This window comes from Hylobates moloch, unplaced genomic scaffold (assembly GCF_009828535.3).
Source record: "Hylobates moloch isolate HMO894 unplaced genomic scaffold, HMol_V3 SCAFFOLD_8, whole genome shotgun sequence".
NCBI classification, from domain to species: Eukaryota; Metazoa; Chordata; class Mammalia; order Primates; family Hylobatidae; genus Hylobates; species Hylobates moloch.
In genome coordinates, this window is record NW_026652283.1 from 9959497 (window position 1) to 10103675 (window position 144179).

A 144179-nucleotide genomic window follows, 5' to 3' on the forward strand; every position below is an offset into this window, starting at 1 on the left:
CTTGAACCTGGGAGGCGGAGGTTGCAGTGAGCCGAGATCTTGCCACTGCACTCTGGCCTGGGTCACAGAGCGAGACTCCGTCTCAAAAAAATATAAAAAATAAAAAATAATTGAAGGCAAATTTAAGCATATTTTTTCAAAAAAGAAAAATAAGGAGTTGGAGGAGAAGGAGAAATAAAAAAGAAGGAGAAGGAGGAGGAGGAAGAAAGAAGGAAAAAGTAGAAGAAGAAGGAGGAGAAGGGAGGAGGAAAGAGGAGGAGGAGAGGAAGAAGAAGAAGAAAGAGGAGGAGGGAGAAAAGAGGAGGAGGAGGGAGGAGGGAGGTGGGAGGAGTGAGGAGGAGGAGATGACAACAAAGAAGACCAGTGTGGCCGTAGCTGGATCAATTAGGTATAGAGCAGTCAATAAGTTCAGAGACTGGTAGGGCTCTACCCTAAGGAACTTGACCACATTCAAAATTAGGAATTTGTTCTTATGGTGTAAAGGAGGGGAAAATGCACTAAAAAAGATACATGTGTAATATGATTATTAAATAGTTACAGTGGGGAACTGTTGAGAAAAAATAGATTTGCAATTTGGAGTAAGGTAGAAATGAGGCTTGCTTAGATGGGCAGATAGTGATGATGGTGCTTAAAAATGGCTGCAATAGAAACATACTTGAAGGTTGAACTTTAAAATAGTAGCATAGTCCATTTGACCTGATGTAATGTGATGTATGAGGAAGAGTCAAGAATGACTTGCAGTTGGCTAAATCACATAGATTAATATAGATGCTATTTACCAAGATGAAACAGATTTGAGAGACAATAAACTTGTAGCTGCAGGAGGGAGGCAGCAGAGGTAGAAGAAACCACAGGAGACAGTGAGACATCCCTGGAGATGTTGATAAACTGTTCCAAAAAGAAGGATATGTTCAATAGTGTTACATTGCTCAGAGGTCAAATGAGATGCAAGACTGAAAATGGATTCCTAAACTGACTGGAATAAAGGTCAAAGATGACTGTCATAAAATTGGAGTGCAAAGTATGAAAGCCTGTATAATGAATGTGGAAGAAAAATTGGAGGTGAGTGAATGGAGGAAATACTATAGTCATATATTTCAAGAACTTTGTAACAAGGAAGGCGGACAAATAATGTCACAGTAAGGAAGCATTAAAAGCTTTAGGGAGACCTTAGTAAAAATAAGAGATGTTTCAGCAAGTTTGTGCTGATTGAAATAATCTTGTGGAGCATACAGTAAGATTCAAGAGACAAAAGGATCATGTGCAGAATCAAAATCCTTGATTAGGCAATGAGATAAAAAATCAAGTAGGAAGGGAAAAGATAGAGGCAAGGAGGCTTCACCTAGGATAATAGGAGAGAACTCAGCTCCAGCTGCATGTGGGTTGGTCAACTTGGTGGCTCTTGTGGTGAGATCATTCTGTTCTGATTGTTTTTGAACTTCTTAGTGAAAGCACTTAGGCTATCAGTGGAGACAGATGCAGTTTTCTAATATTGAGCCATCCTCACTATCCTCTTTCAACATGGTGGATTATTTTCCGCACAGCATTGACTTGTTTATTTACTTCTGAGTATTTTTCCTTTGCAGGTCTATTTGTTTTCATTAATGAGCCTCACAGAAAGAATTCTGAATGTTTTTAATCTTTGTTATAATTTAGAAAAATTTAAACTAGACATATCTGTCCCTAGTGATTAACAAATTCAACATAAGAATTTTCTGTGTTCATTGACATTGGAAATGACACTGAAAATTGTTTGCAGAGAGTCTCCTATAACATCATTCATTTCTCTTAGGCTATTTTATATTCAATGTTTCTGAAACTTCTTGAGTCATATTTGATAATTTATGTTTAAGCAATATTAATTTCATGGAAATTTTTATATCAGAAGAGTTGTAAATCATGTTATCTGATTTATTTCAAAATTTTACACCTCTATGATTAATTTCTCCCTCTCATTTCTGAAGTTTGCATTGTTTTCTGCTTTTTGAAATGAAATTATAAGATGTATGTATCTTTTATTTTTGCTTAAGAACTAGACTTTCTGTCTGTTATAAATTAGATTGCTTCTCTGTTTTCTCATTCTAGATATTTTAATTTGGGTGATACACATAAAAAATTGACATTATGCAGGCAATATTTCACTATATTAACTAACACATTCATAAGCTCTTAGATTTCAAAAGCCTGCATTTCTGATTGTCATAATTAAATTTCCATAGGCAGATACTATTTTTTTTTTAAAAAACTAATTAGAATTTTACGGACCTGATAAGAAAGAAAATGCTAAAAAATATATGAATACTCAATGTGTTCCTATTTTGTTTGAAAGCCTAGAAAAAAAATATCAGAGACTATTGTACTTAGATTTTTTGACAAAGAAATCTTAAGATTTTTAACTTGGGAGCATTTAATTCCTCACAATTTCATGTCTGCTGTTCTTTCCTAAAATCATTTTTGTGAAGTAGACATGACATATCCACTAGTTTTTCATGTATGTGATCTACTTAGTCTTCATCCTTTAGGGGAGCCATTTTGATTATTCAAAAATTTAGAAGAGGAAACTTAAGCTCTGAGACATAAGTAGCTTCCTATGAGTCCAGAGTTAGCAAGACAGAGTTCTTAAACTGCAATCTGAGAGATTCCAAATTCTTTGCCCATTCAAGTCATGCTGCCTCTGATGAAATCCATTTAGGTTTTCTTAAGAATAGTAAGACTCATAGGCAGGGACAGAACTGATCAGTGATAAAATAGGGGAAAATAGGTCTAGTGACTTCTGGGGAATAGAGGCATAGAACCATAGTCATTTCCCTAGAAAACAAAATCGGTTACTTTCGAACTTGTTAAAATTTCTCTCAGCTTCTGGGATTTTCTTTCATTGATATTGTTTCGCTTACATTCATAAGTTGACTAGAATATCAGGAAATGACCTGAAAATAATTGTACAATTTAAATTCGAGCTATAGAAGACAGAGAAGGAAAGAAACAGTGGAACTCCTTCCCCAGGCGGATGACTTAATAAGGAGGAGAGAAGCTTGCTGGAAACATCAAGGAGAAGGGGTCCTGGAGGTTCTTACAATGTGAACATGGGTCTCAGATTCTAGAGTCCCAAACACTCAGAAAGAGACACCACCATCAGAAATTGCAAGCTGATTGTTTTATTGGTATACTGAAGTTAGAGCATGACGGCCATGTTTCATGGCATTTGAAACACTGTTATCTTCTTATTCACTTCCTGAAAAAGACAAGCAAACAAGGAAGATTATAGACAACACTTGACATGGCAGGAAATGTCTAATCCCTCACTAGGGGTTACTGCAGTGATGGAGATGCAAGCCCCTACTCTTGCCCTCTATCCCTTCTACAGCCCCCTTCTCCTTAGTAATATTTTCTTTGTTCACTCTTTAAGCCATTGCATGTAATGTGATTTAAAGTGTTGCTTAGATGAGAAAGAGAAACAATTATTGTTAAGTTGTTCATGCTTTGTTGCTGTTGGTTATGTAAGAGCTATTTTTACAAAGATGGGCACTGCAACATCTCACTATAATAGTGAGAATGTGAATCCAGCCTCAATGTCCAGTGACAGGGATTGGTTAAATAGATTATGGAACAACCAAACAATAGAATAGTATACAATTGTAAAAACAAATTAACCAATAAACACTGAAGAGATCTAAATGAACTCATGAGAAAGTTTTCTAAACAATAAATTTTTCCAATGAGTAAGACACAAATCTGAATATACAGTATGGTATAAGTGGTTGTAATAAAAGCATTGTATATATTTATGTAGCAATAAATATTTCAAAAAGGAGATTCCAAAGAGTAAAAGGTGGGGGTTTAGAGAAGATAGAAGGGAGGAAAGATGAGTTAGGCTCTTACTATTTAGCTCTGTACATTTCAGTTCAGTGAGATTAGTTTTTGTTAGCTTAAGCATGTATGACTTTAAATGTAAGTATATTAAAAATGAGATACCATTAAACAACTGAAAGTTCAAGGACCACTTAGCAGGAATACTGGACCTGAAAGCCTGACATGAGGCAGGACTGCGCAAAGCATGTTCAGGTGAAAACGTTAAATGGGAGTCTCAGTTTGAGGAAAAAAAACAGAGAGCCAAAGGGGGAACATGGTTCTATGTCCTCATTGTCAACTCTATTTAAGACATGTAATTCGAAGATAGTGATTTTCAAAATCAGAATTGCCTTCAAGAGCTTCTGTAAAACACAGGGTCTTGATACCCTATATAAGAATATCTGAATAACAGTTTTTAGAAATGTGTTCCAGTACAAGGCAATATTAACAGGTTTTCAGAGGATTCATTGGCACAATGAAGTTGGAGAACTGTAGCAGTTGGAGCCTTTGATGGATAATAAACTGGAATCGTACCTGTTATTGAATCCTAGATTACTGGGGAGGCTGCCCCTGTGGAGGTCCTTGTGGGCGGCCCCCTTGGGGAGGTGGTCCTTGGGGTTTTCCATGAGGAGGTGGGGGATGATGGTGCTGATGGCCTCCCTGTGGGGGTGGTCCTTGTGGCCTTCCGTGAGGAGGACGGGGATGGCCTCCCTGTGGGGGTGGTCCTTGTGGCCTTCCGTGAGGAGGATGGGGATGGCCTCCGTGTTGGGGTGGTCCTTGTGGCTTTCCCTGAGGAGGTGGTGGACCTTGTTGGTGCTGGCCTCCTTGTTGGGGTGGTCCCTGCTGAGGGCCATCATCCTCGTTCCCATCACCAGCAGAGGGTTGAGATTGCTGTCCTCCCAAAGGTGGTCCCTGATGCTCGTCATCTAGGAACTGCTCAGAGTGTCCTCCATCTGTGTGAGTTGAAACAAGAAGAGCTGAGCTCAGTGCTGGAAAACCCTCCTGGCTTCGTAACTCTCTGTCTTCACCACACAGCCCCTCTCTCACTGACCTGCCTCTCAACTCTCAACCTTCCTCCTTCCCAAGGCTTCCTGATTAGAACTCCTCTTAATCCACATAAGGTGATGAAAAATCAAATTTCTTTACTCATGGTCCCCAGAATCAAGGTTGAGAGAAAACTGCTTATATCTCTGGGGCACTGGTATTAGCCAATTTCTGACAAGAAAATGATGATAAGAAGACACTGGAGAACTGATCAATCCTTCAGGAAAAAATGGAGACAGTTTACTGAGAATTTATTGGGATTTACCTGATATTACGAAGGGAACGTCTTCCTGACTGACATCTAGAAAAGAAGTACAGGATGATGGGAAAAGTTACTTCATGAATCTTTCAGGGCTCATAGTGTTCCAAGAGGAAAAGGCCCCTCTGATCACACCCTATGCATCCCCTTGGTGACCTCATCAGCCACTGTCTGATGCTACTGGAAGCGGAGGAAGATGTAAGGGGGAAGCAGGGTTGTTACTACACTGAGCATCAACCAGGAACTCAGCATAGAAGGGCCCCTGTGTGTCCTCTTATGATTCCCCAAGGCTTAGTGCTTATTTAGTTAAACTGCTCTGAGTATTTCAATGACATATTTGGGGATTCTTCTGCCCTCTTTCATCTGTAAATATGTTGCTTATGTTTGCAAGCTTTCTCAACAGGAGCCACCAGACATAGCCACTTCGATATAATCTTACACATGCCATTCCCAGCACATTGAAATACTACATTCAGGAGAGAGAAAAATGACAATGTTTCACTCTGGTTATTCTCTAACTCTGTGTAGACAGAGACAAGTGTTTACCCAATTCTCTGCCTCGGCAGTAGCTCTGACATATGTTTATCTTCTTCATCGATGCTCATCCACTGTACAGCAGAGCCACCATCATCCCTGTCTACTGAGATCAGTACAGCATCTTCACAGCTGCACTTCCCTGAATCTGTCTTGCATTCTCCACGTCCTTCACAGCAGTCCCATGTCTCTATATAATGCAAATCTCACCCTCTCACACCCCTAGTACAAATTCTTTATCGGATTCTATTTGTGCAACAAATAAACTATGAGACCTTGATGAGGAATGAAGGCACAATAGGTCTTCTGATCCTTGGCATGAGAACTCTGCAGTCCCATCTGTTTTCTCATCCTCCTCTCTTCCCTCCACTTTCCTCCTCTATAGCGTTTGCCTGTAAACCCCAATCAGAGTCATAATATCTTCCGCCAATCCGTCTTACCTTCACTTGAGTCCTGAGCTGAGCTGAAGGCCAGCAGGGCCACTGACAGCAGAATCAGAAGCATCTTGCAGGAGGCTCTGGTGTCACTCCCAACTTTGTGCTGGGGGAAATGTGGCAGCTCCCTTTATAAAGACAAGCAGGACAATGGCGCATTTGAGCTCCCTACGAGGTGGGCCTCCTCACTTCAGAGGCTGGGTTCTGCTTTGCTTACTTCAGGTCAAGTGTATCCCTCATTTCTTTTAGGACTCTAGCCCAGCAGGAAGGGTTGGGTAGGATGTTGTTTGCATCTAATTTCTAAAAGGTACAACTATGACTTGGATAAATGTTTGGACGGAACTGTGTTCAAGCAATCAGTACAGTGTCAGGATTGAACTTTAGAGGTCATTTGTTTTTCAATCTGTTTGGAAAGACTGCTATTCTGCTTTCCACTGTGCTTTTCATTTGTGTGTATGTGAGTTTGTGTGGGTGTGTCGGGGGGTGGGCAGCAATCCTACAGCTAACAGTGAAGATGGTCAATATCTCTGACTCCTTTTACAGCCTATTTCCATCTCTCATGATGTGTGTGTGTGGATATTTTCACATTTAGCTAAATTTCTCATGTAACAGAGATGGTCTTGCTTATCTGTGAGATGTGTGAGGACAGCACACTCCCAGGCACACATATATGAGAGAAAGGTGCTCACAGCCTGCTCAGGCTACAAGAATTGTCCAAACTTCTGTGAATCTCACTACACTCAGGCAAGCCTTGGTGCTGTACAACAAAGGCAAGCTAAAATATTTGCATTTTAAAAATATCTTTAGGGTTTATTAAAGCAAAACTGAACACAGAAACCACCAAGGAATTTCTAGACCTGAACGAACTGAGTATATGGTTCCCTAAGTGAGCCACATGATGTCATATAGCTAAGACCTCCACTTTCTCCAATATATTCTATAGAATTCATCCTCTACTTTATTTCTTCTAATAAATATTGTAATTGTCATCACTGATAATTAAATGGCCACAATTATACATTCAACTAAGATAATTTGTAATGCCTATCCAAGCCTCAATTGCCTTGATTGATTGGTCTTCTGTTTTTTACTCAGTAATTATGTCACCTGTTTCATCAGTGTTCTTTCTCACAGAGGATTTTTATCTGTAATATTCTAAGACTCATTCTTTCTCATTCTTTTTCTCGCACTTATTTGTTGATATTTTGTATTCTGGGTCTACCTTGCCATGTTTACTTTTCTTCCTATATTTTTTTTTTCTCCCCACAAGATGTCCTTTATTTATCCTTCTAAGTAATGGTGTGTGGTACTCCTCACTACCTTTACTTTCATTTTTGTCTGTATAATTTGACAATAAAAAATTAAGTTTCCAAAAAGCCCTCTCAGGGTCCTGGTTTGGTAGCTCTCTCCTCAGCTGCTGATTGCTCCATGATACCTAGAAATTCCCTGTTCATCAATTCATAAAATATACTAGACAGTATCACTAGCTGCACTTTCCGTTTCAGACCTTGAGTAGGTCTTGTGTAATTTTTCACTTTTTGTGCATGGCTAGTCTTTATTTGAGGATAGCTTGGTTGGAGGCATGGCTGAGAGGCCAGGTGACAGAAAATCATAAAGACAAGGCCCTAGACAGGTGTGCATGAGTGGATCCTGTGCTGGACATACGAGGGTCTGGTCTGGCTCTTCTGAAAATTTGCAGATAATAATACAAGAAGGCTTCCTAGTAGATTAGATTTTGCTAGAGACAACACTGTTCTTGTGAGGGACCCAGGCTGACTGGTATTTTCCCTGAAATAAATATAGACCTATTTCAGGGGGAATGCATTCTTAATTGGCAATTCTTCTCTGGCCCTGCGGGAAGTAGATCAGTTCTAGCTGGCTTTATGAGTTGTATCTTAGGCACAGAGTAGTTGCTTGAGTCCAGCAGCTCCCAATGCGTTATGGAGATTATTGTCTCTGGTTTTACCAGATACTGTTTCCCATAGGACCTGGAGATGAGCAGTCCTGCCTAGGTGACTTCAGGTCAACCATCATGTCAAAAAGGAAGGTCAGAGAAAAGGAACAAAGAGGAGTGCCAGGCACATATTGCCTGATGACGTGGGCGACTGAGGAAGCTGCAGGCCTGGTACAAGACAGGTTTCTCCTTGGCAGCAGAGTATAGGAAAAGAATAAGAAATGCTCCCAAAGGTCACTCAGCTCAGGCCTGTTCCCTAACCTCCAATGTCAGCAATCAGAGAGAGACTAGTATATCAGGAAAGAGTAAATATCAGCTACGCTCTCACTAGACACTTCAAAAACAGAGGTAATGGAAGAGCTGAAAGGGGCACTGTCTGTGAGTGAGGGTGGGTGAAAGGGAGAAGCAGGACTGCTGCAGGAGCTTGGGTACCTAGAGGTGGGTGGCAGCCCTCAGCACCACACTTGCCTTCTACTATAGATGTTCATATTCTGAGGCCCTGAAGGGCCAGTCTTCAACATATGAAACTTTAGGATTCATCTCTCATAACACATCTCAACATTTTCTCGGTCACTGACAGGTGTTTACCTAGTGGTTCAAAAATCCTCACTCCCTCCAGGAACTTACGCATTAGCCGATCTAATTGCCTCCGTTTTCAAAGTACATCCCGAATATGACCACTTGCCTGATCTTTACTAGAAGGTGATTGTTCAGCCATGATGCTCTCTCCTGGAGGACTTTACCAGCCTCCAGCTGGTCTTGGTAATGTTCTTCCCCCAGCTCATCCCATATCAGTTCCCTCACAACAATCAGATTGATCATTTAAAAGTAGAAATTAGGTCATATCACATTTTTGTGCTTCAAATCTCTCCTGTTTTTTCTTCTGCACTTGTGATAAGATCCAAATTTCATGCCTCAGCTCTTTCACACCTACATGCCTCACTCTTTTTTGAAAACCAGGAAGCTCTCTGAATGGAACAGAAAGTAGAATCTTCTTCAACTTCACCATGCTCTAGTTTGCCTGGAACACTAAAGATGGTTTGCCAGGAAAGATGAACATTGGCAGAGGGGATAAACCTCTCTGAGAGTCAGTGAGTTTCATTGAGTCGCTGTGGTCTGGCAGTGTTACGAATTGGCAGAATTATTGTATTAATTGCATCAATTAAGCATTCTGATAATACAGTTAGCAAATAAACACAGTAGTCTCTAAGACTTCAACTTGCTTTGACTTGTCTAAAAATTTTGGTGACACTATTATGGCGGTCTTCTATATTTTTTAATTTGATGTTAATGGTCCATAAATATATATATTTCGCAATTAATTTAGCATATTTCTTTTTTTTTTGAGATGGCGTCTTGCTCTGTCTCCCAGGCTGGGGTGCAGTGGCATGATCTCAGCTCACTGCAACTTCCACCTCCCGGGTTCAAGCAATTCTCCTGCCTCAGCCTCCCGAGTAGCTGGGATTACAGGCGCCCACTGCCATGCCCAACTAAATTTTGTATTTTTAGTAGAGATGGGGTTTTGCCATGTTGGCCAGGCTGGTCTCGAACTTCTGACCTCAGGTGATTTGCCCACCTTGGCCTCCCAAAGTGCTGGGATTACAGACGTGAGCCACCGCGCCCAGCAACATTCCAATTAGCCGAGCATGGTGGTGTGCTCCTGTAATCCCAGTTACTTGGGAGGCTGAGGCAGAGGAATCACTTGAACCCAGGAGGCAGAGGTTGCAGTGACCCGAGATCACACTACTGCACTCCAGCCTGGGTGACAGAGTGAGATCTGTCTCAAAAAAAAAAAGAGAGAGAGAGTATGCAAGTTTTAAAACATACAATACATACTTTGGCACTTCTTCTATTGAAATCTTAGGAGTCTGTGTACTCTCTCCTTAAATCTAGAATGGTTTGTGACTAATTCAACTAGTAAAAGTGCTATAATAATTCTGAAGCTAAATCATAAAAAGCCATGTGGTTTTTTCTTAATCACTGCAACATTTACTCTTGGAGTCCTAAGCCACATGTAAGTAGTCCAACTACTCTGAGGTCACAAGTCCAAACCACATGCAGAGGCCATGTCCAGGCCCTCTGGCTCATTGTCCCACATGAGCCCAGCTTTTAAGTCCTTTTACCCCAGGTACTAAACCTATGAGCCAAGAAAACTATATTTGACCTATCTGATATGGTAGATACTAGCCACATGTCACACATAGCTTTTTAAATTCACATTAATAAAAATTAAATAAGATTAAAAGTACAGAGCCTCAGTATTACTAACCATATTTCAAATGCTCACTAGCCACATGTGACTATCGACTATTTTATAGCCAACATACATAGGGGATATTTCTATCATTGCCTATCATTGACATTTCTATGTATTTATCAGCTCCACCTTAGATAAGTTCAGCCCCTAGTCACTTGAATTGCTCCCCGTTGTTCATAACATTCTGGCCAAAGGCTTAGACATTCTGGAACAAAAAGAAGCCATCCCTGCTATGCCTTGAACAAAACCCTAACCTACAGAATCTTTAAGTGAATTAGTCTATTCTTGCATTGCTGTAAAGAAACACCTGAAACTGGGTGATTTATAAAGAAAAGAGGTTTAATTGGCTCATGGCTTCACAGGCTGTACAGGAAGCATGGCAGCATCTGTATCTGGGGAGGCCTCAGGAAATGTATAATGATGGCGGAGGCAATGGGGAATCAGATACATCTTCACATGGTTGGAGCAGGAGGAAGAGAAAGAGGGGGGAGGTCCCATACACTTTCAAACAACCAAATTTTGTGATAACTCACTCACTCACTATTGCCACAACACGGCCAAGGGGGATGGTGTTAAACCATTAGAAACTGCCCCCCATAATCCAATCACCTCCCACCAGGCCCCACCTCCAACATTAGGGGTTACAATTCAATATGAGATTTGGGCGAGGACAGAAATTCAAACCCTATCAACAAGTACAATAAAATGGCTGTTATTTTACACCATGAAGTTTCTGGGTGATTTTATTATGTAGCAATAGAGCATCAGAATAGAATTATTTCGCATATGAATGGTATCAATATTTTGTTATTTCAAATTTCCATGTCTCTTTTTCTCTTCTATCCCAAATAAAGGTATCCATAGCATCTTTATTTTCCTCAGTGTGAGAGGAACTTGTATATATTTTCTATAATTTTTTCGTATGTTGAGCTGAACTTAATCTTAATTCTAATGAGATCAAACCAGGAAAGGCCAGTTAGTCACATTCTTTGTGTAATTCAACTGCTGCATTTCCCTCCCAAAGTAGCTAGTCCAAAATTTAGTGACATTCAGAAACAATGGAGATATAATATAGGCCTAAGAGGATTCAAAGAAATGAATGAGTTGGACAGCCCACCAAAAGATACATCCTAGGTAAATTCACAGAGAACTCCATGACTAAAGGAAAGGTTAATTGTGGTAGGCAAATATGAAATGCAAACAAAACTGAAACTGAAATAAACAAAGGGAAATTCAGGAAAATATTGTATGCTGAAAAAGGGTTATTTTATTTGTCTTATTGAATATCTTCTTTGTTCCAGCCCTCTAGGAGGTGGCATGCAGCATTAAATACAACTATTTTTAAATGCCCTTAATAAGTTGACATTCTGAAAAGACGAACTCTAAACAGATAACTAATAAAATATATATCATACAGATATAAAATATAGTTTATAAGAAGTAGAGAGGGGAAATAGAAAGTGTGTCAGAAGAAGGGTTGAAATTTTAAATAAGGTGATTAGGGAAGGTCTCATTGAGAAGGCGATGTCTGAACCAAGACCTAAAGTAGGTAAAGAAATTATCCATGTTTTGTCTGGGTAAAGTACATTCCAGACACAGGGAACAGCATTATCAGTGTGCTAACATTGGATGTACCTAGTGTGTCTGAGGAAGAACAAGGAAGCAGTGTGACTGTTGCAGAGATGAGAGAGTGAGACCACTAAGAGTGAAGTCACAGAAGGAAGAGGCATGAGGGCAGCCATGTGGCCTTGGCCCAGCCAAGCCATGGATGTGAGGATGCCCAAGGCCTTGTAGCCTACTCTTCACATCACTGTGCCCAGAAGGCAGCACATACAGTCAAAAGAGATTATTTTAAAACTTTAATATTTAACGCCTGCCCTGCTGTGTTTTGTACTTGTGTGGTGCCTGCTGCCTCTCTCTTGTGGCTGATTTCTCCCTTTTGGAATGAGAATGTCTACCTGATGCCTGTACAACAACTGTATCTTGGAAGGAAATAAATTGTTTTTTATTTCACAGGCTCACACTGGAAAGAAATTGACTTGAGTCTCAAATGAGACTTTGGACTTCAGACATTTGAATTGATGCTGCAACATGGTAAGAATTGGAGGACTATTGTTGGGATGGAATGATTACATTTTTTTTATGTGAGAAGGACATGAGTTTTCAAGGGACCAAGTTAGAATGCTATGGTTTGTACATGGTTGGTTTGTCCCCATCAGAACTCATATTGAGATTTGATCCCCAGAGTAGTGGTGTTGGGAGGTTGAGCTTAGTGAGAAGTGTTTGAGTCATAGGGTTGGATCCCTCATGAATGGCTTAGTACCATTTTCAATGTAGTGAGTGAGTTCTCACTCTCACAAGACTGAATTTGTTCTGGGGGAATGAGTTGTTTTTCATGAGAGTGAATTGTTATAAAGCCAGGATGCACCTTTGGTTTATTCTGTCTTCACATGTGCCCGCTTCTACTTTGACCTTCCCCACCGTGGTTTGACCCAGCACAAAAGCTCTCAGCAGAAACTAAGCAGATGCTAATGCCATGCTTCTTGTACAGCCTGCAGAACCATGAGCTAAATAAACCTCTTTTATTTGTAAATTACTCAGCTTCAGGTATTCCTTTATAGCAACACAAACAGACCAAGAAATTGGAGAATAATATTTATAAAATTATTTCAGTGAATTAAATTAGATAAAATGGACAAATTCTTTGAAAGAAATTACTGAATCAGGCATACAAAGAAGTAGAAAATCTTAGTGTCTATTTTTAAAAATTGATTTCTTAATTTAAAACTTTCACACAAAGCAAGGGATGACTTGAATGTTTACTTTCATCACATATTTAAGAAGAAAAAAATACCCCTCTACACAAATTTTTCAACAAACTCTCATAAAGGTTAACTCTGTGAGCTTTATTTCAAGAAGGAAAGTGGGAATCTACCAGAATCGTAAGAACACAGATCTCAGGGAGGGGAACAAGGGCAAACAGCCCCCATGATGGCATCCAGTTATAAAAGTGAGTGAAGCTCCAGTAGGTGAGAGAGGCAGAGAGTCTCCCTCTGTGACTCACCTTTCCACTGGGGATCTGAGGAACCCAGACTGAGGAAGAGTACGTTGTTTCTCCAAAGCCCTGGAGATAACTTGGAGAGAGGCTTAGAGACACTGTAAGGGAAAGACATTGGGAAAAGTTTCAGGCCTTTTCTCACACCCAGGACTGAGAACAGGGTACCATTTTTAATTCAGGTGCATACAAAGTCAATCAGTCTTCAGTGGCTCGGCAGCGTAGCTGTGCAGGCATTTTAGTCTTAGGCCAGATATTGGAGCACCTGCTCTAGAGCAGAGTGGGCACCTCCATAGCCAGAATTGTGGGGAAAAAAAACCTTATCAACAAACACTGAAATTGTGCTCTCCCCCATCACAGGCCTGGGTCAGGAGGGGAGTTGCTACAGCCAGTTTATCCTATGTGATGAGACTTGCAACCAGGCAGCTTAGCTACCTGGAACTAGTCTGTGTGTGTCATTGCTGGGTACCCCACCCTGCTCCCCTGTGATTGTGGTGCAGCAGAGTCTCCTCCACTCTACCTCTAGGCAGAAATCTGGGCATTTGGATCACTCATTCACCTAGTTCAGCAGTTTCATCTGCTCCATCCTTCCTGTGCAGATATCCTGGAACAGGGAGGCCCTCTCTGCTTCATGCCTAGGCAGATCTCAGGATTTTGGAGCACTTTCTAGCATGGTTCAGCACCCTGAACCACCTAACCTTCCTTGACGTAGGTCATGGTGCAGTGGGGCCCTCTCTGCTCCACATCCAGGCAGAACTCTAGACATCTGAAGCACCCATTCATCTGGCTCAGCAGCCTACCCTCCCCTACCCTTCCTGTGCAGATATTTTGATGCAGGGAGGTCCTCTCTGCTGCATACCCAAGCATTCAAAGCACCTGCTCACACAGACTGGCAACCTGTGCTGCCTCACCCTTCCTGTGCAGAGATCCAGGTACAGGGCTGACCCTCTCTGTTTTATGCCCAGGCAAATATCCAAGCATTCAGAGCACTTGCCTGCCTGATTAAGCAGCCTGAGTCACCCCATCTACCCTGTGCAGAAATCTTGGTTGGTGGGGGTGGGTTCTGCTCCACAAACAGGCAGATTTCCAGGCATTCAGAGTCCCCACTCTCCTGGATTAAGAGTTTAGGCCAACCTCTCCAATATCCCTGTGCAAAGAACTTGGAGCCAAGGGGGTTACCTAGCTCCATCCCTAGACAGAACTCTGGTCACTTGGTAGATTTCCCTCAGTGTTGGTGCTTATGTCTGCCATTGGAAGACCTATAGGTGGACCTGCCTTGTCTGGCCCCACCCACCTTGCACCCCATAACTCCCAAGGCTGAGCAGGGAATTCACACCACTGTGTACTCCATGAGTCAGCCCATTATCTGCAGCAACAGAGAGTTTCTTCCAGTAAACAAGGATCAAATATATAACCATCACATTGTCCACAACTGGCTTTTACCTATAAGTGCCATCTACTGGCTTGCAGGTTGAACCGCACAGTCTAATATAAAACCTGCAACCCATAAGTGCATAGGGCTATAGAAGCTGGGCAAAAGACCCTACCCAGAGTTCTTTAAAGTCACACCTCCTAAGGAGGGAGGGGAATGGAAAGGGAAAGAAAAAAAGAACAATAATATTATAGGGAAATGAAGAAAAAAATCCTACCTTATGAAAATAATTACAAAAATTAGAAGTGCCAGTATTGCAGAGGAGGAGGAAACAGAACAAGAATTCTACCACCATAAAAAAGGTGAATGTAATGAAATCAACACCATCAAAGGAGCACACTACCTCTCCAGCAATGGTCCCTAACCAAAACAAAAGCTTAGGTATGACAGATAAAAAATTCAAAGTATAGCTTGTAAGGAAGCTCAATGAGATGCAAGACAAGGCTGAAAATGAACACAGAGAAATTTATAAAGCAATCCAGGAAATGAAGGAAGAAATAAACATCTTACAGAGAAATCAATCAGAGTTTCTGGAATTGAGAAACTTACTTAAGGAATTATAAAGTACAATTGAAAGCTTTATCTCATAGACTGGACCAAGCAGAAGAGTTTCAGACCTTGAAAACTGGTCTTTTGAACTAACCCAGAAAAAAAAAACAAAAAGAATTTAAAAATATGAATATGGTCTTAGAGCAATATGGGATTATGTGAAGCAACCAAACTCATAAACTGCTGGCATTCCTGAGAAAGAAGGAGAAATAGTTAATAACCTGGAAAACATATTTGAGGAAATAATTTAAGACAATTTCCCTAATCTTGCTAGAGAGGTAGACATACAGATACAAGAAATCAAGAGGACACCTGACTGATGCTATAGGAAATGAACATCACCAAAGCGTATAGTCACCAGACTATCCAAGGTCTACACTAAAGAAAAAAATCTTAAAGGCAGCTAGAGAAAAAGATCAGATCACATACAAAGGGAACCCCATAAGGCCAAGTATATAGCTCAGCAGAAACCTTACATGCCAGGAGAGATTGGAGGTCTACTTTCAGCATTCTTAGAGGAAAGACAATTTTCCAACCAATAATTGTATATTCCATCAAACTAACATTTATAACTGAAGGAGAAATAAAATCTTTTATAGACAAGCAAGGGGTAAAGGAATTTATTACCACTGGGCCAGTCTTACAAGAGATCCTTAAGGGAGTTCTAAACATGAAAATCTGCTACCAAAATAGCACACCTGAGCACATAGCCCAAGACCCTATAAAGAAACCACACAATAGAAACTACAAAACACCCCGGTAACAACTTCACAATAGAATCAAAACCTCACATAGCAATATTAGCCTTGAATGTAAATAGTCTAAATACCCTCACTTAAAAGTCACAGAGTGGCAAATTGAATAAAAAACAAAAGCCTCTGTCTGCTGTCTTCAAGAGACCCATCTCACATGTAATGCTACTGTTAGGCTCAAAGTAAAGGGTTGTAAAAGGATCTGTAACACAAATAGAAAAGAAAAAAAAGAAAGAATCACTATTCCTATATAAGATAAAATAGATTTTAAACCAACAACAGTAAAAAAAAATCACAAAGAAAGGCACTACATAATAATAAAGGGTTCAATTCAACAAGAAGACTTAACTGCCCCAAATATACATGCACTCAGCATTGGAGCACCCAGATTCATAAAACAAGTACTTTCAGACCTATAAAAAGATTTAGATACCCACTCAATAATATTGGGGGACTTCAACACCCCACTGAGAAGATTAGACAGATCATTGAGGCAGAAAACTAACAAGGAAATTCTGGACTCTTGAAAAAACTCTCAAATAATTAAGCATTGAAGGAACATACCTCAAAATAATAAGAGCCATCTATGAGAAAACTACAGCTAACATTACACTGAACATGCAAAAACTGAAATCATTCCCCTTGAGAACTAGAACAAGAAAAGGGTCCCCACTCCCATCACTCCTATTCAACATAGTATTGAAAGTCCTAGCCAGGACAATCAGGCAAGAAAAAAAAAAGGCATCCAAATAGAAAAAAAAAAGCCATAGTCAAACTATATCTCTTTGCTGATGTGAATCCATACATAGAAAACCCTGAAGACTCTGCCAAAAGGCTCCTGGCACAGATAAAGGACTTCTGTAAAGTTTCAGGATACAAATCAATGCTCAAAAATCAGTAGCATTTCTATGCACTAAAAATCTTCAAGCTGAGAGCCAAATCAAGAATGCAATCCCATTTACAATAGCCTCAAAAAAAAAAAAAAAAAAAAAAAACAACAACTAGGACTACAGCTAACCAAGGAGGTGAAAGAGAACTGTGAAACACTGCTGAAAGAAATCACAGATGACACAAACAAATGGAAAAGCATTCCATGCTCATGGATAGGAAGAATCAATATTGTTAAAATGGTTGTACTGCCCAAAGCAATTTACAGATTCAACTCTATTCCTATCAAGCTACCAATGTCATTTTGTACAGAGCTAGAAAGAAAACTATTTTAAAATTCATATAAAACCAAAAAAAGAGCCCAAATAGCAAAAGCAATCCTAAGCAAAAAGAAAAAAGCCAAAGGAATCACATTACCTGACTTCAAACTATGCTAGAAATCTACAGTAACCAAAACAGCATTGTAATGTTATAAAAACAGACACATAGACCAATGGAACAGAATAGAGAACCCAGAAATAAAGACACACAACTACAGCCATCTGATGTTTGACAAAATTGACAAAAATGAACAATGGGGAAAGGACTCCCTATTCAGTAAATGGTGCTGGGATATCTAGCTAGCCATAAGCAAAAGAATTAAACTGAACCTTTACCTTTCACCATATACAAAAATCAACTCAGGATGGGTCAAAAATTTAAATGTAAGACTTTACACTACAATAATCCTGGAAGAAAACTTAGGAAACACCATTCTAAACATTGGCCTTGTGAAAGAATTTATGGCTAAGTTCCAAAAAGCAATTGCAACAAAAAACAAAAATTGACAAGTGGGACCTAATTAAACTGAAGAACTTCTGCACACATTGTATAAACTATCAACTGAGTAAACAGACAACCTATAGAATGTAAGATTTGCAAACTATGCATGCAACAAGGGTCTAATATCCCAAATCTATAAGGAACTGAAACAATTGAACAAGCAGAAAACAAATAACCCCTTTAAAAATGAGCAAAAGACATGAACAGGCACTTTTCAAAAGAAGACATACAAGCAGCCAACAAATATTTTAAAAGGCTCAACATCACTAATCATTAGAGACATGCAAGTCAAAACCACAAAGAGGTACCATCTCACACCAGTCAGAATGGCTACTATCAAAAAGTTAAAAAAAAAAACAAAAAAACAAAAAAACAAAACAGATGCTAGTGAAGCTGTGGAGCAATGGGAACACTTGTATCCTGTTGGTGGGCATGCAAATTACCTCAGCCACTGTAGAAAGCAGTTTGGAGATTTCTCAAAGAACTTAAAACAAACTACCATTCAACCTAGTCATCCCATTACTCAGTATGGTGTATGTACGCCACACTTTTTTGGTCTAATCCTTTTTTTTGTGGGAGGGGAGGACAGAGTCTCACTCTGTTGCCCTCTCACTCTGTTCACAAGAAAATAAATCATTCTACCAGAAAGACACATGTACTCTCACAATTTCATTGGAACACTATTCACAGTAGCAAAGGCATGGAATCAACCTACATGCCCATCAACAATGGATTACAGGCCAGGCACAGTGGCTCATGCCTGTAATCCCAGCACTTTGGGAGGTCAAGGTGGGCAGATCACCTGTGGTCATCAGTTCAAGACCAGCCTGGCCAACATGGCGAAACTCTGTCTCTACTAAAAATACAAAAATTAGCTGGGAGTCCTGGCACCCACCTGTAATCCCAGCTACTTGGGAGGCTGGGGCAGAAGAATTGCTTGAACCTGGGAGGTGGAGGCAGCAGTGAGCTGAGATCATGTCACTGCCCTTCAGCCTGAGAAGCAGAGTAAGATTCTGTCTCAAAAAAAAAAAAATGGATTAGACCAAAAAAGTGTGGTATATATAGACCATGGAATACTATGTAGCCATTAAAAAAAATGAAATCACGTCCTTTGCAGCAACATGGATGCAGCTAAAGGCCATTGTCCTGAGTGAATTAATGCAGAAACAGAAAACCAAATACTGCATGTTTCACTTATAAATGGGAACTACACAATTTTAACTAACACTACTAAGTGATAGAATTGAGAATTGTACCTCTGACTCCAGACTCAGTCCTTAACTATTATAGTGTTTTTTGTGGAGACCATATGAGTGCAGAGGTGAAAATACTGACAGATATTGAAAGATGCCATTGGGTAAGTAAACTACAAGAGAGTTCAGAGAAATTAATGATAAAAATGATTATACCACTCCTCTCACTTACCTAATTTTTAAGCAAACCCATTTGGGAGGTCCTTTCTAAAAAGAAAATAAAAGAGAGAAAATGAGAATGCTCAAGTAGATAGTACTATTGAAACAGGTTACTAAAAATGCATGTGGTATCACCAAAGAACCCGTTCTGACAGCAGATAAAATGAAATCAGGCTTTCTGTCATTATACTCAAGGATAACTGTGCCTTATTGCAAATATTTATTCCAACTGATCCATAAAATATCTTTGAATTTTGAAAGCAAAAAAAGTTAAAAATAATTTTCTTATAGGAAAATAGTTGATTATTGAACTTCATTAAAAGTTTTTAATATCCTCTCTTTGAAAGACACTGTAAAGAAAATGAAATGACAAGCCTCTGGCTGGCAGAAAATACTTATAAAACATATGTCTGATAAAGAACTTACATTCAGACTGATATGGTCTGGCTGTGTCCCTACCCAAATCTCATCTTGAATTGTAGCTCCCATAATTCCCATGTGTTATGGGAGGGACTCTTGGAGATAATTGAATCATGGGGGTGGTTTCTCCCATACTGTTCTCATGGTAGTGAATAAGTCTCATGAAACTTGATATTTTTATAAGGGGTTTCCCCTTTCGTTTGGTTCTCATTCTCTCTTGACTGCCACCATGTAAGACGTGACTTTCACCTCTGCCATTATTGTGAGGCCTTTCCAGCCATGTGGCACTGTGAGTCAATTAAACCTCTTTTTCTTTATAAGGTACCCAGTCTTGAGTATGTCTTTATCAGCAGCATGAAAATGGACTAATACAGAGACTATATAAAGAACATTTACAACTCAATAATAAAAACAGAAAGCAATGAATCAAGCTAAATAGCTGGCAAAAGGTTTAAACAAACATTTCATAAAAAGAGGTTTTATGAATGACCCAAAGCAGATGAAAAAATGTGCAGCCTCACTAGCCATTAGGAAAATGTGAATTAAAACTATGATGAGATGCCATTACATTCTGACTAGAATGGCCAAAATAAAACAAAACAGAGTACCTACCAACTGTTGGCCAGAATGTGAAATAACTTGAAACACTCGTATATTGCTGGCAATAATATGAAATGGTGCAACCACTCTATAGAACTCTGGCAGTTTTTTTTTTTTTAAGTTAAACATACACTTATCATATGATTTGACATTTTTACTCATAGGTATTACTCAAGAGTGAGGAAGTTGTATATCCAGAAGAAGAGACATACATGAATGTTGATACCAGTTTTATTTATTATGGCCAATAATTGAAAACCATTCAAATATTCATTAACAGGAAAGAGAAATTTTTTAATGTGGTATATCCAACACTGCTCAGGAATACTGCTCAGGAACAAACTACTGGTTAACACAACAAAATAGAACTTCAAAAACATTATGCTGAGTTAAAGAAGCCTCACATATAACAATACACAGTCTATAACTGTGTGTGTGTGTGTGTGTGTGTGTGTGTGTATATATATGGCATCTATATATCTATATCTATAGATATATAGATATATAGATGCATAAAATTCTAGAAATCAACGAACTCTCTTATTGTTACCAAAAGCAGATAAGTAGCTGCTTGGAAAAAAGGGCTGGAGAGGAGAGGGTAAACTGCAAAGGGCACTAACATTGTGGTCATACAAGTGTATACATTGTCAAAACTCTAACCAAAATGTGGACTAACATGTTGCATTTTATTATATATAAATTATACCTCAATAATATTTACTTTAAAAGGCATAATGTAAAATATGTATGTTCACATACATACAATTACTAAAAAACCCTTATCTTTTTATGTGGCAGTTACTCATATTAAACTTTTTAACCCTCTCAATTCTCTCAACCCATCAGTATAGTAATAGTGGCAAGTCCAAACTTCCCTAATTCTATTCCAAATAACTGTTCTAGTTATCTGTAATTCGCCATTTAAATAGGAGTACTTGAGATAATAAAATAATTACCTAAATCACCCATCCCAATGAATGATTTAGAATTGAAGAGCCATTGCCAAACAAAAGATTGTAGATTTACAATTAACATCTAAGTATGCTGTAGTATATGTTTTTAATTTACAACAGAATCTGCCAATAATTTCCTCAAATAAGTTTCAAATTCCTAATAATGTAGAAATACATGTCATAAATACATAATATTCTTAGGTAAGATGCTATTATAGAGAAGAATTTAAAAAATTTACAGTGACCTTCACAATAAAAGAAACCAGGGGAAGCATAAAATATCTTTTAAACTCTTTGTAGACTCCTGTTTCTGTCTGCAATATTCAATAATCTGTGGTCTGAATGGCTTATGAAATTGTGAGTTTCTCATCGTTTAGCCCATACCTTAGCTGCCACCAAAAGAAAGGCCTGTCTTAACTTAGAGTTTCCTAGAATCAGAAGAAAGGAGTGACTTGAAGGATAGAAGACTCCAATCGTCTCACAAAGCATGTAGATCACTGTGTTCTGATGCAGCTCAGAAATCCATGATATGAGAATACATAGAAAGAAACTAGCATAGAGTAAAAGGAATGAGATCACAATTTTCAAGGCATTTGTATGGACCTTGGTCCTGGGGTCTCTGTGTCCTTTGTAATTGAGTTGCATTTTCTGGAGATGTTTCTGCAGGGAGAAAATTAACAGGAGAAAAGAGATGAGGGCCACAGTAAATGGTGTTAGACTGAACATAGTCATAGTGAATTTGACCGACACTGAAAATGTTGCAAAGTCACTCCTACTGAAATTCCAAGTTGTGTTTCTTTCATATCGGTCCAGCCAGTCTTTTATATGTATGTTTATTTGTATCAGATTTAAAAATAAGAAGACCAAGGTTCCTAGCAGTATCATCAGAATCACTTTGTTTACTCTCCACTTCAAATAGAGAAAAGCAGGGCTAGAGAAACTCGCTATTTTGAGCAAATGAAAGATGCTGAGGATTGTAGCAAGCCAGAGACTGAAGTGATTAGAAACTATCCAGCTAAAAATCATAATTCTTAATCCTGTTCCAGACACAAATATGGCTAGAGAATGCAGAGCTAAAAACCAACTTACTAATATTTCCCAGATTAGCCCAATTCTGGAGATTGCCAAGATAATGAGGATTTTATCAACTGAGGACAGCTCTCTTTTACTGACCCAGTCAATGCAGTTTATCAGTACTATAAATCCATTGCTCAAATTCCCAATTATGAATTCTGCAATTATTACAAGAGTGAGGATACTCGGCAGGGCACTTTCCATGTCAGAACAGAGAAAGTTCAATGTCTAATGTCACTGCTGGTTATTCACTGATCTAAAATGTTATTCATATCCTTGAGTGTCCAGTGGAGTTCTTCTTCCTCCTCCTTTTTCTGCTCCTTCTTTCATTGTTGGCTCAACGTCAAAGTAGAAATCTGTAAAGTTTGCTGATCGATATTCACATAGCTGTTCTGGTGATATCTTTATTTTTCTTCAATTTCTCTGCAGAGAAAGTTCAATGTCTAATGTCACTGCTGGTTATTCACTGATCTAAAATGCTATTCATATCCTTGAGTGTCCAGTGGAGTTCTTCTTCCTTCTCCTTTTTCTGCTCCTTCTTTCATTGTTGGCTCAACATCAAAGTAGAAATCTCTAAAGTTTGCTGATCGATCTTCACATAACTGTTCTGGTGATATCTTTATTTTTCTTCAATTTCTCTGCTGAGCCCTAGCTAAGATATTTATGTCTTCACCATGGGCAGAAATATTTCATAGATGATTATGAAGCAAAGTTAAACTCACATTTGCAACCATGCAAATAAAGATATATTCTCTTTCATTGTTTTGTACTTTTTTGCCTTGTCTGAGTGTAGAAAATTAGATTCAACCAGCTCGAGTTCTGAGGTACAAATATTATAAAATCTGATTCATAGAATATGTAGCTAAATGAAGCTTTTATGGCTAATAGCATAGCCAATGAAGATTTATAAAATACGCAAAGACAGACCTATGCTATTTCAAAAGAGTGCTCAATTTCTTGTGGAGCTAAAGCTGAATCTGGTCAATACTGTGACTAAAGAGAAACTCGTTTACAAAGCATCCATCTTTCTCATTCCCTGCCTCATCACTACTTGGCAGTGCTCACCACCATCCCTCCATAGGCACCAAATGCCTTCACATTTTATCCACTTTTCCCTTCATATTTCTTTTTTAAACTTAAAAGTGATAAAAAAACAAATTTTACAAAATCAGCAACAGCTACCAAAGAAAGCAGTACTGTATCACATCATAACTTGCAAAACTGATAACCAAGCCAAGAAACATACACTAGTTCCCCTTATCCATGAGGCATATGTCCCAAGACCTCCAGTGGATGCCTAAAACAGCAGATAGTACCAAACTCTATATACAATATATTTTTTTCCTGTATTCACCTACCTATGATAAAGTTTAATTTATAAATCAAGCACAGTAGAAGATGACAAAAATAACTAATTATAAAATAGAACAATTAAAACAATATACTATAATAAAAGTTGCCAGGGGTTGTGGCTCATCCCTGTAATCCTAGCACTTTGGGAGGTTGAGGCGGGAGGACCGCTGGAGCCTAAAAGTTTGAGATCAGCCTGGGCAACACAGGGAGACCCTGTCTCTAAAATCCATAAAAATTAAAAAAATAAAAAGTAAAAAATGTGTTTAAATGTATAGTGTGGTGTCTCTCACTCTCTCAAGATACCTTACTGTACTGTACACACCTATTTTTAGACTGTGGTTGACCTTGGGTAACTGAAACTGCAGATAAGGGGGGACTAATGTGCTCATTGTGAAGAGTCAAGTTTCCTCACCCCACCCCACTCTTTCAAAAACTACCAAAAAAAAGTGAATTACCAAAATTCTGAAAACGTGGAGACTCAAGAAAGATTGTCTAATTCAAAATTAATGTAAATAAAACACTTTGTTATCTTGATTATAGGATAATAAGTAGCCATTTAGCTGGATGAGTACAAAGCTATTTTTATTTAATAAACATATAATTTGTGAATTATGAATGCTTATATTTTATTACTCATGCAATCTTTATTGGGTGATCTACAGAGTACTAAAAAATGTACAAAATAATTGCATCATCTTTAATGATTTACAAGTTTCAATTATAACTTAAAATAGGTAGATATTTTCTATTTTGTTGTTATAATGGTATATTTGTCAAGATAGAATAGAAAATATCTCCTTTAACAGTTTGTTAGCTTTGTATATTTATGACCTTTAAATATCTAGCTATGTGGCATGTGGTCTTCCATTTGCATTCTTGACCTAGACCTGAAGAGATCTTTTATACTTTTTCATTTTAGGGTGGTCTTCCCACCTATCTAGAGAAAAGGGTTTGGGGATGCTGGTCACAACTTGATAATACCCCAAATCTGTACAAATAGGCCTGAGGGATGGTACTGTGCTTGCTGGTATAAGAAAAAATACCATAGTTTTTTAGAACTTGTGACATAACACATGACAAAGACATAGAGAATGGATAGCAGGCTTGCGGTTCTGAGCTGCATTTTCCTGGTGTGTTTCCATAAGAGAAAACATTTACAAATATGAATTTAATCAAAGAGATGTAGTCTCTCACCTCTATAAGAGAAAGAGAATAGATGCTAGGGAGCATCACAGAAAAGCTTTTCAGCAGTCTGAACTGAAAAGGAAAATGAGGCAAAGGGCAGGAAGAGGAAACAATGAAAGGTTTGAGTATGTAAAGTATTTTTTAAGTCACTGATGGATGCAGTTTGCCAATGTTGTGTTAGGATATTTGCATCTATGCTTATGATGAATATTGACATTTAATTTTCATTTCTCATATTGTGCCTATGAGAATTTGGTATTAAGATTTAGCTAACCTCATATCATTTGTTTAGAAATTTCTTTTCTCTTTTTCATTTTTGCTGCCTATTATTGTTACATATAACACATATAGAACATTTAAAAGTTTAAATGCTATAGTATAAAGTGCACGCTGATTTAAATACCTCCCATGGCAAGAAAGAGAACTTTGTAAACCCCATAACACCTTATTTGCTCCTTTCTAATCATAACCCCTATCTTCATTCCAGAAGTAACAACTATCTGCAATTCAAATCACGTTATTGTTTAACTTTGTATATTTTAATTTGAATATGTATCCCTAAGCACTAGCTTGGTTTTGCCTGGTTTTGGATTGCACATGAATGGAATAATACTGCACATAATATTTTTGAATTTAACTATTTTTGATCAATATTATGTTTTTTAAATTAATCATGTTGCATATAGAGATAGATCGTTTATTCAATTGCTGCATAGTATTAATGGAATGACAATTCAAAATTTATCTAGTCTAGTGGAAACACAAAGTTGGTTTATTTTGAGTTTGGAGACTATGATGATGACGATGCTACAAACATTCTTTAACATGTAACTTATTATTGAGTACATGAGCATACATTTCTATGATCTTGATCTGGAACCATTCTGTCGCCTATTTCTTCTGGTCTTGTTTTGGCAGTTACGATTTTTTAGATATTTGTCAGTTTCAATTATTTATGTTTTCATGTAATTTTAATTATAATATCATCTTATTAAATTTTTAATACCAACAGAATATATCCTTTAAATTCTTCATATTATTTGCTTTTCTTTTCATGATTTATCTTACCAGAAGTTTGCCTATTTTGTTAGTCTATTCAAGTCTGTCTTGGTTGATCTTTTCAGATGTATTATCTTTCATTAATTTCATCTCTTATATTGTTATTTAATTATTTTTACTTCCGTTGAGTATGTTTGCTGTTATATTCCTGGTATATGTTTTCCTCTTAGAATTTTTAAGCATTTCTCACAAGGTTTTACTATATTTTATTATACTTAATTTTAAATATTTTCTAAATTTATTGTGATTTTTCTTCCACCATAGACTATTTTTAAAATATATGTTCAAGTTTCCATTTACATAAAATTTTCTCTGCTAAAATTTATGTTATGCATATATGGTCAATTTTGATAAATGCTTTGTGTTTGCTGAAAATAATGTGTATCCTGTAGCTTTGGGGTGCAGTGTTGCACACATCTACTAGATCTATTTGTAATCATATTATTTAAATCCTATTTACCTTTTCTGAGTTTTGTCTTCTTATTCTATTATTTCTTGAGATTTAATGTTAAACTATCCTGCTATGAGTATAGGTTTATCTATGTCTTTTAGAAGTCCTGTCAACTTTTACTTTACATATTTTGATGCCATGCTGATGGGTGCATACAGCATTAGAATTGTAGTATCTTCATGGCAAATATAATCGCTACTCACATGAGGTGACATTATCTATTCTAATGTCTTTTTCCTTAAAATCTATTTAGCCTCACGCCTGAAATCCCAGCACTTTGAGAGGCCAAGGCGGGCGGATCATGAGGTCAGGAGATCGAGACCAGCCTGGCTAACACATGGTGAAACCCCATCTCTACTAAAAATACAAAAAATTAGCCGGGCATGGTGGCGGGCACCCATAGTCCCAGCTACTTGGGAGGCAGAGGCAGGAGAATGGCAGGAACCCGGGAGGTGGAGCTTGCAGTGAGCCAAGATCGCGCCACTGCACTCCAGTGTGGGCGACAAAGCGAGACTCCGTCTCAAAAAAAAAAAATCTATTTAGTATATATTAAAATGATTACATTAGCTTATTTTTGTTAGTGTTTTATGGTGTGATTTTTCTAAATTTTACTTTTAACTTCTCTTTGTTATTAGGATTTAGATATATATCTTGTACATAGCATAGAGGTCTTAAAATGGGACCTAGAGCTGTATGCTAACATTTTATTCCTTGTAGAATAAGAAATGTAGTCTTGTAGGAGTCCCCTCTCTCCCTTGAAGTTGTATATTATCATGTAAATTTTTGGCCAATAAAATATTGTGGAAATGACATGTTGCTTCAGAGTGAGGGCATTACTCACCAGTATAAGACTGCAAATTTCTCATCATTAGCTTGCCTGTGTTGTGCAGCACCAAGGCTTGCCTAAATGTAGTGAGATCCACAGAGTTTGGAAAGTTCCTATAGCCCGAGCAGGCTGCGGGGCAGCTTTCTGTCATCTATGTGTGCCCAGCAGTGTGCTGTCCTCACACATCTCACAAGTAAGCAGAGAGCATCTCCATTACCTAAAAAAATTTAGGTAAATATACAAATATCCATGCACACACATCATGAGATGGAAATAGGCTGTAAAAGGAGTCAGAGATATTGACCATCTTCACTGTTAGCTGTAGGATTGCTGCCCACCCCCCGACACACCCACACAAACTCACATACACACAAATGAAAAGCACAGTGGAAAGCAGAATAGCAGTCTTTCCAAACAGATTGAAAAACAAATGACCTCTAAAGTTCAATCCTGACACTGTGCTGATTGCTTGGACACAGTTCCGTCCAAACATTTATCCAAGTCATAGTTGTACCTTTTAGAAATTAGACGCAAACAACATCCTACCCAACCCTTCCTGCTGGGCTAGAGTCCTAAAAGAAATGAGGGATACACTTGACCTGAAGTAAGCAAAGCAGAACCCAGCCTCTGAAGTGAGGAGGCCCACCTCGTTAGGCAGCTCAAATGCGCCATTGTCCCGCTTGTCTTTATAAAGGGAGCTGCCACATTTCCCCCAGCACAAAGTTGGGAGTGACACCAGAGCCTCCTGCAAGATGCTTCTGATTCTGCTGTCAGTGGCCCTGCTGGCCTTCAGCTCAGCTCAGGACTCAAGTGAAGGTAAGACGGATTGGCGGAAGATATTATGACTCTGATTGGGTTTTACGGGCAAAAGCTATAGAGGGGGAAAGTGGAGGGAAGAGAGGAGGATGAGAAAACAGATGGGACTGCAGAGTTCTCATGCCAAGGATCAGAAGAGCTGTTGTGCCTTCATTCCTCATCAAGGCCTCATAATTTATTGATTGCACAAATAGAACCCAATAAAGAATTTGTACCAGGGGAGTGAGAGAGTGAGATTTGCATTTATAGAGACATGGGACTGCTGGGAAGGATGTGGAGAATGCAAGACAGATTCAGGGATGTACAACTGTGAAGATCCTGTACTGATCCCAGTATACAGGGATGATGGTGGCTCTGCTGTACAGTGGATGAGCATTGATGAAGGATATAAACACGTCAGAGCTACCGCCGAGGCAGAGAATTGGGTAAACACTTGTCTCTGTCTACACAGAGTTAGAGAATAACCAGAGTGAAACATTGTCATTTTTCTCTCTCCTGAATGTAGTATTTCAATGTGCTGGGAATGGCATGTGTAAGATTGTATCCAAGTGGCTATGTCTGGTGGCTCCTGTTGAGAAAGCTTGCAAACATAAGCAACATATTTACAGATGAAAGAGGGCAGAAGAATCCCCAAATATGTCATTGAAATACTCAGAGCAGTTTAACTAAATAAGCACTAAGGCTTGGGGAATCCTAAGAGGACAAACAGGCACCTTTCTATGTTGAGTTCTTAGTTGATGCTCAGCATAGTAACAATCCTGCTACCCCTTACATCTTCCTCCACTTCCAGTAGCATCAGACAGTGGCTGATGAGATCACAAAGGGGATGCACAGGGTGTGATCAGAGGCCCTTTATCCTCGTAGAACACTATGAGCCCTGAATGATTCATGAAGTAACTTTTCCCATCATCCTGTACTTCTTTTCTAGATGTCAGCCAGGAGGATGTTCCCCTCGTAATATCAGGTAAATCCCAATAAATTCTCAGTAAACTCTGTCTCCATTTTTCCCTGAAAAATTGATCAGTTCTCCAGTGTCTTCTTATCATCATTTTCTTGTCAGGAATTGGCTAATACCAGTGCCCCAGCACTATAAACAGTTTTCTCCCAACCTTGATTCTGGGACCATGAGTAAAGAAATTTGATTTTTCATCACCCTTATGTGGATTAAGAGGAGTTCTAATCAGGAAGCCTTGGGAAAGGGGGAGGTTAGGAGTTGAGAGGCAGGTCAGGGAGAGAGGGGCCGGCCATGTGGTGAAGACAGAGAGGTATGACGACAGGAGGGTTTTCCAGCACTGAGCTCAGCTCTTCTTCTTTCAACTCACACAGATGGAGGAGACTCTGACCAGTTCCTAGATGAGGAGCATCAGGGACCACCTTTGGGAGGACAGCAATCTCAACCTTCTGCTGGTGATGGGAACGAGGATGATGGCCCTCAGCAGGGACCACCCCAACAAGGGGGCTAGCACCAACAAGGTCCACCACCTCCTCAGGGAAAGCCACAAGGACCACCCCAACACGGAGGCCATCCCCATCCTCCTCACGGAAGGCCACAAGGACCACCCCAACACGGAGGCCATCCCCATCCTCCTCACGGAAGGCCACAAGGACCACCCCCACAGGGAGGCCATCAGCACCATCCTCCCCCACCTCCTCATGGAAAACCCCAGGGACCACCTCCCCAAGGGGGCCACCCACAAGGACCTCCACAGGGGCAGCCTCCCCAGTAATCTAGGATTCAATAACAGGTACGATTCCAGTTTATTATCCATCAAAGGCTCCAACTGCTACAGTTCTCCAACTTCATTGTGCCAATGAATCCATTGAAAAGCTGTTAATATTTCCGTGTCCTAGAACACATTTCTCATGAGTTTTGTTCAAATATTCTGGGATAGGGTAGCAAGATCTTGTTTTTAAACAATCTCTTGAAGGCAATTCTGATTTTAAGAATCACTATATTCAAATTACCTCTCTTAAATAGGGTTGAGAATGAGGACATAGAATCATGTTCTCCCTTTGGCGCTCTGTTTCCTTTCCTCAAACTCAAAGACTCCCATTTATTTAAAGTTTTCACCTGAACACTCCTTGTTCAGAAGAGGCTCAGTCCTGCCTCACACTAGCCTTTCAAGTCCAGTATTCCTGCTAAATGCTCCTTGGACTTTCAGCTGTTAAATGGTATCTCATTTTTTTAAACACATTTCACATTTAAAGTCATGCATGCATAAGCTAACAAAAACTAATCTCACTGAATAGACATGTACCAAGCTAAATAGTAATTCATTTTTCCTCCCCTCTACCCTTCCCAAAACTCCCACTTTTTACTGTTTGGAAACTCCTCTTTGAAATATTTATTGCTACATAACTATACATAATTTTCCCACCACTAATACCACACTTTATATTCAGATCTGTGTCTTATTGGAAAAATTTATTTCTTAGCTTTCACGTGAGTTCATTTAGATCTCTTCAGTGTTTATTCGTTAGTTTTTTGTTTTACAATTATATACAATGCTATTGTTTGGTTTTTCCGTAATCTACTTAGCCAATCCCTGTCACTGAACATTGAGGCTGCTTTCACATTGTCACTATTACAGTATATGTTGCAGTGACCATCTTTGTGAAAATAACCCTTAACATATCCAACAGCCACAAAGCATGAACAACCTGAGTCATGGTTTTTCTTCCTCATCTAAGCAACAGTTTAAAGCACATTACGTGCAATGGCATAGAAAGTGTGAACAAAGAAAATGATGTTAAGGAGGGGAGCTGTAGAAGGGATAGAGGGCAAGAGGATGGTTTTGCATCTTCCTCACTGCAGTAAACCAGTGAGGGATTAGACATTTCCAGCCATGTCAAGTCTTGCCTATAATCTTCCTTGTCTTTTTCAGGAAGTGAATAAGAAGATAACAGTGTTTCAAATGCCTTGAAACATAATGTGATCATGCTCTAACTTCAATATACCAATAAAATAATCAGCTTGCAATTTCTGATTATGGTGTCTCCTTCTGAGTGTTTGGGACTCTGGAATCTGAGACCCATCTGCATATTGTGCGAACATCCAGGACCCCTTCTCCTTGATGTTTCCAGCAAGCTTCTCTCCTCCTTATCCTTATTAAGTCATCTGCCACGGGAAGGAGTTCCACTGTTTCTTTCCTTCTCTGTTTTCTATAGCTGAAATTTAAATTGTAGAATTATTTTCAGGTCATTTCCTGATATTGTAGTAAGTTTATGAATGTAAGCAAAACAGTACCAATGAAAGAAAGTCCCAGAAGCTGAGAGAAATTTTAACAAGTTCGAAAGTAACCGATTTTGTTTTCTAGGGAAATGACTATGGTTCTATGCCTCTATTCCCCAGAAGCCACTAGACCTATTTTCCCCTATTTTATCACTGATCAGTTCTGTCCCTGCCTACGATTCTTACCATTCTTAAGAAAATCTCAATGGATTTCCTCAAGGAGGCAGCATGATTCGAATGGGCAAAGGATTTGGAAAGAGGCCCTAGTTTAAGGCCTCTTTCTTGCTAGCTCTGAACTCTTAGGCAGCTACTTACAAGTCTCAGAGCCTCAGTTTCCTCTTCTAAAATGAGCATAATAAAAATGGCTCCCCTAAAATATGAAGACTAAGCAGATCACATACATAGAAAACTAATGGAGATTGTCATGTCTGCTCCCCAATAATGATTTTAAGAAAGAAGAGCAGACATGAAGTTGTGAGGAATTAAATGCTCCAAGTTACAAATTTTAAGATTTCTTTGTCAAAAAATCTAAGTACAATAGTCTCTGAGATTGTTTTTTTCTAGGCTTTCAAACAAAATAGGATCACTTTGTCGACTCATACATTTTTTAGCATTTTCTTTCTTACCAGGCTATTTGTAAAAGTCTAATTAGTTCTCTTTTTTGAAAAATAGTTAGTACCTGCTTGTATGTTGTCTATACTGGTAGATATTTAAAATGGAAATTTAATTATTAGAATTAGAAATGCAGGCTTTTGAAATCTAACTTACGAATGTGTTAGTCAATGTAGTGAAATATTGCTTCTATAATATCAGTCTTTGTGCACCACCCAAATTAAAATATCTAGAATGAGAAAACAGAGATGCAATTTAATTTATAACAGATGGAAAGTCTACTTCTTAAGCGAAAATAAAAGGTACATACATTCTGTAATTTTATTAAGTAAAAAAGAAAACAATGCAAACTTCAAAAATGAGATGGAGAAATTAATCATAGATGTGTAAAATTTTGAAAAAAATAACATGATGTAAAACTCTTCTGATATAAAATTTCAATGACATTAATATTACTTTAACATAAGTTATCAAATATGACTCAAGAATTGTCAGAAAAATTGAATATAAATTCCTAAAAGCAGTGAATGATGTTGATATAGGAAACTCTCTGCAACTATCACTGTCATCTCCGATGTCAATGAACACAGAAAATTCTTATGTTGCATTGTTTAATCACTATGAGCAGATAATTCTAGTTTAAATTTTTCTAAATTATAAAAAAGTTAACATTCCTTCGGAATTCATTCTGTGAGGCTCATCAATGAAAATAAGTAGACCTGCAAAGGAAAAATACTCAGAAGTACATAAACAAGTCAACACTGTGTGGAAAATAATCCACCATATTGAAAGAGGATGGTGAGGATGGCTCAATATTAGAAAACTGCCACTGTCTCCACTGATAGCCTAAGTGCTTTCACTAAGAAGTTTAAAAACAATCAGAACAGAATGATCTTACCACAAGAGCCACCAAGTTGACCAACCCATATGCAGCTGGAGCCCAGGTCTCTCCTACTTGATTTTATATCACATTGCCTAATCAAGGATTTTGATTCTGCACATGATGCTTTTGTCTCCTGAATCTTAACTGTATGCTCTATGGGATTATTTCAATCAGCACAAGCCTGCTGAAGCAACTCCCATTTTTACAAAGTCTTTCTAAAACTCTTAATATTTCTTTACTGTTACATTATTTGCCACCATTCTTATTCCAAAGTTCTTGAAATATATGTCAATGGTATTTCCTCCATTCCCTCACCTCCAGTTTTTCTTCCACATTCATAATAAAGGCTTTCATACTTTGCACTCCAATTTTGTGACGGTCATCTTTGACCTTCATTCCAGTCAATTCAGGAGTCCATTTTCAGTGTTGCATCTCATTTGACCTCTGAGCAATGTGACACTGTTGAACATATCCTACTTTTTGGAACACGTTATCAACATCTCCAGGAATATCTCACTGTCTCCTAGGGTTTCTTCTACCTCTGCTGCTTCCCTCCTGTAGTTACAAGTTTGTCTTTCAACTCTGTTTAATCTTGCTAAATAGCATCTATATTCATCTACGTGATTTAGCCAACTGCGAGTCATTCTTGACTCTTCCTCATACATCACATTACATCAGGTCAAATAGACTATGCTATTTTGAAGTTCAACCTTCAAAATACATATCTATTGCAGCCATGTTTTAGCACAATCATCACTATCTGCCCATCTAAGCAAGCCTCATTTCTACCTTACCCCAAATTGCAAGTCTATTTTCTTCCCAACAGTCGATTCCCCACTGTAACTATTTAATGATCGTATTACACATGTATGTTTTTTAGTTCGTGTCCTCCTTTACTTATTTGAGATGAAGTCTCACTCTGTCACCCAGGCTCGAGTGCAGTGGCATGATCTCAGCTCACTGCAACCTGTGCCTCCCGGATTCAAGCGATTCTCCTGCCTTAGTCTCCTGAGTAGCTGGGATTACAGGCATGTGCCACCATGCCTGGCTAATTTTTGTATTTTTAATCGAGATGGGGTTTCACCATATTGGTCAGGCTGGTCTCGAACTCCTAACCTCAGGTTTTTTAAAGCCAGATAGGGACAATATTGAGAATGCAGAGAAACATCTGCAGAGCATGAATTGTCCTCATTTTGTACTTCTCCACTACTCAGTAATACCCACTCCCCTAGAGTTATCAAAGGTTGGGTTTTATTCAGCTTCTCCACACCTCTGCTGAGCAACATCTGTTCTATGGCTGTTAAATCTTACTCCAAAGTAAGTAAGTATAGGTTTGCTAAACAACACGGTGGAGTTAAATCCCAATATATTCTTATTTCTTGAAGAAAATTTTTAAAGCAGTAGAGAGCAATAAACTACAGCAGCAAAGACCTGTAATGTTGTCCGTATGATCCTCGAATTTGGAGGGATCCAGATTGAGGAGTTAAGCAGGCAAAAATGGGAAATTTTAAGAAAAAGCTTTCAAGGATAGGAGTGCCAACACATGTCCCAGGCAGAGGTAGGATGGACACTACAGGCTTGGCATCTTCCAGGATATTGAGCTGAATTCGAGGAACACACCAATTCCTACAAGAATGAAAATGGAGTAAAGGAGTAGGCTCTGAAACTGAATTTTCATGGGACATTTGATGATGAAGCAGAACCTAGGCCCCAGGAAAGCTAGAACTCACTTCAGAGGAGCTCTCTGCTATTGCTCTCCTATCCCTCCCACCACTCCCCACACACACATACACACACCCCTGCAGCTTTCTTCCCTTAAAAACTTAATTACTGGGGAAGACAAAGCAGTAAGATAGATAAGACAACAAGAATTCCTACATGTTTTATTCCAGTAATCATAAGGCCCAGGCTAAGATCAAAAAATAAGAATAGGAAATAATAATATTTGATTCTTCTAAAGTTGCAAAGAGAAGGTTTCTAAGAATGCATATTTGTGTGCAGTTTTCCTCCTGAATTGTTTCTAATACGCCACTTGAGGTATACTTGACATGCAATAAGTTGTACAGATATAAAGTGTACAATTTCATGAGTGTCTCACCATGTGATACTCACCACATGTGAAACCATCACTATAATCAGGTAACAAACATATATATATTACCCCCAAAAGTTTCCTTTATGTTCCTGTGTTATTCCTCCAACTTACCACTGCCTGTTCTTTATCAAACCCCCAGTTCCCAGGCAACCATGGATCTGCTTTCTGTCACTATAGACTAGTTTCCATATTCTAGAATGGTGTATAAATGGAATCATACATCACTGTGTTTTCTCTGTGCCCACAGATGCCTGTTTCTTCCTCTTGTTATAAAGACACAAGTCCTATTGTATTACAGCCTCACTGTATGGCCTAATTAACCTTAACTACCTACTTAAAAACCTTATATCCAAACACACTCACATTGCGAGTGTGGGCTTCAACGCATGGATTTGGGAGACAAACTAGTCAGTCCATAACAGTCTTTCTGAAGCAGATTGGCTAGTAGCATTTTCAGTAAGGAGGTATGTTTAATAAATAGCCCTCATCTTTTTTTTAAGGAGAGAGGGGAATGTTATTATTTAATTCAAACCCCAGAATAAATTTTTAGCAAAGAATTCAGGATTATAGTTACATTCCTTAGTCCTTGAAAAAATGAATCAATTGTCGTCTGGCTTACAATTCTTTGACACAATTTTTCATGTTATTCAAACTGGGATTATTTTCCCCTTTTGGAGATTACCTCTCACTACCTTGCAGCTACTTTCTGAATTCCAATTTGCCTCTAAGGTTGCAATTTTATTTCTCTCTCTCTCTCTCTGTGTGTGTGTGTGTGTGTATGAATATGTATATTGTATTTTATTAAATCTAGAATGCATAGACTAGAAGACATATCATTGTTTTATGTACCATCATTAACAAGTATCATTATTTTAATTGGTCAGAGGAGAGGGAAAATATGATTATCTTAATAAACAGCAAAGAAAAGTGATAGTTTTTAACAGAGATTTTATTATAATACTACACACAGGAAGATAGGAAACAAATATTCTCCCTGAAGATTATTTTTAAAAGAATTTATCTCAAAGCTACAGTCAGTATTATGTTTATTGTTAAAACACTCGAAAACACTCCATTTGCAAAGATAGCAGTTACGATAAGAATTACTTAACACTATGAATGTTCAAACCATTTCATCATATAACTGATATCAAAAAAAGAATTACAAGTAGTAAAATGGAGAAGTAAAATAATATTATAAGTCACTATATGCAGATGATATTATTTTTATCTGCAAAGACAAGAGAACGAGCAAAGCAAATGGATAGTTTAGTAAGGCGGCTGGCTTCTAATTCAACAAACAAAGCAAATTGCTTTTTTGCATACATGTTAATCACGTACTAGATATTATACAAAAATTAAAAACATTTAATATAGGTACTAAAATTTCATATTCTTTTATGTACTTTATCTACCAGATTGAGATGTAAGTTTAAGCAGCCTATTTTTAGTAACTGTGTCACATACATACATACACACATGTATATTATACATTATAGGTTTCTCATTTAAAAATCTCAAAAAATGTTAATGATTGATACAAAATCTATATTATCTGTTTGTATAAGAACTCTTTATAGTATTCACATTCTTCCCTGTATGGTAATATACATGCTTTCATATATCCTAATTTGTGATATGTTTGGATGGTGTTGATTCCAAACATATCTTTGTAAAATTCACAAAGTTATACACAATAGAAGAATCTTGAGGAAGTATAAATTTATGTAACACACAAGAATTTCTTAGAAACTATTTTTTTCTAATATATTCAAGATGATTCCCTAAATTCTTTGTGACCTGAGGGCTCCCCATCTTTGAACCTGTACCTCAGCCACCATAGCACTGACAGAGAGGCCTGTCTCAGCTTCTTGTTTCCAAGAATCAGAACATATGAGTGACATGAAGGATAAGCCATTCCCATCACCTGGGAAAGAATAATTAGATTTTCCTCCAACCATTCAGAGAGCCAAACTGCTATGAAAAAAGACAGAGAGAAAATGGCATAGAGTAGGAGGAAAGTGATCACAGTTTGCATAACTCCTCTGTGGGCCTTGGTCCTGGCGTCTCCGGATCCTTTGACAGTGTGCTGCATCTTCTTGTGATGTTTCCACAGGGAGAAGATGAGGAGAAGAAAAATTGCCAGGGACAAAGTAATGGGTATAACAATGAACACAGTGCTGATTAATACAATAAGCCTGGAAAATCGTGTAAAGTTACTTGAATCAGAACTGCAAGTCTTGTTTCCTTTGTATCCATTGATACTGACATTTATATGGATGTTTATCAGTGCAATATTTAAAAACAAGAAGACCAAAGTCACAAGAAGCAGCACCAAAACCACCTTTTTAACTCTCCACTTTAGGTAGAGAAAAATAGAGTTAGAAAAATTGGCTATCTTGAGAAAATAAAAAGTACCGAGGCTGGTAACTAACCAGACACTAAAATGATTGGTCACTATCCAGGTATTAGTAAGCATTCTGAACATTTTTTCAGTGGCAAATAAAGCTGGGAAAAACACAGACACACACCAGCTTGAGAATATTAACCAAACCAGACTAATTCTAGAGATTGCCAAAGCAGTGAGGATCTGATCAACTAAAGAGATCTTTCTTCTCTTGACCCAGTCAATACAGTTCACCAGTGCTATGAAACTATTTCCTAAATTTCCAATTATAAATTCCACAATTAAAATGAATGTAGATATGTTCTTTATGACACCACCCATTGCCTGTAAGAGAATGTCCCAATGTCTAATATCACTGCTGAAGACTTCTTAATGCATTCATCTAAAATGCTATGTATATATGATTCTTGAAAATTCAATAATATATTCCCTTTAAAAAGGGAATGTTAAACCAGCAACCATCCAGATTTGTTAATGGCTGGGTTTAAAGCTCTGTTCATAAAAATCTCTGTATTTCCCCAGACAGCTCAGCTGAGCTTCATCCAGATGCTGTGTGCCTTATATACAGTAGGCTGAAGTCTTTTGTAGTTGGTGAGAAAGGAAACACTGAATTCTCATTTGCAAGCATGCAAATAAAGACATATTTATTTTCATTGGTTTGTGATTTTTTTTGTCTTATCTACATACTTCAGTCTGTCAAATTGAGTTCTGGGGAAGTATCATTACAAAAATTGGTATATGAAACTTTGTAAGCACTGAGAATTTTTACATACTTCCGAGTTTAGGTGGAGAAAAATGGGGAGATGATGGTGAAAGTGTACAGAGCCTCAGTTAGACAAGAGGAATAAGTTTGTTTTGCTTTTTTGAGATCTATTGAACAGCATTGTGAATATGGTTAATAATAGTGTATTGTACATTACAAAATTGCTGAAAAAGTAACTATCAAATGTTCTCACCATAAAAAAAATTTGTTACCTGTCATTTGTTATGTTAATATATTATCATTTGAATATGTTAGTTTCATTTAATTATTCCACGTAGTATTCATAAATCATAACAACATCTGATACCTCATAAATGTATGCAAGTAAAATATGCCAATTTACAATAAAAATAAAGAAAATAAAGAAAAATCAGATGGTTTTTTAAAGTTAAGTCTGTAAAGGGACTTATTCATAGTTATCCAAAGCTCCTCCTACAAAGTAGCAGAGTTTTCTAATAATCTTATGGAAGACATTATTCCTAGAATGCTGGGTACCAAGAATAATACTTTTCTATTATTTTACAAGTACATGCACACCAAACATGTGCACACACATGCGCACACACACACACACACACAAACACATACATTTATTTGGGACCTAAAACTTTTTCTCTTTTCACTTTAATAATTCAGGCTTTTTACTTTCAGCATTTATTATGCATCTAGTTCATGTTTAGTACTGTGATAGTTTTAAACACATTTAAAAAGATTTGCAAGTTTATCTTAAATAGTATTAAATGTAAATATTCTGGAGACTTTGGAAATATTTTCTCTGTACATGTGAGAAGAGGTGGAAATCTATCTGTTGTCTCATAAAGCAGTCTTTGTGTTTGAATGAGTTCATCCACATGGCAAGAATTCTTATTCTGTGCCTCTCCCCTGCCCAGTAGGGCACATTGCTTCATCAGCACCAAATACCTTCACATTTTTTCACATATATTCCCTCTCCCAGCAACGTCTGCTCCATCATCCTCACTACAGGGACCAATGTAGATAAAGGATGACATACTGTCTAGCCAAGATGGGGAAATCAGCAGCATGATACAGTCATTCTTCTTCAATAGCTAAAAAAGCAAGTAAAGTGAGCAAAGCACCAATGAAACAAATTCAGCAACAGCTACCAAAGAAAGTAGAAAAATATGCCTCATAAACGTCAAAGATGGCAGAGAAAGATGTGAGGTGTTCCACTATGAAGAACTGATCCCTCATCTTCAGTCCCCTGAAGCAATGCTGAGCAAAAATAAAATAAAATAAAACCAAAATATCTTGGAAATTACCGTACATTTAGTCAAGAGACCTATTGAAAAGGCAAACTCAGCTAGCATGGACAAATATTAAGGAAAAATCCCAAGGCTAGAAGTACAAATGTACTATCCATGTAGAGACAAGAAGGTTACCCTGGCCTCGCTATATCCAGGCAATAAAGATGAGGTTGGGAAAGAAGACAAAGAGAAAGACAAACTACCATGGTGGGTGGGGGTTGTGTGGTGGGTTCTGGTGAGACTTCATGGATACTTTGAAAAGACAGCAGAGCTCAAGTCTCCAGTGAGAGCTACAATAATCCAAGAGGGTCTCGCGGAAAGGCCCTCAGCACTTGCGTCATACATTGTGATGTATGGTACAAATCACAATGGAAAGGAACAATGATTTCCTGAGATAAGCTGTCAGTTCTTAAAAATTATAAATAGAGATCATAAATTTTTCAAATAAAACATGATGACATGAAATATATATGTGAGATACACATGATTTCATAATTCTGAGGAACTTATTACCATATTTTGTGTAATTTGGCAGTTTGGAAAAAAAATTGATTAACATTATGTTATTGTGCCTGTCTCTTAAGTGTTTTATATACATATACACACACATACATACATACCTTTTATGATAACTTTGGTAAAAGACTTTTCTAGGTCTTTTGGAAATTACTCGAACACATACTCTATGGAAAAATGAGCAGAAAGTATAAAATATTCCAGACACCATCAGTTTGTTTTCTGCTAGAAAACACAGGATTTCCCACAGGTGAATCTGGAAAGTTGAGAGTTTCCATTCTTTCACTCAGCACTTAATCTGACCAAAATAATAATAATAATAATAATAATAATAATAATAAAATAAAGGAAAGGACTGTTTTAGCTTCTTGCTTCTCCAAATTAGGATGAATGAGTGGAATGAAGGATATATGATTCCAATAGCATGGCAGAGCATGACGACAGGTTCAACGGGCAGCCTCCTAGGATTCCAAACTGAAATTATTAGGAACAGAGAGGAAACTGCACATAAAAGTTTTGCAAACACAGTTGCAAACTGCGCAAACACAGTTTGCAAAGCTTTTATGTGGACCTTGGTGCTGGGATCTTGAGCTCCTTTGCCATGGAGCTCCATCTTCTTGAGATGTTTACTCATAGAACAGATTAACCGCAGAAAATATATCAGGGACATAGTAAAAGGTATTAAGTTTGCCAGCATGGATGCAGTCAAGTTTGAAAGGTAATATTGTGTTTCTCGATTTGATCTTCCAAGTCACGTTTCCTTCATATTCTTTTATCCATACATTCATATCCATGTTTACCGTCACAAGATGACAAATCAACAATAGCAAAGGCCCCAGCATTATCACTGGAATGACACTGTTAAGTCTCTTTTTAGGTGAAGAAACTTAAGGTTGGAAAAATTGGCAATCTTGAGCAAATAAAATATGCTGAGGCTACTAGCAAGCCAGATGCTGAAATGATTGGTTACTGTCCGGACATTGTAAACAGTAATTCTTAATTCCAAACTATATGAAGCTGGATTCATCACTATTGAATACCAATGTAACAATACTATCCAGAGCAAACCAACTCTGGAGACTGACAAAGCAGTGAGAATTTGATCAGCTGAGGGGATCTTTTGTCTCTTGGTCCAGCCAATAAAATTTACCGGTTCTATGAACCCACTGGCAAAATTTCCAGTAACAAATAGGACCACTGCAAGAATTGAAACAATAATGTGTAGAAAAGTCATCATGTCTGAACAGAAAAAAAAGAAAGAAAAAAAATACAAGCTTAATATCACCGTTGCGATTTCTTCAATAGCTTGACCTTAAAAGTTTTATACACCTGATTTCTAAATGTGCCATAACATTCTTTTTACTTTTAAACACTGTGACCAATGTCAAACAAAAATGCACCAGCTTATGCTAATGGATAAATTTGATGCTGTCTTTATGGAAAACATTCTTATTTTCAAAACAGCGCCAATTAACTTATTCATTCCATGTCTGTTCTTGTAATAGGATGGAATTTTTTGTACTAAAGTTGAAGTGAAGCCTAAATATTCATTTGCCAGCATGCAAATAAAAACATATCTTCTTTCATTGTTTTGCGATGTTTTGCTTGTTTAACAATTCATAATTTGTGTTCAGCAACTTCAGTTGTTAAAAGGGAAATTTTACCATCCAGTACATAGTTCATACAGTGAATGTCTAAATCGTTAAAAAGAGCTGACTCATAAATAGGATCATCACCAATAATGGATTGATTTTTAAACAAGGTTTAAATCCATAGAATCCAAACTTTTTTTAAATCAAAATTATCCAAAGATTTCTTGAGAAATACAGGAAGGCCAATACACCTTAAAATCTGGTTGCTGCTAACCAATACTTTTGGATGAATTTATCATTACCAAGCTCATAAACACACAAACACACACAGATGTACACACACACACACACATGCACACACAAACACACAATCTTACACCCCTCAGGGATGGAAGGAGTTATTTTCTTGGAAAATGAGTTTCCAGGAGGTAATCCTGGTGAACTTGGTCCTATTTTCCCACTCAGCGTTTTCACCCCATCCAAAAATATGTATCAAACATATCTCTCATGCTTCGGTCCTTAGTAAAGTTACTCTCAAGTCTATCTGAGAGTAACTAAACTAATATAGGTAGTCTGCTAAACCAAGAGTGTGGGAAATACGTCCACTCTTGTTGTGTCAGAAATTCAGGAATGAAAAGAAAAACAGATAAGGAAAGGCAAAGTTTTGACATGTGAGGTAGATAACTAAAGCTAGTAGAAAACCTTTGGAAAGATCTCGGTACTACAGGTAAAACATTCTCTTATTTCCACATGTTGTAGCTAAAATAAAGTTCCTATTTCAGCTCTCTTAGAGTTGTATGTGAATGTATATAAATGGTAGATTTTTTCCTAGGTATATAATGAGCAGTGTAATTAACAATTTTTATGGAATACTTCTCCTAATTAATACTTTCAAAATTTTTTTATTATACTTTAACTTCTGGAGTACATGTGCAGAACGTGCAGCTTTGTTACATAGGTATACACATGCCATGGTGGTTTGCTGCACCCATCAACCTGTCACCTACATTAGGTATTTCTGCTAATGCTATCCCTACCCTAGCCACAGACCCCACAACGGGCCCCGGTGTGTGATGTTCCCCTCCCTGTGTCCATGTGTTCTCATTGTCCAACTCCCACCAATGAGTGAGAACATGCGGTATTTGGTTTTCTGTTCTTGTGATAGTTTGGTGAGAATGATGGTTTCCAGCTTCATCCATGTCCCTGCAAAGGACATGAACTCATCCTTTTTTATGGCTGCATAGTATCCCATGGTGTATATGTGCCACATTTTCTTTATCCAGTCTATTATTGATGGACATTTGGGTTGGTTCCAAGTCTTTGCTATTGCGAATAGTGCCACAATAAACATACGTGTGCATGTGTCTTCAGAGTGGAATGATTTATAAATTTTGGGTATGTATCCAGTAATGACATTGCTGGGTCAAATGGTATTTCTAGTTCTAGATCCTTGAGGAATCCCCACACTGTCTTCCACAATGGTTGAACTAATTTGCACTCCCACCAGCAGTGTAAAAGTGTCCCTATTTCTCCACATCCTCTCCAGCATCTGTTGTTTCCTGACTTTTGAATAACCACCATTCTAACTGGCATGAGATGATATCTCATTGCAGTTTTGATGTGCATTTCTCTAATGACCAGGAGATGGTTGAGATGACAGGGTTTTCTATATACAATCATGTCATCTGCAAACAGAGACAATTTGACCTCCTCTCTTCCTATTTGAATACGCTTTATTTCTTTCTCTTGCCTGACTGTCCTGGCCAGAACTTCCAATACTATGTTGAATAGGAGTGGTGAGAGAGGGCATCCTTGTCTTGTGCTGGTTTTCAAAGGAAATGCTTCCAGATTTTGCCCCTTCAGTATGATATTGGCTGTGGGTTTTTCATAAATAGCTCTTACTATTTTGAGATACATTCCTTCGACACCTAGTTTATTGAGAGTTTTTAGCATGAAGGGTGTTGAATTTTGTCAAAGGCCTTTTCTGCATCTGTTGAGATAATCATGTGGTTTTTGTCATTGGTTCTGTTTATGTGATGGATTACGTTTATTGATCTGCATATGTTGACCAGCCCTGCATCCCAGGTGTGAAGCCGACTTGATCGTGGTGGATAAGCTTTTTGATGTGCTGCCGGATTCAGTTTCCCAGTATTTTATTGAGGATTTTTGAAACGATGTTCGTCAAGGATATTGGCCTGAAATTCTCTTTTTTTATTGTGTCTCTGCCAGGTTTGGGTATCAGGATGATGCTGGCTTCATAAAATGAGTTAGGAAGGATTTCCTCTTTTTCTATTGTTTGGAATAATTTCAGAAGGAATGGTACCAGCTCCTCTTTGTATCTCTGGTAGAATTCGGCTGTGAATCTGTCTGCCTGGACTTTTTTTGGTTGGTAGGCTATTAATGCCTCAAATTCAGAACGTGTTATTGGTCTATTCAGGGATTCCCCTTCTTCATGGTTTAGACTTGGGAGGGTGTATGTGTCCAAGAATTTATCTATTTCTCCTAGATTTTCTAGTTCATTTGCATAGAGGTGTTTATAGTATTCTCTGATGGTAGTTTGTATTTCTGTGAAATCAGAGGTGATATCCCCTATATCATTTTTTATTGCATCTGTTTGATTCTTCTCTCTTTTCTTCTTTATTAGTCTGGCTAGCGGTCTATTTTGTTTATCTTTTCAAAAAACCAGCTCCTGGATTCTTTGATTTTGGAATGGCTTTTCATGTCATGTCTCTATCTCCTTCAGTTCTGCTCTGATCTTAGTTATTTCTTGTCTTCTGCTAGCTTCGAATTTGTTTGCTCTCACTTCTCTACTTATTTTAATTTTGATGTTAGGGCATCAATTTTAGAGCTTTCTTGTTTTCTCTTGTGGGCATTTCATGCTATAAATTTCCCTCTACACACCGCTTCACCGCTTAAAATGTGTCCCAGAGACTCTGGTACGTTGTGTCTTCATTCTAATAGTTAGCTCTTCTTACTGCATTGATACCTTTACTATTATGTAATGCCCTTCTTTGCCTCTTTTGATCTTTGTTGGTTTAAATTCTGTTTTATCAGAGATTAGGATTGCAACTCCTGCTTTTTTTTGCTTTCCATTTGCTTGATAAATATTTTTCCATCCCTTTATTTTGAGCCTATGTGTGTCTTTGCACATGATATGGGTCTCCTAAATATAGCACACTGATGGGTCTTGACTCTTTATCCAATTTGCCAGTCTGTGTCTTTTAATTGGGGCATTTAGCCCATTTACATTTAAGGTTAATATTGTTATGTGTGAATTTGATCCATCACTATGATGCTAGCTGGTTGTTTTGCCCATTAGTTGATGCAGTTTCTTCATAGTGTCGACATTCCTTACAATTTGGTATGTTTTTGCAGTGGCTAATACTGGTTGTTCCTTTCCATGTGTAGTGCTTCCTTCAGGAGCTCTTGTAAGGCAGGCCTGGTGGTGACAAAATCTCTCAGCATTTGCTTGTCTGTAAAGGATTTTATTTCTCCTTCGCTTATGAAGCTTAGTTTGGCTGGATATGAAATTCTGAGTTGAAAATCCTTCTCTTTAAGAATGTTGAATATTGGCCCCTACTCACTTCTGGCTTGTAGGGTTTCTGCCGAGAGATCCACTGTTAGTCTGATGGGCTTCCCTTTCTGGGTAACCTGACTTTCTCTCTGGCTGCCCTTAACAGTTTTTCATTCATTTCAACCTTGGTGAATCTGACAATTACGTGTCTTGGTGTTGCTTTTCTCGAGGAGTATCTTTGTGGTGTTCTCTGTATTTCCTGAATTTAAATGTTGGCCTGTCTTGCTCAGTTGGGGAAGTCCTCCTGGATAATATCCTGAAGAGTATTTTCCAACTTGGTTCCATTATCCCCGTCACTTTCAGGTAAACCAACCAAATGTAGGTTTGGTCTTTTCACATAGTCCCATATTTCTTGGAGGTTTTGTTTGTTCCTTTTTATTCTTTCTTCTCTAATCTTGTCTCCTAGCTTTATTTCATTAAGTTGATCTTCAATCATTGATATCCTTTCTTTTGCTTGATCGATTTGGCTATTGGTACTTGTGTATGCTTCATAAAGTTCTTGTGCTGTGCTTTTCAACTCCATAAGGTCATTTACGTTCTTCTCTAAACTGGTTATTCTAGTTAGCAATTTGTCTAACCTTTTTTCAAGTTTCTTAGCTTCCTTGCATTGGGTTAGAACGTGCTCCTTTAGCTCAGAGGAGTTTGTTATTATCCACCTCCTGAAGCCTACCTTTGTCAATTCATCAAACTCATTCTCTGTCCAGTTTTGTTCCCTTGCTGGCGAGGAGTTGTGATGCTTTGGAGGAGAAGAGGCATTGTGTTTTTTTGGAATTTCTAGCTTTTTTGCGCTGGTTTCTCCCCATCTTTGTGGATTTATCTACCTTTGGTCTTTGATGTTGGCGACCTTTGGATGGGGTCTTTGAGTGGAAGTGCTATTCCTTTCTGTTTATTAGCTTTCCCTCTGACAGTCAGGCCCCTCTGCTGCAGGTCTGTTGGAGTTTGCTAGAGGTCCACTCCCTACCCTGTTTGCCTGGATATCACCAGCAGAGGCTGCAGAAGAGCAAAGATTGCTGCCTGTTCTTTCCTCTGGAAGCTTTGTACCAGAGGGGCACCTGCCAGATGCCAACCAGAGCTCTCCTGTATAAGGTGTCTGTCAGTCCCTACTGGGAGCTGTCTCCAAGTCAAGATACACGGGGGTCAGGGACCCATTTGAGGAGACAGTCTGACCCTTAGCAGAGCTCAAACACTGTGCTGGGAGGTCCGCTGCTCTCTTCAGAGCCATCAGGCTGGGACGTTTAAGTCTGCTGAAGCTGCACCCACAGCCACCCCTTCCCCCAGGAGTTCTGTCCCGGGGAGATGGGAATATTATCTATAAGTCCCTGACTGGGGTTGCTGCCTTTTTTTCAGAGATGCCCTGCCCAGAGAGGAGAAATCTGGCAGTCTGGCCACAGCAGCCTTGCTGAGCTGCAGTGGGCTCCACCCAGTTCAAATTTCCTGGCAGCTGTGTTTACACTGTGAGCATAAAACCACCTACTCAAGACTCAGTAATGGTGGATGCCCCTCCCCGCACCAAGCTCAAAGCATCCCAGGTTGATCTCAGACTGCTGCTGTGCTGGCAGCAAGAATTTCAAGCCAGTGGATCTTAATTTGCTGGGCTCCATGGGAGTGGGACCCACTGAGTCAGACTACTTGGCTCTCTGGTTTTGGCACTCCTTTCCAGGGGAGTGAATGGTTCTGTCTCATTGGTGTTCCAGGCACCACTGGGATATGAAAAAAAAAAAAAAACCTTCAGTGTTTGCAGAAACAGCTGTCCAGTTTTGTGCTTGAAACCCACGGCCCTGGTGGGGTAGGCACCAGGGTGAATCTCCTGGTCAGCGGGTTGTGAAGACTATGGGACAAGCACAGTATCTGGGCTGGAGTGCCCGTTTCCTCATGGCTTCCCTTTGGTAGGGGAGAAAATTCCCTGACCCCTTGTGCTTCCTGGGTGAGGTGATGCCCCACCCTGCTTCAGCTTGCCCTCTGTGGGCTGCACCCACTGTCCAACCAATCCCAATGAGATGAACCGGGTACCTCAGTTGGAAATGCAGAAATCACCCACCTTCTACATTGATCTTGCTGGGAGCTGCAGACCAGAGCTGATCCTATCTGGCAATCTTGCCAGCAAGCCAGATTATTTTCCTAATTAATACTTTTTGGATAAAATTATAATGCACATTTAAAAATGAGCCAAAACGAAAATGGTAAACACAGCAAAGTATCATAAACACTCATGTAACCACCATGCAGAACAAGACATGGAACATTGCAAAGAGCCTAGGCCCACCTCCATGCTACTTTTCAAGCCCCTTAACATTTCTTCAAATTTCCTGGAGTAAGCAATATATATAATTTGTGATGATCATTTACTTTATTGTCTTTATACCTTACCAACTAGCTATTCCACCCTAAATTCCATAACATTGTTTTACCTCCTTTAAATCATATGTAAATGTAGTCTTGCATGTTCTTGTTCATGGCTTCTTGGACTCAACGTTATGTTTCTGAAATTTAGTTACATAGTTGCATGTACATGATTCACTTCTTTTTATTTCTCTATATTTTCCATTGTATAAATTTACTGTAATGGTTCATCCATCCTTAGTTGATATCTACCTGGGGGTTTTCATGTTTAAGCAGTTATGAATAATGCTACTAAGAGCATTCTTTCACATATAATTTGATGCAATGGTTCTTGACCAGGCTGAAAAGGCAGAAATGACAGAAATAGAATTCAGAATATGGATAGGAATGAAGATCAATGAGATTCAGGAGAAAGTCAAAACCAAATCCAAAGTTTCTAAGGAATGCAATAAAATGATGCAGAAGTTGAAATACAAAATGGTTATTTTAAAAAAGAAAAAAAGTGTTCTGATAGAACTGAAAAACTAACATCAAGAATTTCAGAACACAATGGAAAGTATTCACGGCATAATTGAGCAAGCTGGGGAAAGAATCAATTAAGGAACCAAACTGATCTAATAGAACTGAAAACTCACAAGAAGACCATCCCCAAGGCACATAGTCATCAGCTTCTCCAAGCTCAAAATAAAAGAAAAAATGCTAAAGGCAACTGGAAGAGAAAGGACAGATCACCTACAAAGAGAACCCCATCAGGCTAACAATGGACCTTCCAGTAGAAGCCCTACAAACAGAAAGAGAATGGGGGCTTACATTCAGCAGTTTTGTTTTTTAAAAAGAATTTTTAATCAAGAATTTCGTATCCGCCCAAACTAAGCTTCATAAGTGAAGGGGAAATAAGATCTTTTCAGACAAGCAAATGCTAAGGGATTTCATTACCACCAGCCGTGCCTCACAAAGTGTCCTGAAGGGAGTACTAAACATGGAAAGAAAAGATCTTTACTGACCACAACACAAATACACTTAAGTAAATAGACCAGTAACGCTATAAAGTAACGACACAACCCAATCTGCATAATAACCAGCTAACAACATGATGAAACAATCAAATCTTCACATATCAACACTAACCTCGAATGTAAAAAGGCTAATTGCCCCAGTTAAAAAGCAAAGAGTGGCAAGTTGGATAAAAAAGCATAGCCTAATGGTATGCTGTCCTTAAGAGACCCATCTCACATGTAATGACACTCGTAGGCTCGAAGTAAAGGAATGAAGAAAAATCTACCAAGCAAATAAAAAATAGAAAAAAAACAGAGTTACTATTCTAATTTCATTTAAAAAAGTCTTTAAATCAACAAAGATCAAAAAAGACAATTTTTTCATCTGTGTTTACTAAGGATATTGGTCTGAAGTTTTCTCTCTTTTTTTTGTTGTGTCTCTGCAAAGTTTTGGTATTAGGGTGCTGCTGGCTTTATAGAATGAGTTATGGAGGAGTCCCTTTTCCTAAGTTTCTTAAAATAGGTTCTGTAGAAATCATACCAGTGCTTTGTTATACATTTGGTGGAATTCAGCTGTGAATCTGTCTGGTCCTGGGCTTTTTTTGGTTGGCAGGCTTCTTATTACTGATTCAATTTTGGAAGTCATCATTGGTTTATTTAGTGATTCAATTTCTTCCTGGTTTAGTCTGGGAGGTTGTATATGCCCAGGAATTTATGCATTTCTTCTAGGTTTTCTAGCTTGTATGCATAGAGGTGTTGATAGTAGTTTGTGAAGGTTGTTTCTATTTCAGTGGGGTCAGTGGTAATGTCCCCTTTGTCATTTCTGAAAGTGTTCATTTGTATATTCTCTCTTTTTTCTTTATCATTGTGGCTAGTGTTCTATCTTAATTAAAAAAAACAAAACAAAACAACTCCTCAGCCCACTGATCTTTTGTATGGTTTTATGCATTGCAATTTCCTTCACTTCAGCTCTGATGTTGGTTATTCCTTGTCTTCTGTTAGCTTTGGCATTGATTTGCTCATGATTGTCTAGGTCTTTTCGTTGGGATGTTAGGTTGTTTATTTGAGATCTTTCTAACTTTTCAATGTGGGCATTTAGTGCTACAAACTTTCCTCTTAACACTGCCTTAGCTGTATCCCAGAAATTCTGGTATGTTGTATCTTTTTTCTCATTAGGTTCAAAGAATTTCTTGGTTTCTGCCTGAATTTCATATGTACCCAAAAGTCATTCAGGAGAGGGTTGTTTAATTTCCATGTAATTATATGGTTTTAAGCTATTGTCTTAGTATTTACTTATATTTTTATAGGGCTGTGGTCCAAGAACATTACTGGTATATTTTTTGTTGTTTTGTATTTGCTAGGAATTGTTTTATGTTAGATTGTGTGGTTCATTTTAGATTACATGCCATGCGCAGATGAGAAGAATGTGTGTTCTGTTCTTTTGGGGGGAACTGTTCTGTGGTGGTCTATTAGGTTCATTTGGTCAAGTGTTTAGTTCAGATTCTGAGTACCTTTGTCAGTTTTCTGTCTTGATCATCTGTCTAATGCTGTCTGTGGGGTGTTGAATTCTCCCACTAGTGTTGTGTGTTTATCTAAGTCTTTTCATAGGTCTCTAAGAACTTGCATTATGAATCTGCATGTTCCTACGTTGGCTGCATATGTATTCAGAATAGTTAGGTCTTCTCGTGAATTGAGTCTTTTACTTTACGTAAAAGGGACTCCTCCATAACTCATTCTATAAAGCCAGCAGCACCCTAATACCAAAACTTTGCAGAGACACAACAAAAAAAAGAGAGAAAACTTCAGACCAATATCCTTAGTAAACACAGATGAAAAAGTACTCAACAAAATACTAGCAAACTGAATCCAGCAGCACATCAAAAAGCTAATCCACCATAATCAAGTAGGCTTTATCACTAAGATACAAGGTTGTTTCAGCATATGCAGGTCAATAAGTGTGATTCACCACATAAGCAGAACTAATTAACAAAAATCACATTATCATCTAGATAGATGCAGAAAAGGCTTTCAATAAATTCAACATCTCTTCATATTAAAAACTCACAACAAACTAGGAATTGAAGGTATATACTTCACAATAATAAGCACCACCTATGACAAACAAAGCCACATCATACCGAATGAGCAAAACTGGAAGTATTCCCCTGGAAGGTAGGAACAAAACAAGGATATCTTCTCTCACCACTCTTAATCAATGGTACTCGAAGTCCTGGCCAAAGCAATCAGGCAAGAGAAAGAAATAAAAGTCATCTAAATAGGAAGAGGAGAAGTCAAACTATCCCTGTTTGCAGACAATACAATCCTATACCTAGAAATCCCAATAGTATTTGCCCAAAATCTCCTTGATCTTGTAAACAAACTCAGCAAATTCTCAGGATACAAAAATCAATGTACAAAAATTAGTAACATTCCTACATATCAACAACATCCAAGCAGAGACAAATAAAGAAAGCAATCCCTTTCACAATAGCAGCAAAGGAATACCATATATAGAAGAATACAGCTGACCAGGGAGGTGAAATATCTCTACAAAGAGTATTACAAAACATTGCTCACGGAAATCAAATATGACACAGACAAGTGGAAAAAGATTCCGGGCTCATGGATAGAAAGAATCAATACTGCTAAAATGCTCATGCTGCCTAAAGCAATTTACAGATTCAGTGCTATTTCTGACAAACTACCAGTGACATTCTTCGCCAAAGTAGAAAAAAACTATTTTAAAGTTCATATGGAATAAAAAAAAAAAAAAGCCCAAATAGCCATGGCAATCCCAAGGAAAAAGAACAAAGCTGGAGGCCCATTACCTAACTTTGAACCATACTGCAAGGCAACAGTAACCAAAACAGCATGGCAATGGTACAAAAACAGGCACATAGACCAAGGAAACGGAATAGAGAGTCCAGAAATAATGCCACCCACCTACAGCCATCTGATCTTCAACAAAGTTAAGAAAAACAAGCAATGGGGAGAGACCCTCTATTCAACAAATAATGCTGAGATAACTGGCTAGTCACATGCAGAAGATTCAAACTGGATGCTTTCCTTATACATATACAAAAATCAAAGCAAGCTGGATTAAATACTAAAATGTAAAACCTAAAACTGTAAAAAGAAAAATAACACCTGAAAAATAACCTAGGAAATACCTTTCTGGACATAGGATCTGGCAGAGTTCATGACAAAGATGCCAAAAGCAATTGCAACAAAAACAGAAATTGATAAATGAAACTTAATTCAACTAAAGAGCTTCTGCACAAGAAAAGGGATTATCAACAGAGTAAAAAGACAACCTGCAGAATGGGAGAAAATATTTTGCTAACTATGCATCTGACAAAGTCTTATCCAGAATCTATAAGGAACTTGATTTTGTGAGCAAAAAACAAACACCCCTGTTTAAAAATGAATAAAAAGCATAGGCAATTTTCAAGTGAAGACATACACACAGCCAACAAGCATATGAAAAAATGCTCAATATGAACAAATCATTAAAGAAATGCATTCAAAACCACAATGAGATAACCTCTCACACCCCTCAGAATGCCTATTACAAACAAACAAACAAAAAACAGATTCTTTTAAGGTTGTGATGAAAGGGAATGCTTTTATACTGCTGGTGGGAATGTAAAACAGAAACAGCAAAGCAAGTACCACATGTTCTCACTTACAAGTGGGAGCTAAACATTAAATACATATGGACACAAAGAAGGGAACTACAGACACCAGAGCCCACATGAAGATGGAGGGCAGGAGGGGAGTGAGGATCAAAAAGTTACCTATCAGGTACTCTGCTTATCACCCGAGTGATGAAATAATCTATACATCAAGTTCCCATGTCATGCGATTTACTTATATAACAAACCTGCACATATACCTCTGAACCTAAAATAAAATCTAAAAAAAATTAAAAAACTGCAGAGAGAAGTGAGTTTCTTCTTTAAATAAGGCAGGATTGATTTAGTGATTTAGTGATATTTGAGGAGTGCTGGTGTTTAGTGTTGATATCTGAGAAAGAGCATTCCAAGAAGAAAGGACACAAGTATGAAGTCCCTAAGGCAATGCTTGGCATATTCGAGAAGTGACACAAAGGCCAATGTTGCTAGCATGGGATGAGCCAGGTGTTTTAGGACAGACAGGCAGACAAAATAAGATCATTCAAATGATTATAGGACTTCGTAAGGATTTTGGCCTTACTCTGAATGAGTTGAGAAGCCACTGAAAAATCTGGAGCAGAAGAACAGCATGATCAAATTTGCACTTTTGCAGGCTCTCTCTGGCTGCTACCTTGAGAATACATCAGGGGAATGTGCAGAACTAGAAAAAATTATTAGGAGTTGATGGCAATTATCTTGGCAAGAAATGCAGAAATTTAGATGAGTATGGCAGAAGTGATGACAAGGGATTGGATTCTGTATGTTTTTAAAGACAGAATCTATAAAATTTGCTGAGATGAGATGTGAAGGAGAGAAAACGTTGACTCTATGTTTTTTGTCTAAGTATCTGAAAGTCTGAAGTGTTCATTAACAAAAGGAAAGACTGTAGGAGAAACAAATTTGGGGATGGAAGGAAAGATGAGTAATTTGGTTTAGACAACTTAGTTCTAAGTTCTTGTCAGACATCCAAATGAAGATGTCAAGTATGCTATTAGAGAAAGGATTCTGGAGACCAGGGTTGGGTTCTGAGCTGAAGGATTAAATGTTGACATCATCAGCACACAGAAAGTAAGGCCATGACCAGATGAACTTACCTAAAAAGTAAGAGCCAAAAGAGAAAGAAAAAACATAAATTTAGACCCTTATTTTATACCACACACAAAAATTAACTCATAATTGATCATGGAGGAAAAACTTAAGAACTATGATTACTGAGATACCGAGACACTAACTGTACCAAATGCAAGAAATCAAAAATGGGTTAATCAATCATAATTCTATCTATACATTTCTTTACTTAGATCATTATGTCCATAATGATTATCCCCTGCCTATCAATCTATCAATATTTACATTGCTAATTTAAATAAAACTAAATTAGATACTGAGTCACTATCACTCTGATTTAGCAGAAACTCAAGTGAAAACATTATTGATCCTCCCACCTTCTCCCTAGATTTTTGTCATGTTACGTTTAAATGTACCTGACATTTGAAGAAAAAAGCTTTATATAATTAGATATATGTAAACAGATGTACATAAATAAATAATATATATGAATAATTAGCCTTATTCCTCTCTATTGAACCATTTGTCTACATTATCAGTAAGGAGACTCCATGAGATCACCAACAAAACAAGCCCGATTGATTAAAGGTTGAAGAACTGAGACCTTGGGCAGTGTGATATTTTCAATTTAGAGACAAGAGAAAGAACTAGCTAAGGAGGCTGAGAAGTGGTGCCCAGTGAATAAGGATAAAATCAGGAGAGGGCAGCATCCTGAAATGCAAATAAACTATGTTCAGTACTGCTCACAGAGCATGGAACACGAAGACTGACCACTGGCAACACAAAGACTGACCACTGGCAACACAGACTCACTGGTGATCTTGCAGATGTCAGATTCAATGAAGTGGTGACAACAGCTTTATTGAAATGGGTTGATAGGCCAATAGTTGAAGAGGCTTCATACTTTGCTAAATAATTATAAACCAAGAGGGGGAAAGAGTTGAAAAAGCTGATTCCTGAGGTCAGCCTTTAACATTGAAAAACCCTCAGCCAGTTCTCAGGACTGAGCCAATTCAGAGAAGCAGAATTCAATGATTGAAGGGGATCTTAAGTCCTCTTGATGATGGACATTGAAAATTCACTGCAAGAACACTCAGGATGTATCATACGTTGCTTTCTCAAAGACCTGTAGCTATTCCCCAGAAAACAGTCCTCAGAGAAAAGAACACATGTTAATATTATCTGAGACTTTTAAGTTTGGAGCCTGGACTAACACTAATATCTGGGTACCCCAAAAGACACAGTGGTCCATGGGATACAGTGGAAAATTTTTACTTCTGGATTTTTTTTTTTTGAGGTGGAGTCTCGCTCTGTCACCCAGGCTGGAGTTCAGTGGTGTGATCTCAGCTCACTGCAACCTCTGCCTCCCGGGTTCAAGTGATTCTCATGCCTCAGCCTCCCAAGTGGCTTGGATTACAGGTGCAACACCACCACACCTGGCTAATTTTTGTATTTTTAGTAGAGGTGGGGTTTCACCATGTTGGCCAGGGTGATCTCGAACTCCTGACCTCAAGTGATCCAACCACTCAGCCACCTAAAGTGCTGGGATTACAGGCGTGAGCCACCGCGCCAGGCCCTTTTTGGGCTTTTGTTTGTTGCTTTTGTTTGTTTCTTTTTAGAGACAAGATCTTGCTTGATTGCCCAGGCTAGAGTGCAATGACACGATCATAGCTCACTGCAAACTCGAATTCCTGGGCTAAAGCAATTCTTGGGCTAAAGCAGTCCTCTGGGTAGCTGTAACTACAGGCACACACTACCACCAACAACTAATTTTCTTTTCTTTTTACAGACATATTATTACTATGTTGCCAAAGCTGATCTGAAATTCTCGGCCTAAAGTGATCGTCCCACTTCGGCCTCCTAAATTATTAGGATTACAGGTATGAGCTGCCTCAATAGGACTGGAGTATGAGTTTTTGAAGATCAGATTATACATAGAGCTTTGGCCCATGTCCAACCCAAAGGGGATCTAATGAGTTTATCGTAGTTACCCCTTCCTGAAAGTGTAACTGAAATTGACAGGTTCAACAGCTGTCAGGACCCTTACATTGCTTCCTGACCTGTATACCAAGGGACATTATTGTAAGCAGGACCAAGGGAAGGATTCTGAAACTCTACTTTCCTGGCAATAAAAATGAATAAAACATAATAACTGCATTCTCCAGGAAACAGAATTGGTCACTGCCACAGCAAAAAACTCAAAAGTTCAGAGGGTGGTTGTCCATTTTATATCTTTATTCAGTTAACCTAACTGGCCTCTGTCAAAACCAGATGGATTATAAGATGAATGCACATTAGCATAAACTTAAGTCACACTTGCACATTCGCTCTAGGATGTGGTATCTTCACTGAGCAGAATGTGGTTTCCAGCACTTTGTATGTGGCTTTTGATTTAGCTAATGCTTTTTAATCTACACACATTGTGGAGGAAAATCACAACAATTTGCTTTGGTGTGGTAAAAACAAGAACACTGCTTCACTGTTTTATGTCAGGGCTATGTCACTTCTGCTTTCAGTTTAATTGACATTTTGCAAAACGTCATGTTAATTCAATATATTAATAATATTACATAAATTGGTACCCATAAGCAGGAACTGGCAAGTTCCTTAAGTATAGTAAAATACTATAACATTGAACAGAAGTAAAATACTGGAAGAAGAGACATAAACTTCAGCAGATTCAAAGACCTATAACATAGATGAAGCTCATAGGGGTCCAATGCTTCTTGTCCTTTTGTCGAAACATCCTTTTTAAAGTAAATGGCATGTTGCCCTATATATATATTTCCTATCACTAAAAGGGAAATACAGTTTTATGGGGGCCTACTGGGATTTTGAATTCAACATATACCACATTTAAGGATATTTCTCTGACTCACTAAAGGAGTTTGCAAAGGCTACTTGTCTCAAGTCAAACCCGAAACAAAAATGGGCTCTATAGCAGACACAGAGTCTGGCCCAAGTTGCTTGGCCATTGTGCCAGATGATGTACAGAATTCAAAGTTGCTACAGGCATGCATAGTGGGCATTATAGGGCTCTGTGCATGCCTCTCACAAGCCCATAGGAGAGGGGAGAGCAAACTCCTAGTGAATTAGTGGAAGACTATTCCTTCTCCAGCACAGGAGTACATTCTGTCTGAAAAACAAAACAGCAAGTGCAGGAGATTAATCCAAGCATAAAGCCCCTCTAAGCATAAGCGCTTCTAAGCACAAGACCCTGTGCAACTGTGAAGTCATATGCCTATAAAGCCAGCCATGACTGGAGGGCATGAGCCAATCTGAGTTGCACAAGGGGTGGACGGTATTGCCCACAAACATATCCTTCCTCAGATTATCTTGACTGTCTTCTCTTCTCTTGGTCAGCACCTTGCTTGATCCAGATCATCCTTCCACTTGGGACTTGAATGGAACACCACACTGTGAGCATGAGGTTTAACTTTCATAACTACCACCAAGGGACTGGATGATGGAAAGCAGAACAGCAGAGATGGTAGTTCTGCCTCAGGGAAACCCTGGCCAATGGGAAATAGAAGACAGAAGACAGCTGAGCAGATACATTTTCCCTTCTCTTTCTCTTCTGTGGACAAATGCCGGCTGTGGTTTCCCCTTGCAGCCCTTCTGGAAAAGTACTGGGAGTCAAGTGCATGCATCTGATGACCACCATGCTGTCTCTCTCACCTCATTGTGAAGTGGTCATCAGCAGAGTCATGTCATACATCACAACACATGGTTTCACATCTGCTCTTGCCTAAATTTCCACATGTCCCGGCCATTGCTGCCCTGAACTCACCCTCCAAATACATATTATCACTTTAACATCAGACATTGGCTCTAGTTCTAGACACCCAAGGCTAAGATACTCGTTTAGTGTTATAATTGCTATTTATGTATTTTTCTGTGGGTTTGTAATATGGCAATTTAAATGTTCATTTAGAAAGGGTTTTAAAATATTCTATAAAAGTAACATTTTAGTAAGGTAGTTGGTAACTCAGTTTTTTTTTTAATGAAATGCCATTTTTGTTTATATACTAACCAGCTATATCACAATACAAAAATATCACAATACAAATATATCATTCACAACTGAAAAATTTTATGCAAAGATACCAAAATCTTTTATATTTATGTGCTTTTTAAAATGTATCACAATAGGTACAATCTGATTTTGATGTTCCATGTTATCTTCCCATCACACATCGAATATGGCTTCATCAGGGCTATCTTATAGTGGTATTTTCCCTACAATTGTATAATGGCCATACTTTTGCTCTGAGAAACACTTCTTCTTAGATAATTCTGTAACCTCAAGTTGAAACCAGACAAGAAAAATTTATGCAACTTTGGATTTTGTGATGAAGTTTCATTTTCATTGGTTTGCCACTCCCATATAGTTAGTTTACTCCTTTATTCACCGATTTACTTGTTCATCAAAATATTCTTAAATACCTATTCTATGTGTTGTCTTTTAGGCCCTGGGAGTCAACAGTAAGCAAGATCTATGTGATCTCTGCTTTTATGGTGCTTACATTGTACCAGGAAAGATATATGATAAACCAACAACAAATAACTAAATCAGATGTAGAGATGATTTATCCCAAGGTTTAGATAACATTGTTAAAATTTCATAACTCCAAGAATTAATACAGTTTATAGAATTGACTTGTTTAATGATGTTATACATTTTCTTCCTATAATAGAACTTGCTATTACTGAATATATCAATACACTGTCTCAATGTATTATTTGCAACTAGATTATAATACAACATATATTTAAGATGTTTTCTATCATTAATACATAGATTTCATAGATGCCATTTTAACATTTGCAAAAAGTTTAATTCAAATGATTTTTATAATTTCTATACTATTTTTACATAGAGTATTTTTCTAAGGTAGGGAAGACTCAAATTCTTTTATGTGAAGTTTAAAAAGAATTTAATAAAAAGTATGGAAGATGGAGGAGATAATTGGCAATTCAGGGACTCTGAGGTGGTTTAGAAAAAAAAACCTGAAATACTTGACATCAGATCTCAACTCCAAAAAAGGTTTTCTTTAACTCAAAAGCTGGAAGAAATGACTTTTCTAACTGCATGTTGAGACTTATGACAACATAAGTCATCATGATGTTTCTTTCTTCATCCTTATTATAGAAATGACTTTTTTCTCAACTATTCACATATTTGTATTAAATCTATTATTTCTCAGTACTGTTTATGGTAGACATATACAAAATGTGTTCTAAATATATTTATCATCCTTGAATATTATTCTGTGCATCTTTTTCTGACAATAATTATGTTGGCTATAAACTAAACATAAAATTAGAATTCATGATGAAATAAAAACTACCCCAAAGACGAAACCTCATTATTGATTTAGATTTGAGTGTGCTTACTATCAAAAAATTTAGATGTTTAAGCACACTGTGGTACATATGTGTGGTAAAAATCAGTGGAAAAGAGCAAAGATTTTGAGATAATGTGTCAGTTCTTAACAATTATAAGTAAAGATCATACATTTTTCAAGTGAAACATGATAACATGAAATGTATATGTGAAATATACATGGGTTCATGATTCTGAAAAACCTCTTACCATATTTTCTATAATTTGGCATCTTGTGAAAATATGATTAACATTATGTTATTGTCAATGTCTTTTAAGTCTTTCATATACACATACACACACATAGATACATTTTTAGACTAACTTTAGGCAAAAGACTTTTCTAGGTATGCTTTCAGAAATTACTCAAAAACATACACTACAGAAAAAAACAGTAAAAAGTATAAAATGTTCTAGACACTATCAGTTTGTTTTCTCCTAGAATACACACACAATGTCCCACTTGTGAATCTAGAGAGTTGAGAGTTTCAGGTCTTTTACTCAGCACCTAATCTGACACAAAATCAAAAGAAAGGTGTGTTTTAGCTTCTTGGTTCTCCAAATTAGGATGAATGAGTCAAATGCAAGATATATGTTTCCAACAGCCTTGCTAACCATGACAACTGGGTCATTCTGCAGCCTCCTAGGACTCCAAACCGAAATGATTAGGAATAGAAAGAAAATGGCACATAACAAGAGGAAGGAGATCAGAGTTTGCAAAGCTTTTATGTGGACCTTGGTGCTGAGATCTTGAGATCCTTCTCCATGGAGCTGCATCTTCTTGAGATGTTTACACAAAGAACAGATTAGCATCAGAAAAGATATCAGGGACAGAGTAAAGGGTATGAAGCTCCATAGGGTAGTTACAGTCATATATGAAAGGTGTACTGTATTCCTCAATTTCATCTTCTCAGTCATGTTTCCTTCATATTCTTCTGCCCATATATTCTCATCCACGTTTGTCACAAGAAGATGACAAACCAAAAATATCAAAGTCCCCAACAGTATCACCAGAATGACACTCCTAACTCTCCTCTTTAAATGAAGAAAAATAAGGTTGGAGAAACTGGCAATCTTGAGCAAATAAAATATGCTGAGGCTAGCAGCAAGCCACATGCTGAAATGGTTGGTTACAACCCAGGCATTATAAGAAGTAATTCTTAATTCTACACTATAAAAAGCTGGATTCAACACAGTTAAATACCAATTTAATAATAATGCCCAGAGCAAACCAATTCTGGAGACTGCCAGAGCAGTGAGAATTTGGTCAGCTGAGGAGATCTTTTTTCTCTTCACCCAGTCAATGAAATTTACCAGTGCTATGAAGCCATTGGCAAAATTTCCAAGAACAAATAAAGCCAATATTAGAATTGAAAAAAAAATGTGTAGAAAAGTCATCATATCTGAGCAGAAAAAAAAGAAAAAAATGCAAACCTAATATCACTGGTTGTGATTTCTTTAATACTCTGACCTTAAATTTTATGTGCATCTGATTTCTGAATGTGCAGTAACATTCTTTTTACTTTTAAATACTGTGACCAGTGTCAAACAAGAAAGTACCAGCTCATGCTAATGGATGAGTTTGATGTCATCTTTATGGAAAACATTCTTATTTTCAAAACAGCTCAAATTAACTCATTCATTCAATGTCCGTTCTTGTGATGGGACTGAATTATTCATAATGAGGTTGAAGTGAAACTTAAATTTTCATTTACCAGCATGCAAATAAAGACATATTCTCTTTCAATATTTTGCAATGTTTTCCTTGTTTAACCGATACATAATTTGTGTTCAGCAACTTCAGCTGTTAGATAGGGAAATTTTGCCCCTGAGTCCATAGTTCATACAGTAAATGTCTAAGTTCTTTAAAAGACCTTAGTCATAACTAGGATCACCACCATAACGGATTTACTATTTATGCTAGATTTAAACAGACAGAATCCAAACTTTTAAATCAAAATCATCCAAGGTTTTCTTGGGAACCATAAGAAGACCAATACACCTTAAAATCTGGTTGCTGCTAACCAATACTTTTGTGTGAATTTATTGTTACCATGTTCATAAATAGATACACACACAGAAAGAGAGAGAGACAGAGAGAGAGAGAGAGAGAGACTGTAACACCCCTAAGGGATGGAAGGAATTATTTTTTTATGCTTTCCAAAATGGGAAGTAAGTTTCCTGGAGGCCATCCACATGAAATTAGTCCTATTTTCCCAGTGAAAACTGAGTGTTTTCAGACACCACCCCCCCAAAAAAAAAGTATCAAACATCAAACATATCTTTCATGCTTAAGCATTTGGTAAACTTACCCTCAAGTCTATTTAATGTTTAACTATTTATTATTTAATTAAAATGTTCAACAGTTTTGTAAATATTCCTGAGTACCACACCTTATGACGCATAATTTTTCAGTATCCTCCCACCATAAGCAGGGTGATTATCTGTCCCCTGGACACGGAGCTCACTCACACAACTTTCTTTGATGAACAGAAAACTGGTAGATTTCACACTGAGGTTTGAGATGGCTTCCACACTGGGGTTTCTTGCTCTTTTCCATTGACCATGAGATCATCACCTGGCTAGTACACTGTTCCCAGAATGAGAATGAAAACTAATGGAGTCAGTTTGCCTGCACCTGATCCATCCTAAATTGGCCAAAGTCTAACTAGCTCCAAGATGCAGAACTTGGCCCATCTCAAGTCACCAGAGCTATCCACCAAACCCAGCTTACAAAACCTGAATCCAAAGATACATGAGATAAAAATATCTAACGTAGTTCTTCTGGAGGGATTTCTCTAGTAGAAAAACCTAACTGGTATAGGTACTATGCTACACCAAGAGTGTGGGGAAATATATTCACCCATGTTTTGTCAGGAATTCAGGAGCCAAAAGAAAAATAGATGGGGAGTGGCAAAGTTTTGTCATGTGAGGTAGATAATTAAAGGTAATAAAAAATGTTTGGAAAGATTTGTGTGCTGCAGGTAGCATCATCTCAAATTTCCACATGTTGCAGCTAAAATAAAGTTCCTACTGCAACTCTCTAAGAGTTGTATAAAAATGTGTATAAATGGTGAATTTTTTGCAAGGTATATAATGAGCAGAATAATTAATATTCTTTATGGAACATTTCTCCAGTTAATAATTTTTAAATACAATTATAATGCACACTTAGAAATGGGTGAAAACAAAAATGGTAAACACAGCAATGTGCCACAAACACTCATGCAACCATCATGCAGGGCAAAACATGTCACATTGCAAATAGCCTAGGTCCACCTCCATGCCACTCTCCAAGCCCCTACACCTTTCTTCACATACCCTGAGGACAGCAATAGCCATAATTTAAGATGATCATTTCCTTGATTTTCTTTTTTTTTTGAGACAGAGTCTCGCTCTGTCACCCAGGCAGGAGTGCAGTGGCGTGATCTTGGCTCACTGCAACCTCCGGGGTTCAAGCGATTCTCCTCCCTTAGCCTTCCAAGTAGCTGGGACTACAGGTGCATGCCACCACATCCAGCTAACTTTTTGTGTTTTTAGTAGAGACAGCGTTTTGCCATGTTGGCCAGGCTGGTCTTGAACTCCTGACCTCAGGTGAGCCACCTGCCTCAGCCTCCCAAAGTGCTGGGATTACAGGCATGAGCCACCGCGCCCAGCCTTGATTTTCTTTATACATTAACAACTAGGTAGGCAACCCTAAACTCTGTGACATGGTTTTGCCTACTTTAAACCTTTAAACCATATGTAGGTGTAGTCCTGTATGTTCCTGTTCATGGCTTCTTGGACTCACCTTTACGTTTCTGAAATTTACTCGCATAGTTGCATCTTTATGTGGTTCATTTCTTTTCACTTCTCTATATTATTCCATTGTATGAATGTGTTGTAATGATTCATTCATCTTTAGTTGATACATATTTGGGGATTTTCTTTTTTGAAGAGATATGAATAATTCTAGTATGACCATTCTTTCATATATCATTTGATTCATTTCCTTTGGATATATACATAGAAAGATAATTACAGGGTCATCAAATACAACTTTCAAATTATCTTCACAGACATAGAAAATTCCAAATTTAAATTAACTAACCTTTCTTTTTTATAGCTTTACTTATAGACTATATATAGCTATTTCTATATCTTATTAATTAAATACTTAGCCTAAAAAGACACCATCATTTTATACAGTCAAAATTTCTTTAGACTTATGCACATATTTACCACTTCCATTATTTATTATTCCTTCATGCATGTTCAGCTTTATATTTTTAGTAATTTTCCTTTTATCTAAAAAATTTTCTTTTGAATTTCTATTTATTACAGTCCACTGTGGTTTTGAAACACACTGAAGACCTGATTCCATTGAATTCTAGCTTCGATTTTGTCTGTTGAAAATAAGATTGTCATTTAGACAGTTGTTTCTTTTTACATAATCTTTTTCCTCTACCTACTTTTCAGATTTTTGATTGGTCTTTGATATCCTGTGGCATTTGTTCTTAATTGGTTTTAGTTATCTCATCTAAGTTTTAATGGCTTCTGAAAATATACGGATGTCTCAGAATAGCCAAAGTTATCCTGAGAAAAAAGAACAAAACTGGAGGAATCACATTACCTGACTTCAAAGTATACTACAGAGCTATAGTAACCAAAACAGCATGGTACTGGCATAAAAACAGACACATAGAGCAGTGAAATGGAATAGAGAATACAGAAACAAATCCACACCTATAGAGAACTCATGACAAAGGTGCCAAGAACAAACACTGGGGAAAGGACAGTCTCTTCACTAAATGGTACTGGGAAAACTGGATATCCATTTGCAGAAAAATGAAACTAGATGCCTATTTATCACCATATACAAAAATCAAATCAAGGAGGCCTCAATGATTCAGTGATGTTTGATGAGTGGTACTGTTTAGTGTTGATTTCTGAGAAAGAGCATTCCAAGAAGAAGGGACACAAGTATGAAGTCCCTGAGGCAATTCTTGGTACATTCAAGAAATTTCACAAAGTCCAGTGTTGCTAGCAAGGGATAGCCAGGCATTTTAGGACAGACAGGCAGACAAAATCGGATCATTCAAATAATTATAGGACTTTGTAAGGATTTTGGCCTTACTCTAATGAGATGAGAAGCCACTGAAAAATCTAAAGCTGAAGAATGGCATGATCAAATTTGCATCTTCACAGGCTCTCTTTGGCTGCTACCTTGAGAGTACATGAGGAGAAAACGATGTGCAGAACTAGAGAGAATTATTTGGAGTTGATGGCAATTATCTTGGCTAGGTATGGCAGCAGTTTAGATGAGTATGGCAAAAGTGATGACAAGGGATTGGATTCTGTATGTTTTTGAGGGTAGAACCAACAAAATTTGCTGATGCCTTAGAGATGAGTTCTGAAAGAGAGAAAATGTTAGCTCCATGTTTTTGGTCTAAGCATCTGACAGACTGAAGTGGTCATTAACAGAAGAGGGAAAGGCTATAGAAGAAACAACTCTGGAGGCTAGAGGGAAGATCACTATTTTGATTTGGACATGTTAGTTCAAGGTCTTGTTAGACATCCAAATGAAGATGTCAAATGACTTCTTAGAGAAAGGATTCTAGAGACCAGGGTTGACGTCTGAGCTGAAGGATTAAATATTGGCATCAACAGCACACAGAAAGTAACTAAGGTTATGACTAGATGAACTTACCTAAGAAGTGGGAGTAAAAACAGAATGATAAAAACATGAGTGTAGACCATTATTTCATAGCATACACAAAAATTAACTCATAATTAATTGATCATGGAGAAAAATATAAAAACAGATTACTGAGATACTGAGACATTAACTGTACCAAGTGCAATAAGTCAAAATGGGTTAATCAATCATCATTCTATCTGTATATTTCCTTACTTACATCTTCTTTTCTATAATGATAATCCCCTGCCTATCAATCTGTCAATATCTACATTGCTATCTTAAATAAAACTTAATTAGCTATCTGGTCACCATCACTCTGATTTAGCAGAAATTCAAGTAAAAACATTATTGATGCTCTGACCTTCTCCATAGATTTTTAGTATTGTTACTTTTAAATGTAACTTTGACATTTGAAAAAAAGGGTTATGTAATTTGATATATGTAACTATATGTATATAAATAAATAACATATATGAATAATCAGCCTTATTCCTCTCTATTGAACCATGTGGCTACATTATCTGTAAGGAGACTGCATGAGATCACCAAAAAAAACCAGACATAATTGATTAGAGATTGAAGAATTTAGACCTTGGGCAATCTGATATTTTCAGTTTACAGACAAGAAGAACTAGCAAAGGAGACTGAGAAATTGTGCCAGTGAACAAGGATAAAATCAGAAGAGGGCAGCATCCTGAAATGCAAATAAACTATGTTCAATGCTGCTCATAGAGCATGCAACATGAAAACTAACCATTGGCTACACAGACTTACCAGTGATCTTGCAAATGTCAGATTTAATGGAGTGGTGACAGTAACGGCCTCATTTAAATGGGTTGATAGACCAATAGTTGAAGAGGCTTCATACTTTGCTAAATAATTATAAACCAAGAGGGGACAAGAGTTGCAAAAGCTGACTCCTGAGGTCAGCCTTTGACGTTGAAAATCAAAAACCCTTAGCCAGTTCTCTGGACTGAGCCAATTCAGAGAAGCAGAGCTCAATGATTAAAGGAAAGCTTACATGCCCTCGGTAAACGACACTGAAGATTCACCACAAAAATATTCAGGAAATATTCACTTGACCCTTTCTCAAGCACCTGTAGCCATTTCACCTGTAGCCATAACAGTACCCAGAGGAAAGGACATATATCCATACTCTCAGAATTTTAAACATGGGGCCTGAACTAACACTAATCATATTTGAATACTAAAAAAGACACTGTGTTTCACAGAATAGAGTGGGAGGCTTTGTTTTTGGTCATTTGTTTGTTTTTTTGTTTTTAGAGACAGAGTCTTGTTTGGTTGCCCAGGCTAGAGTGCAGCCCAGGCTGGAGTGAAATGGCACAATCATAGCTTACTGCAGACTCAAATTCCTGGGCTAAACTGATCCCCCTGCCAGAACTTCCTGGGTAGTTGGAACCACAGGCACGCAGTACCACAATCAGTTTATTTTCTTTAACAAACAGGGTCTTGCTCTCTTGCCCAGGCTGATCTGGAACTCCTGGCCTCAAGTGCTCCTCCCACCTCAGCCTCCCAAATTGTTTGGATTACAGGTGTGAGCCACCTCACCAGTCCTGGAGTATGAGTTTTTGAAAGTCAGATGCTGCATAAAGTTTTGGCTCATGTTCAACCTAAGGTGGATCTAATGAGTTTATATTTATTATCTCTTCCAGAATGTTAAATGAAATTAACAGTTTCAACAGCTAGCAGAACTCTCACATTGCTTCCAGACCTGTATATTAAGGGACATTACTGTAAGTAGGACCAAAAAGAGTCCTCAGAAATTCTCCTCTTCTGGCAAGACAATGAGTAAAACATAATAACTGCATTGTCCAAGGAATAGAATTGGTCACCGACATGACAAAAAACTCAAAAGTTCCAGGAGGTGGTTGTCCATTTTTGATCCCTATTCAGTTAACCTATCTGGCTTCTGCCAAAGCCAGATGGATTATAAGATGAATGCACATTACCATAAACTTAAATCACACTTGCAGATGCTCTCTAGGATGTGGTACCTTCACTGAGAAAACATGGTTTCTGGCTCTTTTTATGAGGCTTTTGATTTGGTGAACGCTTTTTAATCTACATCCATTGGGAGAGAAAATCAAAATGATTTGTTTTGGTGTGGTAAGAACAAAAGCACTGCTTCACCGTTTTATGTCAGGGCTATGTCACTTCTGTTTTCAGTTTAATTGGCATTTTGCAAAACATCATGCTCACTCAATATATTAATAATATTGCATTAATTGTTACCCATAAGCAGGAAGTGGTGAGTTTCTCAAATATAGTAAAATACCGTAACATTGAACAGAACTAAAAAGCAGAAGAAGAAAGATGAACAAGAAGATTCAGTGACCTATAACATAGATGATGATTTTAGCAGTCCAGTGCTCCTAGTCCACATGCTGAAACGCCCTTTTAAAGTAAACAGCATGTTGCTCTCTATACATCTATTTCCTATCACTAAAAATGAGACACAATATTTGTTGGGCCTACTGGGATTCAGGAGCCAATGTATTCCACATTTGAGGATACTGCTCTGATTCACTAATGAAGTTTCCAAAGGCTACTGGTCTCAAGTGGAACTAGAACAAAAAATGGCTCCAGCAAATGTAGGCTCCAGTCCAAGCTACTGTGCTCATTGTGACAGATAATCCAGCAGAATTCAAACCCGGTAGAGGTATGCATGCATAGTGGGCATTATAGGACTCTGTGCATGCTTCTTACAAGCCCACAGGAGAGGGGAGAGCAAACCCCTAGCAAATTAGTGCAAGACCATTCCCTCTTCAGCAGAGGAGTGCCCTCTGTCTCAAAAACAAAACAGCAGGTGCAGAAAATTAACCCAAGCATAAAGCCCTTCTAAGCATGCACATCTCTAAGCACAAGACCCTGTGCAACAGTGGAAATTAAATGCTCATAGTCAGCCATGATTGGAAGGCATGAGCACATCTGAATGGCACAAGGAGTGGACTGCATGGGACACAAACATGTGCTTCCTCAGATTCACTTATCTGTCTCCTATTCCCCTAGTCAGCACCTTGCCTGACCCACATCACCCTTCCATTTGGGACTTGAATGGATCACCACATTGCGGGCATGAGGTCTGACTTTCATAACCTCCACCAAGGGACTGGATGATGGAAAGCAGAACAGCAGAGATGGTAGTTCTGCCTCAGGGAAACCCTGGTCAGTGGGAAATAGAAGACAGAAGACAGCTGAGCAGATATGTTCTCCCTCCTCTGTTGCTTCCATGACTAATGCTGGCTGTGTTGTCCTCTCGCAGCTCTTCTGAAAAAGTCTTGGGAGCCAAGTGCACGCATCGGATAACCACCATGCTGTCTCTCTCACCTCATTGTGAAGTGGTCGTCAACAGTCATATCACACATCACAACACATAGTTTCACATCTTCTCTTGACTCAATTTCCACATGTCCCAGCATTGCTGCAGTGGGCCTCCTTCCAAATAAATGTTATCACTTTAATATCAGACATTTGCTCTAGTTCTAGACCCCTGATGATAAGATATTCATTCAGTGTTATAATTATTATTCATTCATTTTTCTATCAGTTTATAATATGGTAATTAAAGTGGTCATTTAGAAAGGATATTAAAAATACTATCTAAAATTATATTTTAGTATGATAGTTGGTAACTAAATTTTTTTAAATGAAATGTCATTTTTGTTTATGTAATAACCAGCTAGAAATACCACAATATAAATATATCGTTCGCAATAGAAAAGATATGTGCACTTATACAAAAATCTTTTATATCTTTTATATGCTTAGTAAAAAGTATTGTAATAAATGCCATCTTTTTATTTTCCACTTTGTCTTTGTGTCACACATCTGATATAGCTGCATCAGTGCTATATTATAATGATATTTCCCCTAGAACTGTGGAATAGCCAAACTTTTGCTCTGAGAAATTCTTCTTCTTGGATAATCCTGTAACTTCAATCTGAAACCAGAACAGAAATATTCACGCAACTGTAGATTTTGTGATGTGTTACATTTTCATTGGTTCACCACCCCAATATAGTTCATATTCATTCATTCACCAATTAACTTGTTCATCAAAGTATCATTTTTCAATACCTAGTCTGTGCGCTATCTTTATGTCTTGGGAGTCTACAGTAAGCAGGATCTATATGATCTCCACTTTCATGGTACTTACATTGTACCAAGGAAGATATATGATAAACAAACAAATCAGATGTGGAGATGATTTATCTTAAGGTTTAGATAATATTGTTAAAATTGCATAACACCAGAAATTAATACAGTCACACAGAATTTAGCTGTTGAACTAGGTTATACATTTTCTTCTTGTAATAGAATTTGCTATTAGTGAATATGTCAACACACTTTCTCTCATTTCATCATTTACACCAAGATTATAATAAAACATATCTTTAAGACATTTCCTATCATCAATATATAGATTTCATAGATGCCATAATTTCTATACTCTCTTTAGATTGAGCTTCTTTTTAAAGTAAGGAAAATTTGAGCTTTTTGAGGAATTTTAAGGATGGAAGATAAAGGAGGAAATTGACAATTCAGGAGCTCAGAGGTGGCTTAGACGAAAAACTAAAATACATAACATCAGATCTCAACTTCAAAATTTTTTGTTTAATTCAAAAACTAGAAGAGATGACTTTTCTAATTGCATATGGAAACTTATAACAGCACTGAAAAGAGCTCATGATCATGTTTCTTCATCCTTTTTATAGAAATGATTTTTTTCTAAGCTATTAACATACTATATTAAATATAATATTCCTCAGTATTGCTTTTGATACACATAAAAATATACACTAGATATATTTTTCACCCTTGAGTTTTATTTTGTGCATTGTTATCTAACAATAATTGTATTTGCTTTATACTAAACATAAAATAAGAATTCATCATGAACGTCTATAATCCCAGCACTTTGGGAGGCTGAGGCAGTGGATCACTTGAGGTCAAGAGTTCGAGACCAGCCTGGCCAACATGGTGAAACCCCATCTCTACTAAAAAAAAAAAAAAAAAAAAAAAAATTCAAAAAATTAGCCATGCGTGGTGGCACATGCCTGGAGTCCCAGCCACTCAGGAGGCTGATGCATGGGAATCACTTGAACCCCAGAGGTGAACGTTGTGGTGAGCCAAGATTGTGCCACTGCATTCCAGCCAGGACAACAGAGCAAGACTCCATCTCAAAAAAAGAAAAAAAAGAATTCATGATTAAAAAAAAAAAAACCCTTACCCCAAAGACACATTCTCATCATTGATTTAGAATTGAATGTCCTTACCATCCAAAAAATTAGAAGTTCAAACAACGATAAACAGTTAAACACACTATGCTACATATACACGACACAAATGACAACAAAAAACAGCAATGATTTTCCGATATAAGCTGTCAGTTCTTAATCATAAATAGAGATCATAAATTCCTCAAATGAAATATCATATAATAAAATATATGTGTGAAATACACATGGGTTCATGATTCTGAGAAATTTCTTATCCTACTTTGGTATAACTGAACAGTTTATATGAAAAATTGATTAAAGGTATGTTATGGTAAATATTAAATTTTCATATACATTCAGACCTACACACACACGCATATATATATTTTATATATATATACTTTTATATAATAAACTTAGGTAAAAGACTTTTCTATGTCAACTTTTGGAAATTACTCAAATACATAGACTACGGAAAAACTTGTGGGAAATATAAAATGTTCCAGACGCCATCAATTTGTTTTCTGCTAGAAAACACACAATGCACCTCTTGTGAATCTATGGAGCTGACAGGTTCTGTCCTTTCGCCCAGCAAGTCACCTGCCACAAAACTGAAAGAAAGGTCTGCTTTAGTGTCTTGTTCCCCCAAATCAGAATGAATGAGTGGAATGATGGATATATGATTCCAAAAGCTTGGCAAAGCATTAAGACAAGTTCTTTCGGTTGCATCTTAGAATTCCAAAACGATGTGATTAGACACAGAAAGTAAACGACAAGTAATATGAGGAAGGAGGTCACAGTTTGCAAAGCTTTTATGTGGATCTTGGTGCTGGGATCTTGAGATCCTTTGCCATGGGGCTGCATCTTCTTCAGATGTTTACACAGAGAGTAGATTAACAGCAGAAAAGATATCAGGGTCAGAGTGAATGGTATCAAGTTTGCTAGCATGGTTACAGTCAAGTTGGAAAGGTGCATTGCATTCCTCAATTTGATCTTCCAAGTTATGTTTCCTTCATATTCTTTTGTCCACACATTTATATACGTGTTTTCCATCACAAGGTGACAAATCAAAAAGAACAAAGACCCCAACACTATCACCAGAACTACACTCTTAGCCTTCCTTTTTAAGTAATGAAAAATAAGTCTGGAGAAATTGACGATCTTGAGCAAATAAAATATGCTGAGGCTAGTAGCAAACCAGATGCTGAAATGATTGGTTACTGCCCAGGCATTAGAAATAAAAATTGTTACTTTTAAACTAGATGAAGTTGGATTCAACACAGTTGAATACCAATGTAATAATATTACCCAGAGCAAACCAACTCTGGAGACCGCCAGAGCAGCAATAATTTGATCAGCTGAGGAGATCTTTTGTCTCTTGACCCAGGCAATGAAATTTATCAGTGCTATAAAGCCATTGGCAAAATTTCCAAGAATAAATGCAACCACTACTAGAATGGAAAAAACAATGTGTAGAAAACTCATCATGTCTAAACAAAAAAGCAAGTAAAAAATTCAGGCCTAATGTCACTGGTTGTGACTCCTCTGATATTCAGACTTTAAATTAAATATGCACTTGATTCCTGAATGTTCAATAACATTCTTTATACTTTTAAATTTCTGTGAACAATGTCAGCAGAAAAGCACCAGCTTAAACTAGTAAATGAGTTCGATGCTGCCTTTATGGGAAATATTGTTAGTCCCAAAACAACTCAAATTAATTCTTAGGCATACAGTCTCTGTTCTTGCTATAGGCTGAAATTTTTCATACTGATGTTGAAGGGAAAGCTGAATTCTCATTTGCTAGCATTCAAATAAAGACATATCTTCTTTCATTGCTTTGCAATTTTTTCCTTGTTTCACCTTTCCATAATTTGTGTTCAGCCCTTCAGTTGTTAGGGAAATTTTAAAACCCCGTACATAGATGACACAGTAAATATTTAGATTGTTAAAAGAGCCTGGTGATATCTAGAATCAAAATCACTATGGATTTATTTTTAAAGCCAGATTTAAATACACAGAATCTAAACTTTTTATCAAAATCACCCAAGATTTTCTTGGAAACCACAGGAAAGCCAATACTCCTTATAATTTGGTTGCTGTTAACCAATACTTTTGTATGGCATCACTATTAACAATCTTTTAAAAATTTATTAGACATTATCCAAATTATGTATGTAAACATTTAAAAAATAAATCATTTAATGATACAGATGTAGATGATATTGATTATGATGATAATGTCAGCTAAAAGGGGCCATACTCTTCTATAAATGTGACTTCAATCATGTTTTCTAAGTGCTACGTTTCAGGGTAATGAGCTCATGAGCTTGTTTCTTACATTATTCTCAGCATCAGGCACAGACAAAGATCCTCAGACAGTATTTCATTAAGAATAAGTTAAAACCAATGTATTTCCAATGATTTACTGGCTAATTTTTTTTCTTTTACCACATTCTGAAAATCATGACAAAAGTGCCCTACAACAAAGAATATTCTCCTTTGGGCTGTTTAATTTTCACTGCACTTTCATATGAACTTATCCTCTATACAACTATGTAGCATACAAACTGTATTTTATCTTTTAATAGTATCATTAGCAGGCAAAATTCTCTCAACTGCTTATTTACAATCTCAGCTACTGTCACTAAATCTGGGTTATTTTGTTATAGCAGTCAAAGTAATATTACATATACACAAGTACACTCAAAGATTACACTAAATATGTTTCATACCTTAACAGTTATCTTTCTATGTTTTCGTCTCTAATACAGAGTTGAAAAATTTATAGTAACAAAATATTTTCCCCAACACATATGCCATGCACATGCATAGTATTGTGATCTTTGAATGGTAACAACATGAGTATAATTATTTCATTTAGGGATAAATGTAGCAAAAATTGTCCTATACACTTAATATCTATAGTCCTACATACTTTATTATTTGTACTTTATGAAAAATTCCCTAATTGCTGCCAATTTGAAATGTGTATCATCAATAATTAAATTGGAAACAAGAAAAAAGTCTATTGCAATATAGTTGTTCAAAATCTGATGCTTCAAATTAAGATTAGCATTAAGAATGTGGATGTATACTTCCTGCTTATATCTTTCTTTTTTAAATTAATTTTTTAAAAGTATAAAATTTTATCATTTCTTACTACTGTAATGCTGTATTCTTCTTTATTCGGCAAAAGTCTAATTACAATGGTACGTGTAAGAATATATTGTTTCAGCCTAATTTTATATTCATTAATTTACTTAATATTTCTGCTTTTAAAATATTTTCATTAACCTGGAACCTAACATATGTAGGGAAAAAATAAAACCTAAATACACAGTAAGAGGAAAAAAGAATGTAACATTAACACTCATATTCCACACCTTCGTCAAAAAATAGAATTTGCCAGCAATCCATTCCTTCCCCACATATGCTTTCTTGTTGATATGATTTCCCTTTTGTTTCCTCCCTCCAAAGTATCCCAGTTATGATAATCACTTATATGTTTCACTTTACAGTTTTGCCACCAATGTAATAAATTATAAGAATTTATTTCAAATTATAAGAATTATAAAAACAAAATAATTTATAATTCTTTTTATAAGTTATAATTTTTTTATAAAATGTTATAATTTCTTTTATAAGGAGTTATAAGAATTTATAATTTCTTTTATAAGGAGTTATAAGAATTTATAATTTCTTTTATAAGCAATTATAAGAATTTATTTGCAAAAATATAAAAATATTCTTGCGAATTTCATGTTTGTGATGTTAATAATTACTATTATATCTGTATATATTGCTATCCATGTAAATCAAATTTATTAATTTTCCTTTTTATATATATTCTTTGTAAACATGTTCCTCTAGTTTGTTCATTTTGATTGCTGTATAGCATTCTATAAGTATGCCATAATTTATCTATTTTATTACTGATGGTCATTTGGGAGACTTCTCAACTGTAGCTATTAAAACTCAGCGATATGGCCGGGCGCGGTGGATCACGCCTGTAATCCCAGCACTTTGGGAGGCAGAGGCGGGTGGATCACAAGGTCAGGAGATTGAGACCATCCTGGCTAACACGATGAAACCCCGTCACTACTAAAAGTACAAAAAATTAGCAGGGCATGGTGGCAGGCACCTGTAGTCCCAGCTACTCTGGAGGCTGAGGCAGGAGAATGGCGTGAACCCGGGAGACAGAGCTTGCAGTGAGCCGAGATCGCGCCACTGCACTCCAGCCTGGGCGATAGAGCAAGACTCCGTCTAAAAAAAACAAAAACAAAAACAAAACTCAGCGATATATACTTGTATATGTATTCTGATATGAGTGCAAATCCTGGGTCTTAGGATGTGATCCTTCATCTTATTCAAATAATGTCACACTCAGACAAAGTAATTGCACTGATTTATAATCCTAGGAGCAGTGTATGGAAATTCCCACTGCTTCATATGCTTTCCAAAATTAATTGAATAATTTTTGTACTTTCATATTTATATAAAATATAATTAAACTTGGCCGGGCTCAGTGGCTCACACCTGTAATCCCAGTACTTTGGGAAGCCAAGGCGGGTGAATAATCTCAGGTAAGGAGTTTGAGGCCAGCCTAGCCAACATGATGAAACCCCATCTATACTAAAAATACAAAAATTAGCCAGGTGTGTTGATGCACACCTGTAAGTAATCCCAGCTATTCAGGAGGCTGAGGCAGGAGAATCGAGTGAAGCCGGAGGCGGAGGTTGCAGTGAGCTGAGATCACACCACTGCACTCCAACCTGGACCACAAAGTGAGCCTCTGTCCCAAAAATAAACAAAATAAAATATTATTAAACTTAACATTGTACAAACATTTTTCTATTATAATTCAGAAGGTATCTTTAGTTGAAAAATTGTATTACTCTTTTAATTCTATGACTATAATTTCATGCACATTTATTAGGCATTATCTATTTCATATATTTATTTGTTCATATTTCATTATTAATTTTTCTAATTTTTTCTTAAAGTTTCAAATACTTTTTTGTTATGAGCAAGTGTAATTATACTAGAGATATTTCCTTTGATGAATCATTATGTCAAATGACTTTGAGAAAATATGATTAGTTAATGGTATATTGTAGGGGAAATTTCATGATTGTTTAACCACTCCTAAAAGGAAACAAAGAAAAATATTAAAACATAAAAATAGTCTATAAGTTTAATAATAGCTGTCCATGGTAAAACACAAATTCTACCATTACCAGTATGGAAAACATGATGGGTAGTAAACATACCATGTCTGAATTCTTTTTAAGGCAGGCCTAATATCACTGGACAAGATTCCCTTTAAGGTCCTGACCTTAAATTCTATGTGCACCTGATTTCTGAATGTGCAGTAACACTCTTGTTCTTTTTAAAGTCTCTGACCAGTGTCAAACAGGAAAGCACCAGAGCATGCTAATGAATGAATTCAATGCTGTCTTTATGGAAAACATGATAATTTCTAAAACAGTTCAAATTAACTTCTGTTCAAACACTATGTCCTGGCTATAAGATGAAATTTTTCATACTGATGTTGAAGTGAAAAATGAGTTCTCATTTGCTAGCATGCAAATAAAGACATATTCTGTTTCATTGTTTTGCAGTATTTTTCCTTGTTTAACCTCTCCATAATTTGTGTTCAGCAATGTCAATTGTTAGAGAAATTTTTAAAACCAACACATAGATCATACATGGATATCTAAATTGTTGAAAGGAGCTTTGTTGTAACTAGAATCATGACTACTGTGGATTTATTTTTTAAATGTCAGATTTATGTAAACAGAATCCAAAGTCTTATCAAAAGAATCCAAGGTTTTCTTGGGAAGCACAAAAAGACCAATACTCTTTAAAATCTGCTTACTGCTAAATGTTTGTGTAAGTCTATTGTTAACAAGCTCATTAACACAAACACACACATGCATACACGCTCCTCATGGATGGGAGGAATTATTGTCCTGTAATTTCCAAAATGGAAAATCAATTTCAGGCAAGTCATCCAGGTTGAAAAATCTCTATTTTCCCACTCACCCTTTTCAGTCAATTTTCAATATTTATAAACTTATCTCTCATGCTTAAGCTTTGAATAAGTTATTCTCTTGAGTCTAGCTAATATTTAAATATGAATTGTTTAATTAAAATATTCAGCAATTTTTAAAATATTCCTTGGGCACTTAAAAAAAACATGTATTTTCCATTGAAGACTCTAGACATCCCTCAGTATGAATATTCGCTTTTATTTTTCTCTGTTTAATTTATTTTTGATTACTCTATTAAGAAGAATAGATGTTAGTATTAGTCTCCAATCTTGTATTTTATTTCTTTTTCAGGTTTTATAGTATAATTGTTTCTAAGAGATCTTTTATTTTATTTTATTTGAGATGGAGTCTTGCTCTCTCACCCAAGCTGGAGTGCAGTGGCACAATCATACCTTACCGTAGTCTTGAACTCCTGGACGCAAGTGATACTCTTGCCTTCCTGCCTCAGCTTGCCAAGTAACTGGAACTACAGGCATGCACCACCAAGCCTGCTAATTTTAAAATTTTTTGTGGAGACAGGGTTTCCCTATGTTGCCTAGTCTAGTCTCGAACTCCTGGGTTCAAGTGATTCTTCAACCTTGTCCTCTCAAAGTGCTGGAATTACAGTTTTGAGCATCAGTGCCTGGCCAAGAACTTCCATTTTTGAGTAGAACTTCCATTTTTGAGTTCAAGAAGGAAAGATATCCTTCTGCAACAACTACGGTAAGAGAAATAAAAGGCCAAAAATATTTTTAAATTCATCCGAGAGTACAAGCAATGACGACCAGACAAACTGAAATCCAGCACGAGAGCTTTTATAGATGAATAGTCAATTTATATATTCAGTGCAATCCCTATCAAATTCCAGCAGGCATTTTTTGGGGGGGGGGGGCTAAAATGCAAAACTAGTCCTAAAATATATCTGGAAATACCAAGTTACCAGACGACCAAAAGAAATTTTAAAAAATAACAAAGTTGGCTGGGTGCGGTGGCTCACGCCTGTAATCCCGGCACGCTGGGAGACCAAGGCAGATGGATCGCAACGTCAGGAGATCGAGACCATCCTGGCTAACACGGTGAAACCCTGTCTCTATTAAAAATACAAAAAGTTAGCCGGACGTGATGGTGGGTGCCTGTAGTCCCAGCTACTCTGGAGGCTGAGGCAGGAGAATGACGTGAATCCAGGAGGCGGAGCTTGCAGTAAGCCAGATCGTGCCACTGCACTCCAGCCTGAGTGACAGAGCAAGACTCCATCTCAGTGAAATAAAATAAAATAAAATAAAATAAAAACAAAGTTGCAGAATTACACTTTCTGACTTCAAAGTGCATTATAGTGGACAAAAAGAAGACAAAATATAACTGAGAGTCTAGAAATTAACCCTGACATTCATGGTCATTGAGTTCAAAAGACTACCATTGCAGTTGAATAGGAATTAATAATTTTTTCAACAACTGATATTGAGAAAATTGAATATCCACATGCATAAAGAAGAATTTATATCCCATTGCATACCATACCAAAAAAAACCCTCATATTTAATCATAGAGCGACATGTAAAAACTAGGATTAGTAACTGAGATAAAAACACATATTAATTGTACCAAATGCAAGTAATAAATGTTACGGGTGCTCCCTAGATTTTGTAGTGTTTTTGTTTGTTTGAGACACAGTCTCACTCTGTGGCCCAGGCTGGACTGGAGTGGTGCAATCTTGGCTCACTGCAGCCTCCAACTCTAGGCTCAAGAAATCTCCTGCCTTAGCCTCCTGAGTAACTGGTACTACAGGCTACAAGCACACACCACCCACCTGACAAATTCTTGTATTTTTGGTAGAAACAGAGTTTGGCTATGTCTCCCAGGCTGTCTTGAACTCCTGGGCTCAAGCGATCCACCTGCCTTGGTCTCCCAAAGTGCTCCATTAAAGGCTGAGCCGCCACCTCGACCCCGATAGTGGTACTTCTAAATTTAACTTTAACATTTGAAGGATAAATGTTATATGCGAATAAATAAATAACGTATATGAATAATCACCGTATGCCTCTCTATTGAACCATTTGCCTACATTGTCAGTAAGGACAATACATGAAATCACCAACCAAACAGGCATAATTGATCAGAGACTGAAGAATTGAGACCTTGGGCATTCTGATAGTTTCAGTTTAGGGACAAGAGGAAGAACTAGCAAAGGAGACTGAGAAGTGGTGCCCAGTGAACAAGGATAAAATCAGGAGAGGGCAGCATTCTGGGATGCAAATAAACTATGTTCAATGCTGCTGATAGGTCATGCAACATGAAGATTAAGCATTGGCAACACAGACTCGCTGGTGATCTTACAAACGTCAGAATCAATGAAATGATGACAGCAATAGCCTCATTGGAATGGGTTCATGAGCCAATAGTCAAAGAGGCTTCTTACTTTGATAACATACTTATCAATCAAGAGGAAAACAGAGCTAAAAAGCCGATTCCTTAGGTCAGCCTTTGACATGGAAAATCAAAGACCCTTAGCCAGTTCTTAGGACTGAACCAATTCAGAGAAGCAGATTTCAATGACTGAAGGAAAGCTTAAGTCCTCCTGATGAAGGAGGTTGAAACTTCACAAGAGTATTCAGGATATATTCATATGCTGCTTTCTCAAAGACCTCTAGCCATTTACTAGATATCAGTACCAAGAAGAAAAGACACATATCCATACTACCTGAGAGTTTTAGGTATGTGGACTTAACTAACACTAATACCTGGGTACCCAAAAAGATACTGTGGCCCACTGGATGGAGTGAAAGATTATTTAATTTTTGTTTTTAGTGTTATTTTGTTTGATTTGGGTTTCTTTAAAGGCACAGTCTCACCCTGTCACCCAGGCTGTAGTATAGTGGCAGGATCATAGCTCATTGCAGCCTTGAATTCCTGGGTTTATAACAGAGTGCCCCCATTATTTTCTAAGAAAAAGGGAATGAGTTACTATTTTTTAAATCTATTTATTTATTTATTTTGAGACCGAGTTATGAGACTGGCTAATTTTTGTATTTTTGGTAGAGAAGGGGTTTTGCTATGTTGCCCAGGCTGGCCTCACTATTATTTTTCATAATGTTCTTTTCTTCTACTCTCCCCTTTCCTTCTGCTCTCATTTCCTGCTTAGCCCTTCAGAAATGCAAATATCACCTTTTACCTTCCCCTCACCAGACATTCCCTGCAAGGCAAGTTCATCTAACTATGTGCTCTAGGACTGTTCTGTCCTGGAGAGTTGACAGTCAGTTTGCAGACCAAAGCATACCCACCATGAATTTTTACTTCCAGGGAGTGGCCTTGAAACTTTCACGCTCTGGGGTTGCCTCAGGACTTTCATCCACCAGGAGGGTATATCGAAAGCATACCCACTTGGCCACTTTTACAACTTATTTCTGCTCAGGAAGGCACCAGTTCAACTGTCTGGTAGATAAGGCACCAGCTTGCAGGAGGACCCTCTGCCATTGGCTCAATTCCCCCATTGTGTTATAAAAGTGCCTATTTTCTGTTCCAAATGTGAAGTGGTACATTTAAAGGCAGGACTCTTTCTGCCCCTTCCCCAACCCAGCTTTGGAATAAATTCACTATTTTTATACCAGACCTCACTCCTGTTAATAGGACTCTGCTTGTGGCCACCAACTAACCCACATTTTGGTTACAGGTTCAAGGGATTATCCTTCCTTAGCATCCTGGGTAACTGGAACTAAAGGTGAGTACCACCATGTCAAACTAAAGTTTATTTTGGTTTTTCTTTTCTTTTATTTTCTTTCTTTCTTTTTTGTTCTTTTTCTTTCTTTCTTTTTTTTTTTTAAATAGAGACAGGATCTTGCTATGTTGCCCAGGGTGGTCTCAAACTCCTGGACTCAAGGGAGCTTCTCACTTCGGCCTCCTACAATGCTAGGGCTACAGACAGAAGCCAGCACTCCTAGCGTGGAGTGAAACTTTCTGAAAGTCAGATGCTACCTAGAGCTTTGGCTCATGTCCATCCCAATGTGGATCTAATGAGTTTGTCGTTATTACCCACCCCTTCCTGAATGTGTAATTGAAATGGACTCAAATGGCAGCTAGCAGAGCTCTCAGGTTCTTCCTGACCTGTAGAGTAAGAAACATTATTATAGCAGGGCCAAGGGGAAGCCTCTGAAATTCTCCCCTACTGGCAACAATGAATAAAAAGTAATAACTGCATTCTCCAAGGAACAGAATTGGTCATTGCCATGAAAAAACACTTGAAAGTTACAGGGGAGAGTAGTCCTTTCAATATCACTATTCAGTTATCCTGTCTGGCCTCTAACAAAACCAAATGGATTACAAAATAAGTGCAGATTACCACCAACTTAAATGTGCTTCCTCAGATTCCCTTGACTGTCTCCTATTCTGTTAGTCAGCACACTGGCTGATCCAGATCATCCTTCTATCTGGGACTTGAATGGAACACCAGACTGTGGGCATGAGGTCTTGTGACCAAAAAGCAGGTTTGGTGCTCACTGCATGTAGAGTCTAATTTAAAAGAGTGAGTTTGAAACAAACAAACAAACAAAAGGCAATTTGTCCCAAAGCTAGCTTAGGGGAAGGAACACAAAGCATCATGACTTTAAATGTGCTGCTTCAAATTTGGAGGAGAAAGCAAACATTTTTATATAGTTGGGGAGAAAATCAGCAAGGACAGGAGAAACCCTGCTACTAGGAAGTTGAGTTGGTGCCTTCCTGGAAAGAAGTAAGTTGTAGAAGTGGCCAAGTAGGCATGCTTCCAACATATCCTCCTAGTGGGTGGAGTTCCAAGGTGACCCATTGGAGGTGAGAGTTCCATGGGGGCATGCTTTTGTCAAAGGTGTTCAAACCAGAGCGACTCAGTCTTGGATAGGGGCTGGGTAAAACGAGGCTGAAACTCGCTGTGCTACATTCCAAGGAGGTTAGGCATTCTTCATCACAGGATGAGATAGGAGGTCTGCACAAGATATAGGTCACAAAGATCCTAGTGATAAAACAGGATGCAATAAAGAAGTCAGCCAAAACCAAGATGGCAACAAAAGTGACCTCTGGTTGTCCTCCCTGATCATTATACACTAATCATAATGCTTTAACATGCTGAAAGAGATTCCCACCAGTGCCATAACAGTTTATAAATGCCATAACAACATCCGGAAGCTACTCTATATGGTCTATAAGGAAAAGAAAACTTCCATCCTGTAAATTCATAAATAAGTCACCCCATGTTTCGCATATGATCAAGAAATAACCATAAAAATAGCCAATCAGCAGCTCCGGGGGCTGCTCTGCGTGTGGAGGAGCCATTCTTTCATTCCTCTGCTTTCTTAATAAACTTGCTTTCACTTTACTCTATGGACTCATACTAAATTCTTTCTTGCTCAAAATCCAAGAAGTCTCTCTTGGGGTCTGAATCCAGACAACTTTTTGGTAACACTTCAGTCTACAAATCGACTGTCAACTCTCAAGGGAGAGATCCCTCTTGGAGCACATAGTGAGATGAACTTGCCCTGTAGGGAGTGTCTGGTGAGGGGGAGATGAACAGTGATATTTGCAGTCCTAAAGGGTTAAGTAGAAAACAAGGAACACAGGGAAAGCATAGAGGAGAAGAGAAAAGAGAAGAATAAAAAATAATTACACTATATTTTAGAAAAATGGGGGTACTTGTGTTCCCAGACCAAATAAAAGGCTGGGCTGCTTATTCTTGAGGCCCAACAACAAGATGCAGATAAACTGGGAGAGAAAGGAGTTTTTATTTCTGTAACCAGTTACAGGGAGAAGGCCTGGAAATTATCGCCAGACCAACTCAAAATTACAAAGTTTTTCCAGAGCTTATGTACCTCCTAAGCTATAAATCTATGTGTAACTGTGCATTCATGTAAAGATGTATTGATTAACTTCTTTTAATCTATAACTAACATCTGAGTCTTGAAGACCTTCCTCTGGAGCCTCCATAAATTTACTTAATCTAAATGGGTCCAGGTACTGGGGTGATTACCCTTGTCTCCTGCTAAATCATGGAGGTTTGGGGAGTTCCTTCAGACCCCCAATAAACTTGTTTACATTCCAGCCCTTGTGTGAGGGCACTGGCCCTATCAGCTTTTAATATGTAACTTAACCAGCTGGGCGCAGTGGCTCACACCTGTAATCCCAGCACTTTGGGAGGCTGAGGCGGGCAGATCATGAGGTCAGGAGATCGAGATCATCCTGGCTAACACGGTGAAACCCGTCTCTAATAAAAATACAAAAAATTAGCCGGGCGTGGTGGCGGTGCCTGTAGTCACAGCTACTCGGAGAGGCTGAGGCAGGAGAATGGCGTGAACCCGGGAGTAGGAGCTTGCAGTGAGCCGAGATTGCACCAGCCTGGGCGACAGAGCGAGACTCCATCTCAAAAAAAAAAAAGAAAAAGAAAAAGAAAAAAGAAAAACCTCAACAATTTTATAACTATTCCTTGGGCATTTAAAAAAAAACATGTTTTCCATAGAAGAATTTACACTTCTCTGTGTATGAATATTCACTTTTACTTTTCTCTATTTGTTTTTGATTACTTATTGATTTATGATGAATAGATGTTAAAATCAGTCTCCAATCCTGGATTTTGTTTCTTTTCAGTTTTTATAGCATAACTGTTTCTAAGAGGGGATCTTGGAGTCAGACTGCCAGGACAGGAAACCAGATTCCTTGTTTGGTATACCTATGCTCTGAGACTCCATTTTCCAACTACTCCTGCCTCAGTATAATCACCTATAAAAAGTGGGCACGGTGGCTCATGGCTGTAATCCCAGCACTTTGGGAGGCCAAGGCAGGTGGATCACCTGAGGTCAGGAGTTCAAATCCAGCATGGCCAACATGGTGAAACCCTGTCTCCACTAAAAATATAAAAATTAGCCAGGTGGTAGTGGCACGCACGTATAATCCCAGCCACTCAGTGACTGCAACAGGAGAATCATTTGAACCCAGAAGGCGGAGGTTATAGTTAGTAGAGATCACGCCATTGCACTCTAGCCTGAGAGACAGAGCGAGACTCCGTCTCAAAATAACAACAACAAAAAGGAGATGATAATAAAACACTCTTTGGTTAGTTTTGTTAGGAGTTAATATACTATTTGTGTAACTACTTTCAATTTTACCTGTTTGCTATAGGCAGGAACCAGAGATTGCTAATTATTGATTTGATCCTGTTTTTCTTGATATTTGACACCAGTGAGAACTTGCACTTTTTTTTTTCTTCTGAGACAGCATCTCCCTCTGTTACCCAAGCTGGAGTACAGTGGCACGATCATAGCCCACTGCAGCCTGGAACTCCTGGGCTCAAGCAATCCTCCTGCCTCAGCTTCTCAAGTGTTTGGAACTATAGGCATGTACCACCATGCCAGCTAATTTTTTAAATTTTTTGTAGAGACGGAGTTTCCATATGCTGCACAGGGAACTCCTGCTCTCAAGGGATCTTCCCACCTTGGCCTCCCAAAGTACTAGGACTACAGGCATGAGCCATCACATCCAGCCTGCAGTGGGAGTTTTGAAGGTCAGATGCTGCCTAGAGCTTTGGCTCATGTCCATCCTGAGGTGGATCTAATCAGTTTGTAGTTATTACCTCTCCCTGAATGTGTAATTGAAATGGATACGTATGGCAGCTGGCAGGACTCTCACATTCTTCGTGAACTGTAGAGTAAGGAACATTATTTTAGCAGGACCAAGGGAAAGCCTCTGAAATTCTCCTCTACTGGCAACAAAATATATAAAATATAATAACTGCATTCCCTAAGGAATGGAATTGGTCACTGCCATGACAAAACACTTGCAAGTTACAGGGGATGGTAGTCCTTTCTATAACCCGATTCACTTAACCTATCTGGCCTCTACCAAAACCAGATGGGTTATAGAATGTATGCAGACTACCATAAACTTAAGTCAACACTCACAAATGCTTTCCAGGATGTGCTGTCTTCACTGAGCAGAGCAGAGCTTCTGGTACTTTTTACAGGGCTCGTGATTTGGTGAATGGTTCTTAATCTACACCCATTATGAGGGAAAATCAAAACAATTTAAAACAATTTGCCTTGTAAGAATAATAGCACTGCTTCACTGTTGTATGTCAGGGCTATGTCACTTCTGTTCTCGGTTTAATTTACATTTTTTAAAACATCCTGCCAGTTAAATATATTGATGATATCACAGACCGGGCCCTGTGGCATATGACTGTAATCCCAGCACTTTAGGAGGCCGACACAGACAGATCACTTGAGCCCAGGAGTTTGAAACCAGCCTGGGTAAACATGGTGACATCCCAGCCCTAGAAAAAATACAAAAATTAGCCAGGCGTGGTGGTGTCCCCCTGCAGTGCCAGTTGCTAGCAATGCCGAAGTGGGAGAATCACTTGTGCCCAGAAGGTTGAGGCGGCAATGAGCTGTGATCCTGCCACTGCATTCCAGCCTCAGGGAAAGAATGAGACCCTGTCTCAAAATAATACCAATAATAATAATAATATATTAGTTGATACAATAATCAGGAAGTGGCAAGTTTCTTAAGTATAGTAAAATACTATAATATTGAGTGGAAGTAAAATACCAGAAGAAAAGACATAAATCAGAGAAGATTCAGGGACTGACAACACAGGTGATGTTTTAAAGTGTTCAATGTCCCTAGTCCACATGCTGAGACAATCTTTTTTAAAGTAAACGGCATGTTACTCTCTCCATGTATTTCCTATCACTACAAAAGAGACACTATGTCTTGGGGGCCTATTGGGATTTTGGAGACAACATATTCCACATTTGAGAATATTGCTCTGACTCACAAATGAAGTTTCTAAAGGCTACTGGTCTCAAGTGGAATCCAGAACAAAAGAGGGCTCTACAGAAGATATAGGCTCTGGTCCAAGCTGCTCTGGCCACTGTGCCAGATGATCCAACAGAATTCAAAGCTGCTAGAGGCATACATACTGGACATTATAGGACTCTGTGCACATCTCTGACAAGCCTGTAGGAGACGGGAGAGCAAATCCCTATGGAATTAGTGCAAGACCATTCCCTCTTCAGCAGAGGAGTATTCTCTGTCTGAAAAACAAAACAGCAAGTGCAGAACATTAATCCAAGCATAGAGTCCCTCTAAGCACAAGCCCCTATAAGCACAAAACCCTGTACAACTGTGCAAGTCATATGCTCATAAAGCCAGCCATGACTGGAGGGCATGAGCACATCTCAGTGGCTAAGGGATTGGACTGCATTGGACACAGACATGTGCTTCCTCAGATTCCCTTCACTATCTCCTATTCCCCTGGTCAGCACCTTGCTTGATCCAGATCATCCTTCCATTTGGGACTGGAATGGAACACCACATTGTGGGCATGAGGTCTGACTTCCATAACCTCCACCAAGGGACTGGATGATGTAAGAGAGAACAACAGAGATGGTAGTTCTAACTCAGGGAAACCCTGGCCAAGGGGAAATAGAAGACTAATGACGGCTGAGCGGATACATTTTCCCTTCTCTCTCTCTTCCATGGACTAATGCTAGCTGTGGTTTCCTTTGTAGCCTTTCTGGAAAAGTGCTAGGAGTCAAAGATGCACGCATCTGATGACCACCATGCTGTCCCTCTCACCTCACTGTGAAGTGGCTGCCAGCAGAGTCATACCAGACATCACCACACATTGTTTCACATCTGTTCTTGTCTCAATTTCCACATGTCCCTTCCATTTTTGTCTTGAAATTGCCTTCCATATAAATGTCATCACTTTAATATCAGATATTACATTAAAAACATTTTAGTAAAGTAGCTGGTTACTAACTCAATTTTTTGAAATGAGATGCCATTTTTATATGATAAGCAACTAGAAAATATCATAATACAAATATATAATTCACAATAGAAAAAAATACATAAGCACATAGATGAAAGTCTTTTATATGCTTTTTTAAAATATTGTAATAGTGGCATCTAAGGTTGATGTTCTACCTTGTCTCCAATTCAGACACCTGATACAGCTGCATCAGACTATATTGTTGTGATATTTCCCCTAAAATTGTGGAGTAGCCAAACTTTTCCTCCAAGGAAGGATTCTGCTTGGATAAGCCTGTAACCTTAAACTGAGACCAGAACAGGGGGATTCATGCAACTGCAGATTTTGTGATGAGTTTCCTTTTCATTGGTTTACCACATCAGCTTATCCATTTTATCCACCCATTTATTTGTTCATTAAAATATCATTTTTGACCATCTATTCTTTGTGCTGGGTTCTAGGTCCTGGGAGTCAACAGAAAGCCAGACAGAGATGATCTCTTTTTTTATGGTTCTTACATTGTACTGAGGAAGATACATGATTTTAAAAAATACATGAATCAGGTGTGGGGATGATTTATCTTAAGGTTTGAACAACATTGTTAAAATTTCATCACACCAAGAATTAATACAGTCATGTAGAATTTAGCTATAAACAAGACTTCTTATTTACATTTCCTTCTTATAATAGAACTTCCTGTTAATGAATATGTCAAGACAATTCCATTTAATCATTGACAACAAAATTACACTAGGACAAATCCCATAATTAATACATATATTTCATAGATTCTATTTTAACATTTACAAAAAGTTTCACTGAATTATTTTCCATAATTTTTATACTATTTTCACATTGATAGTTTTTTTTTAGAAAACGGAAGATTGGAGTTCTCTTATCTGAAGTTTAGAAGGAATTTTAAAAATGGAAGATAAGGATATAAGTAGCAATTCAGGGGCTTAGAAGTGCTTTAGAAAAAATACTAAAATAATTTACATCAGAGCTCAATTTCAAAAAAAGTTTTTCTTTAATTCAAAAGCTGGAAGAAATGACTTTTCTAACTGCACTTGGAAGCTGATAATAGCAGTCAAGATCATGATCATGATTTTTCATCCCTCTTATAGAAGAGATTTTTTTCTAAGCTATTCACATACTTGTATTAAATCTAATATTACTCAGCACTGTTTATGGTACACATACATGAAATTTACTCTACGTATACTTGTCACTCAAATTTTATTGTGTTCATTGTTTTGTAACAATAATTCTGATTGCTTTTTACTAAACATAAAATAGGAATTCATAATGGAATAAAACCCTGAAGATACATCCTCATTATTGATTAAGAATTGAAAGACCTTATTATCAAAAAGTTATAGGTTAAAACAACAGATTATAAGCACACTGTGGTATATTTGTGTCATTCAAATAACAATAGAAAAGAGCAATATTTTTCCTGAGATAAGCTGTTAGTTCTTAATAATTATAAATAGACATAAATTATTCAAATGAAATATAAAATACATGCATGAAATAAACATGGCTTCATAATTCTGAGGAATTTTTATCATTTTCTATAATTTGGCAGTTTTTGTGAAAAAACAATAAAAAGTGTTATTGTCATGTTATTTAGTTTTTCATATACACATACACACACACAGATCTCTCTCTCTCTCTATATATATATATATATACTTTTCTAGACTAACTTTAGGTAAAAGACTTTTCTAGGTATACATTTGGAAATTATTCATATACATATATTACAGAAAGCCCAGTAAGAAATATAAAATGTTTCATACACCACCAGTTTTTCTGCTAGAAGACACACAATGCCCCTCTTGTGAATCTTTGAAGACGAAGGCTTCTGTCTTTCACCCAGTACCTCACATGCCACAAAACTGAAAGAAAAATCTGCTTTAGCTTCTTGTTTCCCCAAATCAGGATGAATGCATGGGTTGATGGATAGCTGAATATAATAGCTTGGCAGAACATGAAGACAGGTTTCTTTTCCAGCCTCCCAAAATTATAAACTGATATGGTCATGGACAGAAAGTAAATGGCACATAACAGGAGAAAGGAGGTCACAGTTTGCAAAGCTTTTAAGTGGACCTTGGTGCTGGGATCTTGAGATCCTTTGCCATGGAGCTGCATCTTCTTGAGATGTTTACACAGAGAACAGATTAACAGCAGAAAAGATATCAGGGTCAGAGTGAAGGGTACAAGGTTTGCTAGCATGGTTAGAGTAATATTTGAAAGGTACATTGCATTCCTCAATTTGGTCTTCCATGTCAAATTTCCTTCATATTCTTTTGTCCATACAATCTCATTCACGTTTATCACAAAAAGATGACAAGCCAAAAATAGCAAAGGCCCCAACAGTATCACCAGAACGACACTTTTAACTCTCCTCTTTATGTGAAGAAAAATAAGGTTGGAGAAATTGGCAATCTTGAGCAAATAAAACATGCTGAGGCTAGTAGCAAGCCAGTTGCTAAAATGGTTGGTTACTGCCCAGATATTATAAGCAGTAATTCTTACTTCTACACTATAAAAAGCTGGATTCAACTCAGTTGCATACCAGTGTAGTAATAATACCCATAGCAAACCAACTCTGGAGACCGCCAGAGCAGTGAGAATTTGATCAGCAAAGGAGATCTTTTGTCTCTTGACCCACGCAATGGAATTTACCAATGCTATGAAGCCATTAGCAAAATTTCCAATAACAAATACAACCACTATTAGAATGGAAAAAATGATGGGTAGAAAAGTTATCATGTCTGAACAGACAAAAAGAAATTTTTTAAATGCTGGTGTAATATCACTGGTTGTGATTGCTTGAATATCCTGACCTTAAATTCTATATGCACCTGATTTGTGTATGTGCTGTGACACTTTTTACTTTTAATTGTTGTGACAAGTGTCAAGCCAGAAATCACCACGGCATGCTAACGGATAAGTTCGATGCTCTCTTTATGAAAAACATTCTTATTTTCAAAACAAGTCAAATTAACTCATTCATTCACCATCTGTTCTTGTTATAGGCTGGAATTATTCATACTGAAGTTGACATGAAACCTGAATTCTCATTTGCTAGTAGGCAAACGAGGACATATTCACTTTCAGTGTTTGCAGTTTTTCCTTGTGTAACCTCTCCATCATTTCTCTTTAACGACTTCAGTTGTTTGGGAAGTTTTATAACCCAATATGTAGATCGTATAGTAAATGTCTAAAATCTTAAAGGGAGCTTGATCATAACTAAGATCATCACCAATATGGACTTTTTTAAATGCCAGATTTAAATACACAGAATCCAAACTTCTTTTATCAAAAGCATCTAAGATTTACTTCAGAACCACAGGCAGGCCCATACTGCTTAAGATCAGATTGCTGCTAATGCTTTTGTGTAACTTCATTATTCACAAGCTCATAAATACACACACAAACACACACATGTGCACACCACTTATGAATGGAACTAATTATTTTCTCATAATTTCCAAAATAAAAAATCAGTTTCCAGGAGGTTGTCCAGGTGAAGTTAGTCCTATTTTCCCACTCACGTTTTCAGCCCACGAATAATATTTATTTATCAAACATAGCTCTAATTCTTAGGCCTTTGGTAAAGTTTCTCTCAAGTCTAATGTTTAAATATTTATTATTTAATTAAAATGTTCAGCAATTTTATAAGTATTCCTGAGTACCAGACCCTTTGATATATAGTCTTGCAGTATCCTCCCATCACACGCTTTCTACCTTTCCCCTGAACTTGAAGTTCAATCATTTAACTTACTTTGATGAACAGAAAATTAATACACTTTGCATAGAAATTTGAGACGGCTTCCATACTGGGTGTTCTTCCTCTTTGCATTTACTATGAGAATATCACCTGGCTAGTACACTGTTCCCAGAAAGAGAATCAGAAACTAATGAAGGCATATTGCCTCCACCTGATCCAGACTAAATTGGCCAAACTCTAGTGACCTCCAAGATGCAGAATTTGGCCCGTCTCAAGTCACCAGAGCCATCCAACAAACCCATTTAGAAAAACAAAATCTAATTGCTTGTTTTTGTCAAGTTTGTCAAAGATCAGATAGTTGTAGATATGCGGCATTATTTCTGAGGGCTCTGTTCTGTTCCATTGATCTATGATTCCTCAGGGATCTAGAACTAGAAATACCATTTGACCCAGCCATCCCATTACTGGGTGTATACCCAAAGGACTATAAATCATGCTGCTATAAAGACACCTGCACACGTATGTTTATTGCGGCACTATTCACAATAGCAAAGAGTTGGAACCAACCCAAATGTCCAACAATGATAGACTGGATTAAGAAAATGTGGCACATATACACCATGGAATACTATGCAGCCATAAAAAATGATGAGTTCATGTCCTTTGTAGGGACATGGATGAAACTGGAAAACATCATTCTCAGTAAACTATCGCAAGGACAAAAAACCAAACACCGCATGTTCTCACTCATAGGTGGGAATTGAACAATGAGAACTCATGGACACAGGAAGGGGAACATCACAGTCCGGGGACTGTTGTGGGGTGGGGGGAAGGGGGAGGACAGCATTAGGAGATATACCTAATGCTAAATGACGAGTTAATGGGTGCAGCAAAACAACATGGCACATGGATACATATGTAACAAACCTGCACATTGTGCACATGTACCCTAAAACCTAAAGTATAATAATAATAAAAAAAAAGAAAAACAAAATCCAAAGACATGTGATATATAAATATCTAATGTAGTTTTGGAGGGTTTCTCTTGCAGAAAAACATAACTGATAAAAGAACTCTGCTAAACCAAGAGTGTGGGAAATATGTACAACCTTGTTGTGTCAGGAATTCAGGAGCCAAAAGAAAAAATAGATGGGGAATGGCAAAGATTTGTTCCTGTGAGGTCAATAATTAAGGTTAGAAGAAATCCTTTGGAAAAATCTGGGGTGGCAGATAACATCATCTCAAATTTCCTCATGTTGCAACTAAATAAGAAAGTTCTTACTTCAGTTCTCTTAGAGTTGTATAAGAATGTATAGATAGTTTATTTTTCCCCTCAGTATATAATGAGATGAGTAATAATAATTGCTATGTTTCTCCTAATTGAAACTTTTTATGTTAAAATTATAATGCACACTTAGAAATGAACCAAAACAAAAATGGGAAATACTGCAGTGTCTCATAAACACTCAAGTAACCATTATGTGGAGCAAGACAAGGAACACTGAAAACAGCCTAGGTCCACCTCCATGCCACTTTCCAAGCCCCTAAACCCTTCTTCGCATCTCCTGAGATAAGCAATATCCATAATTTATATTGATTATTTCCTTAATTTTCTTTATACTTTACCAACTAGGCATGCAACCCTAAACTGCATAGCTTGGTCTGGCCTGCTTTGCACTGTGTGTAGGTGCAATCCTACATGTTCTTGTTTGTGGCTTCTTGGACTCAACATTATGTTTCTGAAATTTAGTCACATAGTTGCATGTATATGTGATTTTTTTTCACTTCTCTATATTGTTCCATTGTATGGAATTACTGCAATGATTCACCCATCCTTAATATACATTTGGTCAGCTTCTTTTTTGAACAGTTATGAATAATTCTACTACCGAATTCTTTCATATATCATTTGATGCAATTCCTCTGTATATATACCTTTGGGTAGAATTACAGGGTCATTTTTCAAAATCTCCTCATAGACATAGAAAAGTTCAAAAAATACTTTAACTAAATTTACTCCTGTCACCTTTACCTCCAGTCTATTTTTTGCCATTTGCGTATGTCTTATCAATTATATAATCAACCCAACAAGAAATTATTATTTTATACAGTAAACATTCATTTATAATTATGCACATATTTACCACTTTCATAAATTTGTATTACTTCTTGCATATTCAACTTAATATTTTCAATAAGTCTCTTTATTGGCCAGGCAGGGTGGCTCACACTCATAATCCCAACATTTTGTAAGGCTGGGGCAGGAGCACCCAGGAGTTCAAGACCAGCCTGTGCAACACACCAAAACTCCCTCTACAATAAATGAAAATGTTAGCCAGGCATAGTGAAGCTACTCACAAGTTCTTTAAAAAGGAGTTTTTATAAATTTTTAGTATAGCTGACATGAAAATGGTCACAATTTTCTTCTTTTTGTAATACTTAGGTCACAGAAGAGATTAAAATCATGGTCTAGGCATTCTCCTGCAACTTGGAAGGAACACGTCAATTTGATGTGAGTAGCGTTTTTTGGATAGTAGCTTGCCTGTTGCTGGGTCATCACCACAAACTCACCTCATAGGGAAATTCAGTGAGCAGCACTGGATCTGAAAATGTCATTACAATTAATAAAATATAATATCTCAACCACAGCTCCACCATTCTATTCCATGATTTAAATTTTACTCTGTTTTTATAAGCAGAAATCAAGACTTCCTCATTTATAACAATCTTTAAAAGATCAAAGAGTAAAACAGTACTTACAAGTTTATCAAACATTGAAGAACTTTTATTCCCATGGAAACAAAACTGAATCTGGTGCTTCTAAGGAATTCCATCATTTAATCCCTATCCGTGAATATAGTTTTGGTTATAGAACTATAACCTTCAAACTCCATCATCACTCACTCAAGTGTGACAGAAGATCTGAGGTCTCACCTCTGTTTGACAATTTGGTCCTAAAACCCTGTCTTTAGAAATATAAGCTTGCTCATAAAATGTGCTATTTGTTTTGTCTTTCTTATTAGGGAGGTTTAGTTCCATTAAAATCTAAATTGTTTTCATCGTGATCACAGTGAAAAGAGGATTAGTTTAAGCTCATCCATAAATAATTATTTGCTCAAGCAATGTATTGTAAAATAAACTACACTTAATTTCTAAATCTAAATGTATTGAGCTTGATTAAACTTTGCTGTTTACTCCTGTAACTTTCCAATAGTTATGATCTTTTTAAAATTACTTTTTTTCCAAATTATGTGTTTAAATATTTCAAAAATAAATCATTTAATGAGATAGATGTGGATATAGATAATGATGATAATGATGATGGGAGGTAAAAGGGAGAATGCTATTTGATAAATGTGATTTCAGTCTTGTTTCTTAAGTACTAGAGTTCAGGGTAATGAGAGAACAACATTATTCTTCATGGCCTCATGATTCTTGTATTATTCTCAGCATCAGGCCTAGGCAAATACCCTCACGTGGTATTTCATCAAGAATAATGTAAAACCAATGTATTTTCAATGATTTATTTGCTTTTTTTATTTTATTACACTTTAAAAATTCATAGCAAAAGTGACATCCAACAATTAGGATTCTATTTTGGGGTTTTTTGTGCAGTTTTCAATATGAAAATAGACAAATACTTTACGCAATATACAGCGTATCAATTTTATTTCATCTTTTAATAGTATCATTAGCAAGCCAAATTCTTGTAAACGCTTTTTCACATTCTTAGCTATGGTGACTAAATCTGGATTATCTTACTATAGCAGTCAAAGTAGTGTTATATATGCACAAACATATTCAAAGATCATGCTAAATATGTTTTACACCTTAACAAATTTGCCTTTCTATGATTTTTTTTCTCTAATGCAGAACCAAAAAAATTATAGTAACAAAATATTTAACCCAAAATGCAGGTGTACACATGAATAGTATTGTGAAATTAGAATGCTAACAATATGAATATACATATTTCATTTAGAGACACATTTTGGGATAATAGGTATATATATTTAATATTCATCTTACTATAGTTTATTGGAAATTCATGACTTTCTGACACTGAAATGTGAATTATAAATAATTAAATTGGAAATAAGAATAAAGGTGTCTAGCAATCATAAATATTCAAATGTTGATGTTTCAAATTCATATTAGCATTAAGAAGGTGGATTTACAGTGCTTATCTTTTTTTTAAATTAATTTAAGAAAACTTTTGGGCCAGGTGTGGTGGCTCGCAACTGTAATCCCAGCATTTTGGGAGGCTGAGGCAGGTGGATTGCCTGAGCACAGGAGTTCGAGACTAGCCTGGGCAACATGGCAAAACCCCGTCTCTACCAAAAATAGAAAAAATTAGCAGGGCGTGGTGGTGCACGCCTGTTGTCCTAGCTACTCTGGAGGCTGAGCTGAGAGAATCACTTCAGCCCAAGTGGTAGAGGTCGCACTGAGCCGTGATTGCACTTGTGCACTCTAGCCTGGACGACAGAGCAAGACCCTGTCTCAAAATAAAAAAAGAAAAGTTTTAAATTTTAACTTGGATTTCTTAGTACCATAATGCTCTATTCTCCTTTATTCAGCAAAAACTTTAATTACAATGGTATCTATGAAAATATGCTGTATCTATTCTAATTTAGAATGTATTTTTACTTCAATAAATTACATTAATATTTTTTCATTCTATGATGGTTATTTCCTATACATGTATTAATAATGCCTTATATATTATACATATTTGTTTATATTTCGTTATAAATTTGTCTAACCTTTTTTTCTTCAAGTTTCAAATACTCTTTTGTTATAAGCAAGTGTAATTATACTGGAGATACTTCCTTTAATCAATCATTATGCCAAAGGACTTTGAAAAAATATAATTCGTTAACAGCATACTGTAAGGGAAATTTCAGGATTGTTTAACAACTCCTAAAACGACTCAAAGACAAAAATGTTGAAATATAAAAATAGACTACAAGCTCAATGTAGGTGTCCATAGGAAAAATAAATGTATCATTGCTGTTATCGAAAAAATGATTGGTAGTAAATTTATCATGTCTGAATGCTTTAAAAAGCAGTCCTAATATCACCGGTCAAGATTCCCTTAAGGTCCTGACCTTAACTTCTATGTGTAACTAATTCCTGAATGTGCAGTAATGTTCTTGTTCCTTTTAAATTCTGTGACCAATGTCAAACAGGAAAACATCTCAATATGCTAATGCATGAAATCAATGCTGTCTTTATGGAAAACATAATAATTTCCAAAACAGCTCAAATTAACTCCTATTCAAGCACAACATCCTTGCTGTAAGATAAAATTTTCCATATTGATGTTGAAGTGAAAGCTGAATTCTCATCTACTAGCATGCCAAGGAAGAGCTTTTTAATTGTTCTGCAATTTTTTTCCTTGTTTCACCTCTCCATAATTTGTGTTCAGCAACTTCAGTTGTTAAGAGATATTTTACAACCCAATACATATATGACACATTGGTTGTATAGCTTGGTGAATGGAGCTTGAGGATAGCTAGGATCATCACCAAAGTAGATTCATTTTTTTCAACGCCAGTAATATGTAGAGTGAATCCCAACTTTTCCTACCAAAAGCATTGAAGGTTTTCTTAGGAATCTCAAAAAGGCCAATAGTCCTTAAAACCTGGTTGCTACAAAGTAATACTTTGGTATAACTTATTGTTAACAAGCTCATTAATACAAACACACTCACGCACATACACACACACTCACCCCTCATGAATAGGAGGAATTATTGTCCTATAATTTCCAAAATGGAAAATTAATTTTAGGGAGATCATCCAGGTGGAAATAGCCCTATTTTCCCATTTGAGCTTTTTGGCCCATTTTCAATATTTATCAAACTTACCACTCATGCTTAGGCCTTTCACTAAGTTATTCTCTTGAGTCTAGTTAATACTTAAATATTTATTGTTTAATTAAAATGCTCAGCAATTGTGTAACTATTGTGGGTCACTTGAAAAACACGTTTTCCATTGAAGAGTCTAGACTTCTTTCTATATGAATATTTGGTTTTGTTTTTCTCTGTTTAATTTATTTTTTATTACTTAATGGTTTACTTAATGGTTTAAGATTAATAGATGCTAAAATCAGTCTCCAATCTTGGATTTTATTTATTTTTCATTTTTACAGTATAATTGTTTCTAAGAGAGGATTTTGGAGTCAGACTGCCAAATAGGAAACCAGATTTTCTGCTTCATATAGGTATGCTCCAGACAGACCTCATTTTACAACTACTCTCTGCCTTGGTATAATCATCTGTAAAATACAGATGATAATAATATTCTCTTTGGATAGTCTTTATGAGGAGTTAATATACTATTTGTATAATTGCTTTCAATTTTACCTGTCTGGTACAGGCAGGAATCAAGGATTATTAATTTTTCATATGATCATGTGTTATTTGATACATAAAAGACACCAGTGAGAAGTTCCTCGTTTTGGGTGGAGGGAGGGAGACAGGGTCTTGCTCTGTCACCCAGGCTGGAGTGCAGTGGCTTGATCACAGCTCACTGCAGTCTCAAACTTTTGGGCCCAAGTGGTCCTCCCACCTCACCTTCTGGAGTAGCTGGGACTACAGGCATGCACCAAAACACCCAGAAAAAAATTTTTTTTTTTTTATACAGACAGCGTCTCCCTATGTTGCCCAGTCTGGTCTTCAACTCATGTGCTCAAGTGGTCCCCTCATCTTGGCCTCCCAAATTGCTTGGATACAGGCATGAACAACCACACCTGGCTGAGAACCTCCATTTTTGAGCAGAACACACAAGGTTAAGAAAGGCATGATATCCTTCTCCAACAACTAGGATAAGTGAAACAAAAGGCCAAAATTATATTTTCAATTCATCACAGAGTTGTACAAGCAACGATGACCAGCTCAACTGAAATCCAGCACAAGGAGAGTCTTTATAGGTGAAGAGTCAACTTATATATATTCAGTGCAATCCCTACCAGATCCTAGAAGACTTTTTTCACAGAAATTGGAAAACCACTCCTAAAACATATCTGGAAATGACAAGTGACAAGATCACAAAAAGAAATTGTTAAAAAATAAGAAATTTGGAGGATTATACTTTCTGATTTCAAAGCTTACTTCAAAGCTGTCCTAATCAGGATTCTATGGAACTCGAATTACAGTAAACAAAAAGAATGATGAAACACAACTGAGAGTCCAGAAACTAACACCAACATTCATGGTCAATTGCTTTCAAAAAAAGGTACTATTGCAATTCGGAAAGGAATTAATCGTTTTTCTCAACAAACAATGCCGGATAAAATTGAAGAAGACTACCTCAAGGAATTTAATAATCAATTTCCCTAAGGTCAAGGATAAAGAAAGGATTCTAAAGCAGCAAAAGAAAAGAAACACATAATGTACAATGGAGCTCCCGTACATCTGGCAGCAGACTTCTCAGTGGAAAAAGGCCAGGAGACAGTGGCATGACATATTAGAAGTGCTGAAGGAAAAAACTTTTAGCCCAGAATAGTGTTACTGGAGAAAATATTCTTCAAGCATGAAAGAGAAATAAAGACTTTTCCAAACCAACAAAAGCTGAGGGATTTCATCAACACCAGATCTGTCCTATAAGAAATGTTAAAGGGATTACTTCAATCAGAAAGAAAAGGGCATTAATGAGCGATATGTAATCACTTAAAGCTACAAAACTCACTGGTAATAGTAAGGAGACAGAAAAACACAGACTAGTATAACACTGTAAATGTGGTGTGTAAACCTCGCTAAAGTACAAAAATTAAATCATGAACCGACCAAAAAAAAAAACAGTTCCCGCAACCTTTGAAGATATAGACAGCACAATGAGATATAAATAGTGACAACAAAAAGTTAAAAACTGAGAAGATGGTGTTAAGGTGTAGAGTCTTCATTTGTTTAGTTTTTGTGCTTGTTTGTTTGCTTATGCAAACAGTGCTAAGTTGCTATCAGCTTGAAATAATGGGTTACAAGATAGTATTTGGAAGCCTCATAGCAATCGCAAATCAAAAAACATAATACAATGGATACACACAAAAATATAAAAAGCAAGAAACTATATCATATCACCAGAGAAAATAACTTTCACTAAAGAAAGATAGGAAGGAAAGAAAGAAGAGCAGACTACAACATAACCAGAAAACAGATAACAAAATGGCAGAAGTCCTTACTACCAATAATAACATTGAATGTAAATGGACTAAACTCTCCAATCAAAAGGCATAGTCTAGCTAATCAGTTGCCTACAAGAAACACAATTCGCCTATACAGACATGCAGATAGAAAATAAAGGGATGGAAAAAGACATTCCATGGCAATGGAAGCCAAAAAAAGAGGAATATCTATACTAATATTAGACAAGATAGATTTCAAGACAAAAACTATGAAGAGACAAAGAAGGTCAACATGTAAAGATAAAGGGGTCAATTCATCAAAAGGATATAACAATTGTAAATATATATGCACTCAACACTGGAGCTCCCAGGTATATAAGTCAAATATGATTAGAGCAAATACTGTAATAGATGGAGATGACAACTTGTTAGCAAGTCTACTGGCTCCAGGCTGGTACTGGGAGTTGTCTGCACAGAGTCCTGTGATGTGAACAATTTATAGGACTCTCAGCCTTGGACACCAGTGCATGTTCCAGTTGAGGTGATGGAGGGTGCAATGGACTCCATGGGGGTCCTTAGCTTTGGTGGTTTAATGCTCTATTTTTGTGCTGGTTGGCCTCCTACCAGGAGGTGGTGCTTTCCAGAAAGCATCAGCTGTAGTAGTGTGGTGAGGGACTGACAGTGGGTGTGGCCCTAGAGCTCCCAGAATTATATACCCTTTGTCTTCCACTACCAGGGTGGATAGGGAAGGACCATTAGGTGGGGGCAGGGCTAGGCATGTCTGAGCTCAGACTCTCCTTCTGTGGGTCTTGCTGTGGCTGCTGTGGGGGATGGGGATGAGATTCCCAGGTCACTGAAGTTGGGTATCTAGGAGGATTATGGCTGCCTCTGCTGAGTCTTGCAGGTTGTCAGGAAAGCGGGGGAAAGCCAACAGTCACAGGTCTCACCCAGCTCCCATGCAAACTGAAGGGCTGGTCTCACTCCCACCATGCCCCTCCAAGCCAACAGCCCCGACTCTGTTTCCAGGCAGAGGGCAAGATGGGCTTGAAAACTTGCCCAAGGCTATTTGCCTCCCAGCCATGAGAGGAAAGGGCTTTAGTTCTTCCCCCGCCTGTGAAGTCTGCATGCCCGATTCACACCCTCCCCCGAGTTCTGGCCAGGAGGCTTCTTGACCAGTTCAAATTGTTACAAAGTTCAGCTAGAGATTTCTTCTGCCTGTGGAGTTTTACCCCTGCTCCTCTGGCCACCCTCCTGATGGAGTACTATGGTGCCAGGCAGGAATGGGCTGTCTGGGGACCCAGTGAGCTCCCAGGCCTTTCCGCCCTGCTTCCTCTACCCCTGCATTTCACTCAGCTCTCTAACTTGACTCAGCTCAAGGTAAAGCCAGAAACTTCTCCTGCAAACAGACCTTCAGTTCTCCAGTGGTGGTGTGTGTTCAGAAGAGGAGGGTCTCCCTTTCCTACTCCTGCAGTTGGGGCAGTCACTGTATTTGGGTGTCTCCTGGGTCCTGCAAGAGCAGTCTGCTTCTTCAGAGGATCTGTGGGTCCTCTCGGGATTACTGGTTTGTTCTTGCAGTGGATTTGTAGCTAAAATTCACAATACAAGCATCCACATGCTGGTCTGTCCAGAGCTGCAATCTAGTCCTGCCTCGCATCCATCTGCCACAATCCCCTGAATCTCTGCAGTGTTTATTGTTCCATCCAAACCTACACATGTGCCTATACTTTTGTTTTGTTCTTTGGTTTTCTTTGAAATGGAGTCTCGCCCCATTGCCCAGGTTGGAATACAGTGGCGCGATCTTGGGTCACTGCAACCTCTGCCTCTCAGGTTCGAGTGATTCTCCCTGCCTCAGCCTCCTGAGTAGCTGGGATTACAGACACATAACACCATGCATGGCTAATTTTTGTATTTTTAGTAGAGATGGGATTTCACCATGTTGGTTAGGATGGTCTGAAACTCCTGACCTCAAATAATCTATCCTCCTTGGCCTCCCAAAGTGCTAGGATTATAGGTGTGAGCCACCACGCCCAGTCTACATATTCTAAAAAATGAAATTGTTCCTCATTGATACATAATCCCTCAATATTAGAATTTCTCAAATTAAATTCCTGAAAATGTTAGAATTAAAAGGTATTTTCTAAAACAGAAAAGGATTTCACAGAAAAGGAAATTTGGGAAACTCCACATACAGCACTCCCTTTTACATTTGTAACAGAGTATACAGAAAGCTTATGATTTAAAAACAAACAAAAAGGTTAAAGTCGCTTAAGCCAGCATTGCCTAAAATATTTAAACATTAAGAACTTTTTTTTGTAACAACTATGAATATTCTGCTGAACTCTGAGCAATGCTACTCTATATCTCTTTTAATGACAAATGTGTGTTCTGCTATATTGAAGCATTATAATGTTTTTAAGCATAAAAAAATGTTAAGGCTTTTATCTTAATGTTAACAAACTATACATAGCTCTATAACTGTTTTTGCATATCTGTAATCGTTTTATGATTATTTTTAGAATTGTTTCAGAAATATGTAGTTATACAAGCATATCAAAAGTATGTGTACATACATACACAGATATAAAATGTATGTATTTTTATGCTAAATTCGCATTCACTATATCCCACTATATGCTTCTACCAGTAGTAACTGAAAGAGATTTTTCATGTTTTTGAGCTTTTTACTATCTGGATACCTTTTTAGTATTTTTATAATATATTTTACCGACAGATGGTCCTCATTCTGTGCATCTTTACACATTTTTTTCTTTCAGTCTTTTTCTAGTATTCATTCTCCTTTATTCTTCTAGGTTTTTTTACTGAATCTAAAATGTTTCCCAGGCCCTTAGCATAATAAACTACTCTAAATGAGAAAAAAATGGCAATGTTTGCCTTAACATCTTACATGTATACCTGAATTTGGCAAGAACTGATGTCATCACAACATTGAGAATGTCATCTAAGAACATGATTTTTTTTATTAGGTAAAATGAGTATTTTTATTTTCATCCATATAATCCTAGTTTTAATACTCTTTCTGTATTCATTATCAAATGCCTAGATGTATAATTAGACTAGGGTCGGACAGCTAACTTAGCTAGATTAATTAAAAGTTCTTTCCAAGGAATTTAAAACTTATCAAACTTTTACTTTATGTTTTGCGGTTTTTATATCTTTCAGATAAAATCCTCACCTACCTTGAATTTATAAAATAATTTACATTTTTCTTAGCTTTAAATTTTGTTTAACTCCTTTTTTTGCCTAACTCATCCTTTACTTCCATTCCTGCTTCCATGGTACTGCAGGCTCAAATAAATTACTAGGATATAAGATTACCTCAAGCCTCTTTTCTGTGGAACTCATAATATGATAAGCATTTGTTACGAGATTGCCTGTAGTTGTTTAGGGGACAAATTATATTAGGGAAAGAAAGTCTTTCTTTAGTTGGTTATATTTTCTATTATAATTGGGTACTAAATTTATTTAAAGAGTGTGTCCACAACTATTTTATAAACATATTATTTCCCTCTTAAATCTATTAGTGAGTTGATTATCATAATATATTACCATATGTTAAACCATCTTCACATTTCTGGAATCAGCATTTCTTTGGTATGTCATATTTTTTTTTCATGATGGTAGCCAGATCTAAAATTTTATAATATAGCAATAATACATAGGTATTATTTTTACAATTGGTTGTTTAGATTTTTAAATAACTTAATATTTTTCTTTTTTTCATTTTCTTTTTTTTTTTAATTTTATTATTATTATACTTTAAGTTTTAGGGTACATGTGCACAACGTGCAGGTTTGTTGCATATGTATACATGTGCCATGTTGGTGTGCTGCACCCATTAACTCATCATTTAGCATTAGGTATATCTCCTAATGCTATCCCTCCTTACTCCCCTCACCCCACAGCAGGCCCCGGTGTGTGATGTTTATTATAAATAAAATTTTAAATATAACCTACAACTCTTTTGGAAAAGATAATTTATGAGATAGTATAATAATACAAGCAAATTTCTTTCATTATTTTTGACATATGCAAGAGTATTTCTTCACAAGAAAATTTTGATAATCTATACTTTTAAGAAAATTGCACATTTTATTAGAATTTTTTATTTTTATCACAAAACTGTTTTTTCTTTTTAGAGAAGAAAATTTCTCTTCTCTCAAGATCAATTTATTTTTGTTTTATCACTTATCTGTACTATATTTTAGTTTTAACTATTCTCCACTTTTATGTTTATTGACATCTATGGTTAAGAAAGTTCAGCTTGGGAGATGATAGTAGATTGGATTTTCAGCCCCAATTATTTATTCCCTTTAATAGTATTACTCACAGCCTTTGCACATAACTTTGCTGTGCTCTCCCACTGTGGGCAAAGTATAATTTCCATGCCCATTAATGTTGTACTTGTCTGTGAATTGCTTTAGAATATTAGCAGAATGTATATGAGCAGAGATCTTAAAAATGCATTATCAGTTTGTCTGGGCCTTCTTGTATTTTGAGGATCACCATGAGAATAGCCACAGCTACACTTCAAGTACAACTGCCCCTTCTGCCTGAGATGCAGAATGAGACTGTGGATCATGACAGAATCAAATTCCAAGTCTAGGTAGGAGTTGTCTGGTATTAGCTGTCTCATATAATTAGATTTAAGGGTATTCATGACCCTGTTTCCAACAGTAAAGGAGACACTGGCAATCCCTGGCATGCGGTGACACAACAGTTAAATTATTGTCCATAGATGATCACTTACAAAATAATTTATAATCAAGTTCCTATAGAAGGCAAGACATTGAGTGAGGCTGCCGTAGAACATTTTAGTGAAAGTAAGTAGAATAGGGTTCGTTGCTGACTTATAAGTGTGCTAGAAAACTTGGAGAAAGAAAAATTATGAACTTAAGGCTCTGAATTACTAGCTTAGTATTATGTAAACTAACATAACGTTCCTACGACTGTCTTCAAAAAAGTCCTTATCTCCTATAGCAGAAGTACTAAAATTTCTGAAAAGCAAACTCAAATCAATTTCTGCAATAAATAAATCACCTTGAAAACTGTATTTACAACTTCACAACTTCCTGTGTTAAAGTCAGGAAATTTGCTAAAAAAGAAATAGGACCTTAAAAATTGGGGTGGGCCTGTAATGGCAGATCCCAAAGAATCTGGAAGATCTTGAACCCCTAAATTCTGCTGGTGCACCGTTGCCAGGAGATGCACTCTTCCTCCCCTTGCTGAGAAGGTTAGTCTTCCTTCCCTTGTCTTAAAAACCTGTAATGACTTACCTTGAGCTGTTTGGCTTACAGAGGGATGCTGATACCCCTCTATATATATCCCTGCCTCCTCTTATGTTTAAATATATGATAACACTCAATTCCCAGCAGGCCCCAAATGACAAGGTACAAAATGTGATATAGGACAAAGTAAAATTCAGACCAAAAGACTTGTAAGATTTTGTGAATTTTATACCAACACACCCTGAGATATATGAGTAGAAATGGATCTTATGAATGGGTAGATTAATATAGCAATATAATACACATAATGTGAATTATAATAAATATTATGAGCTCACCAACAGATATTACCGTCAAAAAATGGCAAACAAGAGAGCAAAATAAGTGGTTTGTGTCCAGAGCAAAACAGTGGAATGTTTTTTCTACTTTAATATTGAAATAAGTAATATTTTAAAATAGTACAAAATATTTTTGAGTTTTGAAAAATAGTATATAGTATTCAACATACTCAATACTGGAGACAAATTTGTTAGAATAAAGTCACTCAAATAAATCTTATGATACATCAGCCAACTATGGCAGTTTATGGATACAATCAAACAATTCCAAAATGTTTTTATCAATAATTCTTTTAATTCTCCCATCTGTAGCATATACTCCAATTCAACTGAAATACATTAAAAGAGAATCAAGTATTGTAAGAAGCCAAGAGACAGTTTTCATCTGCTCTGAGGGTTCATTGAAAATAAGCTGACAATAGATATTTATCTAAGAAAAAACACATACAAGTTTTCATTAATGTGCATATACACATGGGAGCCATATGCCAAGTATGAGACTCAAAGCGGGGGCCAGACAATTGACTCTTAAGTATACTCTTAATTGGGGAGAGGAAAGCAAGGGATGTAAGAATAAATGATTTCCAGAGGAAATGAATAATCTAAAGAGCAATGGCCTAGGACAAATTTCTTCTGAGCTCTAGGGGAGGTGGAGGGAAGGTTAGGGCCAGAACTTCACTGTGAAAAAAGATTGTCTTATTATGCAGATAAAGTCACCCAGGGAATCTCTTGGAGCTGCCTTCATAAGAACAACTGAAAGGTCTGTCTAGGCATGTTGACAACTCCAAGTATCTTATCCAGTGGTTATTTGATCCAGTATCTTATCCTGGTCATTTGATGAGATTCCTAGACAAGGAGTCTTTTAAAAATTGCATTTCTTCTGGAAAGAAATTTTCTTAATCAGATAAGGAAATTCCAGAGAGAATTCCCTCTGGTGCTTCAGGAAAGAGGATCGGAGACACACGCAGAAGGGAAAACTTCAGACAGAATTTGAGGCTTCCTGTTTAGTCCAGCATGTCAAAGAGCGATATATTTTCAGTATCATTTTCTGAGCCCCAATAGTATACAGTTGTAGTTAGTTTCATGGTGCCATATCTCTTGCAGTGTGGCACATCTTATGCTTAATTGTACAGTTTTAATAGAAAAATCCTTCACACATGTGGGCACAAATTTTATATTAACATAAAAACATTTTCATTCCTATCAAACAGTTCTGCCAATCCCAGGCAGTAACACTCGATCTGTAATTTTGATTGAAGGGCTGGATTCAACTTTGATTACATGCAAATATGAGAAAAAGTAACTTGCACTGATTTGCAATTTTCATTTTGCCCTAAAGCTTGGGTCACTTGGATCCAAATGCCAACTTTCTAAATCTCTGCTCAAAAAAGAGAGGTGGAAAACTTTCCAGTGTAATTCATGGGGGTGCTTAGGTGTAGCTTTTCTCACTTGAAAACCAGAGAACCAGAGAAGGTACAGAAACTGGAAAAATGATTGTAAGTCTTTTCTAGAACATTAGAAACCAATTAGGTCAGTTGTTAAAAATCAAAACTAGAATTTTATGTGAAATATAGAAAATTTCCTGACTTTAACACAAGAAGTTGTGAAGTTGTAAATACAATTTTCAAGATGATTCGTTTATTGCAGAAATTGATTTGAGTTTGCCTCATTTTTTAACTCTTTATAAATACAACCTTAATATATTTTCTTCTTATGACTTCTTTTTTTAAGCATTATGTTGATAAAATGTATCCACTTTGTTGCATGTACATGTGGTTCATTCCTTTCAATTTCTCTATATTGTTCCATTATACAAATTTGCTATAATTATTAATCCTTCCTTAATTTATAGGTATTTGAGCTGTTTCTTTTTAGAACAATTACAAATAATACTACCATGGGCATTATTTTACATGTCATTTAATGCACTTCTCTTGGATATATAGCTAGAGTACATGCATTGAATTTGATACTCAGACTCTCTCCACAGACAATGAAAAGGTTAAATAATAATTAAACTAAATTTAATCTTTTCACCTTCACCCCTAGTCTATATACTGTTATTGGCATACATTTTATTCATTATCTCTTTTAACACAAGATATTATTGTTCTATACAGTCAATAGTCCTTTTAGTTATGCACATTTGCCATTGCCTTTATTTTCATTCCTTCTTGCATCTTCAACTTTGTATTTTCAGTAACCTTTTTCTATCTGAAAATGTATCCTTTTGAATTTCTGTTTATGAAATGTCTGCTACTCCTTTGAAACGCACTGAAAATATATTACATTGAATTCTAGCTTCCATGCTTTCTGCTGAAAATCCGTTGTCATTCAAACAGTTGATCCTTTCAACATAATCAATCATTTTTCTCGGGCTACTTTTCAAATTTTCTGTTGGTCTTTGGTTTTCTGTAGCATTTATATGTTAATTTGTTTTCAGTTATCTTGTCTGAGGTTTGTTGGTTTCTCAAATGTATGGATTGATACATTTTATTATTTTTGGAGAGGTCTCAGCAACATTACTTCTTCCTTCCCTACATTCTCTCTTCTAATCTTCGAGAACTCCAAAAGTATGTTAAGACTTTCTGACTGTAACCTCAATGCTCTTCCCCTTTAGCCTGTCTTTTTCCATCTCTTTGTCTAATTATGCTTCATTCTGTGTAGTTATCTTCCAATTCACATTCTTTATTCTACCATTTCTAATTGATTGTTAAATCTAATTGATTGTTAAATATTGAATTCTTAATATTAATTTTTTCAGTCATTATTTTGGTAGTAGAAACAAACTTTCACTCTATTTCTATAAGTTATTTTTATGGATAAATACAATACTAATAATACCAAATTCTTAAAGATTTTTTAAAAACTTTTAGTAAACTTGACAAGAAAATACCAATAATTCTCTTCTTTTACCCACACTTTGGTCAAAGAAAACACCAATTTTTTTTTGAGATGCAGTCTTGCTCTGTCACCCAGGCTGGAGTGCAGTGGCGCAATCTCGGCTCACTGCAAGCTCTGCCTCCCGGGTTCACACCATTCTCCTACCTCAGCCTCCTGAGTAGCTGGGACTACAGGCACCCACCACCACGCCCGGCTAATTTTTTTGTATTTTTAGTAGAGACGGGGTTTCACCGTGTTAGCCAGGATGGTCTCGATCTCCTGACCTCGTGATCTGCCTGCCGCAGCCTCCCAAAGTGCTGGGATTACCCACTATTGATGATATTAATAGCTAAATGAGAGAACCCTACCTGATAAATGTGATAGATGTGACCTCACTCTAATTTCCTGAATGGAAGAGTTCATTTTGTCTGGAGAAAACAATTCTTCCCCATGGCCTTATGATTCTTACACCATTCTCTACATTAGGGCTTAACCTGGAAGAATATTTTCACCTACTACTTCATGAAGACTAATATAAAACCAACATACTTCCCATGATCTACTGGCTATTTTTTCCCTTTATTCCACTTTTTAAATTATGGTAAAAGTTACCTTAAACAACAGTGCTGGGTTTTTTTCCTTTCATATGGACATATCCATGTCCTCTATTAAAATAATACATGATCTTCATTTCATATTTTAGTAACATCATTTGCAAGCAAAATTCTCTTAACTGCTTCATTACATTCCCAGCTACTGTGATTACATCTGGGTTATTTTATTACAGTAGTCAAAGTAGCACGACACATACACAAACATATCCAAGCATTACACTGATATATATTATGCTTTAACAAACTTAATTATACTTAACATTTTATAATTTTTTCCCTATTCTATTTATAATTTTTTTGTTCAAAAAATTACATTACACTTTTTTCTGACTGTGATTTTATATATATTTATTCATATTGCTTTGTATATCATATGTGCATTTATTTATATTCCATTATAAATGTTTATCTTTTTTCTCCAAGTCTCACATACTCTATTGTTATCAGCAGGCATTATTATAGTAAAGATATTTCCTTGAATCAGACATTATGTCAGGCAACTTTGAGAAAACATGGTTAGTGAATATTTTAAGGAAAATTTCAGAATTATTTAACAACACTTAAAAGGACTCCAAAAAAGAAATTGTTAAATATAAAATTAACTTATGAGGTCTTCTATTAAGTTATTTCTTTCACAGATGCAGAAAGTTAAATTGTGTCTATGAAGTTAAAGGTTTTGCTTTTTTCAGAGAGAATTTAAGACGCCACGGTAGTCTCAAGGAGCTCTGTCTTAGCTTGTTGTTTCCCAAAACTATAATAAATGAGTGGCCTGAGGGAAAGACAACTAAAATCATCATAATAAACATCATGACCTGATAATTCTCTACCTCAAGGAAGATCCAATCTCCTATTAAAGTGGAAATAAAGTTAATAATAAAAAGGAGGAGGAAGGCTATTACCATTTTCATGGCCATTTTATGGGCCTCTGTGCTGGAGTCCCTTGAGCCCAGAGAGTTGAGCTGCAAATTCTTGGTGTGTCTCACTAAGGATATAAATAAAAGGAGCAAAAAGGTCAGAGTCAGAAGAAAGGGAATGATATATGTCAAGCTGAGAAGCCTAAGGCCTTGAAGATAGACTATTTTACTTATATCTGAGTGCAAAGTCATGTTTTTTTCACAACTCACTAATGGCATTGTACATAAAAAGGTAAATAAATGATAAGAACAAAGACCCCAGGAAAAGCACAAGAACCACTCTGTTCATTCTCCACTTCAGCCAGGTAAAAAAGAAGTGGGAGAAATTGGCTATCTTAAGCAAGTAGAAAATGCTTAGGCAGGTGGCAAACCAGATACTTAAGTGATTAATTAATGCCCAAAGAACAGTAAACAGTTTTACTAGTTTACAGATGGTATATAGATGAGGAGACAACACCATTATAAGTGAATCAAATAGTATTAAATACAGTTGAATGATTCTGACCACACCCAAGCTGGTGAGGATGAAATCAGCTGATGAGACCTTCCAACTCTTGGCCCACTGAATGCAGTTTACCAGTCCAATGAGCCCGTTTCCCAGCATTCCTAAGACAAGTCCTCTTGTTGCCACCACCAGAAAGAAAATATTAATTCCAACTGACATTTCTATGAAAATATTTCTGATATTGTACTTCACTGACAGCTTTATAGTCAAACAGTTGCAGATGGGCATGCATTTATGATGCTTTCTATATATGATTTCATCACAATTTCAGAAGGCATAGTCAAAATTCAACTATATGTTCAGAGATCTTCATGAAAAAAAATATTTTGTTCTATTTATATTGTAACTCCAGTACTAAACCAAATTGTTGTTAAGAGATACAAAGCTTCATGAATACCTTTCTTACCACTTTCAGTCAGCTACTATATAATTTCTAGAACAAACACTAATGATGTCTATTTATCTTCAGCATCAGCCACAATTTAGTAATGACTAAAGAAGTGAAGTCGAGTATGTAAACATGCAAAAATGAGAGATCATTTTTCACTAATTTGCACTTTCATCTCCCCTGAGCCATACCACTTGAATACAAATATCTTAAATTTTGAACAGAAATTGCTAGAAATAACATTTATTTATTTCAGTAATTATTTGTCTCTCATTCAATAAGATCCTTTTACATACTAAGTATTTTGTTGATACAATATGATTTATAGAAATAAGTTCATAAAATTATTCATAGTTCAAGAATTTCACCCAAGTCCTAAAACTATTAATAATTTGTATGCAATGTGATAGGAGCTAAACAGAATAAACGAAATATACCAGAATTAAAGATGAAGAAGATACAAATGCTTCAGTGAAGAATTGACTATAGTTCTCTGAGGTTAGGGACATTCAGTTTGAACTGGAATTCTTTTTTTTTTTTTTTTTTTTTTTTTTTGAGACAGAGTGAGAGTCCGTCACACAGGCTGGACTGCAGTGGCACAATCTCAGCTCACTGCAACCTCCGCCTCCCAGGTTCAAGCGATCTTTCTGCCTCAGCCTCCTGAGTAGCTGGGAATACAGGCAAGCATCACCACGCCCAGCTGATTTTTGTATTTTTAGTAGAGACGGGGTTTCACCATATTGGCCAGGCTGGTCTCAAACTCCTGACCTCATGATCCTCCTGCCTCAGCCTCCCAAAGTGCTGGGATTACAGGTGCGAGCCACCGTGCCTGGCCCTGGAATTCTTTAGAATTTATGAAAAAGTAGAAGAAAAGAACTAATATTCAAGACAGGTTTAAGGGCACTTTCAAACTACAAAAGTAACATAAGCTATACCATGCATCTATAGGCAGGAACTTTTTTGTTTCACATTTGTATGGCTATTTTAAGCAAAATGCACTCTCCAACTTCCATGTCCTAAATTTCATGTTCTACTCTTTTTTCTAAGCATATAGACTGTATTTCCAAGCCTCTCTTACAGATGCAATGTGACTAAAAGCTGAACAATGTAATGTGAGTGGAAATTATGTGCACTATTTCCAGGCCTGTCCCATAAAAATTTGCCATGCATCCTCCTCCATGCACCTTTTCTGCTCCTGGCTGCCTGGAATAAGGTGACCCCAAGGCAATCTTGGAACCTATGTGTTAAAGGTCACCAAGTGATCAGCCTAATTTAGTGAATAACTGCATAGGGAAGGTTACTCAGACATATAAGTACCATTAAAAGAACAAAATTAAATCATATTGTTCAAATTGCTTTATATTTTGGAGCTTATTTGTGATGCAGTTTGTCTACCCAGTCTAACACAGAAATTGGAACTGAAAGTGGGCGAATTTGTTTAGAGGATTTGGATAGTGAAGGAACAGATCTTGGAGACTGGCAACATGATGGCACATGTGGTGTATAGGCAAACTTTTTAAAAACATTATATGCAATAACTTAGAAAAAGGCCATGTTTAATGAGTCTCTGGCCCTAGGGGAAGTGGTTGACGAAAGTTAAAATGGTGTGCCAGGGTTGTTCTCCAAAATATTTTAGCAAGATATTATGAGAAGATGAGAAAGGAAAATAATTGACTGGTTTGCAAATAAGAATTAAGAGCAAGAGAGAGTTCAGAAATCTAAGGTTTCAGAGGGGTATAAAATCTCACAGGTTTGGGGTATCAAACAGCAATAAGTGAGACCGAAAAAAAATTGTTAAGAGGCCCATTTAGACTTTTCAATTAAACATAGAGACCATTGTTTCGAATGCCTTCAAGATAACTGCCACCAAAGTGAAAGAAAGAGGCCTGGGATAAGTAAGGGAAAAATGTTTGTCTATGTTCTTATTTATACAGACATGAAACATTTGTGTAAGGACAACCATTTTGGAAATTTTTATAGGGGAAGATGGAACTGACTAGAAGCAAGTAGATTAAAAACTTTATATGTTGCTGAGGATATTGCATTTGTCAAATAAATTATGAGTGATTTAATTAAATATGTGATATTAAAATGACTCTCTGGATTCCAAACTTGCATTATTGAAAAGACTTGAAATACACACCTTCTTCAGGAAAGTACCCTCCTCATCATCCTTTTCAGATGCAGCCAAGGAGGATAATAACGAAGAACATCCAGAGGGTAAAGCCAGCATCCTCAGAAAATGATGGATAAGGGAGTTTCTCCCAGAGTCCAGACACAGGGACTAATCAGGAACTTCCCTGTAAATCCAGGGCAGGCGACTCCACATAGCCTACCAAGGAAGGTTTGTCACTGCTATGGCCATTGTATTCCTCCTGTTTTCTTTCTAAATGGCAGGAGTTTATTATTGCCAGTTAGCCTGCCCCTAATCATCCACTTTATACTTTGAAGTGAAGATATATCTTGTGTTTTTTGTTTTCATTTATTCCCAGACCATGAGGGACTACATTTGGACGTGGTAAACAGAACTGTCTATCACTCAGAAGTCCTGAACTTCAAGCTGATATAACATAAGACTTTAATGCATCCCCAGGAAAGGAGCATAAGTGTGTTCTACATGTGGGAAGAAGGGTACATATGGTGATTTAAAAATAGGCATGAAGTCTGTGGCAGATACTGTGTTGCTGACCAAAATCCTTGTTCTCCTCTTCCTGAGCACACATGAAACTACATTTCCCAGGATCCCATGCAGTTGGGTGTGACCCAGTGTCTGAGTTCTTGCCACTGGAGTTTGAGAAGTGATGTGTGAAAACTCTATGTCCCAGCAAATACAGCCTCACCCCAAACACTGACATAAATACACATGCACACTTGTAATGAAGAATACCCCCTGGGCAACCATGGAAAAATGTGTTAATATTTGCCAAGACTTCTTTAGCCTTAGTCAATCAATAATTGCAGGGAGAAGGGATACATGGAGCACTATTCAGCTGTAAAAAGAAATGAGAAAGATTGCTGTATAGTACTATGGAGTGATACCTAATTATTAAATTATTTTAAAAGGAAAAATGCAGAACAATGTGTGTAGTATGTTCTGTATTGTCTAAGAATGGTATTATCAAAAGCTGACTTTAAAAAATGGTTACATATAGTGTTCACTTCAGCAGCACATACACTAAAATTGGAACAATTACAGAGAATATTAGCATGGCCCCTTCCACATCTTAAATTTTTAAAAGCAATTAAAAAAGAAAAAAAAATGGTTACCTATAGGAAAGGAAACACAGAGGATGTGATAGGAAAGAAGCCAGGCTTCTCTGATTACATTTTGTTTTGAAGTTTTACCCCTGGTACCATGTACATTTATTAAATAATCATTAAAAATTAAAATAAAGGAATATTAATCCTGAAAAATAAAAAAAAAAACAAATGAACCTGTCTGATGGATGATTTAACTAAAAGAGGAATTGTTTCAAATGATCCTACAACATAGTTTTTTTTATCTCCAGAAGGATATATGCTAAGATAAATCTGAAAGTGTTTTAATAATTAAGCTGTTAGAATAATCTAATCTAAGTACTGTTAGTTTGAAACTATTATATGCGCAGATGCACACAATTAATTATGTGAATGTTGTGTGGTTACGGGCCAAGATTTTCAGCATGAGAAAAAAAGGGGTAAGAATATAAAATCTGAATTGGAAATATCAACATGAACTTATTTTTAAAATCTATTCTGGTAGTTTAAGCACAAAAGACATTTATTAAAGTGTATCAGAGAATCATTACAAAGCCTGCAGAAGCAGATTCAAAGCTAAGCATCTAGATACAATGTGTGTATCAGATTTTTTACTCTACCATATACCATCCCCAAGTTTCTAAGCTCTCACCTTTGCCACAGGGACATAAAAAAGAAGCTGGAAATAACATTTCCCAGACCCCATGGTCAATTAAATTCCCCCTTAAAAAAAGACACTTTGAGGTAAAGCTATTATTTCTTGGGCAGCAATCTAGACTGGCACTTAGGTATCTACAGACTACAAGCATAAGGGTGGGATAGCTACAAATATACTCCTTGGAATCACCCACTTTGAGGCCAGAGGCACCTGATATCATCAGTAGCTGTGATGGTTAATTTTACATATCAACTTGACTGGGTTAAGGAATACCCATATAACTGGTAAAACATTATTTCTGGGTGTTTCTGTAAAGGTGTTTCTAGAAGAGGTAAGCACAGGAATCTGTAGACCGAGTAAAGACCCACCCTCACCAATGTAGGTAGGCATCAACCAATCTGCTGAGGGCCCCAATAGAACAAAAAGCTGGAGGAAGGGCAAATATACTCTCGAGTGCAGACATCCATCTCCTCCGGCCCTTGGACATTAGAGCCCCTGATTCTCAGGCCTTTGGCCTCAAGACTACACCACTGGTTATATCATGGGACTTCTCAGCCTCCATAATCAATTGAGCCAATCCCTATAATGAATCCCTTTTTACATGTATTTATTATGGAAATTGGCTCATAATTATGATTCTGTTGGATCTGTTTATTTGGAGATCCCTGACTAATACAGTAGCCTGCATAGAGGATGCAAGTAGCTGACACAAATGCTACTGCCTTCATGTACAACCCCTACAGTTCTGGATTCCTGAAAGTAACCCTCCAGAATTAGTCTCACTTCCCCCAAAGCCTTCTAATGTTTGTATAGTGTCTAACTCCCTGATTAAACTTCTTCTAACTCAGAACATCTAAAATGTCTTGTTTTCTACCTAATGTGGTCTGAGGCTTCTCAAAAAAAAAAAAAAAAAAATGCTTCTTTTTGTAAATCAGCTTTACTGAAATATAATTTTTATAAATTATATGAAAAACCATTTTAATTATACAGTTTACTTTTGGCAAATTATACAGATTAACTACCACAATCAAGATATAGAACATTTCCATCACCCCCAAAAACATCCCTTGACATTCCTAGACCCCTTTGCAGTGCATTCTACCTCAGGCCTTTGGCTATCACTGATCTGTTTTCTGTCACTATATTTTTCTCTTTGTAGAAGAGAAAATGGTATCATGTTTGAACCTTTCTTTCACTTAGTAGAATGTTTAGAGTCATTTGTTGTTGCACATAAAAGTGATTTATTCTTTTTTGTTGCTGAGTAGTATTCAATTTTACGGGTACGTTTTCATTTCTCTTAAGAATTGCTGGGTTTCACGGTATTTTTTACTTCATAAGAAACTATCAAACTCATCCAAAGAGGCTTTGCCACTTTGCATCTCCACCAGTAATGTATGAGGATTCTAGTTGCCCCCCATCCTCACCAATTAGCATTGTCAGTCTTTCCAAATTTTTCCTCCATCTCTTCTCTCCTTTTCTCCCTCTCTTTCATTTTTCTGTTTGAATAATATATAGTAATCTGCCTTCAGTATTACTGACTCTGCCTCTGCCATCTCCAGTCTGTTGATAAATTGCCACAGGAATCTTTCACTTCCAATATTGTTTTTCATTTCTAGCATTTTCATTTGAGCCTCTTATATAGTTTCTATCTCTCTGCTAAAATTTCCTGAGCATGTTATTTATCTTTTCCACTAGAATTTTAACACATTATTCATAATTATTTTTAAAGGTTCTGTCTGATAATTTCAACCTCTGGGCCATTATTTTCTCTTAACAATGCCTGGGGTTTTGCATGTGTGTACACATATTTACAGTAAATCCTGAGATAAATCCTGAGATAAATATTACCCCTCAAAAATGGGCTTCCTTCTTAATCTGTCAAACTATTAAGTGTGTGAAACTGAATCAATCCAATCTGTAGTTTATCTGTATTTAGATTCAAATGGCTCCAGTGGTGGAATGCCAGTAACTTGTTTTGGGGAAGACTGGAGTGCCAAAGGGATTCTCAGTGTTTGTGCTCAGCTTCAAGAGTCCACACATGCACTATAGAGAAGGCTCTTTCTACACTTGTGTCCCTCTCCCAGTATAGTGGCATTGCTTGTTAATCAGAGAAAAGTTCATGGTGGGGCAATGGGAGCTCTTTGTTCTTCTCTAGCAACTGCAACCACCTAAATTATTGGTCCTGTCCCACTCTCAGGTAGAAAGAAGGAAATCTTTCTTCAGCTCTAGAGCATTAAGGAGTAGGATTTGGAGCTTTGTGACTGTTCTTTGCCTATTCCCGTCACATTGGAATAGGACCTCAATCTAGCCATTTTATCAGTGGGTGGCTGCTATTTTCCCCACGGTCTCAGGGTGGAAGACAAAGTTTTCATGGAGTTACCCAGAACTGGAGCAAGTAGGGCGTAAAGGGTGGCACAAAAGAGGAATGGAAGAGAGAATGAGTCCACATAGCTTTACATATTTGGAAATGAAAAATCCAGGAACGTAATGACTCTTGTGACCCTAAATGGCTCTATGTATTAGTCTTTCAGTTTTCAAAGGGAGTAAATTATATTTGTGAACTGAAACTACATAGCTTCTCCCAGTTCTCAGAATTGATCTTTTTTTTTTTTTTTACATTGCTCTTCAGTCTCTATACCAGTATTTTAGAAGTTGTTGTAAGTAATTCCTGTAAGTGCTATCTCGCTGGAGTGGTATTGGTACAGCAAAGTAGCAAAAGAGTACTAGCTGGGAACACAAAATTAATTTTTACAAATTTCTCAATGGCATGTTATTTCTACTAGTCATATCATCAGTAGACTATATAGAAACAGAGGTACTCTAGGGTACCGTACTTGTGCTCTGAATAGCTGCTAGACATGCAGTACACAGTGCGATGTGTGGTATCTGAACAATGCTTTTCAGAACAAGACTGTAATCTTAAGGTCATGATCAGAAATCACACATTTGAATAATCCATGAATGAAGACGTTGTGTGCGATTAAAAAACACAGTGCTTCTAGTTAAAATGGGGGCTGGGTGCGGTGGCTCACGCTTGTAATCCCAGCACTTTGGGAGGCCGAGGCGGGCGGATCACGAGGTCAGGAGATCGAGACCACGGTGAAACCCCGTCTCTACTAAAAATACAAAAAAATTAGCCGGGCGTAGTGGCGGGCGCCTGTAGTCCCAGCTACTCGGAGAGGCTGAGGCAGGAGAATGGCGTGAACCCGGGAGGCTGAGCTTGCAGTGAGCCGAGAGCGCGCCACTGCACTCCAGCCTGGGCGACAGAGCGAGACACCGTCACACACACAAAAAAAATGGGAGATAAGTGAAGGTAGTGAAATGTGTATCGTTTAAATAACAAAAGTATTGTGGCTATTAGAGATTCACTGTGCTGTTACTCTAACAGTATTAAGAGTTTGGAAGTACAGGCTGGGCGCGGTGGCTCACGCCTGTAATCTCGCACTTCGGGAGGCCGAGGCGGGTGGATCACGAGGTCAGGAGATGGAGACCATCCTGGCTAACATGGTGAAACCCCGATCTCTACTAAAAAAAATACAAAAAATTAGCCGGGCGTGATGGCACGTGCCTGTAGTCCCAGCTACTCGGGAGGCTGAGGCAGGAGAATGGCGTGAACCCGGGAGGCAGAGCTTGCAGTTAGCCGAGATCGCGCCACTGCACTCCAGCCTGGACGACAGAGCGAGACTCCGTCTCAAAAAAAAAAAGAGTTTGGAAGTGCAGAGTAGTATTCCAGCCCTTGGAGCCTAGCCACAGGTTTCACAGATGCATCTCCAGGCAGATATGGCTGAAGCTTCCATAGCTAATCTGAACTTTTTAAGGGTTTACATGGATGGGAATATGATTTTGTATGTATGTCCTTATGTATATATGCGTCTGTGTCCACTAGTTTTTTGCTTGAATGTTTACCAGTTCTGTCACTTGCAATTTAAATATTCCTAATAAATAGAAAAATCCAAAGACTAAGATTGTGATCCTTTATGTCTATGGTATATTATGAATACAGAGACCTTGTGCCTTTATTGGCGTAGGAATCATCTTGCCCTAATATTAATGTTATGAAATCAAAAGGGTAAGATTCCTAACATCCCACATAACACAGAAGACAAACTAAAGTTTTAATCTAGCTTCGGCCCTCACAAATTTTGTGCCCTACAGCAAGTTACATCTCGCTTAGCTTTTTTCATTTTAAAGTGGAACTATCTGCATGGATGTTCGTACATGCTATACAACATAGCCTATTCCAGAGCTACCATCAGCTGAGCTCTAAATGGTAAATGCCACAGTGAGAAGCAGACAGGAAGGGGCGGAGCGCCAGCGGCGCCTGGGGCTACGCGCCGCCGCACTGCACCGAGCGTCAGCAGCGTTAAGCTTGGGTGTGAGCCCGGCGGCCGCTTTCCTCACCGTCCTGCCGGTCCCAGCTGTCGCTAGGGGGTCCGCGGGCCCTGCGGCAACCCTCGCTACAGACGCTGGGCGGGCGGCGACACCTGGCCCATGGCCCCCGCGGCGGCTCCGTCCTCCTTGGCCGTCAGGGCCTCAAGCCCCGCCGCGGCTCCCACCTCGTACGGCGTCTTCTGCAAGGGCCTCTCCCGCACCCTGCTCGCCTTCTTCGAGCTGGCCTGGCAGCTGCGCATGAACTTCCCGTACTTCTACGTCGCGGGCTCGGTGATCCTCAACATCAGACTGCAGGTACACATTTAGAGCCATGACTAAGCTAACGGCCTCCGGGGCCAGCATGATGGTCGACTCCCAGGGTCCGTTGCGGCGCGGCGGAGCGGCGAATGGCGAGCCCCACAGTCTCGCGAGAGTGCTCAGGCGCTCTTCGTGGCTGCCCTCTTAGCTGCTAGCGGGGCTCCTCTGGGGGCGGCCGGGAGCCTACAGTCCCTAGAAAGAGAAAATACGCGATTCTGGACACAGAACTGCAGTTAAGACCCTCGAAAAGATCTAAGAAAGTGTGCATCCTAAAACACCTGACGAATTTCCGAATGTGACAAGGCGCAGAGGGTGCATTATTTCAAAACAAAACAGAAGGCTAAAATTTTCAGGAAAAAGAAAATCAGTAAACCGGGAATCCTGGGACTGGATTGTAAGCAAGATTTGAATGAATAAGAAGCTGAAGGTATTAAGGCTGTGATATAGAAGGTACATACTTCTTCATCCCACAAGAGAAAACAATAATAATCAGAAACTTTCAGTGAAAAAAACGCAAAACTACAGGAAAAGCATCCTCCAAGTACCAGACATAAAATGCTGCAAGCTTTTGAACTAATGGCGAGAGTGTAAGAAAATGGGCTCTATTTCAGTGCTCCTGTGGCAGGACGTGGATCAAGACTTGGAACCGCAGAAAAGGAAATCCCATAGTAGCACAAAGCTTGGCTGTTCAGTGAATAACATTTAAATAATCGTAAAATACAAATGTTATTTATGGTTTTTATTGTTTAAGGGCATACTTAATTATGGTTACAAAGTGGAGTGCAAATGTTATTTACCATGTTTTAAAAATACAGCCGGAAATACAAGTGGGAATGTTGAAGGAGGGCGAGAGAAGTAAATGGAATGGTGGTTATGTCCTTAAAAAGTGGGAACTTGAAAGGTACTGTCTGTTGTTGAGTGGGGAAAAACATTTTTATTACTTACAGGGTAGCCATAAAGTTTCTAAAACGGTAATATATTAAAGAGGGAGAGTAGTAGGGGAGAACAGTATGAAGTCAACAGGAAATGCCTAAAGATGGAGAGCTCAGGTAGAATATTTCAAAAAATAAAAATTGACAGAGTACCTGGTGTATTTGAATACAGCCTAGAGAGCTTTCATTTTCCAAAGAGTGTGGGGATAAATTAGTGATTGCATATTTTTCAAAATTAAGAAAACAGAACATGTAATTTTGAACCCTGAGAAAAAGATTTCAAAACTACACTGTATACACTGTATACCTCAACTGTGAATAATACTAGTCATGTAAAGTCAGTCATAATTATGTAAATACTGAATACTGATTTTACAACAAATGATTCTATAACACTGGGAGGATGGGAGAGAAGAGAGATGTGTGTGTGTAATGGTGGTGAGCCAATCAAGATCTGATATAGAAAAATGCAGAAAAAGTATACACGTTTTTTTCAGATAAAAAAACTATAATAATCACTAAGAGTGGTAAAGTTTTAAATCAAGATCTGATATAGAAAAGTGCAGAAAAAGTAGTATACACATTTTTTTCAGGAAATAATTAACTAATAAGCCACTAAGAGGGTAAAGTTTTAAACTAGTTGCAGTGTTCTGTATTCCACTCATTGTGTCCAGCAAGCAGTGTTCTGTTTTCCACTCATTGTGTCCAGCAAACAGTGTTCTATGGCTTTAAGTAGTAAGCATCTTGCCCCCTCCAACACCATGTCTGGCCTTGGGTAATTGTTCTTTCTAGTCTTTATTCTTTGTCTCCAGCCAAACTCCATTTGGGCACATTCTCCTATAGCCTTTTCTACCTGAAGATACTCTGTGTTTTAAAGCTAAGCTTAGATGGCGCTTTTTCCATTAAATTTTTCCTGGATTCCACTGACCATATAGGAGCTCATTTCTTTTAGGCAATAAGGCCATTTTCATAGGTTGCCTTATTTTTCCCTAATCGTGCATCAACTATCTGTTTTATATACCCAAGACAGGTTTCCTAGACTGTGATAAGCCAAAACATTTTAGTCTAAAATATCAGAAGTGTAGTTTAATCAATGAAATAGTAATACCAAGGGATTTAGAATGGTGGACATCACTGTTTCCCAGAGCACTGATGTCCCAATTGGTAACACAAAAGACTGTCTAGTCTTAATCCTGAAATGGTGACAGAATAGGATGCTCCATTTGGGTGACTACGTGAACATATTCCTACAACTTTTTTCCTCACATCAGTCATTTGTTAAACCGAAGACAAAGAAACAGACTTTGTATTTATTACATCCTCCAACATAATTGGCAGCTCTGTGAGGGAAGACACTATATCCTATTCAGTTTTACACCCTGTAGTAACAGTATATGTGTGTACTGTATATATACATATACACATACACATATATGAATGTAAGTAGTAACGACATATCTATACATGTATAGTTACTAACTATATATGTGTACAGTAGATAAGTATGTATAGTTACTACTTACATACTATATATGTATAAAGTTGCATCTTACATTTACCTCCTAATATGTGTGTGTATATATATATATATATATTAAGAGGTAAATGTATTAGGAGGTAAATGTAAGCTCTGTGGTTTATCATTTATTCACAATTGCTCTTAATTCTTGAGGTATAGTTTGGCTCCTACATGACGCAATTCAATGAAATTCTCAGGAGACAAAACAAGATTTTTGACCTGAATAAATCACTTATTGTTGTAATTCACAAGTGAGTTTATTCTTCCTGGCACACTTCCAGGTAATATCCATTAGGCCAAGGATTTTGTTTGTTCACTATTCTATCCCCAAGCCTAGAGGATTGTCCAGTGCAGAATAGCTAATAAATATTGTTGAATGGATAGGTGAATGGCAATTTGGTTAGTATGCTCTACATAGCAGCCAATAAAGGAAACAGATATATTTGTCCCTGATAATAAGATGATTCACTTTATTGCCCATAAATTGGGCTTTTTCAGACTATCATGCACGTTGATTGATCCAGAGATCCCTCAAGCATGAAAAAGCAGAAACATAGGTGGTATAATTATTATCAATCAATAAAGATAAAACTTAAGAAATGTAGCTGGCAAAAAAAATGGGAAACGATGTGTTACAGCTTATTTTAACTATAAAAGGAAAACAGTGAACATAGCAACATATGTAACCTAAGTGATAGGGGAAAAATTTTTTTTTTAATTCTGGGTAAAAATACATGTGATGACTTGACAGCATATCATTGCCATCAGCATTATTTTTAAAATATATTGAGTTTTTAATACCAGGAACTATGAAAAGTTATTTATATACATGAGCTCCGTAATTCTCACATATACCCTGTGAGGAAAACATTTTTATCATTTTTCAGAGAAGCAAACCAGGATTTAGAGAGGTTAAGTAACTTCCTAAGGTCATGATAACGAGACCTCAAATGAATCTCCAGTAATTCTAAAGATACATTGCATAAGGAGTTCAGTTTTCTTAAATGTGTGGATAATTACAAATAATCCTGTTTCTCAAATTTCTGGACAGAAATATTACCTGGGTAATATTTTTTTTAACATAACTATTGAGGGTCTTTCATACTAAAATATAAATATTTAACATGATTTGATATGTAAGTGCAAGTCTGCAGCCTTAAAACCTATTGGCTTATTTTATTAGAGGGTGGTGGGATTGAGGGATATAGGAGCAAAGGGAGAGAGAGGAAAGGACATTGTCCTCAGAATGGAAGGGAAACACTTTCCTGTGCTACCCAGAGTAGAAATCAAACAATCTTAAATTTTGAAGCCATGTCTGTTCCTGTTCTGAGGATCCCTAACTAAACTTTGTTAGAAAATCTTGCAGTTTGCTTTTAATGGGAGATCTTTCTGGCAGGACATCAATAGCTTTTGATAGAGTCAAGAAGAAAATAAAGTTACATGCAGAAGCATGAAGGGGTAAGATGAAAGTTGAGGAGTATAGGGACAAAAGATGAGGGAAAGGAATATCCTAATGCTTGGAAATTTGAGCATGGAAAGTAGTCTAAAGACGACTTGGGAAGTTCCAAGAAAATGGACCAAGAAAAGAACCTCTGCAACCACTATGAGAATTCCCAACAATTGGATTGGATTGATTCATATTAGCCTATTTCTTGGGTTACCGTGAGTGTGGGGATTCTTCTTGCAGTTTTAACAGTTGTACTGTGGTCTGAATGTGCCCCCCATAAATTCACATATTGGCATTCTAACCCCCAAAGTGATGATCTTAGGAGATGGGGCCTTTGGGAGGTGATCAGGTCATAAAGATGAAACCCTCATGAATGGGATTAGTGCCCTTATAAAGGAGACCCCAAAATAATTCCCTTACCCCTTTTGCCATGTAAGGTTATAGGGAAAAGTCATCTATGAACAAGGAAATGAACTCTCACCAGATATCAAATTCACGAATGCCTGGATCTTGGACTTCCCAGCTCCTAGAATTGTAAGAAATAAATTTCTGTTGTTTATAAGCACCCATTTTATGGTATTTTTTATAGCAGCCTGAACAAACTAAATAGGATTTGCTCAGCAGGATTACCACCAGGTCAGGTCATGAATCTTTTCAAAATTTAAGTAAACCTCTCCCTACCCCTACTCTCCACAAATATAAATTTCAGCAGTACTCTTGGGACAACTAAAAAGCCCAAGGACCTTCCCAGGAGCCTACTACAAATGAAAAGAAGAAACTATGGAAGTCTTAGTAGCTTAGTTGCAGGACATCCCTGCCAGTTTCTATCCTGATTAGGGATCTGCAATGAACATTACAAAATCTTCATCATCTTCATGGCTTTCAACACCAAGCATATGGACTTAGCCACTGTAAAATAGTGGCATGCATCAATGAACAATAAAGAGAAATGGAGATCATTCATATTATTAGTGAGGGAAGTTGGGTACAACTTTTCATCAACCAAAAAGAGGGAGAAAAACAATCACACCGCCAAATAATGAAATATTGTAACTAGAATGTCTTGGCTATAAGATCATTGGCAGAGAATTAGAGATTATGTTCAGCAGATTAAAAAAAAAAAAAAAAAAACAGCTGTAATCATGCCACTGCACTCCAGCCAGGGCTGCAGAGCAAGACCCTGTCTCAAAAAAACAAAAAGCCAAAGATACGAGATGTTTAAAGTAAAAAAAGAACTGTTGTTCAAGAGATCATTTTCACTTTTTAATTGGTTTTTGAAAACTATGAAAGTATCTCAAACTGAAGTCTAAAAGGAAAATAATTAATAGAAGCTTCAAAGTTCAGGGGCCAGGTTATATCTATATAAAAGGGAAGCTAACTTATTTCCAGAACTGATTCATTTATTAAACATGGGGCTAAGGAATAGAGGTGGCAATATACAGGTCAGGATAATGCCTTTGTCTTCTGAAGCTGCATCTACATTGGTGCCCCTCAAAATAGCTAAAATTGAAGCTAGTTTATCTGTCACCTGGGATTTCTTCTACAAATAACCTTCCCCAAAAAAATTGCCTAACATTTTTCTGAATTTATCAAACCAACCATCTGATCAATTTTCTAAATGAAGTTTTATTTTTGGCAATCATCTAGCTCAGGGCCTAGGTCTTGTACACAGCATTAAGCAATGTAACAGATGAGTGGACTGAAGTATGGGTTTTGCAGATGGCTTCCTTGTTTCTGTATTTTAATTAAGGAAGTCTCCAGCTCAAAGGACATGAGATTAAGGGCAGCAGCAAACCATATGAACTATCAGAGATTCAACAGAGACTATCACGCCCTCTGAAATATGTATTGATCCATGTATATTTTCACTAGGATGTTTTCTTTGAGTAAAGCTAAGGACAACGTGGCTTGCACACCCAAAATATCTTCTCATCTTAAGTTCTAGGGCTAAGGCAGGGCTCAGGCATCAGCCGTTTTTGGCATTAGAAACAGGTTATTCAGGTTATTGGCAACTCTTCTATAAATCAACTGTGTGACCAAACTGGGTGGGGGGGATGGGGGGGCAAGGGCGGGAAACTCCAAAACTCTCATGAAATCAAGACTATAAACTTACTTTAGGGGAAAGCAATTGGCAAAAAAAAAAAAAAAAAAAGTCGATCATTTTCTTTTCCCAATTATTTGTTCCCAGGATAGGATACAGTTCTCTCCAGATTGCCTGAAACTAGCTTTGGATGTAAGAGTCGTGGTTTTCTTGGATCATGGCTTGCATCTCCAACCCAGGCTTTTATTATGGAAAATGATAGTGCAGAGCTTAATCTCAAAATGCCATTGTAATAGGGAGACTGCAATACAGTGGTAGCCACAGTCCCACACTTTCTCCCAGCCTTCATGGTTTAATAGTCATTTTCTGTGCTTTTGTTACCTGGAATAGGTCTCTGCTCCATATGGCTTCATCTCTCCAAGGATAGTACGTGAGATGTGAGGACTTAATCCTAATGAGACATTTACTTCTAAGTCCCATTCACTAGAAGCAAGGGTTGGGTATGGTTGTTTAAATCTTTTGAATCTTGATCATTAAAGAAAAGTTTAGTCTGGACGCAGTGGCTCACCCCTATAATCTCAGCACTTTGGGAGGCCAAGGTGGGCAGGTCACCTGAGGTCGGGAGTTCGAGACCAACCTGACCAAAATGGAGAAACCCTGTCTCTACTAAAAATACAAAAAAATTAGCCAGGCATGCTGGTGCATGCGTATGATCCCAGCTACTTGGGAGGCTGAGGCAGGAGAATTGCTTGAACCCGGGAAGCAGAGGTTGCATTGAGCCAAGATTGTGCCATTGCACTCCAGCCTGGGCAACAAGAGCAAAACTCCATCCCAAAAAGTAAAGAAGGGAAGGGAAGGGGAGTGAAGGGGGGAGGGGAGAGGAAGGGGAGGGAGGAGAGGGGAGGGAAGGGGAAGGGGAAGGGGAAGGGAATTTAACTTGTTTACTGAAAGGAGTAATTCCAAACCAAATTATCCTCACTATCTGAACCTAAATATAGCCAGTGTGATTTTAATGTTGCCCTTTCTAAAGCAAGATAATGCCCATGATAATCATTAGGAAATTTATTATACAGTATCTAACAATAAATGGAGTTTTAAAACTCTAAATGTCTGTATAGGCCTGGACTGGCCTTAAGATTATGTATTATACACATTTTCAGTTACTTTAAATTATTTTATTGTAAAAGTCAACCTAGAACTAAACACAAATACAAACATGCCTAAAATTTATGCAAATATGTGACATTCTCTTATAAAGTTTCCTTTATGTTCTTATTCTTAGTGAGTTGGTTGTGTTAGTTTTCTCTGATGTGGCACACTAGTATTCATGGTATGACAAAATATATCATTACACATGTGCACACACACAGAGATCCTGTGTCAAAGTGTGGTTTTGGTCCTATAAAGTAAAAATATAAGCATCATTATGGACATAGGGATAAGTATTCAACTTCTTTTTAGAAATTCAATTGATTTTGCACTTATCCTACAAAGGTAGGATAGCTTGAATTCCTAGCTGGAGTCCTAATGAGAGAATACTATTTTGTTTTAAAAGTTATTATGAGATTATATGCTTTCAATATTTTTAGTTCTTAATATATTTTACTTAGTGTTATAAAAATATTCCACCTACTCCAGATTGGTTCTAGTGGTATTTAGAACCATTTCCGAATATTACTGTTTTTTTCCTCACATATGAATGTAATCACACATTTGCCAGCACATATAAAATTAATACATGTTGCATTATATATTTTACATTTGTATTAAGTCTCAAATATTTCCTAGTTACTAGCAAATATTAAAATGACAGTGATACTTACTTTTTTTAAAAAATCCAGTATTACACTGGCTGACTTTATGAGTAAATTGTGCATTTATAGGCCATTCTACAGAAATTTTGTGATGCTTAATTATACCTTAAAATAATCTGGGTGAAAAACACATGCTAAAATACATCTTCAATGTGTTCTCATTAATTCCCCTGGAATATAGAAAAGTCCAGAAAGTCTACAAAACTAAGGTTTCACTCTTTTTAGGTGGCACTTAAGATGCCACAGTAGTCCCACAACAGTCTGTCTCAGCTTGCAGTTTTCCAAAATTAGGACAAATGAGTGGTTTGAAGGAAAAATCATTGATTTTAACAAGACAAAAAAATTGGCCTGCTATTTCTGCTGTACAAGGAAAATCCAACTTGTTAGTAGGAGAGAAGCAAAGTGAACCAAAAAGAAGAGGAGAAAAGACACCATCATTTTCATTTTCATGGCCCTCTTATGGGCCTTCATTCTGAGGTCCCTCGGGCCCATGGTGTTGAGCTGCAAATTCCTGATATGTCTCATCAAGGACAGAATTAAAAGCAGCAGTGAGATCAGGGACAGAAGAAAGGAAATTAAGTAGATCAAACTGACAAGAATCCGGAGGTTACAATATAGAATTTTACTTACATCTAAAGACCAAGTTGAGTTTCTTTCTTAAGTTGTGTAGATGTTAATCCACAAGTCACTAAGTCCACCTGTTAATGCAAGGTTGAAAAACAGTAAGAAGAAAGACCCCCGTGGGAGTACGAGTAGCATTCTAATTCTCCATCTCAGCCAGATGGAGCAGGGGTGGGTAAAATTGGCTATTTTAAAGAAGTGGAAAACACTAAGGCAGCAAGCCAGGTAACTAAGTGATTGGTCAGTGCCCCAAAAACATCAATAAATTTTATTAGTTTATTGAAGGCATATAGATGTGGCCATAATGCTGTTACAAATGAATCAAGTAGTGTCCAAAGTTGACTGATTGTGGAGATAGCAAGGCTGGTGAGGATGCAGTCGGCTAATAAGATCATTTGACTCCTGACCAGTCAATGCAGTTAACTAGTACAATGAACCCATTCCCTAACATTCAGATTATGAATTCTCCCATCATTACTATCAGAAAGGTATTTCCAATTCCAGGTGGCATTTCTGTAGAAGCAAATCCAGAAAGCTAATACTATGTTTCACTGATACTTTTGCTGTCAAAACGTTGCAGAATAATATCCAACTTGATGATTTTCAGATTTATATTTAAAATGTTCAGAGTAACTCAGAATGATCTTCTGTTTGATGCCATCTCACTTATCTTCACAAAAGATCTTTTTGTTTTTTAAATATTCATCTCACTGGTAGGCCTGAAATATGTGCAAGAAGATCCAGTCTCACTTATCTTAATTTAAAAAAAACTTTAACATTATTTTTAATCAGCTACTGACTTAGAAATTAAATAGTAAATGTAGTAAATGTGCCCACTCATCCCTGGCACTGGCAGCAATTTCCCACTTGTGAGGACATCTAGAAGGGCGAAGTCAGGTACACAAATATCAAACAGATTTATTTACACTGATTTGTAATTTGCTCCTCAACTGAAAGTCAATACCATTTGGATTTGAATATCTTAATTTTAAAAGAATTATCTAAAAATAACCTCTACAATATATGTATTATTCATTAGTTTCATTAAATAAACTCCATCATATTTCAGATTCTACTTTAGATGAATTAAGTGTAATAAAAAGAAGCATCAAAAAGCTCACAGAGTAGTGAAAAAAAGCAACATTAAATGTGCTTTTACTACTGATTGTAACCAAAGTTTGATCAAAATGCAATTACAACACAGAGGAGGGTGTTATAAAATCTATGGTCAATAACTAATTCCAGTTTCATGAAGATAATGACAGTTGGCTTGGGTCTTGAAGCTTTTAGGATTTCTTAAATAGACAAGGGAGATGATTTTACACAATTACGTAAAAGCATATGCAAAGAAACAAAAATTATTCCTCTGTCTGAGCTATTTTAATGAACTTTTGAGCTTGGTTTCCAATGCCTTCCTGGCTATTTGATTCTGAATAAGCTCTTATCAACTGAAATGAAAAAAAAATAGTAAAAAAAGATGGAAAAATAGCAAAACAACATAAGAAGGAGAATAGGAGGGAGATTCTACTTTTCATTAATTCTTCCTTTGGTAAAATTCTTTGTCTCATAAAAATGTATCCACAGTAAAATATATTTTATAATAATTATATTATTTTGTAACTCTAATACAATGTTTTGCAAACTTGACTGCACATTGGAGTTAACTTGGGAGCTTTAAAAAAACATACTGATGCCTGTGGGCCACCCCAGGGATTTTTTTTACCTAATTGGTCTGGAGTACATTGCTGGCACTCACTGAGAGGCTCTTGATGTATGTCTTACAGTGACTCCCAAACCTAGGCAAAAATCTTTCTACCCAAAAGCTGCAAATCTATGATTCTGCAAGGACGGGACAGGATTTTGCCTACCTTTTTCTCTGACAGTGTGTTTCTCATTCAGCCAATTTTGACACTGACTGGCAAACTGGCCACCAGCTCTCTTAACAGCCACATAAGTGACTTTTTTGTTGCTGTTCATTAGTCTATTTCCAAGTCACAGAACATAAAGGGCCTGGATAATAGTAGGTCTTCCATAACCATTTGTTAAATGAATTAGTGCTAACTTAGTTGGCAGTCCCACTAGCAGCACCCAAAAGGAGAAAATGAATTAGGCTTGACTGTGAAACAAGTATGAAAGCAAGAAAAGAAAGTACCTCCTTAGAGAAAATGTTACATTCATATATGAGCTTATGGAAGATTTCTGTTCTATTCCTGAAAAACCCAACACTGTTCTGTAATCTTTCTAGTTCAATCAAGAAATCATACAGAATCAAAAGGAACATATTGGTCTGCCACCCAAGGTGGGGGAGGCTTGGTACTTTTCTTCATGAAAAGGAACTACTTCTGGCCCAGGGAGTTGAAGATGGCTAGAAAACTAGATTTCGTGACACAAGAAGCAAGACAGGCCTAGAGATCACTGATGCTTTCAGAAATGCTCTGCAAGTCATGTAAAGGCTAATTGAGAAGAAGACTCCATTGATAGGCATGGTTTAGCTGTGACAAACACCGAAAACAAGTCAGTCAGGAGATAGTGATTAAAGAACATCTGAGTTTGTAGTTACACTGAAGAAACTAAAAAGATGCAACAACAAGTATAAAAACCACAAGTCCCATATTCTATGAGTTGTATTCAAAGTCCAAGTTAATAATCACAATTTTTTAAATCTACATAATTAATCTGTGTCCTACTCTAGACAAAATATCATCCAGTGTCTAGAATGAAAGAAAAATGACCGTGCAGGCCGGGCGCGGTGGCTCAAGCCTGTAATCCCAGCACTTTGGGAGGCCGAGGCGGGCGGATCACGAGGTCAGGAGATCAAGACCATCCTGGCTAACACGGTGAAACCCTGTCTCCACTAAAAATACAAAAAAATTAGCTGGGCGTGTTGGCGGGCGCCTGTGGTCCCAGCTACTCGGGAGGCTGAGGCAGGAGAATGGCGTGAACCCGGGAGGCGGAGCTTGCGGTGAGCCGAGATCGCGCCACTGCACTCCAGCCTGGGGGACAGAGCAAGACTACGTCTCAAAAAAAAAAAAAAAAGAAAAAAGAAAAATGACCGTGCAAACATACAAACACCCCCTAAAATAACTATTGGGTAATAGGCTTAGTACCTAGGTGACAAAATAATCTGTACAACAAACTCCCATGACACAAGTTTACTTGTATAACAAACCTGCACATTTACCTCTGAAACTAAAATAATAAAGTTTTTTTTTTTTTTAAAAAGCACCACTTAAAGCATGACTCTGGCTCAGAGAAGATGCTGTCTGATCAAGATTTTGCTAGAAAAAGCCACCTACTAAGACTTAGCAGATAAACCACCTGAGACAGTGAGGAAATTGGTGCTCCTCTTTCTTGGCAATCAGTATAGGTATGGGTTTCTACCTTATGTATATATTCAGTACGGTTTAAGAAAACATGCCTTGGTATACTTGATTTGTGTCTTATTTGCCTTCAGAACTAGAGCTATGGGTTGGAGATAAGCCAATTTCAGCAGTAGAAACAGGCTATTTGTTCCTGTTCTATAAATTACCCAACTGTATGCATTGAAATAACCACAATGATTACACCCAGAATCTTGAAATGAACATTTATTTGAAAAGTGAGATGAGTAGGAATCTAAAAATGAGTGATAATCTCCCTCTTTCCCCAACAGCTGGGTCCCAGGGTAGGTCATAATCACATCAGTCTTTCTTCTCCATGTTGCATGTGGCAGTGCATGTGTTGGGCATGGCTCTTGGATTGTGGCTTGGTGGCTGCTAAATTCCCACAAAGGTCTTGTTTGGGAGAAAGTGGAGGTGCAGAGCTTGCTCTCATTTGCCATTCAAATATGCAGATTACTGGGCAGGCACGGTGGCTATGCCTGTAATCCCAATACTTTGGGAAGCCGAGGTGGGTGGATCACCTGAGGTCAGGAGTTCGAGACCAGCCTGGCTAACATGGTGAAACCCCGTCTCTACTAAAAATACAAAAATTAGCCAGGCATGGTGGCATACACCACCTGTAATCCCAGCTACTCAGGAAGCTGAAGCAGGAGAATCACTTGAACTCGGGAGGCGGAGGTTGCTGTGAGCCGAGATCGCCCCACTGTACTCCAGCCTGGACGACAGAGCAAGACTCTGTCTCAAAAAAAAAAAAAAAAAAAAAAAACGGATTATACATCAATCGCAATAACCAGAATATGTCCTGGGCTGCTCTTACTACTTTTTTGTTTTGCTTCTATTGTGACGAATGGGGCCCTGTTCCTTGTAGTCCCATCTCCCTGGGGTTGCTGCCTACTAAATGTTAGACATGTATTACTCTTAATTAGACATGTATTAATTTACCACTAAGGTTGCTCATGAGTTGGATCAACTGCTTACCAAAGAAAAGTTTACTGACACAAGAATATAAATAGTATTTTGTGTTATCTTGTAAAGAATACAAGGTTAAGTCATTTATATAAAAGAATATCTTTAAAATAAACTCAATATCTAAATCTAAAATATATTCAGCTTGATTTGCACATTACCTTTTATCAAGGCAAGAAAATTATCTTTGACAAAATACTAAATTAGTGATCAAAATAATATATGTACATTTTATTTTGTAAAATGCAAATTACTAAAAAAAGATGTTGTATTATCATTAAAACTATCATCAACATCATTGTTATTGATACATGATACCATATAGCCCAGATGTACTTACAATTTCATTTTATGCATATGGGGAGGGGGAAGTATTAATAATTCTAACATCATTTCCGGCTCCAGGGCACAGCTGTGGAGTCATGCCCTCACCTATAGCTTCATCAAGATTAATTTACAAGCATGTATTCATCAGTATTTAATAGCACATTTTTGTTTCTGTAATCTAGCACAATATAAATAATATATCAAAAGTAAATTCTAAAAGAAATTCTTTATTAAACTCATGGACACAGGAAGGGGAACATCACACTCCAGGGACTGTTGTGGGGTGGGGGGAGGGGGGAGGGAAAGCATTAGGAGATATACCTAATGCTAAATGACGAGTTAATGGGTGCAGCAAAACAACATGGCACATGGATACATATGTAACAAACCTGCACATTGTGCACATGTACCCTATAACCTAAAGTATAATAATAAAAAAATAAAAAAATAAAAAATTTCACTATACAGTTTCTGTACAGTGTTTTAATCTATGCCATCATATTCAAAATTTTTTAGTAAATTTTCCCACCCTTAACCTTATTTACAATCTGTAGTTTGTTACCTTATCTAATCTTAGATTATCACAGTCAAAGCAGCACTATGTATACATATGCTCATCTAAAATTTACAATAAGCCTGCAGCATTCTGTAAACAACATCACTTTGCTTTCTGTGCCTTGCTGGTTAAGATTGTTTCTATTTTTTCCTCTAAGAAATCCAGTGATCAGATTGCAACAAAATGCATGTCACATAAACAAACACAAATACAATCATCCTCAGAATGTAATTATGATCTTTTTGTAGTAGCAATATGAGTATAATTGTGAATTAAGACATAAACCTCTATAATTTTAGTTCTATTACATAACATGGTAGAAACACTGGTTTCTGCCTCTCTGAAAATGCATATTGTATGTCCTAGAATTTAGCAAAATTAGCAAGTGCCTAGAAACATCAAAATGTTTATTATTTGGGGTTTTAAATTGACATCAGCATTAAATCATGTGTTTCCAGTTTCCATTTAAAGATAATTTATTTTATTTCATGCTAAAAATCTTCCTTTTCTCACATAATCATCGTATTTCCTTGTTATCAACAAGACTTCTAATAACAAAAATATACCACTTTTTTTCATTTAAAAAAAATGCTTGGGGCCGGGCACAGTGTCTCACGCCTGTAATCCCAGCACTTTGGGAGGCCAAGGTGGGTGGATCACCTGAGGTCAGGAGTTCGAGACCAGCCTGACCAATATGGTGAAACCCCATCTCTACTAAAAATACAAAAATTAGCCGTGTGTGTTGGTGTGTGCCTGTAGTCCCAGCTACTCGGGAGGCTGAGATAGGAGAGTTGCTTGAACCCAGGAGGTGGAGGTGGCAGTAAGCCAAGATCACACCACTGCACTCCAGCCTGGGCGACAGAGCAAGATTCCATTTAAAAAAAAAAAAAAAAAAAAAGCTTGGCTTTGAAGCTATGAGGCTATATTTTTCCGGCTGTGACTTTAGTTTTTAATTAGATTTTCTATCCACATTGTATATATCTTTTACCCATTCAAGTTTATAATCTATCTTGCTTTTAAAGACTCACACACCTTTTTCTCCACAAGTTGCAATTACCTATCGTTTGCATATAAAATTAAATAATTTAGATTTTTTGAAATAACATGTGAGGCTAAAATATTGCTTGCCAATACTCCAAACAAAAATGATTACTTTTAAAATGGTATCGACTGGCAATGTGTGAATTACCATCAAAAGCAACCTGGTAGGATTTCATTTATGTTCCAAAATACTTAGAGAAACCCAGTAGAAAAAAAAAAAATAGTGGAAGTGATCCCCAAATGCTCCTCGTTGAGTTATTCTCTTAGAAAAGCTTCTGGAAAGTCTGTCTACAAAGGCAAAGAGTTTGGTGTTTTTGTATAGTTCCTAAGATGCCACAGTAGCCTCACAGCTGTCTGTCGCAGCTTGCTGTTTCCCAGAATGAGAATAAATGAGTGGCACGAGGGAAAGGCATTTAAGGCTAACATGACAAACTTTATGTACTTGTTGTTCCACAACATAAAATATATCCAATTAGCCACTTGTAAGGGAAAAAAATGAACTATGAAGAGGAAAAGGAAAGACATCACCATTTTCATGGCCCTTCTATGGGCCTCTGTGCTGGAGTCTCTAGAGTCCAAGGAACTGAGCTTCAAATTTCTAGTATGTCTCACCAAGGACAAATAAAAAAAGCAGTGAGGTCAGGGACAGAGAAAAGGGGATAAAACTGGTCAAGCTAAGAAGAGTTTTTAAAATAGAGAGTTCATCATAGAGAGTTTTACTTTCATCTAAATATAAAGTCAGATTACTTTTATCTATTATATTGAATGAGATGTCAATAAATGTTTCTAGCTCTAAACTGTCAAAAATCAGTAAGAACAAAGACAATGTAAGAAGCATAACAATCATTCCGTTCATCCTCCACCTCAGCCAGAGGAAAAGGGAGTGGGGGAAGTAGGCTATCTTAAAGAAATAGAAAATGCGGCCGGGCGCGGTGGCTCACGCTTGTAATCCCAGCACTTTGGGAGGCCGAGGCGGGCGGATCACGAGGTCAGGAGATCGAGACCACGGTGAAACCCCGTCTCTACTAAAAATACAAAAAAAAAAAATTAGCCGGGCGTGGTGGCGGGCGCCTGTAGTCCCAGCTACTCGGAGAGGCTGAGGCAGGAGAATGGCGTGAACCCGGGAGGCGGAGCTTACAGTGAGCCGAGATTGCGCCACCGCACTCCAGCCTGGGCGACAGAGCGAGACTCCGTCTCAAAAAAAAAAAAAAAAAAAAAAAAAAGAAATAGAAAATGCTTAGGCAGGTGGCAAGCCAGGTTGTCATGTGATTAGTCATGTGCCAAAGCATAATAACAGGTTTTGCTAGTCTATATGTGGTATATAAATGTGAAGCAAGTGCCACTAGAAATGAATCAAACAGTATCACCAACAGTTGTCCAACTGTGGAGATAGCCAAGCAGGTGAGGATGAAGTCAGCTGAGAAGACCTTTTGGTTCTTGATCCCTTCGGAGCAGTTTACCAGTCCAATGAACACGTGCCCCAGCATGCCGATGATGAATTCCGCTATTGCCAGAATCAGAAAGATTTTATCCAATTCAGTGGCCATTTCCAGAAACAAAAAATCCAAGTTTTTAATACTTTGTATTATTAATAAATTTACAATCAAACCATTGCAGAAGAGCATTCATTTCTGATACTTATCTTCATTGTTTTTATTGCACTTCCAGTCTTGATCAGACCCTTCTGCTGTTGGATACAGTCTCATATACTTAAGGAAGTCTTTGCTTGTTTTTACTGTAATTCTGATCTTAATCCCAAAAGATCTACTAAGGTTTGCAGTCTCACATACCTTCACGGAAGTGTTTTCATTTCTTTGAAAGAGCTACTGAATTCTGAACCAAACAGTTTCTGTGTCCATTTATCATTGGCATGGGCTGAAACTTTCCACTTGTGGTAATGGTTAAAAGGATAAAGTCAAGTATATTAACATGCAAATATAGACTAGATCCCCCCCTTTCTCTGATTTGTGCATTTCTGCTCACCTGAAATACTACACCACTTGGATCCAAATATCTTTATTGTTTTTCAGAGGAAGCTGTAGATATAATCTAATAATTTTGTTATTATTCAACGAATATATTTATAAGTGCCTGCTGTGTTTCTGATCTTATGCAAATGCAATATATTTACCACAAAGAAGTATTAAGAAGTCTATAAAATGGTGAAAACAGGAAAAAAACAATGAGACAGAATCAAGAATAAAATGTACTATTAAAGCAGAAAAGGGAACTACAAACACTACTGTTGGGGAGAAAAGGGAGGTGACATTTGCCTTGGATCTGGAAAATACTTAGAATTTCATGAGGGAACTCAAGTCATATTTTGAACTGATTGAATAATATCCAAAAGACACCGAAACCCAAACTACTTTTTTGAAATTAAAGTCCTACTGATATTTCGGTCTAAATGTTCCTCAGGTATCTTATAGTAACTTGTTCAAAATTAAACACAGTTTTGCTCTTTACCTTGGTTTTATATATGTTCTATTTTTTTTTTTTTTGGCCAAAGATATATTGCTACCAATTTAGCCTTAATAGACAGGTAGAAAATTGTTTTAGATGAAATAAGGAAAGAGGAAACAAAAGTATTTGTTCTACCTTCTAGGAACAATTATTTTGACAAAAACTCCCAATGCATCATAACAGAACTCACAGTTACAGATTATGTGTCTTGGTTTATGGTCAGCAAACAGATATTCTATTACTAGAAATTAGTGTTCAAGTGTTGCCAGACAAAAAGTAACCCAAAAAATGAATGAAATCATTTTTAGAACTTGGGCCTTTTTAATGTTGCTGTCATACTCCTCAATTAAATTCTATTAATTAACATTTAAAAGTGTATATTTTAAGAATGATGTTGTATAAAGAACTACTGGTAAGTTATTTCCTATGAACAAAAGTATTTTCATTTAGGACAGATATTTAAAATTATAGTAAGACAGGAGAAGAAAAAGAGTAAGCAAGAAAGGAAGGAAAGAGAAAAGAGGGAGGGAAGAAAGAGAATGAGAAAGAGGAAAGGAAGAGAGAGACAAAGAAAGAAAAAGGAGGGAGTTTCAGAGACAGAAAGGCTGAATGAAAATGAAGAAATGTAGCAATATCATAGGAAGGAGAATGATGGCTTTGGCCAAATTAGTGTCTAGAGATGGAAAGAAATATATGGCTATGAGAAACATTTAAGGGAAAGAATCAATAGTCTGTGTGATGGATTTGGAGGCTAGAAAAAGGAGGAGGAGTCTGCAATGACATTTAGGCTCTCCTTTCACTGCTGGATGCATGTGGTACTGTGATCTGAGGGAATCACTGGAGGAAGAATAGGCTTAGAAGCCAAAAAGTAGGAGAAAGAAGAAAAGTTGGAAGATGAGTTCTGTTTTGAACATTTTGGAGTATCTGTAAAGTCATCCAAGTGGAAAGTTGGAGTAAGCACTTTGATATTTGTGACTGCAGCTCAGAAAAGAAATTTGGACCACATGGGGAGGTTTGGAGAACATCAACACATACTTGATTTTATTAGAGGTGAGGCGCTCCAAGGGCCCTGAGGCACACTAGATGATAAAGAAACCAAAGGAAAAATTAAGAAGCCATCAGAAGGAAGAGGAAAACCGAAAGACTAGGATTTCAAAGCTACTAAGAGCAAGGAGTGTTACAAGGAGGGTAATCAGTACTTCATGATATTAATGAAAAGTCACTTACTGGATTGAGGACCAAGGAACTACTTAGTTAACTTAGCAAGAGCAGTTCAACTGACAACAAAGCAAACTACCATGGATTAAAGAGTCAATGAGATCCCAATAATGAAGCATTAGAAAACCAATTAATGTAATTCAATACATTAACAGATTAAAGGAGAAACATTCAGAAAAAATTTGATACAATTCTGCATCTGTTCACAAATATTCTTAGCAAACTGGGAATCAAATGAAATGCTCTATTTCCTGATAAAAAGTATTAAAAACAACCTAGAGTAAATATTATAGTTATCGATGATACACTGAAATCCTTCTCCCTGAGTTTAGGACCAAGTCAGTGATAACCATCTTACTAGGTCTATTTTGTTTTAAGGTTTCTGTTGATCAAAGTAAGGCAAGAAAAATACATTTTAAGAAATTATAGGCTGGACATGATGGCTCACCCCTGTAATCCCAGCACACTGGGAGGCCAAGGCAGGAGGATCACTTGAGCCCAGGAGTTCAAGACTAGCCTGGGCAACATAGTTAAAAATTAGCCGAGCTAATTTTTAATCTGCAAAAATCTGCAAACATCTTTTGCATTTCTTCATACCATCAACATTTTAAGTCTGAAAATACCTTAGCTTTTATGCCCATATAATTAGCTTATAATTAATACATATTGAATATAATCAAACATTCCAGAGTTTAAAAAAATTTAAACCATTATCACAGTCTTTTTCTCATTTTAGGTATTATTCGAGAACATTAAGTTCTCTGACTGTGTCATTGGATATATTCAATTTTCCTGCTTGGTATCTTAATTATAGACTGTCTTCCAGTCTAAAGCAACTACCACTAATATCGTATCAGCCATCCCCTCTCTCCATGAAGACCAGTCCTGCTCCTTTCACCTAGTCCAGTCATTCAGTATTTTTTCTTTTTCAAAACCTATGGGCTGTACTTTTCCGTGTGGGGTGATGGGTTACAAGAGAGTTTCTCCTTCACTATTATGCAAACACAGACCGATATTGTTACTCTTTTTGCATTTTCTTTGCCTGATGAATTTCCATTTGTATCTTTAGCTGTGGAAGATCTAGAGGAAGAATTTACAGATCATAAATATTAAAATTCAATCTAAAAGTCTCTTCATCCAAGTATGTGAGAAAAATATTGGTCAGAATCTTGTTCAGAATAGGAGGAAGAGGATCTGTGGCATGCATTATAGTCTTTCAGTGGGCAGAGTAGTGGTTTGACCACTTACAAATTTACAAATGTTGATTGTACCATACTGTAGCCCTTATTCTCTGTTTTGTCCACAGGTACCAGGGGAATCTATACCTGAGGCATTACTGGAGTCAAGGTATAAAACATTTATGTTCTCTTATCTAATAAGTCTAAGAACTGAACTGCAAAGATTTTAGTTTGCCAGAACTTGCCCTTCATATGTTAACGTAAAGGATGTTGATACTAATTAGAATGCTTCTTGCCAATGTGAAGGTAGTAACTGATATGCTATTTATGTCCACTCGTTCAACTATATCTCTTTTGAAATACCTGAATGATTTTAGAAATGAACCAAGAAACTAGTTGAGAAGAAACCAAATAATATCTAAGGGAGAAATCATATACAACTTTAGGGATTATCTTAGTCTGTTTGTGCTGCTATAACAGACTATCACCAACTGGGTAATTTATAAAGAAAAGAAATTGATTTCTCACAGTTTGGGGGGATGGGAAGTTCAATATCAATGTGTTAGCCTCTGGCAGAGGCCTTCTTGCTGCATCATCCCATGGCAGAACATCAAAGAGGGGGAGACAGAGACAGAGTAAACTTATGCTTTTAAAAGAAACCAACTCACGTGATAAACCCACTCCTGTGATAACAGCATGGATCCTTCCATGAGGGTAATGCCCTCATGACCTAACACCTTTTAAGGGTCCCACCTCCCAATACCTCCAGGTCTCCAACATGTGAACTTTGTGGGACATATTCAAATCATAGCATTTCACCCCTGGGCCCCCAAATATATGTCCTTCACACATGCAAAATACATTTCCTCCCTTCCAGTAGCCCCCACATTGTAACTCATTCCAGTACCAACTTAAAAGTCCAAAGTCCAGAGTCTCATCCAAGTCAGATATGGATAAGACTCAAGGCACAATTCATCCTGAGGCAAATTCTCCAGCCATGAGCCTGTGGAATCAAAACAAGTTACCTACTTCTGAAATTCAGTGGTGGGACAGGCATATAATAGACATTTCCATTCCTGGGAAAAATAGGCAAGAAAAGAGGGCCAATTGGTCTTAACTAAGTCCAAAACCCAGCAGGGCAAACCATATTAAATCCTAAGGGTTGAGAATAATCTTTGACTCCATGTCCCACCTTCTAGACCCACTGGGTCAGGGATTGGGCCCCCAATTCCCCAGACAGCCTCACCTCCACAGCTTTGCTTGTCTCAGTTCACTCCTGAGCAGCTCTCACAGGTTGGAGTTTTGTGCCTGTAGATCTCCCAGACTGATGTTGTGAGGCAGCACAGGGCAGTGAATGCTGAGGTCTTTCAGGCACCTCTCTGGAAGCCTTGCCCTTAAGGTCCTAACTTGCCTCCATGAACTCAGAAATGTCTTCCAGGTCATTCTCCCATTGTCTTATGAATAGAACTTGGCTTCCTTCTAGCCAGATTAATCGTTTCAGGAAATCACCACTTGTCCAAACCCTTCTTATTCTCCCCCGAACATGCTTTTTTATTCTTTATATGGCCAGGCTGAGAGTTCTCCAAATTTTTCTATTAGTCTTCACTTTTCATTATAAATTCCATCTTTAAATCATTTCTCTCTCCTCACATTTTGCTCTATGTGCTTGAAAGAAGCCATGGAGCCCACTGAATGCTTTGCTGCTGAGTTGTCTCTTCCATCAGATAGCCTGGTTCACCTCTCTTAAATTCTGCCTTCCATAAAGCCAAAGGGCATGAACAGAATTCTGCCAGGTTTTTTTGCTGCTTCATAACAAGGATGATCCTTACTCCAGTTTCCAATAAGACGTTTCTCTTTTCCATCTAAGACCTCATCAGAATGGCTTTTACTCTCTGTATGTCTACCAACATTCTCATCAGGCCCACAGAAGTAATCTCTAAGAAGTTTCAGACTTTCCCTACAGTTATCCTCTCCTGAGACCTCGGTGGAATCACTCTTAATGCAAAATTTATGACAATCTAGGCTTTTTCTAGCCTGCTCCTCCCATACCAATTTCCTGTTTTAGCCTGCTTTGTGCTGCTCTAACAAAATACCACAAACTGGGAAAATTATAAAGAAAGAAATTTATTTCTCAATTCTGGAGTCTTGGAAGTCAATATGAAAGTGCCAGCATGTGGTAAGGGATTTCTTACTGTGTCATCTTATGGGAGAAGGGCAAAAAGAGAGAGAGAGAAAACGAGAATGGGGCTTAACTTGTCCTTTTATAAAGAATCTGCTCCGGTAATAACAAACCTCCTACTCAATAATTGTTTTAAGCCATTTATGAGGGTTGTGCCTTCATGACCTAAACACTTCTTAAAGTTTCGACATCCAAAAACCTCCACACTGGGGATCAAGCTTCTAACACATGAACTTTGGGGGACATATTCAAACCATAACAGCCATGTATTTTAATAATTATAAAAAAACAACAGTAACAACAGCAATAATAAAAGGTATCATTTCTAGAACTCTTACTATACACCTGGCTCTGGATAAAATGATTGACTTGCATTTGTCCATATATTAACTTAAGAAAATGCATGACAACCAATGAGCATATGAAAAGAAGCTCAACATCACTGATCATTCAAGAAAAATTAATCAAAACCACAATGAAATATCATCGCACACCATTCAGAATGACTATTATTAAAAAGTCAAAAAATAACAAGTGCCAATGAGGTTGTGGAAAAAAAGAAGTGCTTATACACTATTGGTGGGAGCATAAAGTAGTTCAGCCATTGTGGAAGACAGTGTGGCAGTTCCTCAAAGACCTAAAGACAGACTACCCATTCGACCCAGCAATCCCATTACTGGGTATATACCCAGAGGAATATAAATCATTCTATTATAAAGACACATACATGCACATGTTCATTGCAGCACTGTTCGTAATAGCAAAGACATGGAATCAACCCAAATGCCCATCAATGATAGACTGGTAAGGAAAATATGGTACATATACACTATGGAATACCATGCAGCCCTAAAAAGAATAAGATCATGTCCTTTTCAGGGATATGGATTGAGCTGGAGGCCATTGTCTTTAGCAAACTAACAGAAAAACTAAAAACCAAATACTGCATGTTCTCACTTATAAGTGGGGGCTAAATTATGAGAACACATGGACTCATAGAGAGGAACACCACACACTAGGGCCTCTTGGAGGGTGGAGGGTGGGAAGATGAAGAAGGTCAGAAAAATAACTATTAGGTAATAGGCTTAATTCCTGGTTGGTGAAATAATCTGTACAACAAACCCCCACAACACAAGCTTACCTATGAAACAAACCTGCGTTTGTACCCCTGAACTTAAAACATGATTTCTGGGTGTGTCTGTGATGCTGTCTGAAAGAGATTAGCATTTAAATTGGTTGACTAAGAAGAGAAGATCATCCTCAACAATGCAGGTGGGCTTCCATTCATCTCTGGCCCCACTGCTGGGTCTGAGGACCATTCTTGGGACAGATGTTATTTAAAGCTGACATAGTGTTAAATGGTTGCATGTGAACCACATCTTGGGTGCTTTGGATTCAGATCTTCGTCATCTCTGGGGGGAGCATAGTAGAGCTAGATATCAGAGTTCCATTCTACTGATAACATCAATCATGTTATATCCAGTGAACATGGCTCCTTCCACCTCCATCTGCTTCTGTTCATGGGGATCAAATGAACTTTTCTCTGGTCTCTCTCTCTAAGGGTATGTGTTAGGGTGTGGGGGCAAGTGATTGCTGCCATTGATTTATTTCTTCTTATTTCATAGGCATAAGGAAGGGGGATCTAATAATTATTGGCTTAAGGAGCCATATTTAAGATAGCAAACATTTGTTTTCTAAGTGAGTCATAACAACTTGCATATAATTTTAGTTAATTTTTAAAAATTGAGGCAACTCATACCTGTTATTGAAATCCAACTATTTTCAATGAATACCAAGGTACTGTAGAAGAAAATTCCAGTTATATAGGATAATATCTGCTTTATTTTTTCTCATCCTAACAAGTTTTGATAATTATAAATGAAATTTTGAAAATTCTGTTTTACTGTGAATCAAGAGTATAAAATTCTACTCTGGGCCTAGGTGATAAACAAAAGCTTTATTAGCACTTATTTGGAAAATTCAGATAGGGCAAGGTCTCTTTAAAATAAGATTGGCCTCTGTTATTGAGCACTCAGCATGTGCAAAGCACAGTGCCAGGCATCTTTGTACATTATGCCATTTAACTAGCACAACAAAACATCGACGTAGTGGCATTATAGCCATTTAGAAGACTAAAAAGTTTTCAATCCTTTAACTAAACATAAGAGTTTTGTAATGGCTACAATGTGAAAGAATGAAGCTAATAATTGTGTGCTGTTGTCACCTGAAATGCAACTGGACACTGTCACTAATTTTCTTATGTACATCCACTCTTCCATGATTTATTTGCTGTGTATATGAATGTAATATGGCCCAGAAGAGATCCATGGCTCTCTGTTTTTATCTAAATTTCCTTTTCTTTATATATTTTGATAAATACGTTTTTATTTAACTATTTAAAAATGAATCATCATTTCTCAGAAGTTAAAATACACAGATGGGTACAAACATCTGCAAGATGTTTGAGATAGGATCTTGCCCTGTCACCAAGGCTGGAGTGCAGTGGCACAACCATGACTCACTCCAGCCTCGACCTCCTGGGCTCAAACAATCCTCCTACCTCAGCCTCCTGAGTAGCTAGGAATTTAGGTACACACCACCATGCCCAGCTATTTTCTTCTATTTTTTTGTAGAGACAGGGTCTTGCTATGTTGCCTAGGCTGGTCTCAAAGTCCTGATCTCAAACAATTCTCCCACCTCAGCCTCCTAAAGGGTTGGGATTACAGACATAAGCCACTATGTGCAGCTAACTAGATTATGTTTTATATCAAATTTGGAGAGTATATTTGGTATGGTTTGCCTTAATATATAGACACATATTTTGCAAATATCCATATAATTGTTCACTGCAGTTGTTCATTTACTTATTAGTTTGTCTGATATTAAAACATTCAGCCTTCTGTTATTTTTGTGTGCTTGTATGTGATACTTATATACCTATCTCGTTTTTTGTTGTTGTAATAGTTTATCGTTGGATTTGACTTTTTCATACAAATCCAGCTACAAACCACTTATGGGAGAGATTTAATGGAATTAAACCATCTGTAGTACTGATTAGTACATTTGATCTCATGATTGATATCTTATTTTTGTCTTTTCTTGTTTATTTTGCTTTCGATTTATTTTCTTTCCTGACTTTTGCTGAGTTGACCAAGACTTTATACTGCCTTTTCTTGTCACTCCAGTGGTTTAAAAAAAAAAAGTTCTGACCCGTATTTCTAATCCACTAGTAGTTACCATTACAGTGTTTATAAAGTGAGTTAAATTCATAATTTTCAGTAAACATAGCAAATTTAACAAGATCGATTATAATACTCCTGCTCCAAGAGGACCCCATTTATTATAAAATTATTTTCTCCCAGAGCTCTTCCTAGCTCTCCGATTTTGTTGAAAACATCTAGAATTTACTTCCAAACTACTGCTAATTGTTCTTTACATTATTAGTCATATAATTCATTTATTTATGTTTTTAAATAAAATTCAAAACCACATAAACAAAAATTGTTTAAATAAGTAGAAGTTTTGCTGGTTTGAGTGCTCACTCACTCACCACTGCTGCTTATTAGCCATGTTCTGCCTTTTATTGATTGTTTTATCTTGACTTGGCTCTATTTTTTTCAGGAAAGATGCAAGTGTAGCAGTATTTCTGAGCCATGGTATTGTCCATAAATGACTTGATTTTACCCTCACACTTCAATGATAAAATGCCTGAACATATAAGATTTACACTTGTTTCTCTTCAGAAATCTGTGAATACTACTTTATTACCTTCTACTAGAGAAAGGAAACCTTTGTTTCTGCTTGTTGTCCATAGGTTAAAAGCTGCCTACGGTTATCTGAAATACAGTTCTGGCAATTCTTTGAAAATTCACTGGTGCTCAAAGACAAAAACAAATAAGGTGAAAGTTTTCAAGTCTGTATATGGAGTTAAGGATTTCCTCTTTTTGCTACTTTGAAACATTTTTAAATTGACACAGCAATCTTTAAAGGGCTTTTCTAACCTTGTTGTTTTCCATAATCGGGACAAATGAGTGACTTAATGGATAGGTAGTCACCTAGTGCCACTATTTTCCTCTTGCATAGAAAGTAGCTGACGGATGATAGGGAAGTTCCCAAATGGTAGAGAAGGTGGAAGAAGAAAGCAATCATAATGTTCATGGCTCTCACATAGGCCTCCGTCCAGGTCTCTGGAGCCAGGCGCCTATCACTACAGCTGTACAGTGTTTCCCCTTAGGGAGATAATGAACAAGGAACGTTAGATAGGAGAAATCGTAAAGTGAATAGACAACTCCAGGTTAATGCGAATCTGGTCAACAGGAAGGTGGGCTTCATTCACACCGACCTTCCAATAGGAGTTTCTCTTATATTTTATATCAACATCGATCCAGAAATAATTTGATCTTAATTACTGAAATGATGGATATATAGTAAAACAAGAAGACCATTAAGAATGTAAAAAACAGCCCTGCTAATCCTCCACTTCAGCCAGAGGAAAATGGCATGGTGGAAAAGTGCTACTTTAAGCAAATAAAAAATACTGAGATATGAGGCTAACCAGATACCTAACTACTTTGAAACTAATCTGAGAATGTCAAATATTGTTATAATTTTAATTAGATTATAATTAATGGCATCTATATCTGGATAGTCATTATAAGTACATCTAATAGCAACACCCCGAGCAAAAGTGTTCTGCAGGTGGCCAAGCTTGAGAGGATGAAATCCATCAAACAAATCTGGTTCTCAGCCCAGTCAATTAAGTTTGCCAGTTAAATCCATCCAGTCCATGAATATTTTTTTCTTTATTTGAGACAGAATCTCACTCTATCACCTAGTCTGGAGTGCAGTGGCACAATCTCAGCTCACAGCAACCTCCACCACCTGGGTTCAAACAATTTTCCTGCCTCAGCATCCCAAATAGCTGGGATTACAGGCCCGCGCCACCATGCCCACTAATTTTTGTATTCTTAGTAGAGACGGGTTTTCACCATGTTGGCGAAAACTCCTGACCTCAAATGATCCTCCCGCCTCAGCCTCCCAAAGTGCTGGGATTACAGGCATAAGCCACTGCACTCAGCCAGTCCCTGAAATTCTTATTATGAATTCCAACATGGTTACAGTCACAGAGATACTTTACACTGCCTTTGGCATAGCTCCAGAAAGAACGCCCCACTTGAATTCGCAATGTAAGTTCTGAATAATCAAACATCAATTCACCGATCGTTTATTGTAGTTAATACATACATCTGTTATTTGGTATTCATAAATGTGTCCTACCCCATCACTCTTATCACTGAATCCTCAATCAGGAAGTACTCCTGTCCCTAAAATTCGACATAGTTTGCAACCCAAGTTCTACATATGATCATCCAATATGCCCTTAGATTGTGATTTCCACATTAGATTGTGACTAAAATATGTTTCTCTTTACTAAAGATGCAAATTGAAGACAAGTAGCTTTCTAAATTGTGCATGCCCCATCTGCAAATTATGTAGATGTCTCAAGATGATTTACTGAGTCTTTAGCAGCAGTCTAATACAAAGACTATGGATCGAACTTCTAATGTTAGAAATATAAATGAATAAACTGAATAATTTTTATCACCATCAGTAAGGAATATGCAACAGACTAAGAATACTTTGGAAATGATTTATGAATTGGAGTGGTGTAATGTTTATTAGGTAGTGAGTTATGCAGATAAATATTTTTCAATGTTTACCTGGGTTCAAGAAAAAAGACATCAATGTTTAAATATAGACTGAAGCTCTGCCATACCATGTGCTGTATTAGGCACAGTTTAAAATCTCATATAAAGAGGATCATATCCGATAATAGCTGTAGGCAAACTTAGGTGGCAAAAGATGTCTTCTATGCCCTGTATGTGTCGCATAACAAAAGAGAAGGAGATAGGAACTGTCTTCTCTCAATAAGAGAAGTATTCTATCACTGACTTGCAAATCTGTCATAATAATAAAAAGTAGACTAGCTTTTCATTGGTTGCATTACTGTTTTAAGTTCTTAATAAGCAATATATGTCTTTATTATTTGTGCTTGAGA

General features: G+C 37.3%; 10 protein-coding genes across 14 annotated transcripts; 2 read left to right on the forward strand and 8 right to left on the reverse strand.

The window, feature by feature from the left end:
- Positions 1-3139: 3139 nt before the first annotated feature.
- LOC116472686 (salivary acidic proline-rich phosphoprotein 1/2) lies at positions 3140-116436 on the reverse strand. 5 transcript variants are annotated; one of them, XM_058442051.1, is made up of 7 exons: positions 34818-34899; positions 34137-34331; positions 13396-13487; positions 6127-6248; positions 5159-5194; positions 4384-4802; positions 3140-3232 (listed from the first exon to the last, which is right to left on the reverse strand). In XM_058442051.1, exons 4-6 carry the CDS (start codon positions 6188-6190, stop codon positions 4402-4404), a joined length of 501 nt encoding a protein of 166 aa, XP_058298034.1. In that variant the 5' UTR covers positions 6191-6248; positions 13396-13487; positions 34137-34331; positions 34818-34899; the 3' UTR covers positions 3140-3232; positions 4384-4401. The 5 variants fall into 5 exon arrangements, 4 of the variants coding, with proteins under 4 accessions (XP_058298034.1, XP_032015525.1, XP_058298035.1 ...); XM_032159634.2 differs by lacking the exons at positions 34137-34331; positions 34818-34899 and adding an exon at positions 30937-30994; XM_058442052.1 differs by lacking the exons at positions 34137-34331; positions 34818-34899 and adding an exon at positions 18725-18822.
- Positions 21581-22492, reverse strand: TAS2R13 (taste 2 receptor member 13). Its single transcript, XM_032159632.1, has one exon. The coding sequence runs from the start codon at positions 22490-22492 to the stop codon at positions 21581-21583; it is 912 nt and encodes a 303-aa protein (XP_032015523.1).
- On the forward strand, positions 27915-30958 carry PRH2 (proline rich protein HaeIII subfamily 2). Its single transcript, XM_032159638.2, is given in 4 exon segments — positions 27915-27978; positions 28907-28942; positions 29305-29723; positions 30864-30958. Coding segments are annotated over 3 exon segments (501 nt in total). The 3' UTR covers positions 29706-29723; positions 30864-30958.
- Positions 35697-38410, reverse strand: TAS2R14 (taste 2 receptor member 14). Its single transcript, XM_032159629.2, has one exon. The coding sequence runs from the start codon at positions 37526-37528 to the stop codon at positions 36572-36574; it is 957 nt and encodes a 318-aa protein (XP_032015520.1). The 5' UTR covers positions 37529-38410; the 3' UTR covers positions 35697-36571.
- On the reverse strand, positions 40104-40988 carry LOC116472186 (taste receptor type 2 member 50-like; the record flags this gene model as incomplete). Its single annotated transcript, XM_058442162.1, is given in 3 exon segments — positions 40104-40472; positions 40474-40619; positions 40622-40988. Coding segments are annotated over 3 exon segments (882 nt in total), but the record flags the coding sequence as incomplete, so codon positions are not given.
- Positions 58834-59833, reverse strand: LOC116472685 (taste receptor type 2 member 50). The gene has a single exon (XM_032159633.2). It carries the CDS (start codon positions 59779-59781, stop codon positions 58882-58884), a length of 900 nt encoding a protein of 299 aa, XP_032015524.1. The 5' UTR covers positions 59782-59833; the 3' UTR covers positions 58834-58881.
- LOC116472682 (taste receptor type 2 member 20) lies at positions 68750-71215 on the reverse strand. Its single transcript, XM_032159630.2, has one exon. The coding sequence runs from the start codon at positions 70786-70788 to the stop codon at positions 69859-69861; it is 930 nt and encodes a 309-aa protein (XP_032015521.1). The 5' UTR covers positions 70789-71215; the 3' UTR covers positions 68750-69858.
- Positions 86521-90887, reverse strand: LOC116472680 (taste receptor type 2 member 30). The gene has a single exon (XM_032159627.2). It carries the CDS (start codon positions 87880-87882, stop codon positions 86923-86925), a length of 960 nt encoding a protein of 319 aa, XP_032015518.1. The 5' UTR covers positions 87883-90887; the 3' UTR covers positions 86521-86922.
- SMIM10L1 (small integral membrane protein 10 like 1) lies at positions 116052-117163 on the forward strand. Its single transcript, XM_032159639.3, has one exon. It carries the CDS (start codon positions 116242-116244, stop codon positions 116446-116448), a length of 207 nt encoding a protein of 68 aa, XP_032015530.1. The 5' UTR covers positions 116052-116241; the 3' UTR covers positions 116449-117163.
- Positions 117164-131371: 14208 nt separating this feature from the next.
- Positions 131372-132630, reverse strand: TAS2R42 (taste 2 receptor member 42). The gene is given in 3 exon segments (XM_032159631.1): positions 131372-131702; positions 131704-132004; positions 132321-132630. Coding segments are annotated over 3 exon segments (942 nt in total).
- Between the last annotated feature and the right edge of the window lie 11549 nt (positions 132631-144179).

Bases quoted from the DNA above. Each gene is read 5' to 3' on its own strand.
- LOC116472685 (XM_032159633.2), bottom strand. From the start codon at position 59,781: ATGATGACTTTTCTACACATTTTTTTTTCAATTCTAATATTGGCTTTA.
- TAS2R13 (XM_032159632.1), bottom strand. From the start codon at position 22,492: ATGGAAAGTGCCCTGCCGAGTATCCTCACTCTTGTAATAATTGCAGAA.
- LOC116472680 (XM_032159627.2), bottom strand. From the start codon at position 87,882: ATGATAACTTTTCTACCCATCATTTTTTCCATTCTAATAGTGGTTGTA.
- TAS2R14 (XM_032159629.2), bottom strand. From the start codon at position 37,528: ATGGGTGGTGTCATAAAGAACATATCTACATTCATTTTAATTGTGGAA.
- SMIM10L1 (XM_032159639.3), top strand. From the start codon at position 116,242: ATGGCCCCCGCGGCGGCTCCGTCCTCCTTGGCCGTCAGGGCCTCAAGC.
- LOC116472682 (XM_032159630.2), bottom strand. From the start codon at position 70,788: ATGATGAGTTTTCTACACATTGTTTTTTCCATTCTAGTAGTGGTTGCA.
- LOC116472686 (XM_058442053.1), bottom strand. From the start codon at position 6,190: ATGCTTCTGATTCTGCTGTCAGTGGCCCTGCTGGCCTTCAGCTCAGCT. The intron at 5,195-6,126 runs GTAAGACGGATT...CTTCTTTTCTAG, and splicing joins AGCTCAGGACTCAAGTGAAG to ATGTCAGTCAGGAAGACGTT. The intron at 4,803-5,158 runs GTAAATCCCAAT...CAACTCACACAG, and splicing joins CGTTCCCTTCGTAATATCAG to ATGGAGGACACTCTGAGCAG.